The 144,179-nt window shown below is 46.5% G+C and overlaps 2 protein-coding genes across 2 annotated transcripts in view; both read right to left on the reverse strand.

Moving 5' to 3' along the window:
- Positions 1-6,036: 6,036 nt before the first annotated feature.
- LOC119383669 (formin-2-like) lies at positions 6,037-119,729 on the reverse strand. Its single transcript, XM_049412925.1, has 9 exons — positions 119,555-119,729; positions 107,172-107,267; positions 106,817-106,864; positions 44,336-44,428; positions 43,920-44,015; positions 33,308-33,385; positions 31,128-31,172; positions 6,911-7,033; positions 6,037-6,086 (listed from the first exon to the last, which is right to left on the reverse strand). Exons 1-9 carry the CDS (start codon positions 119,652-119,654, stop codon positions 6,037-6,039), a joined length of 729 nt encoding a protein of 242 aa, XP_049268882.1. The 5' UTR covers positions 119,655-119,729.
- A 23,482-nt stretch (positions 119,730-143,211) lies between these two features.
- Positions 143,212-144,179, reverse strand: part of LOC119381882 (ionotropic receptor 93a-like) — a 17,034-nt gene continuing 16,066 nt past the window's right edge. The window contains exon 5 of the mRNA XM_037649633.2: positions 143,212-143,933. Within this exon, the coding sequence (XP_037505561.1) occupies positions 143,782-143,933 (152 nt within the window). The 3' untranslated portion in view covers positions 143,212-143,781. The remainder of the gene's footprint in view (positions 143,934-144,179) is intronic.

The following is a 144,179-nucleotide window of genomic DNA, read 5'->3' on the forward strand; positions in this document are numbered from 1 at the left end:
CGACCGACCGAACAACGCCTCAATCAGCGTATCTGCTCTGACGGCCGGCGGCGCGGGTTCTCTACGTGACCTCATTTGCGAGGTTGTTCGTGAAGAGATTCGCAACCTCCTTGTGACTCCGCAAGAACCTGCAATGGCTTCCGTTGCAGAAGTTGTACGACAGGAAATCAGGCAAGCATTTTCTCTGCCCGAATCGCTACCAGACCAGCGATCTGTCAACTATGCGTCGGCCGTCCGTCGTTCAACGCCAGTGCCGCACAACTCGTCTCTCCCGTCTCCTCTGGCTCATACCTGCAACGAGCCGGTGGTCCCAGCGTACATTCCACCGCCGCGTGAGCTGGTGATTCCAGTGTATATTTCACCGCCACCGGCGCTGACTCCACAGCTTATTGCGCATCCGGAAACATCGCTGTTCTACCCTCCGCCAACGTCTGCACCCTGGTCGCAAAGGATGGCCACCAGTCGACCATTTGTTCGTAAGAAGGACTTGTGGCGCACCGTCGACCGCCGTCCACATTGTTTCGACTGCGGAGAAGCCGGCCATGTTTACCGCATTTGCCCTTACCGTGAACAGCGATCTCGGACTTTTGCGCCGACCTTTCCACGTGCTCGTTTGGACAACCGCCGCGACAGCGACATGCGCCCGCAAGCCAAGCCATTTGGTCCGTATCGTCGACGGCGCTCTCCGTCACCTGCGCCGAGCTCTTCGCCGCACCGTCGTAGTTACGCCGACACTGTCCGGGGCAGATCCACCAGCCCTCGTCGGAAAAAACAGCAGCGACCTTTGGGGGGAAGGTTGCCGCCCATCGAGATGCTCCAACACCCCCAACCGTCGGATACGGCGATACGACGGACGATTCGACGTTGCCGACTCCCAAGGAAATCGTAAGCGCCGACCTAGCTGTTTACATAGACGGACGCCCAGTGACAGCGCTGGTGGATACTGGTGCGGATTTCTCTATTATAAGCCGGAAGCTGGCTGACTGCCTCAAAAAAGTAAAACTTCATGGACGGGGCCCTACACCAAAACCGCGGCTGGTCAAGTGATGACGCTGACTAGCAAATGTACCGCCAGAATTAACATAAGTAATTCGGCTTTCGTTGCTACGTTCGTCATTTTGTCGGAGTGCTGCAAGGACCTGATCTTGGGAATGGATTTTCTATCGGAATAGGGCGCCGTTATAGACATTGCGGACAGGTCGGTTACATTTTGGATGACCCCAGATCAAGTTTCGAATATGCGCTGTGCAGATCAGCCACGTAAACATCTGCGCGTCTTCGACGATGACGTGACCATCCCTCCGCGGTCAAGCGCTCTCGTGGCTGCAACATGCGACCTACTAGGCAAGTCCGACAACATCGCCGAACAAATTCCAACACAAGAGGTGTCGCCAGCGTAAACTGTGGACACACGCAAGTTCTAGTAACAAACTTCAGCCCTGAGCGACGACTTCTTGCGAGAGGTATGGCAGTCGCGTACGCGGAGGAGCTCACTGAGGTCACAGGCTGCTTGACTGTGGAGCAAGACGATCACACCAGCCTGCTGCCCGTACCTCTATCCGTCGATGTTGGCCCAAGTTTGCTGCCTACTCAGAAGGGAAGCCTCCTGGACATTATTAATCAGTTTCAGGATTGTTTTTCTTCGACGTCTAGAGTTCGTAAAACGCTTTTGACGAAACATCGCATCATTACGGATGAAACGGCCAGACCCATACGACAAAACCCCTACCGAGTAGCTCCGCGGGAACGTGAAGCCATAGAAAGTCAGGTGCGCAAGATGCTTCAGGGTGACGTTATTCAGCCGTGAAAAAGTCCTTGGGCATCGCCGGTAGTATTGGTGAAGAAAAAAGACGGCACCTTTCGTTTCTGCGTGGACTACCGCAAGCTCAATCAGGTTACGAAAAAAGACGTTTACCCGCTACCTCGTATAGACGATTCCCTCGATCGAGTACGGCATGCACGTTATTTCTCGTCGATGGATTTAAGGAGCGGGTATTGGCAGATAGAAGTCGACGAAAGAGACAAAGAAAAAACAGCATTGTTGACACGCGGTGGCCTTTATGAATTTAAGGTACTTCCTTTCGGCTTGTGCTCCGCACCGGCAACATTTCAGCGGCTCTTGGACACCGTACTATCAGGCCTCAAGTGGCAAACGTGCCTGGTGTATTTGGACGATGTGATTGTATTTTCTGCCACATTTGACGTCGCGGGTTCGATCCCGGCCGCGGCGGTCGCATTTCGATGGAGGCGAAATGGTAGAGGCCCGTGTACTTAGATTTAGGTGCACGTTAAAGAACACCAGATGGTCGAAATTTCCGGAGCCCTCCACTACGGCGTCTCTCATAATCATATCGTGGTTTTGGGACGTAAAACCCCACATATTATTATTATTATTATTATTATTATTATTATTATTATTATTATTATTATGCCACATTTGACGAGTATTTGAAGCGACTACACGCGGTATTCCAAGCGATACGATCCGCTGGACTAACGCTTAAACGAGAAAAATGTCACTTTGGCTTCGGAGAGCTTCTGTTTCTGGGGCATCTTATCAGTAGTAAAGGTGTGCGGCAGTAAAATAGCTGCCGTTACAAGTTTTCCCGCACCATCTGACAAAAAGGCAGTCAGACGAGTTTTAGGACTGCGCGCTTATTACCGACTCTTCACTCAGAACTTTTCACGCATTGCCTCGCCGTTGAGACGTCTCACCAGAGAAGACATCACATTCGTGTGGGGTGAAGAGCAGCAGGAAGCGTTCAACGAGCTGCGGCAACGCCTCCAAAAGCCGCCAGTCCTCGGACACTTTGACAACGACGCTCCTACAGCGGTCCACACCGACGCCAGCAATGTCGGCTTAGGAGCCGTACTTGTGCAGTGGCAAGATGGCGCCAAACAAGTAAGTGCTTATGCGAGCAGGACCCTCTGCCGCACGGAAGAGAATTATTCCACCACTGAAAAAGAGTGTCTTGCGGTGATGTGGGCTGTCATAAAGTTTCGCGCATACTTCTACGGCCGCCCGTTTAACGTTGTCAGCGACCATCATTCCCTTTGTTGGTTGACAAACTTGAAAGACCCACCAGGACGATTGGCGCGCTGGAGCCTTACGCTTCAAGAATTCGATATGGCTATTGTGTACAAATCAGGGAAGCGACATACGGATGCCGATTCCCTTTCTCGCGCGCCACTTGAACATGCGAATGCTGAAGATGACGACGACGCGGCATTTGTCGGGGTTGTCAACACGACTACAATCGCAGAGCAGCAACGCGACGACCCGGAACTGCAATCTTTTATTGGTTTCTTGGAGGGACGCACATCCGCTGTGCCAAAGCTCTTCGCAAGAGGAGTAGCACTATTTTGCTTGAGAAACGACGTGCTATATAATGTGAACTTTTCGCCGAACGGAAACACCTACTTATTTGTCGTTCCAACACCACTGAGGAGAGAAGTACTACAGGCGTGCCATGATGAAGCAACATCCGGTCATCTGGGTTACACACGAACGCTATGCCGAGTGAGACAAAAGTATTACTGGCCAAGACTAACGCCAACCGTTCAACAGTACGTTCGGACTTGCCTTGAATGCCAGCGTAGGAAAGTGCCAGCCGTCAAACCAGCAGGGCTCCTCCATCCGATTGGTCCATCCATTCGCTCAAGTCGGAATGGATCTCCTAGGCCCATTTCCAACTTCGGCTGCAGGGCGCAGATGGATAATTGTAGCCACGGACTACCTCACTCGCTACGCCGAAACCAAGGCTCTGGAGAGGGGCACGGCAAGTGAAGCAGCCCGGTTTTTTGTAGAGAATGTAGTGCTGAGGCATGGCGCTCCATCTGTAGTAATAACTGACAGGGGAACAGCATTCACAGCCGAGCTGCTACACACAGTGTTGAAGCTTAGCGGCACATCTCACCGGCGTACAACGGTATACCATCCACAAACGAGTGGTCTGACGGAGTGGCTAAACAAGACACTTGCCGATATGCTCTGCATGTACGTCGATGTAGAGCATAAGAACTTGGATGAGACCTTGCCTTATGTCACTTTCGCATATAATACGGCCCAGCAAGAGACAACACGCATGACACCGTTCCGTCTTCTCCATGGCCGTGAAGTTACAACCATGCTCGACGCCATGCTGCCGCATGAAAACGGTGGCGTCGAAACAGATGCAGACTACATAACTCAGCTTGCTGAAGAAGCCCGACAACTTGCGCGCACGCGTATTCGTCGCCAGCAGGACTATGACCGGTCTCCTACGAGCCGGGATAGAGAGTTTGGGTCTGAACCCCAGTTCGCCGTCGTGGCCTCTCAGAGAAGCTATTACGGTGGTACGTACTTTGGGCCGTATAAGGTCATCCGACGTCTCACTGATGTTAACTATGAGGTTGTTCCGGACAGTCCACATTGCTCAAGGCGCCAAAGGCATGCACCAGAAGTGGTTCACGTGGTTCGGATGAAGCCCTATTTGTCCGAATGAACTCATGCGCTGCCAGCGAGTACAAACCCTGCTGCCGTGACGATGAAGCATCGGGACGATGCTTTCTTGGAGGGGAGGCTGTCGCGATCAATATCCGACAGGACGACAGAGGACAAAGAAGCAAGCAGCACGAGCTGCAGCTGTGGGCTCTCTGAGGAAGACGACGTTGAGGCGTCTGCTCTTTTTGTTATCTGAATACAGACTTGTCTTTCTTCGTCGCAACGTGGTCCTGTATCTTGTTATTTCCGCATTGCGGCAATATGCAGTTCCTCGCAGCTTCAAAAATTGGAAGCGCACGTTCGTTGCTTGGAACGGCGACTTCAGCGCTACCAGCTGAAGCTTGCTAGGGTGAGAGCGCAGAGGCGCACCTTCGTCATGCGAGCGAATGATTTCTTTAAAGCGTTTAATATACACACAAGATATGTGTTGTGCATGTGTATTAGGGCAAACGTTTATACTAAATAAAAACATTTGGTTTTCAGGGCTGGTGATCTAATAGGGTTTGAATCTGATGGATCAATAAACAGTTCCTAACCGTCGTGCGTAATAAGCCTGGTTCTGACGTGCTAATTGTATATGTATGAACACCTAATGAAGACCGAGACGCTTATGGATGCCGGAAATGAAGAAAAATAATTTAGCGGAAGTCATAACTGAAGAGCGCAATAAATACGTACCCACTAGATTATCATTCTTTGCGTCACGTGTTGACGCCGCCGACGTGGGACGCCGACGATCAATTTTCGCGTTTGATGAGACATGTAAGGCTTTCGTCTTGACAGTAAAAACAGTAAAGAAGGATTGGGAAAAATACACAGTACTGCATGAGCAAGCGAAGCTTAAACGCGGCACGGCACTCAGTTATAAATGAACGCGAAATAAAACACGAAAACCTGGGGAAAGTCCTGTGAACAATCCCTTGATCGTCGTCAATTTTCAAAAAACTAATTCATTCAAACTGGCTGTTGGTTCTTTAAATACGAAGCTATACTACGTTTTGCGCGAATTCCCTTACGGTTACATCCTCTATTTTGTTATTTTTTTCTCCGGATGCTTCAATGCCTGTTTCATAAGCTACCAAGAGGATTTACCCTATAGAAGTCTCGTTATGAACTACTGAGGCTTCCGCCAGTCATTCCCTTATTGCGCGTAAAAAAGCATCTTTACTTTCCCACAGGAAATGAAAGTTCTTTGCCTGTGATAACCGGAGGGCTAACTTGTCCCTAGGCAGGGGAAGTCACTGAAGTGATTATAAATCATCAGGTGCACCTTGATGGGCGTGGCATTCAAAAACGAACGCGTGTCAATGTTAAGCGCTGTTATGTTTGGCCCCGGAATCCATTGTGGTAGACACCATTGCGCGTGCACCTGTCGGCCAGAATGCTTTCTCCCCGGTATCGGCGCCTGGACGGAGGCACGGATTCCCGCATTTTCGTGGGGGTGCGCTTACGCACCCGTGGTCAAGTGAGCCAGGCATTTCGCTGAGGTCAGGTCACGAGGAACCCGACGGAGGTATGACGAATCCCCCTTCTTTGCGCGGTGTTTGACCGCGTCAGACAGCGCCGCTGGAGACGCTTTCATCGATCCAGGTCATGTTGTCATCTGAACGCAGCCATTAGCGCCTGCAGGTGTTCAAGACAGCGGCCTTCTTCTCGTCCGAGGTCATCGACTCCCCCTCTCTTTCGGACTCAACCTCCTCGCCTGACATTCACCGTATTTTATAGTCGTCGAAGCGTTGTGCGAGTACGTCTTCACTGTGTGGTGCACTTGTGTTTCCCATTGGGCATCTGGACCATGCTCCTCCTCAACGTGTGTATTGAGTGGCCCATTTTCACCCTTTATTGGGGGAGGAGCCCTGAAGCGTCAAGATACCGTATTGGCGGGGGCGGCTGTCATCGCTTCCCGAGTGTCTCAGTGTTCGCAGGCGCGGGGCTGTAAAAGCCGAAGACTTGTACAAAAAGGATCCGTTCGTTCATTGGACGTTCACTCTCTCTCTTGTAATCACCTAAATAAACCTACCTTCCTTGTAAAAACGCGTCCTTCTCACTGAAAACATTGGCTATGCGGACGACGGCGGGAGCCAGCTACTGTAACGAGACCTGCCAAACCCCACGCCTTACAATGCCTTTAGTACGACAGCCGAAATACAGCCTTTCAGCGAAGTGAAGATGGGAGCCCACAGTTGGAACCAAGAAGTTGGATAGGTTGAAGAAACAGGACAAAGTGCCTCAGACAGGCTGGCCAGGAGAAATTGCCTCAGACAGGTCTCAGACAGGCCATCCTGTCTGAGGCACTTTTTGCTGTTGGTTCAACCTTGCCTTTCAGCAAGGAATAGGGATTTCAAAGGCTCGTTTTAGCGGTTGCCCTGTGCATCGGAATGCATGCGATATAGCAAAAAATATGCGAATAAAATATGTGCATCTTACTTTTGTTGCAGCAGACAGAAGTGCTGTCGCACCCTGATAGTGGCAGCCTTAGCTTCCGTTTGCAAGAGTCTATGGCCACACATGGTAGGCTATAAAACTTACAAGCGTTGTTTGCCCATGACGCTGAAAAAAAAACAGTTGGTTAAACGAAGCACACGCATCAAAATTCTCTGAGTATTGTAACTCATAAAAACATACAGCGAAAAAAAGTTGGCAGCATTCATTACGAGAAATGTAAGGAAAGGAGCATGACAAATAGGTTAGGTGAATTATGAATTGGTCTCAGCTCACAGATATATATTTTTGTACACAGTCAATTTTACGTGTATACGCTGCTTTTGACTTCTTGCTTCTTTGTAAATTAAGTACTAATTTGATGACGTTGCAATAGCGGGCTTGAACGTAGCCTCCCGCTCCCATGTTATCACGTTTGAATAAAAATGTCGTCGCTTTTTCGGTCATTAAATGTATTATCTGCAGAGTAATATTTCTAGACTCTCGTGTTTTTATTTTTGTTCTCGCGGGTATTGCTTTTATATGTACTTGTTTATTATATTCTATAACTCACCTCTTCTTTTTCTTTTGTTTGCGCACAAGAGATTATATTGATTTTCCTACTGGCTTAGTTTTCTCACTGCCTCTGTCAATCATCGTACACCTCGAATTAATGTGAGAGGAAGTGGCATGGGAAGGTTTCTCTCAAAAAATGAAGCAATTATTATTAAACAACCTGGGAAACCCCTATCTAAAAGTGAGCTTATGCAATGTCAGTATTCTTATTTAAACCGTATGGCGGAAATCTTATTAAAAAGCGCATTGACGCAGATTCAGAAGGCCATTCTTTTGTGAACATTTTCTCCTAATGGCATTACGGTTTCACTAAGAACATCTTCGGAGTTAAGACTAACTCACATACATTCTAACGGAGAATTTTTTTCATAAGAGCTTCTTGCGCATATGGCGCCACGTTTCCAGGTGCTTACTCAGCAGTGTTCTAGTTCCTGCCTGAAAATGAGGAAAATTATAATTCCAAAAGTAGAGGAGTTAACAGAATTGTAATAATTCTGATTCATAATTATTAATAAGAGCACATATCAATAATTGAGCGATATAGCGCAAAAATATATGAATACCCAATACTTCTGGGCCCGAATTCACAAAGCTTTCTCTTGCCTACGCAATTTCTTAGCCAAGAATTCTCGTATCTCGAGGGATTACGACAGCAATGGTAGGAATTTAACTTACCAGCCACTTTTGAGGGCAAGGAGGCAACGCGAAAGCCGATCAAACGACAAGGAAAGAAAGAAGTGCGCGCAGGTGATAGCAAGGCTGCACGCGAAGCGTCTAGCATCGAGGGTATACGATGATACCCAATGTATTTTCGCTGCATCTCAGCTTCCAGTTCCGGGCGTCTGCTACAGCTCTTACGTGTTGCCGCAGACGTCCTGGGGTCTTGCGCGAAGCCCAGTGCTCGTGTTTCATCGATGACCATAGCTAACAAAAATCTAGTTGCTCGATGGCGTTAATAATCTGTGCGCTATCCCGTCAAGTGCAGGCGAACAACGCTCCAGACGCACTGCATCTTTAAACCGCGAGTAAATTGAAACATTGAAGGTTTGATGATGTGACCGAAACGTCTCCCCCTGTTTACCACAACCAGTTTAGTTACATTTTCATGAAGCTGCGCTGCCACTAAACTAACTAGGCATGTTCGAGCACGGTATGGTGGTTGCCATTACGGCGTTTTGTAGCTAGACGTAAAATTCTGCATTTCTTACGAAGATCTCAGTACAAGACATAGGAGCGGCTTTTGAGCCTACGGAGAACTGTACAGAAATACAAAGCAGCAGTAAGAAAGGTATCATAGCGCAATGCCGCAGGTCCGATTCACCGCAGCATTTTGACAGGGCTGGAATGAGAGAGCAATCGTATACGCTGAGGTATGTGCGCGCGTAAAACAAGGAAGATTCGTCGGGAGGTTTCTACGTGCTAATGCTTTTCAGAAAACACGGCGCAGTCACTTCGTCCTTGCCGAGTTTGCGTGAGCAAACATAAAAGAAGCGGTGTTGTCTCGGCCTGAAGTGACATGACTACACGTGCGCCTGGATTCACAGGGCGCGCGTGCTGCGCGTTCGCACGATTAATAATAAGAAAAAAAAGAGACGGCGTTCGCGTTACTTACTAACGTCTATGGGAGCGAAAGCCATACAAAAGCGAGTGAACGTGTGATTGTGCTTATATATGAGAATCGAAGCAAATTAAGTGAGTAGCGATTTGTTTAGTGAAAGTTTATTTAAACGACAATAATCGAAACACATTGAATATTCAATTAGTGAAAGTGACATTAGTGACAGTCAATTAGCGATAGTTGATCAGTGATGTCGCACTCGATACAAAGTGCACGGTAATATAGCCCCATTTGATGGCTTTAACCTTCGAGTCACCTTAGGCGAATGCATTAGGATCCCGAGTTTTTTCTTCTTTTTTTGATCGACTTTCACCGGACGTCTTGAATTACGTGTCTTTCGAGGGAAAGATAATAATATACAATGAAGTAAGTGTTACAGTGGCCAGCTCTCTTCTGAAACACTGCAGCGGTGGTCGAGTCGTTACAGCGTCAGACTACAATGCGGGAGGTACTGGGTTCGATTCGCAGTGTCGCCAAGCACCCATGTTTTTTTTTTAATGGAAAAATGGTTAGCACGGCCTGAGGTTATGTGTTGCGAGCACTCTTTTCTTGAGAAGGTGGCCTTTCCGCTCTCTTCATTCACGCCCCTTTATACCCAAATGCGCTTCGCCGTGCTCCCTCACGGATCATAGAAATAAGAGTATCTTTTTTTTTTGCTCTAACCACTACTATCGCAAGGGTGCCCAGTCCCGAAACCCAATTATCATACCTGGGCATTACTTTTCACGACTCTGGCTATTCGACTGCCGGTCAGACATCGCGGTGTTTTCAATAACATCAGGAGACACGCGGCGGTCAAAATGCTTGCGGCCAAGATGAGTGCCATTGTCGGGACACGTTTGCGTGCTAGTTGGGTGGGATTCATTACAAGCAGCTGCGCAAAACGACAGGGACAGAGAGAAAACACACAAACACAGTGATGTGTTTGTGTCTTCTCTCTCGGTCTCTGTTGTGTTGCGCAGCTCCGTGTAATGCCTCTGTCAATGGCTATAAAGGACTCCAGCAGGCTATCGAGTTCTGAGGAGAGGGCAAAACAGTACGCCTGGGAAAACATTACGGCAAATTCATTTGCGTCATAAAGGGCTACTCTTCCCTTGGTAAGTACATGAAAATTTTAAACGCGAGTTTACTCTTTATCAACAGCAGTTACAGTATAGATGACAGGTGAGGAAACAAAAATCCGCATATTCAGCTCGCCTAGTTTTGTGCCCTTAATAGTAATTGGCAACACGTATGACAATACGTAGAGATACCACGCACATATGTAAAAATATGTACAGCCACGGGCGAAAGCTTGGTCCTCCTGGTTGAAGTCGCCTAGTCTGTTGTACATATTAGACAAACGCAATGTGTAGAAGCAATGTTACACAGAGGAGCTGTCCTATAAACTTATTTTTGCTGGTTGGTTGCATAGTTCCCAACTTCTTGCTGAGAACTGTACGTTGTTAAGTGAAACATCTTGTTTGAATGCACATATTTTTTGTAAGGTTACATTAATTTTTGCGCAGTAGAAAACATATTTGAGAAATGAAAATGAGATAGAAAAAGAACTAGAAATCAAATAGCAAAATTTTTATGAAAGTTACACTAAAAAAAAACGCAAGTTTTTGTTTAAAAGATACATACATACATACATACATACATACATACATACATACATACATACACACATACATACATACATACATACATACAGTGAGTAGTAGTTAATAGGATGAACTGCTATAAAACAACAATGCTGATACACGCAGTCTTGAGCACATGAGGTTTCAAGGCAGTAACTTACGAGAGAAATCTCTCACCACTCTTATGTGCCAACTCGGCATTTCTCGAACCCTCTTGGAACAATTTCATGTATAGTTTCTGCTTCTGCCCACTCACAAGCAGTTTTATACATTTTCGTGGGCGGCAGCCTACGACGATATATAAGAAAAGAGCCCCCGACAATGTGATGTCAAGGAAAAACGCAATGCATCACATTCTGGTACATGTCTGCAAGATGACACATAGTTTATTTACATAGTCCGGCATATTGACAACACTATAACAAGCCATGTCAGGTGACGTGGGCTGGAAGATTGGCACAGCTCGGACAGATTCTCGACAATACATAAATAAAACAATTCACTGTTACTAAGCTCCTCGGTACAAATAATGCTGTTGTTAACATGTAAATACCCTATTGCTTCTTCTGAAAACACTCCTCAAAAAGGTTTCAAAGTGTGCACATGTGCCGACTTCCTTCAAATGAGAGGCTGCTGTATATCAGTCTCTCATTTCGCTTGAAAAAAATTTCAGTGCACTGCTGGGCAAGGAATGTGATGCAAAGATTCAGTACCTTGCATGTATATCTTGCTGCTGGCCTCAGCTCAGGGGCGTAGCCAGAAATGTTTTTCGGGGGGGGGGGGGGTTCAACCATACTTTATGAATGTTTGTGCGTGCGTTTGTACGTGTGCATGCCTATATACGCAAGCAAAACTGAAAAATTTCGGGGGGGGGGGGTTTGAACCCCCTCAACCCCCCCCTTGGCTACGCCCCTGCCTCAGCTGCAATGTTGATCAGCACAAATGGGCAGAATAACATTTTATAATGTGCCATGACAAAGTAATTATGTTTCAGGTGCATGAAACATGGACAACAATAAAGGAATTTAAGAACATTTACCTGGCACAGTTTACAGAATCTTAAATATATTTTCATCGAGCTATCACAGCTTGTCTGAATATAGTAGTAATGGTTATCAGCCTTCAAATTTGTTCGAAGTCGCCAGTTTCAAGTTTAGAGCACACCAGCAGCCCTCTTCAGGCTAAACCACTGCACAGGCGCATCAAAAGGCATAAGTAAATGCATGCATAGTCACCATACAAAAAGCAATAAATACTTTCAGCAGTAATATGAGCAAAGCTGCATAGATGATAAACTATTTGCAGAGTATACAAGTACATTATAGAGAAACCTATGGCAGCAAACACTATATGAAAAAAAAATTAAAACTTACACAGTACATGCAGAAAGGTTGACCGTTGAAGAGGACAAGCATGCGATATGATAACATTACACAGGTGCTAAAGCCTGTTGGACATACTAGGAATAGTGACGCTCCTTTTGCATCTAAATATTCCGCGGAAAATGACTTTCCAGAGCTTATATATACATAAAATCATTTGTGCTATAATAATGCATGTATCCTGAACGCCTATATAGACCAAAAGCAAAACTACGTGCTTCAATGGTTTCATTCGTGCACTACCAAACATGAAAACACGGTTTTGGTTGCCGACCATGGCTGCTGTTTCTAATGGCAGTGAAATGCAGAGACACACATGCACTTTGAGTTACGTGCATGTTAAAAATTCAAGGTAGCCGAAGTTAATTTGCACATTACCACTACAGTGTGATTTACATCAACGTCAAGGTTTGGTATATTAAATGCAGAATTTAATTTTGAATCCTCAGGTGCAAGGAATTGCTGAATGATGCACTGCTCAACGATTAAACTGCAGCTGTGCAGATTCTCACCATACAATTCAAGCTGTTCCAACTATCACAATGCATTTTTTCTGTTGACGTGCACTTTGAACAGGACACAGTCACTGGTAGTCGCTCTCTACTTGTTGGCCTTGTGTGTTTTGTCCGAGATACACTGTACAATTACATGACAGTGGGGCACCTGATCCCATGGCACTGCTGGAACATAGAAAAGTACAGGTGATTGTTACAACCATGCTATGTGTAAAAATCGACAGCTGATATGTGCGAAAAAGTCTAGCTGTCGTATTTTAAGAATCCAATGACAAGTATGAAATATAATAAAAAAACAAGGAAAAAAGGTCTGAACATAGAGCCACCAACAATGAAGACCTTGAAAAATTATTTTATGATATAAATATATACCTACGATGTTCATTTTGAAGGCAACAAACTTCTGCCTAATAGTGAGACATCAGCCAATAAAGTATCTTCTATTTCGACTTTACACTAGGTGCAAGAAGCCGACCAAAAATGAGTTTACTATGCTACACTCTAAGAAAAAATCAAGTATTTGTGGAGTATTGCTACCCCACAACTATAACGTCATCCACCTCACGTACTTTCCACGCGTTATCACCACGGTCCCGGGACTTCCGGGTCACGAATGACGCGCGTGTTATCAAAGTGACATAGCATTCTTGACAGAAAAGTGCCAAGAGCGAAGTTTTGATAAAAGGAAATGCGAGCAAGCAAGATTTTGATTATTGCTGTGTAGCTGAAATACTCCCAAATAGACGATTTGTTCCTAGAGTGTACTCATGTATTTCTATGTTACAAGACAACAGTTATTGTTCATCACTTTAAAGTTATCTAACATAGCCACCTCATCATACAGTGTGAAGGAGCAATTTTGAAGACTTGAAAACACAAAGCATTATTGGATTATGTGTGTTTTTGTTGCTCGAAACGGTTTTTCCTAACAAAATTACACTTTGCAAAAAAATGCACTTGATTAGGAGAAATGATTTCGAGCAACAAACACACTCATAATCCATAAATGCATGTTAATGGGCTCCTATGGCTTCCGCAAACACTCACCATCATTATTATTGATGTCACTGCCATGCCGGACGGATACGCTGTGTCCTGCTCAGAACACCAAAGGTGCACTGTATGACCTGTCTTGCATGGGTGGGGGCTGCACTGCACTGCTGCTCAGCTGGGCCAGCCACGGACAGGAGGGTGAGCACCCATGGCTCTCAGGCGTAGTGAGAGTGACCTTCAGAGATCAACAAGCGTATACTCAGGACACATACGATTTGTAGAAATAACCGTGCCACTATGCAATTGTGCTGAGAACATGTACGGCGGAAATACAACGTGCCACAACATTGAAAAAAGATAAGCTACGGCAGGTAAAATGCGCATTTACTGCTCCTGTGTGGCCTGAGGCTTGAACTAGAGTTCTTTCTCCCTGCATGTTGCGAACAGCCAGGCGATTTTCTCCCGCTTGCTATTTCCATGCAGAGCACTTGATACACTGTGTGAGTGACAGGCACAAGAGCTCAATAGGCAATAAAAGTACTTGTGCTATTTCAAAAGCACAACTTTCCAGTCTCACATCTATGGAGTAAAATTCATAAGCTGTAGACTTTACACTTTCGACATTGTCAATTCTATTATAATTTGCTTCTCTTTACGCGTCCAATTAGCATCGCTGTGTGAAAATAATACAAGCATCCACTGTTAGTAACAATGTCTTGGTTGTGAAGGTGCGTACATTAACCGGTGTTTACTGTGGTTAAACACCTAAAACACCTAAAAAAACTAACCTAGCAACCAGCTATTATGCAGTTTTCTACCCTTGAAGCTCCCAGGCAGAGCACAGTCCATCCAGATGAGGCTGTCATGCGTGCTTCCAGGCCCCTTTGAGGTCGGCTGGATGATGACGCCCCCACCGTTGCAAAAGACTTGTAGATTTAGGGAGCACAAGTCCTTCCTATTTCTGTACAGGTGCTCCAAGTCATAAGGTGGCTTGATTTGCCAGTGCTTGCAATCGATGTATCCCACGACTTTACGAAAATCTGCAATCTGTGAAGAGGCCAAGAAGGATATATTAAGAAAAGCATCATTGAAAGCGCTCTTAATACATATTTGGCAGAAACACAAAAATTATCGCTTAGTCATAGCTATCAAATATGCTTTATTCAATTTGAAACAAACTGAAGCCCCATGTAAGCTTTACATACTGTAATGTATATGTCCTGGTAAAGTATAGTGCCGCCACAGTGGTAAACTTCTATACAAGTAATTTTGCAATATAAAGGAAATTCCTGAAAAAGTGCTAAATGGCTCCTGGAAGATAAATTCGCATCAAATATTTTTCTCTCAACTGTCAAGCGTGGTAAACAGACAGGCTCCTCTTAATAATCAGATAAAAGCCTGCTTAAGCAAAATCATAAAAACTGCTGGTGTACTTGCACATATTGCAATATATGTATATAGGCCATATATACGTATATACCAAGCGGTAGTAGTACATTTTTCGTACTTGAACTTAACAAGGGATGTTATTACATCTGCTGGGATGAAAAACTTACAAACGTACGTTATAGCACTACACGAATAGCAACGAAATTAGTTGCGCAAATTCAACTCACCGATGGCACAACGATATTAGCAGCCGTCAGCGTCATCGGGAATGGAATGTGCTCTGCAGCCACAGGCAAAAGACGTCCGTGGACTGGAAGCTGCCGTTGACGTAGAAATGCAACGCTAGCAAGACGTGTACGTCCACTGGTGAAGCGTGAGAAATCGCCGTGGGCCGCTCTAGTCAAGGCTCCAGTGCCGTGCAAAACGACACGACAGATGGGCTCGAAAACCTGTAGTTAGCAGGTGCTGGTCTACGACTTCATCCAAGGCAAATCACCAGTGAGAATTGTGTTCTGTCCGGAGCGAAGCGTGACGTCCACGTGCTTTCGCTGCCAGGTACAAGTCCAAGTTTTCACCGGAGAACAGTCAAAGCATACTGCCAAAGCAGCCACATTTTCAGCACAATGTCTCGGCGAGCGACTTCGGTTCGACACGTTATGACGTTCGAATTACGGTTATCACAAAAAGGAGAAGCAACGAGTTAAAAAAGAAAGCGCCAAGCCCAGCGCCAAATCCTTAAAGCCCTCAAAAAGCACCATCGCAGCTTCGTAGGACGAAACACGGTTATCAACGCTTTAATCTTCTGTCACACGGGCACAGCCTCTTCACAACTCTTGGAAATGTCAACACAGCACCACTTTCACAGCGCACACCATTTCACTCCCGAACACTGCATTTGCCTGGACTACTCACAAGAAAATAGAAGCGCACGGGCTAACCACTGGCGAAGCAAGAACCAAATACAGAGCGTAGTTCATGCGTTACCGTACGGAATCGCGGAAGCACGGAATCACTCAAGTAACGTGCCAAAATGCTGTCAATTCGAAATGCCGCACTGCACCTTAGTGAGACACAGGAACGCGAAGCAAACGAACTGTTACCGACACTCAAACACACATTGCAGGCTCCTCCAGTGCCAGTTACCGTCGGTACACAGGCGCCGATCCCCGCTTCATAAACACTCCGTGGCACAGGCTTCGCTACGCTTCACGGCACACCAAGAGACACTGCCGTCGGTCTTCACACTGCTTGCGCGCACCGGAAAAGCAGCGGTATTCACAGCACATCCAGTCGAACGCTGAAGGAACTCATGCGTTTGCGAAAATCGGCGCCGACACCTACAGTTTACGGCGCCATGTTGTTCTTACAAACTGCGCAGCAGGGGGTAGGCGCTAAGACAACTTAGAAAAAGCTCTTTCGCGTTGATCGCGAGAAGATAAAAAGTTCTCTTATGTGCGAGGGGGAAGATATGACGAACACGACAGGAGCGCGCGATGAAAGAAGTGTTTTGTCAACGTCATAAGATGGGCTGCTGTAGAGAGTACTGCTTCCCAACCAATCACTAGTTGCACCTCTCGCCCAAGCCGTCGTCTGCTATCGTTTGTCGTCTGCTACGATAGTAGCCTCCTGCGGGGGTTTCGCCTTATCTACGCGATGATTTCTAAGTCAAGCTGACGCTTATGAGCACAAAATACATTTATGAGTGGGTGAAGCCACCTTCAATTGATATTCTCACGCCATGTTAAATGGCAGTTAGTAATCAAAGGGACGTGAATCCGGCAAAGGCTTGTTTATACTCGAGAATCGTGAGCATTCGCACATATTTTTGATGTCGTTTCAAATTACTGGATCCATTTACTTCTGACTGCTCGCCGTATAAACGCGTTCCGTTTCGGTTTCCGAACAGTGAAGATCGAAAAGCTTGATTTGTTTGAGATTTCATGCATAATCTCGCACATCTATAATATGCTGCGATTTGCAATGTACGAGCCTGCTCTGGATTGACTCAAAGCGCTTAGTGACAGCTGCGTTTCAGCGATCGTGCCTATTGGGCAGTTAAAGCCAATCCAACTAGACATGTTGTGGAATCATATAATAGGCTTTAATAACGGCTAACTGAAATGCTCCGCTCAATTTTATTTCCAATAGCGTGCAGCTGATGTGCTCCTCTGAACCTCTTTGGTGGTGGTTTAGACCAATGCTGCGTACATCATGATAAGTTGGACGTCTCATTGGAGGAAGTCGGACGCAACACAACAACATAACAAAAAAATGTTGACCAAATACCGCGCCGCTTTGGACTTCATCGACCATTCATGTAGACCTTTGGTTTTAATCCAACCACAAGTCTTTGCATGCATAATGTTTCGCCATTGACACCCAATAGGCTTCTTTAATTACTGCGACTCACAGTTTATTGGACGACTACGAGTGCCAATACAGTCCATAGCGTACAAGCGAAACAACACACGAAACTCAAAGCGCCGAAATAAATAAAACGTACCAGCAATCATCAAGAAGCCTTAAATGGCCGTGAATTAGCTCAAAATTAGCCACGGCACCCAGATACCCGCCGCAGTTGCATGTTCTAAACAGCCATATTGTTCGTAAGAGTGGTCCGGACCACTCTTGGGATTTTCTCGTAGCCACGCTGTTTCCGCGCAATTTTTTTGCTTCGTGAATCCACTTACGAGCCTTTTTCAGTGACGTCACCAAATATAGCAACTGCATCACCATCGCTGACATGTTCCTGGACAGTCACAGCGCGCTTTACCGCAGCGGCCGATGTGATAACGATGGCCTCTTACGACGTTTTTTTTCGCTTCGTGAATCGACTTACGCGACAAAATTTCTCTTACGCGACAATTTGCTCGTAAGTGAGTTTTGTGAATTCGGCCCCTGATGAAATACAAAGGTCGCATTTGTTCTTTAACTGTTCCGTTAAATATTCAAGCACACGGGAACCGGCATTTTCATATTATTAGAATATGTGTACAGGAGATACAATGCAGAAAAATAACAGGACAATACTGGTCGTGCGAAACTACGACAAAAAATGCATAAGGACATCCGAAACGCTTACACTCGCGACAATGGCTGTTCACTGAAAGCAAGGCACCTGGGCTGTCCGTAAAATTAGGTTTACGGACAGCCCAGATTCTTCACGAAAAAAACGAGTTTATTTACATTGGTGAATACATTTTCGGAAATCTTGAACGTTACCCTACTAGTCAACATAATTGCCGTTGAGATCAATGCATTTTTGTTTGCGGTGTGCCATATTTCTTATGCCTCGGTCGTAGCTCCTCTCCTGTTATGAAATCCGTGCCACTCAGGTGTTTCTTCAATTCAGAGTAGAGATGGTAGTCACTTGGGGCTATGTCTGGGCTGTGGGACGAGCCTGTGGCAGTATCCCATGGAAATTTATTGAGGAAAAGGCTCGTAACACGGATGATGTGCGCACGATCTTTGTCCTGATTGAAACGTACTTCCTTCGTGAGCATGCCTCTCCTCTTGTTTTGAATAGCGCGGCGAAGGCTCTTTAACCTCTCACAGTAGCGTCCGCATTGATAGCTGTAACAAGAGGCATGAATTCCCACAGCAGTAACCGCTTCCTGTCCCAAAAGACGCTAACCACCAGTTTGCCGGCAGACAGTGTTTGAAAACCCGCGGCTCCGGAGACTCTGGATGCCTGCAGAGAGGATTGCTGTTTCGTTTCTGGTTTCGCGCAGCGGACCAACGTCTCTTCCCCAGTTACAATAGAGTCAAGAAACTGCTCGCCATTGGTTTCGCAGGCCTGAAGAAAGTCGCAGGCACTTTCTACACGTTGCCCTTTCGGGTCTTCTGTAAGCATTGCCGGGACCCATCTTGCACAAACCTTGGTATACCCTAAATAGAGCGTTAAAATTTCGTAAACACAGGTCTTGCTTACAAAAGGGGTTATCTCGCGCAGCTCCCGAACCATCACCACTGGACCTATTAGTATTGTTTGTTCCCGTTTCCCCATCATTTCGTCTGAAACCGATGGCCGCGCAGAACATTGCTCGTCATGGGCCTCTTCACGAGCGTCTTAGAATTCTCTGCGCCATTTGCGCACGTGTTGTGCCCTCATACACGACTGGAACTCCTTGGGAACCCTATTTTACGGGCAGCCCTCGTATATTGGAATGGCGGTGGAGCCAACTGTACTGTCACAACCGCAGCATAATTGCCACTTTCGATCAAGATGTGCCATAGGATGACCAAAAACCATAGTAAAACCATGAGAATGTTAACAGTAAAGATCACATCATTCTGTCAGAGCTCATCGCGCCTTTGAAGCCCTTATCTGGTTTGCACAAAAACTACTCAGGATGCGCTACTGGAAGTTGCACGGGCTTTCTTTCTCAAAAGCGCTTCCTATACTTTGCGTAAGAAACAACCCCAGGGTATCAAGAAAACAACATTCTTGTCGAGAACTGGAACACATAGCACACCTTGCAGTTTGTGGCTAACCGCTATCGGCAATTTGCTCTCAACATAATCTAGGGGGCGATCGGAGACCTGTTCGTTCCGCTTGTTCGTTCTCCTGGGGAAGAACAAGCGCGCTGATTGGCTGAAGCGGGAGATGCCACTCAAGGCCGGGGGGTGTCGCCATTTCTTTTTTTTGCTTGATCTTTTCTTTTTTGGTGACGTCATATGGCGGCATAACGAGTGGGGTGATCGGAGATCTCTGTTCTGCGCCGTTCGTTCTGTACCCATTCTGGCGGCGTATACGCGATTGGCCGAAACCGGAAAAAACCACGTCTCTGAGGGTCGTAGCCATTTTTCCTTTTGCTTGATTTTTTATTTTTTGGTGACGTCATACCGCGTCATAACGAGCACGTCGTCTGCTACAAACGAACGGAGCGCGAGACCGTTCGCACGCGCTCTCTAGAGCGAACAAACGGCTTCGCACGGCATGATGCGGCGGTTGCGGCTGCCGCAACAGCTGATTTTGAGAAAATGGCGCTTGCGACGTGTGCTTTTCTTGCGGTTGGAGGTGCGAGGTGCGTTCGAAGACATGAGCGAGTGCGGCGTCGCTTTCTGTTCTCGAAACGAACAGTGCGAACAAAATGAACAGGCCTGCCTCTGGGCTGTGGTCTTACGCGCAGGGACTTAGTTCAAAAGCGCTATCAGCTACTGCCACGTGTCGTCCCGGTCCTCACTCGTGAACGACGGCCCCAGTGGGCACGACGGCGCAGGTATCTGTGGGTGCTCTTTTATAAAAGCCAGCAGAAGCCCCTTTTGACGATTCGACACCCGGGAGCCAAGCCAGACATTCCGGTGGGACGACACCTTGAAAAACTGCGCCAAGCGCTACTTTTTCTTTTTTTTTTTTCGCGTGCGCGACTTCACATAGCGAGGACGTTAGAAAACCTAACACCAATAAATATCAGCGCTCAAACCTATTGCTGTTTCAGAATCTGTTTGAGCTTGAAAAGAAAAACAATATCTTTTCGTATAACAACTGTATTTACTAGAAGGTGAGAAACACTTCGTTTTGAATTATACGGTTCCCTTGCCGAGGACAAACGATGCGCGTCTACTTCCGGAAAGCTCGCCGCTCACCGCTTGATGATTGGCTGTCCTCTTCCTCTCGGCGGAAGAGAGCTGCGGACCGCCCACTGTTGTGACTTAACACCGCCAGAACGAACGCGGAACGAACAGAGATCTCCGATTCCCCCCCCCCCCCCCCCCTAGTGCTCTTTTCGAATATTTATGCTTGATGATATATTTTATATGCAGACAAATTCATAGGTTGTACCAATCCGAGGTAATAAACCTCTTGCACTACTAAGTACCATTCTCTTACACAACGTTTATTTACAGCGGACGAAGTTCCCTGTCGTAGGCGTTTTTGGTGACGGTGTCTGTCCCCGCCCGCCGGTTTCCTTTACATATACGTGAATTGTAAAAAAAAGATACTACATTTTTCGCAGGCACCTATTCGTAGCACTATTGAATATTTGCCTTTCGTTGAGAAGCAGAAGAAGAAGTTGTCGAGAAGAACGCGTGAGCTCTCAAGAAAGAAGAGAAAGAAGAAAGCATCCGCCATGGACTGTTCCAACTGCTATGTGTAAATAATGTAAATATAGTCTTGTTTCTTCAAGTGCCATGACCAGTTATTTCACAAAGTGGTGCCGAAACCCGGGAGTACTCGCCGGGACAATACATGCTACCAGTGCTCATCGGGAACTTTTGAACGGAAGACGGCACTTCGTGAGGACAGCGGCAACCTTAGAAGAAAGCCAGAAAGGATATCCTGAAGGGACATATGCCGCTGCTTTTCGCCGTGACAGCAAACTGACCAGTCGATTGAGGTGAGCATGGTCACGCATTGTTGAAGCAACATGAATCGCGTCAGAGCGCTGAAAGAGAAGCGAGCCGCGCGACGACATATGAATACGCGTCTCATCAATGAAGCCAAAGCCGTGATGGAAAGTGCTGACAGTGCAAAGATTTCATCTTTGATTGAACGGCTACAAGGCAACAACGCAGATTTGAATAAAGTTAACGCCGAGCTGGAAGAGCTTATTCCAGAGGACGAGTTCGCTACAGAGTTTGAAGCTGTGTTGACATATCAAGACGCTGCGCTAGAAATGCTGGGACAGCTGAAGGCTCGGGAGTGGCAATTGCGTCAAAACCCTTGTTCTACGACAACCCAGTCTCTACCTGCAAGGCCATCCCAGACGCCTGAGGATCGCACACCGTGCAAGGCAATCAAGCTTCCCACACTCCAGCTGCAGACATTTGACGGACAGCTCTGCCACTGGCCTTCCTTTGTGGAGCAGTTTAAGACCTCTGTGGAGGAAAACGAAAACCTGACAAAGGAGAAAAGTTTCAATATCTAAAGACTCTATTGAAAGGGGACGCAGCCGCCGCATTTCTGGTCTGCAAGCGACGGCCGAGTGCTTAGACGATGCCATCGAGATTCTGAAGAGTCGTTTCGGAGATAGCCGGCGTATCGTACAGGACCATCTACGCCGACTGCGCGCTCTACCAGCAGTTGATTTTCGGAAGACGTCTACAACCTTCGAAAGCTGTTGGATTATGTGCATTGTCACATCAGAGGTCTGAAAGGATTAAACGTCGTCCTGCCAGTTATGCAACTATGATGAGGGATATTTTGTTAAGGCATTGCCAACAGACCTCCGTCGTGGTTATTACCGGAAAGAAGCCAACCTAAGGTCACCACCGTCTACGACAGATAATGCAAGCTCGGGGCAACAAGAGCATGAGCTCATCATCGACAGCCACAGCTGAGAAGGAGTTGCAAGAACTCCTGAAGTATCTTCACGTGGAAGTTGAAAGCCGCGAAAGAAGTGAAGCTCATGACTGAAGGAAAGAAAGGCGCCCGTCACCCGAAGAGAAAGGAACTTGAATGCCCCTCTACCAACAGCAGCGGTCTTGCAGTCTTCCTGAAATGCCAAGGATAAAGACTGTCTGTTTTGGGGTCTGCAAAGCATGCGACTCCAGTTTGTGACAGCAGTATTACCTATGAAGAACAGTTGAAGAAATTGGCTGCCGAGAAGCGATGTTATCGATGCACCGTTAAGGGGGCATCTAGCCAAGACTGCTACAGAAAGGTCAAGTGCGGAACATGTGGAGGTAGACACGTTTCTTCAGTGTGCGATCCCAAGTGGAGACCTAGAAAAAAGAACACGAAGGCTCCGTAACTGCAAACAGTCTGCATACCAGCTCTCATTCGTCCGTGGACTCTGAAGTCTCCTTGCAAACATTAGGGCATGGGTCATGGGGGGAAAACAAAAAAAGGCCTATATTTGTGGCATTGTGGGACAGCGGAAGCCAGGTACATTTTATTCGTGAAGATGTATCCAAGACCGCTGGATTGAAAGAACTTGGATCGGTCAATCTACAACTGAATGTCTTTGGACAGAAAAGTTCCGTCGAGACAACATCGTGTCGTCGAACTACAACTTCACAGTCAGTATGACACCAAGGAGTACCTGTTAACCGCCATTGAAGTACCATTCGTCTGCAAGGATGTTGTGCAAGTACCAGTCGACCATGACTTTGTCAGAGACATTGAAATCGAAGGCCATCTCCTTGCTGACAAGTTCGTGATACCTGGCATGGCTGCACGTTCCAGGAATCAGCCTTTTAATCGGTGCTGATCAGCTTGGGCAATTCATGTCGGGAGAGAAACGAAGCGATACCATTGACAGAAAGCTTGGTGGCGATGGGTCTGCCTTTCTGGATGGATGTTGCAAGGGCCAATTTTCTTTTGACACCTCTTTGGAATCAGCTCTCAACGTACGCGTCTTGCGAGTAAGTACGTCTGCTGACTCTACTGACAGATTCTACGGAGGTTCTGGGACTTGGAGAGCATCGGGATTATGCCAGCCGAGAACACTCCGACCAAAGAAAGAATAGGGTGCTGGAAAGATTTGAACAGGAGGTTACTTTCTTCAATGGTCGCTACCAAGTCGCGCTTCCGTGGAAGAAAGTTGTGGACAACTAGATGATAACCGAATACAAAAATGAAGCGGCCTGAAGTATCTGGGGAAAAGAATGCAGAACAATCCGGAGTTGCTGTGGAATATGATGCCACTATCAGGAACTATATGAGATGGGGCATGCCGAGAGAGTACCTCATCAAGTTGTGGAGCAAGAGGGTCGGATTTACTACATGCCGCATCATGCAGTTGTGCGAACCGAGTCCACGACAACTCGGGTAAGAGTAGTTTTTGACGCATCCTCTCACAATCCTGATTCCTCATCCCTTAATGAGCATCTCGAGAAGGGACCAAAGCTACTAGCCGACTTGGTTACTCTTCTCATACGCTTTCGCTTCAACCGTGTTGCTCTGACAGCCGACATAGAGAAAGCCTTTCTCCAGATTAGCGTAAAAATGGAAGACCGAGACGCACTGAGATTCCTATGGTTCAAGGAAATACCCTCTGAGAGTAATGCTGAGCCTGACGTAGAGGAATGGCGCATGACAAGGGTTCCTTTTGGTACCGTATCAAGTCCATTTCTGCTCAACGCCACACTACAACATCACATGAAGGCAGTGAAAGGTCCAACCGAAGAAACGGCCAAGCGGCTTGCAGCATCATTCTATGTTGATGACCTTCTTATCGGAGCCGAACATGAGGATTCAGCAGAAAGAATATACCGAGACGCAAACGACATTATGAAGCGAGCAGGAATGCGTTTGATGAAATGGTCATCAAATTCCAAACGCTGAGAGATCTCATTAGTACAGCTGAAGGAGATGGTGCAAGCGCAGGGGTTGTCAAGATATTGGGGCTCTTGTGGGCTTCTATGACAGCCCAGATGACAGTAGCGGCAAAACCAGCGTTATGTTCTTGGGAGAAAGGGCAAAGACCTTGTAAGAGATATGTGCTACAAGCAGTGTCAGGATATTCGATCCACTGGGAATGGTTGCACCTTTCAGCCTCAGGCCAAGATATTGTTTCAGGAGCTGTGGCAAAGAAAAGCAGATTGGGACGAAGATTTGCCTTCGATATTGCTGTACAGTGGAAGAATGGTGCTCGAATCTGCAGTGCCTTCCTTCTATGACGTATCGCACGATGGATATGAAGACTGGGCTACAAGTCACTTCTGCAACTTCACATATTTTGTGATGCTATTCAGAAGGCGTATGGAACGTGTGCGTATTTGAATTCCTTGATCAAGAGAATGTCGCTCATAGTCAACTCATTATGGCGAAGTCGCGAGTGGCGCCTCTGCAGAAAGTGCCTTTGCCAAGACAGGAATTTACTTGGAACTTTGCTTGGAGCAAGGCTAGGGAACTTTCGAAGGATGTTCTTAATAACTGCAGGTTGGAAACATTCTTTTGGACAGATTCCAAGGTCGCACTACACTGGATAAAGGGATCCGCAAAGAAATGGAAAGCTTTTGTCGAAAATATAGTGTACTGAAATTCAAGCATGTTCTGTGAACGGCCAATGGCGACACTGCCCCGGTGCGAATAATCCTGCGGATTACCTCACACGTGGAGTGCCATGCAACTTCTCAAGACAAACACATTGTGGTGGACAGGACCACCATGGTTAACAGAAATGGAGGATAGATGGCCCAAGACAGTCTTGAAGGTTTTACCTAGTGATTATGTAGACTTAAATGAAGCTAAAGTCGCTGTCGCAAGTTCTACATGTGAGAACATATATGCCTCTATTTGGATCTTCACACATCACTCAGCTTGACGAAAGTATTAACGAATAACTGCATGGTATTTCTGTTTCATTAAAAGGTTGCACAGATTCAAGTAATCAGAGGCCAAGCGCACCTCACCAGCCGAAGAAATCTGCGGACGCAGAAGATACTGGGTCAAGGTGGTTCACGAGGATGCTTATGCGGAAGAAATCTGTCAAGTTGGAAGGAACACCAGCTGCCTAACAAGTCTGATATAGCAAGCTCTCATCCTTTTCTTGACCAGGAAACGGCCGGTTGCGTGTACGAGGACGACTGCAATTCTCACAGGAAGCAGAAGAAGTCAAGCATCCTATTTTGCTGCCTCGACTTCATCAATTTACAAAACTCTAATAAGAGATTGCCATAAGCGAACACTCCACGGAGGCCTACAAGATACCCTTGCCGAACTTCGAGAAAATTTTGGGTACCACGCGGCAGACAAACGTGAAGAAGATTATCAGAGCTTGCACGCTTGTGTCAAGACGCGCTTAAAGCCAAGCAGCGCATCTGTTGCACCATTACCAAGAGAACGAGTACGCCGATCAGATCCCTTTCAAGCGGTTGGCATAGATTTTGCTGGACCACTCTATGTGAAGGCAGTTACACCAGGACCTACATTGTACTGTTTACTTGTGCCGTCACGAGAGCAGTACATCTTGAATTAGCCACCGACATGTCATCAGAAAGCTTTCTACTCACGTTTCGTCGATTTATAGCATGTCGAGGATTGCCTGATGTGATCTATACAGATAACGCACAGACTTTCAAGAAAGCGTCAAAGAAATCGCCTCTTTGGCCGGAGTATTGTTCGGTAGAGAGCTACAAGACTACTGCTCTCAAAGAAGAATTGAGTGGAAGTTATTGTAGAAAGGGGAGCGTGGTCGGGCGGCTTCTGGGAGAGGTTGATAAGAACTGTCAAGACCAGCCTCCGGAAGATTCTAGGCAAAGCGAAGCTTTCGCCTGAAGAGTTAACCACAGTGTTGTGTGAGGGTAGAGGCGGTAATTAACTCCGGCCCTCACTTACCTGTCAACATCAGCGAGGATAGTGAAATACTAATGCCGGCTCATTTCTTAAGCGGTAAACGCTTAACAAGCCTTCCCTATCCGAACGAAAAGGCCGACACTTCAGGATCAAGATCGACGGTCACGAGAAAGTGGCTCCATCGTAAGCGATGTTGGAGCATTTTTGGAAAAGATGGAGGAAAGAGTACCTGTTAACTTGCTCTCTGCGCACTATGCCAATGTGCAGGGTTCCTAACCATGGAGGAAGGAAAAATAAGGAGAGGCCCTGACGTCACGTTCGTGAAGCCTGCACATCGCAAACACCCGCATCGCCTCCTAGCGAAGGATCCTCGAAACATTTCGCGACTTCCGCCGTGTCGTTTGGAAGCGCATGCGCGATTCGAGCCTTTTTTTTTTTTTTCGCCGTGCAAGCGGCGCCGCCGCATCGACCTTGCCGCCCGCCGCGGCGCAGTCGATTCACGCGTGCTGCTCCTTGTGTGTGTTCTTTAGGAAAGCTACGCAATGCCCCGCTGTTGCGTATGGTTGTGTATACCCGGTGCAAATCGCGTGCACTGCGGAAAAGTACCGGTTGTCACTTTTCATGTGTACGTACACGGTTCGCTTCATTGCTGATCACTAATGCATGGTATATGCATGCGAAGCTCTCGGATGTGCGCTCCTATTGCTTCTTAATCATTGTGTCACTCAGAACACACGTGAACTTTTGTTTTTGGCGTCTGACGCGCCGTACATAACATGCGCCGAAGGCATCGTACGTTTTTAGAGGCTGTGTCGTTCAACGAAAGGGCAATAAACTTATGTTGTTGTTATCGGACTACGTGATGTATGTATTGTGCGGTGTGCACTCGCTGCGTGCTTGTTGTTGGTGCGCACTGAATTACAAACTTTACGTGCATGATCGCGTATACAATACAGCGGTGCCCTCTTTTCGACGTGAAGTTACGTCAACTATAGGTTGGCCTTGCGTCAAATAGCTACAACGCTCACTCCATATACACGAACAAAGAACCGCTAATCCGGCAACCAGATCGGGAAATCGGGCTACGAGAAAGGGAAAGCCTAACGCCCAGCAGAACGCGTAAGTCACTGCTGGGTGAGTTCGAATACGATGATGCAGGGGCTGAATGTTTTTGATCACGGCACGTACCGGTATTCTGTACTGTTGCACAAAAACGCTCCACGAAGAATTTCAGCAAGCAGCGCTCGGGCCTGCCACGCACGAACAGCCTGGTAAACGTCTGCTTGCAACATTTTACTGCGTGCGAACCGCACAATACGCGCTAAGTTTACGCCGGGACTACAAATCCGAGCAGAAGCGAACCCCGCGGAGAGCACGCCGCGGGGCGTCTGCTGTTTTGTTTGCCCCATACCGGTTTGTTTGCCCCATACCGTTTGTTTGCCCCATAAATCTGACGTCACTTCCGCCACACTTTTCGCAATGCATTGGGATACGATAGGGCCTCTCCTTAGTTTTTCCTTCCTCCATGGTTCTAACTATCTCAAAGCTGGTGACATCGTTCTTCTTCATGAAGACAGCATCCCACGGCAGCTATGGAAGATGCGGAGAATCCTAGATGTACATCGTGGACGTGACCAAAATATAAGAAGCTGTTCGGTTAAACTTCCGACAGGCTCTCTAATACGACGACCTGTCCAGCTTCTCTACCCGATGGAACTGTCTTCGCTGTAATGAATTCAAAGTGTGCGGCTTTGCGGTGGGCGGAGGATATGAATATTTGCCTTTTCGTTGTGAAGAAGAAGAAGCTGTCGAGAAGAACGCGTGAGCTCTCAAGAAAGAAGAGAAAGAAGAAAGCATCCGCCATGGACTGTTCAAACTGTTATGTGTAAATAATGTAAATGTAGTTTTGTTTCTTCAGCACTCCGCGTGCAAATCGGTTCTAAATTACCACTTTTCGACGTCGAATAAAAAACTTAATATTGAATTAAAGCGCGTCCCATTCACTTTGCTGTTCTAATTGAAATATGCCATTTCTTACAGCGAATATACTGTGATTGCTGTGTACAGCGTAGTACACAGCAATCGCTCGCGCTTTTTAGGCTTCTGTGCATGGCAAGAATCCGCTGATATCTCCCCGATGCTTCTTTCACGTTTTTCAGTGCTAAAATTACTTCTACTTGAATGTTACATCGCTTTAAAGGGAGCCTGAGCCGCTTCCCCGTGTAATCGTAAAGTAAACTCAGTATGGGTTTACAACATCTACCACTTTAGAGAACGGAAACTGTACCTTTGGCTGCAGTACGTAAATAAGGGTAGCGGCGGCGTACTGAACTGCAATAGAGCGAGGCGAGATGGCGCTGCAAGTACTATCATCATCATTAGAAAAAACGCGTTTTTGCGGCTGTTTCGCCCTGGTCGCGCCAATGAATCGGTCGTGCCTTTGGCCGCGCCAAAGCCAATGAACTCCCATACTGAGTTTACTTTACAATTACACAAGGAAGCGGCTGAGGCCCCCTTTAAAGCGATGTAACATCCAAGTAGTAGTAATTTTAGTACTGAAAACGTGAAAGAAGCATCAGGGAGCAATCAGCGGATTCTTGCCATGCACAGAGTCTAGAAAGCGCGAGCGATTGATGTATACTAAGTGAAGTCTGAATTCCCGTGCGACGTAGCATCATGCAATATGTCGTCATATCTAATGTCTTCACTAAGATGTCGGGGGTGAAATTGACCGCATTTTTGCTTCACTTGTTATTCGTACCACCTGGGTGCAGCTGAACTCTTAATATACTCACTGTAATGGAGTATATTCGCTGTAATAAATGGCGTATTTCAATTAGAACAGCAAAGTGAATGGGACGCGATTTAATACAATATTAAATTTTTGATTCCACGTGGAAGGTGGTAATTTAGAACCGATTTGCACGCGGAGTGCTACGAATAGGTGCCCGCGAAAAATGTAGCAGGGTGATCCACGTAAGATCGAACAAACGATGGCTGGTCGACCTCTCAAATTTATTTCAAAATTTTATATATTATTGCCTGATGAGTGGAAAGAAGAGATCCGCAATTTGTTTTGCCGCCAAAAATTTTTTCGAACCACAGGAAATCAATAATGGCGAAGAGGTGGAGTGTAGCGCTCATCCGCTCTGCTGTTTTGGCCTACTTTCGTTATGAATTGCACAACATATATATTAAGGTTAGGCAGCTGAAATTTATTACCTAAATATATGCATGTTTTTGCTTCTGCTCAGGTATTTTTAGTTTTTATGTGTAGTGTAGATGTTTTTATAAAAAACCTCGAAAGTGGCCCAATCGGCAAAATTTTCTTTATTTTGAAGGTCTTTATCTCAAAAAAGCCTTGTAGCAGAGGTACGAAAACTCCGCATTACGTTCTTCGCATGCGTATCTACCAAAGTGCCAAAGCTTGTATTTATATACCTTTTCAGTAAAGAGATATGATCGGGCTAAGTTCAAGAAAACACCGGACAATGAAAATTTCTGACGACAATTAAAAAAAAACCATTTTTAAAATTTTTTAAACTTTGTCCACTTATTATCCTCCACATCAGCTTTCACAATCATTAAAAACATGTTGCATAATGTCGTTGCACTAATAGTTACGGCCCCTCCAATGAGACCCTTAGGCAAGGATGGGCAATTCCGACTTCTTGCCCAGCAAGTGTATGAAATGCAGGCAGGATTGAATTTCTTTTTATTAAAAGGTCATCAGGTACCTGAAAAGGTGTCGCCGGCACTGAAGACGTTAATTTTGAAATTATTTCGGCACTGCAGCGGCCACGAGCGCGGAGCTACCGAGTAGGCGCGCGCGCACCCGAGATGCTCGTTGTAAGAGACGGCGCAGTGAGAGCTCGTTCTCGCGTCCTCGTTCTGGCGGACGAAATGATACCGAAACGGGAAGAAACAATGCTGAAAGTTCCAGCGGTGATGGTTCGGGAGCTCCGCAAGATAATCCCTGATGTAAGCAAGATCTGTGTTTACAAAATTTTAATGCTCCATTTACGGTATACCAAGGTTTGTGCAAGATGGGTCCCGGCAATGCTTACAGAAGACCCGAAACGGCAACGTGTAGAAAGCCTGCGACTTTCTTCAGGCCTGCGAAACCAATGGCGAGCAGTTCCTGGACTCTATTGTCACTGAGGAAGAGACCTTCGTCCACTACACGAAACCGGAAACGAAACAACAATCCCGTCTCTGCAGGCATCCAGAGTCGCCGGATCCGCTGAAATTCAAACAAACACTGCCTGCCGACAAACTCGTGGCTAGCGTCTTTTGGGACAGGAAACGGTTATTGTTGGTCGAATTCAATTTCCTTGTTAGTGTGAAAATGGCGTTATCGGTACTGGATTGCACAACCATGTGGCACCAACTTGCGCTACGCAAGCCCCCCGCTGTGTCACCAGGTCAAGTGAGGACACCTGACCCCACGATATTTGAGTTGGAACAGTCCTTTTTTCTTGTGTTCTTAGTTTTCCGCGCTCAAAAGTACCAAACTGCATGCCGCTGTCGTCGTTGTTCTTTCTTATTTATTATCTGTTGATCCTCCAGCCAAATAAATCGGGAAATAAAAAATAGGGGTTCGAAAAGTGTTTCTTGGCGTCTTTAATTAAAGAGTTCACCGTGGGCTTCGACGAAGCCATTCCCACAGCTTACCCTGGTCGTTTGATATGTATTTTGCAGATAGCAGCGATGTAGTACGCCCATATGGTCAGCTTATAAACGGTGTTCTGCAGCATGTCCTAGAATTTCCGTAGCGCTGATGTTCGCATGTGGTTCAACGTGTGCTTAGCACCAAGGTTGAGCGTGGGCTGCCACATTCGGTGTTTCTCAGCGCGTAGATGCTGCTGCATTGGTACGTGTAATGAATCACAGCAAAGAATCGTTCCGACATTAAGAGGGAAAATTTTCGTTTGACTTACAGGAACTGTATGGTGGAATCCCGGGCTGTTGTCCTTTCCCTGAAACTGTGTTGCGCAGTTGTTATTGAATCATCTCAACAATGTTCTTATCGATTTACTATGAACACCGAGTAAAACTGAGGAAGAACCTAGAACTCGCTTATTCGGAACATTAGCGACAGCAGTTATTTATAAACCAGCCAAATTGTAAGCAACTTTAGCCACTCTAACAATTTCATGATTGGTACAATCACATATCAGGGATGTATTTTCTATATTAGTAGTTTGTCACTCGTAACCTGAGTGATCAGACCAAATGACATGAGCTATATTATATCATGAAACAAAATTTACTGCATCTCATAATGTGTTACGACACGAAAACATATTCTATAAGTTACCATGAGCATTACATCAGTGCATTAGACGTGAAAAGCGAGCTACTATTTGGTACGCATTCATTTAATGGTTGGTGCAGTCCTTAATAAAACGAGTTGTAGAAATGCACAGGGCATGTGCAAGTAGAGCAGAAACTTGAACATGTGGCTCGCACCCACACCAGGGTACGTAGCAGGGACCCTTCGTATCATGACATTCTACTGATGCGAAAATAAACGGCATTGTCATTGTCTTTAATTATCGACACTATTGACAGCGACGACGCCGAGTCTGGTGACAGCTGCATGAGTGCACGTGTGCGCCTAGCAGACGAAATTTCAGCTGAACTACACGTCACTTGTTTTCGAGTCATGTGTTCAGCTGCGAAGCGGTCTGGAGGTGGCCGCGAAGCAGCGCAGCCAGCGCTACAAATTGGCGGGCTTGCCCCATGTTTTCAATCATGCTCGATACTGGCCATAATAACTAGCATAAATGATCGTTAATCGTTCCTCAGTTGCATTTTGAGTCGCGAATCGCTTTTGCATGCAAACATATTGGCGTGTAAATATAATGTCAGTGCTCCTTAGAACATAAACATAATCAGCGCTTTTGCTCCTCCTTTACACAGTGTGTGTAAGCTAAATTCAAGCCACTTCGGTTACACGAAAACGAAATTGCACAACTCAATGTAATGTGACATGTTCTCTTTAGAATATCCCAATGTAAAGCGGTCTATGTTTATATCAATAGTACAAATTTTGATTAGTTTGTTGCAATATCAGCAACTGCTGTATGCATCCGGTGTTGCTGCAGTAATGTCTTAGGTCAAGCGTGTTACTAGTATTACATTTATTACATTGCCTTATTCTTAGCGCTCATGTTGTCACACCTGTACTCAATTGGAATAATTTTTAATCATACTTTATGTATTTTACTGGTACTTTCTACATAAAACATTCATTTACCAGTTAGCGCGTGTACTCGTCGTTTGATAGCCCTCTCTTTTACTCCTCGCTGCACGAAGAGCCCAAAGAGTGTACTCATTAGCGTAGGCATGTTATAAGTTTCGTATGCTCACGGCTTTGGGGTTCTGAAATTGCGTACGAAATAGAAATTACTTTTGGTATACGCCCTAACGTAGAGTCTTGCCAAGTTTTGTTATTAGTCTGTATGTATGTGCATGTATGTTCCGCACCTCGGTGAGGAAGATGTCTCATCTCTTGCTCTACGCAGCCCATTACCATGTGTGTTCAACTCATCTCCCCGCCTCCCCTTTCCCTTTGCGTGGACGTACTGCGCAGTGGCGTGCGTAGTCGCTACTCTGTTCGGCTAGCTTTCGAACATTTTCTCGTGCACAAGTAGTACCGAGTGACGTGTTCTTATTGCATTTGGGCGTCATAATAGCCTAACAATAACACTGCGAGCGCTATTTTTCGATGGCAGTGTCTCCGTGATTGCTCTTGCAGTTAAAAACGACCTTTCCCCCGAAACAATCACGTTTCTAGGTCCATTCAAGGGTACTTGCCCTCTTTTCTGCATGCCCCTCTAGAAATGAAGGAAATGAAGTTGTGTGAAACGATTCGGTTCATTGACTGAAGTTAAGCGAAATGAAGGAGAAAAGCTATACCGATTTGACTACACAGCTGCGCTGACTGATTTTGATATAGCGAAATTCTGACAAACAGCAATATATTACAACTTTGATTTAATTAAGTGAACTTTTTCATATATGACTCTGAGACAAACTACCGAAATGTCGCAGTTATTGCGACTTTGCAATCAAATACATATTTGTTGAGGTATAATTGCCTAGACAGACTTACCAGGCGGGATGACACCAATTGCAGGACCTGGTAAACCAGGTGAGGGAACAACTGCTACACCTGGAGCCACTGGAGAACCTTGAAATGTAAGATTTTCTTAGGATATGATGCATCAAGACCTGCCTAACATACTGCACATTGCATGTGTTAATTCACAACGTACGGTGCATTGAAATTAAAAGTACTCAAGGCCTCAGTGCTAGGAAGCAAACCGGATGATATTACCTGGTAAACCTCTCGGCCTTCCTCTTCATCTCTCTCTCTCTCTGAAGGCCTTAAGCGAGTGTTACAACATTTGTACATTTGTACATGTTACAAAATTTGTACATCTTGAGCTTTGTCATGAACGATGCAAATAATGACACATTTTTTAATCCTGCGCCTTGTGTGGCATTCCAATAATTTTAAACGTATGGCGCTTGCATACAATTGTGAGAAACTTCAACGCCCGAGTTAAAAAAAGCTTAGCGTTATAAAATTGAAGATTTATCTTGTTTCTACACACTTCTCCGCGTGTTTTCTATATAAGATGTCTTATGAAGCCTACATGGAGCGTCCATATGATGGAGAGGCAGTTAACCTATTTGCAATATTTTTAATACTAAATTTAGAACCTGTGTATTTTATAAGCGCCCATCAAACCAAGCAGTGTTGTCTAAATAACAATGTACAGCTGCTCGTTCGTGCTTCAATTTAGCTAATTGATAAGGGTTACGAACTTGCACCGAATCGAGAAACTTGTGTTCTATTGCAGTTAGAAAGGCCACACAAAATCAACGTGGCGTTACTCCCCGCTGCGAGTCACATCGTGTTTAACTCGTGGGTACAAGTAACATCGTGTTGAACTTGACCCTACGAGTAAGGTCGAGGGACGTCGCTAGTAACGTCGTGGAGAGCCGTTTTTGGTAAAACATACACGTTTCAGCGCAATTTAGAAAGCATAGAAATGGCGAAACATTCAGGAAATTTATTGAAAAGAAATTGCAGATATCAAACTCAATATGCACTAACTGCTATTATCGTCAATTTACCTTCCTCTCCATGTTTAAATCTCCCCCAGCCAGTTCCCATGTGAAGGGTAGCAAACCGGTCTTCCTAAACTGGTTAACCTCCCTGCGTTTACTTTACTATTTCTTCTCTGTCTTCATGTCGCAAGGCATTTCGAAAATGCAGGTATTTAGTTCCGCTTACAATGCAATGTTTCTCCTCAAAATTCCTTGATGGAAAAGGGATATGATATACTCATAAGATTTTCTTTCGCTTGTTTTTTGATGGGAATAAGTATCGGGACCCAGATATGCACTGTAGTTCTTTTCGTTATGAGCACTCAAAATTCAGAAAATGCCAAACTGGCGGATAATTATTTTGTGACCAACGCTTCTATATGGTTTTTCATGCGACCAAATTTTTTTGCGAAGCTAACATTGAAATGATTGTTCTGAGCCTGAAGCATTGGGCTGCAGTAAATTTCATCAAAATCGGGAACGGGGGCTAGGACGACCTATTCATTATTATATGGAAAAACCCAGCTACTTCTACGGCTGTTGTGGGTTCAGATTGAATCCTGTTTAAGAAATACTGTTGTTATTGAAAGCAAATATATCAAAAATTCCGAATTTTTTATTTTCGCCAAATTCAGTGTAGTGGAACTACGGAATGAACAACTCATTAAAGCTGAACTTTCGGGGTTGATACGAATAATGAAAGCACTTTTGCTGGCAGGAGGAAGAGCAACGCAGCTCTCGCTCATTTTTCCCTAGCGTAAAGGTAATGTTTTTGCTAGAGCTGTTTGCACAAAAGACGCATTTGGCTCATATGTCTCAAGTAGAATTCTTAAAACAAAGTGTGTAACCTGCTCCCCTCATAAACATCTCGTTGGAATGTCGATGTGTACATGAATGTGAAATATAATTGGTTTCTGATGAATGCCTCCATTATAGTTAGGTGAAAAATGCTTGAACGAGGCGTGTCACTGGAGCCTACGTTTTCTCTTTTGACTACTTTTACGTACTGATTGATACATGAAAGCAACCTCAAGGAAAATTCTGATCCTAACTAGTCAAAGTCGGAAGGCAATAAAACTCAACTAGAACACGATTTTTGAAACAACAAGCCGACAGGAAGGGCATTATTATAAAACCCCTGGACAAAGCAGGGAGTCTAGCAACCTGGTAAATTGAAAAATATAAAGGCGAGGTTATCAGGCCGCTAATAAAAAACACCCATTACCGAAAGCTAACCTCCGACACAACTCATGAGTATAGCAACGACGTACAGCCTATTGCCGCGTGCGTTTCCTATTATCGCTTTTGCTGTATTCGGGTTTCGCCCACAAAGACTGTCAGCAACGCTCAGCGCAAACAGCGCCTCATTGTTAGAGAAACTTCCCAATTATTGTAGATCGTTTTGTTAAGATTGCGCGCAAGACGCGAACACTAGAGATTATTCTAGTGTTTGCGCGGCCACCAGCGATATTGCTGAAATATTTGACGGCACATGTATAAATACCGACGCGCTTCACCGCTTGTTAGTTGATCGACGGTCGACGCTTTGTTCGCCGCTATCAGTGTTTTGCTGTAGTTTGACTTCGAGTTACCCGGCCACAAGTTCGGCCAAATACACAGTTTAATCTCTGACGTGCTCACTGCTGCTTTCGTCGACGTCACGACCACGTGACAATATGATAACAGATTTCCTGGCCAGGGGTATTGGACATACAGCCGAGTACCGCCTCTTGATGCCTTAAGGCTCGTCCACGCTGCGACTAGCCCTGGTCGCGCGAGCTAGATAGTAGCAAATGGTCGCTAATGGCCGCTTCGGTCGCAAGGCAACTGCCTTGGCTCATTCGCTCGCTGCTCGATTTCTTAGTCACGTGAGTGCAGTCGCAAACGTCTGGCAATCAGATGCTCACGAACAGAACGTCAGCTTACTTTACGGGGCAACGCCAATGCGAGAAGACGTGAATTCAATGTGGAGGCGGGTATTCGCAATGCCCATAAAACGTCACGACACAAGCGGATGCCAGGAGAACCCCCACGAGGAGGGTCAGCAGACGGCAAACTGCCAGCTCTCACTGGCAGCCGTTCCCTTGTTCGTCTGTGCCAGCCCGATTGTTAGCGCGTTGGCAGGAAGGGAACACTACGACTTTGCATGTTTCCTGACCATTTCAGTCGAAACTCACCCTGTTTTACTTGCATATAGTATTCATCAGTGTTTTTGTAGTGCATGAAGCCCATAACATTGTGCGCGGCAGGTCGTGCGGGCTCGCGATGTGCTCATCGGTAACTGAGCAATCTCAAATTGGCGATACCTTATAATAGGCTGCTTTATCCTTTGTCAGAAAAGCGCTCTTATGAAACGCACGAGCGAAGTTTCAGTCATTCGAGAACGCGTCCGCTCTACTGCTATCATGGAGCGAACGTCCTCAACGCCGTCCTTCACTTGTGTTTGCGTGCATAGCCAGCACTGCGCCTCTTCGTTTTGTACGTTTGTTGATGAGTGGCAACACACTGCAAGCGATTTTCTTATTGAAAGTTTTGAGAGCAAGATGTTCTCCGAGCATTGCCAAATTGTAAACATGGTGACGCGAAGTGGTTGAAATCTTTCGGTGGGGAAAATCCTTCACATTGCTTTCAGCAGTGACGTTGAAAGAAACCATCTTGACGATGAGGATTTTCCACTGGACGTAGAAGGCTGTGAAAGGACCGAGTGTGACAGCGACAATGAACGATCAGCTGATAACTGACGAGGAGCGAGTTGCACTTCACGTCAGCTCGTGCGTTAATGTTTTTTACGCTTGTGAGTCACTTTGATTGTATTCAATGAATAATATCCTTGAGTGAGATCAAAATAAAAGCATAGTTTTTCTTGTTCATCGCATGTAGCGTAACGTATTGGGGATAATATGGAGAACCGATTCCCGCCAACACGCTCGAGCTCGACCAGAGGACGCGAAAGGGTTAGAGCGATGAAACGTGCAGTTACTGCCACATCCCACGCCTCTCTCTTAACTTCACCTGTATCTCATCGGTACCTTGCCAACGGCATTGTTGTTCGACGAATTTTCGCAACGTCGAGTTCTTCGACGCTGCGAAAAACATACATGTGCATTCTTTTCGATATTCATGTTTTAGTCATGCTGATGGCACCTACAACACCCGAGAGAAGTGAATTGCGCTCGGCTGTAGTCTGAGCATGGCTATGGCAAGCGCTATTGAATGTGATATTGAATGTTTGTGTTCCGTTGAAGAAATGACTCGCGACGACGGCGTATTATGTTTGGGAACCATCAACGTGTTCAGCATGCCGTCCCGTGCAACAGCGATACCGCTACTCGCTAGCAGCATACAACTGCTGCAAATCCGTGAGGCAGGCTCGACACGTACTACCTCGGAGTGCCGTTCAGTTCATACGTCGTCTAGCTCATGCAGTTTTCTGTTACACGCACAGGATTTCGCAAAGCATCGTTGATGTGCGATAACGGAGCCGAAATATGTCTTTTCACACCAAGGCAAATAATTGGGTCGCGAGAACTCAGCACTTTACATCGTTTGGGAAAGTATTTTGGTCTGACATCCATTTCAGTGCGGCTCATGACCTCATCCGGTGAAAAAGCCACAGGCCGTACGTCCGTACTTCCTATCTGTTCCTCTGCTAACAAACAGGTTGGTCCTCCTCCAGGAGCCATCTTGAATCGCACCGCGTGGCACCGCGCTGGCATTGCGAATAGGTCGCATGCATGTGAGCATTGGTCGCCTTGAGTCGATTTTTGACCTCCAGTCTCAAATGGTCGCGCGGCCGTTGCTATCCGCAGGTGTGAAGCCGCCTTAGCAATATACTAGTCCGTCGCTTCTGCTTTCCTCCGAAGTTTGATAAGGTTCACATAAATGAATTACCAGGTAGACCAATAGTGTCTAGCAGCACAACCATCGAGCCGCTATCAAAATTTGTAAATCATGATTTATCTAATAGAACGCCGACTCTTTTTCTTTTATTTTAGATACACCTCACTTCCTTCAGATCATAGATTCAATTAACTGAACACACGCTAAGATCAAGCCATTCAAGTAACCGCAGATGTGTGCTCCTTGTGTACGAATATACCTATCACTGAAGAGACTGATGTGCTCTACGAGTAGCTCAAGTTAAGCAAGCGAGCACTAATTGCTGACGTTTACTTGTCTTTGCTACACTTAGTCCTTACGCTTCATTATTTTGAACTTTATTGAACTTAGAAACATTTGGCGTCAGTATGATAACTCATTTTCCACCACCAAAAGCCGAACATTTTTGTCAGACAGTTCGACTCGCAGCTTTTGAAGCATCTCCGCTAAAGCCGTGTATCAACCTCCGCTGCATAGGAGACACGTTTATTATGTGGGAATATGTGATAAGTGCTCTAAAAGCATTCATGTACCATTTTACGTACCCCCACCCTAGTATTAGGTACACCATGCATCATTCTTCCTCCCATATTAACTTCTTTGACACGACAGTATTCATTGAAAGAGGACATATAAAGACCATGCTCTACAGAAAGCCAACATATAGCCAACAATACCTTGGTTAGTCTCCTCATCACCCACGACAGTATAAACCATGGATATTTGCAGGCCTCGGAAACTAAGCGCAGTTTACGTTTCAAGGAACATGCCCGCTCGTAGCGGTTGCCGGGCAAACTAAGATCTGGTTCAACGAAGTGAGCTTGATGTGGATGTTTTCATTTATTAAAGAAATTTGACTGAACTGTGAAGAGTTCTTCTTTCGTTTATTTGCCTTTTTATATCTTATTTTGTGAATTTCAAATCGGGCGAAGCGTGGGAAATTCTTGACTTTTGTTCGTAGTGCTTGCCTCCGCTCACCCTTGCCACTCGCTCAGCGATATCACGAGCTGAATCGCGCTCGGTTATGTCACTCAGTTGACGTACCAAGTATGAATACGGAAAAGATACGACATTTGATGGGGCATGCAGCGAACGGAAGCCGCAGGGAGCCACATCGAGGAGGGAAACCGAGTATTAGACGAAGACGGCTAAATCGGGGCATCACATGTCTTGCGCGGCTCTGTGGTGTGTTAACCAAGGAATTTCTAGTTCCGCGAAGGTTTTTCAGGTTTCCTAGTGACAACTGGTGAGCACAAGTGTTTGGGTCCATTAATTGAACGAGTATCCATTTTGCATGAGTACATCAGTATTTAAATCCGCTTCCCTGCAAACCTGACTGGACTGACATAAGCGCAGTGTCGTTAGACAAATTCATCATGAAGACAGCCCACCTGTTACCGGCAAAATAAGTTTAATGAAAGGCTTGAATGCGTGTTGGTTCAGCGACACAGTTTGTTCATCTTTTACTTTTGTCATGTAGTTCAAATGATGTGAAGAAATTATAGAATCCTTCCTGTTCGTGGAAATGCATGTAGCCAGTTTGAAGTTTTGTAGGCCTTTACTTGTAACACTGTCACTGGAATACATGTAATACACTCACTGATGCGTTGATCAATCGTTTAACAGGGGATGTCACTGGAGCCAACGTTTCGTCAAGCGGTCTTTTCTTCGTCAAGGCAATGCTGCTGCCCTGACGAAGACAAGCCAACTTGTCGAAACATTGTCTGCAGCGGCATTCCTTCTTCAGCGATTTCTCGTTGCTTCAAGCCTCCATCTTACCCTGAACTTCTGTCTTGTTTGATAATCAAGTTCTGTCAGAAAAATATGTACGCTGTCATAACAGACGTGATTGAGTCAAGCATGACGTGGCCTGCTCGTGATTGTTAGTAATTTTTGCATTGGTTCGCATATTCTGGGTTCAATGTTCGCTCATTATGTGCATATCTCTGTTCTGAATTAAAGCTGCTTTAGCATATTGACACTCTCACACTACGTGTATGTCTCTGGTTTTTAGTACAAACGTGTGATTAAAAAAAAAGATTTAGGTTCTACTTGTCTTGACCGCGTTTTGTCTTATTGAGAAATCGGTCAGTTTTAGTTTGTGCGCTTCACAACACACGAACAAAATTTTAAAAAATGCTTAACTAAATTTAACGAATGGCCGCGTCGCCCGAGCGGCCAGCGGACCTGCAAGGTAGCACGAATACATTCCGCTTGCATGCGAAGTGGGAAAGGAGGGCTTCCGCGGTAACCCTCCTCCTCTCGATTTCGCGCCCTTTCCCTCTATTTGTTGACCTCACCAGTGACGTCATGAAGGAAATGTTTCGTTTGTGAATTATTTCTAGTAGATACCCGGCAGCCGCCAGTGGAGGAAGCGGCGCTGCCGCAGCGTATCACCATGCGAGAGCCAGTGCCATGGGAGGTATAGGGAGTTTCAGTCCCCTGATATTTGTCGCACAGGCTAGGCGAGTTAGAAGGATCTGTAGCGAATACGGTGAATATGTTGACCACTTGAGCAATTCAAAAGCGAAATGAAAGAAAGCACCTGCACGACGCGTTCAACAGAGCTTACAACGAATCATGTAGATAAGATAGGAAATCAGCACTATAAACCAGCAGTTATCGTTTGTGTTAGAATATTCAAATGAGCTCCCAGACAGACAATCTGCTGCCTAAGTATTATTTAATATTATCAAACGCAAACGTCTCGCGAAGCAACGGTCACTTGCATCCGTAGTAAATGCTTCAGACATGATTGTCTTTGTAAAAGTAGCGGAAGTAATTATGTCCATCATGTAATTGCTCGTGGAGTAATCATGTCCATCATGCTCGAATATTTACTTTGTCACAAGCAATACATTGACGAAACAGGACAATCGATACATCTTAGAATTAACAAGTATCGTGAGGTCCCAGCGAAAAACTTAACGAAAGCAGTGGCATAGCACATTACTGTGGAAGGTCACATCTTTGATGAAATGAAAGTTTAAATACGTAAGTTAAGCTTTTCCTCCCCAAGAGTTAGAAAATGTAGAGTTGTACCTTATTCACTATTTTAATACACTCGAACTGATATGTGCAAAAGCTTCAAAGGGTGCTCTTTAAAGTAGACGATATAGCAGCTATATTATCGACGGCAACAATTCATACCTCGGCCTTACGTATCATGCACAATGAACATGTTAACCGTTCTGCTCTTTGTACATTCTAGTTGCAGTTGCTGCTAACATGCGATGTATGCGTTTGTGAAATACAACAGCGCGATTTGCTTGCCCCCCCCCCCCCCCTACTGATATATGAGCGCAAGGCCTTCCTCTACCCCCTGTTGCTCGCGCACGCAAAGACAATCCGTAAACATATGCAGTACATCCCTCTCAACCCTCCCCCCCCCCCCCTAACGCCCCGCCCTCTTTGTTTTCTTGCTTTCAATTAGGGCATTCTCTACTCTTTTTTTTGCACTTGCTCTCATCTCCTTTTTCTCTTCTGTGGTTGGGAGAGAAGGCTGAAGGCGTACACATACACGGTGGTACGGAAAGCAGTTGCTGCCTTGACAAACAGTCTTCGTCGGATTCACACACCCAGGCATCGACTCCTCAGCTACCACGATGTAACATTGTTTTACAGAAATTCCCGCCCAACGTAACTCCACCGCATAAACCTCTTTCCGGAAGTGACCAGGTTTTGTGGCGCAGACTTCAAACTGCCACAGTCACGAATGCTTTTCATCTCTTCCTTATAATGCATATTGAAACTGCAACTTGTGTTCTACTACCACAGCCGACATTAATCAAGTCTTTCTGGAATGGCCTGAATAACCCCAAGCCCCCGTGGCAAGGTTCAGATAACCAAGAGGAATAGGAGGCAGCTCTGCGCAGCTCGCAACCGGAGCTACAGCTTCAAACTGTGGGCAGGACTAGAACTGTCGCCGAAGCGCAGTCCGGCCATCTATAGAGCGGTTCGAGGGCCCATCGTCATCCTGCACCCTCCCCCCTTTCTTATCCCCACCACTTCATTTTTTCGTGAATCAATAAATTTGTTGGCTTAACTACCTTCTTCGAGAATTTTTCCTCTTCAGGTTTCTACTTTGCCCTAAACATTTGCATTATTTAATCTTACATTGTGGGTCCGCATATAAATGTATTCATTACTGTTGACACAGGTGAGTACCTCGTGACCTCTGCAGAACATTTCGCATTCATGTTCGCCAAAATAAATAAGAAATCGTGCACTGTTCTTTGTTAATGAAGATGTTATTGTTTACTTTCCGTTTCTTTTGTCGCAAAGGAAAAGAAACTGAGCAGCGTGCATGCACGACATCCAGAAGCAAGAGAGTTATTTTCAAAAAAAAAAAAAGGAAACCTACGCCCACTGGCTTCTAGGCTTGAAACGGGAAGGTCATCTGCTGTTTATAAAAGCTATTCCGTATTGTGTTGCGGCAACTTTTAGACTAGAATTGTGTGCAATTCAATCACTATAAAAATCGAAAGTATTTGATACGGCAGGTAATAAAGTTCTCTAGTATAATATGCGAATATTTTACGCAACGCAATTTGGGAACTATAGTGCTAGAGCAAAAAACAATACAGTGGAGACAAAAAAAAAGCATGGCTAAGAGCGCCGATGATCTTGAAAGGGCTCTGCAACCAATTTTAAAATGGTAAGGTAATGTTGCCCAGTGTAGTCGAGGCTCCTGCGAACATGTGAGCCAAGCAATTTGACACACCACGAGGCATGTAATTTACAATTGAATTTTAAATACAGCTAGAAATCACTGACTCTACTCTCGAAAAATGATGGCATAAGAGAAAATTACCGCGCGATAAGCACGAATATCTCGACAACTGGCGAATTTGAGCGTCGTGGGCTGCGTTGTTACCATGGCCACGGCGGCATGTCGCGACGTGCCCGCGTTGCACTCTATAGCACTTGAATTACACACAGCATAAAATTGCTCCAGTGCGCTCGTTATTACACTGAAAGTGAGCGGCGCGTTCAGAGAAAGCAAACACAGAAAAGAAAGTACTCAATGTCATTATTTGGGCTTATGAATGGGCGTAGCTTCTTGCACCCGTGTCATATCCCCAGTCGATTCATGATGCGATTAACTTTTTCAATGAAATTATTCCATCAATACTTAGAAAAAGTGTTGCAGGGCCACTTTAACTTGCATAACCATTTCATGTTATGTGCTTTGTCAAACTACATGAACGAACTCAAATTTCTGGAGGGTTCGTGTTCGGGCGAGTTGGTATTCTATAACTGAAGTGCGTATTAGCGAAGCGTATAGAAGAAAGGAACACGACCCACACGCCTACGCGTCTCTTGTTGTGGGTCGTGTTCGTTTCTTATATGTGTCACGCTAACAATTGGTGCAGCTATGGAACAGAAACCCACTGCAGCTTTATTATCTGGGAAGTATCAAACGAAGACCCCTCTGGATATATTACTTCAAGCAGCGTTAATGTGTAGCATTACCAAAGGAATTGCTGGTATAACTGTTCCCTAAGCTAGCTTGGATTATATGCGAGACATTTTTATAAATACTTTGATCAGTTCATAAGCCTACTGCGGTGTGGGCGTTAGCCCCTATAGCATGGTCGACACACCGAAGTAGAAACCTGAAAACAGCAACCCTTTATTAGATAACCCTGATCTATATATAGGTGCAGCAGGCCCCTGGTGGTGCCTTACAGCCAATGTAGGACAGAAACTAAACACATAACACCTACCATACGGAAGCATTCCTGCCGCCGGAATTGACAAAGTTGATGCAGAAGCTACTCCACCGGGTGCCATCCCTGGTGCCGTCTGCGGTACCGTATTTCCTGTACACAAGACGTGGCGAAGTTTAGGTACATTAGTAATAAATCCTCACTTATCTGAGCGAGCAGAAGAATGGAAAAGCTGCGAGTATACTAAAGCTGTTATGTAAGGGTTGACACAACAAATCTGTGACACAACAAGAGGAGAGTATAGCTAAGCAATTACATAATGGTAGAGATACTGTAGATGTTACACAGCGACAAAAGTAACACTTGCATTTAGTGAAACGTGATGTCTTCCTTATCTTGGAGCTCTAGCTGTCTTTACTGCAGGTAACGTGCAAGGTTTTATCATAATATAATTTGACTTATAAGAAACCTACCATATGGCGTTGTTGGCAGAAGAACTTGTGGAGTTGGCCCATAAGGGACTCCACCTGATGATGGCAGTGGTACTGTTTGGGATGCAGCATTTCCTGTAGACATGACACAACAAAATTTATATAAAAGAGTAGCACAGCCTTTTTTTGCCGAGCGAATAAGAAAGTTCACAAGTTGTAGCTATACCAGAACAACGGAACAGCGCAACGAAACATAGGTGATAAAAAAAGTGGGCACGACGCCCGCACGTCGGTGCACGTTTAAAAAAAGATCAAACTTGTCAAAACATGTCGTTGTGCTAGTCGCTTCATATTACCAGAAATGCAGCGCCAGAGAGCAGTAGACTGGAAAAACATAGAGAAACGACCCTCAAACAGTGCGCCAAAACGAGATTGCGTTTTTACTACACCCGTTAACTCCGCATGAACAGGGCTATTCGCCGAGAAGAAAAAAATTATAGCTAGAGCGTTATATAAGTGAGAGGTTGCGCATATTATACACGGCAATATCAGAAAAATGGAATTCAGCGCGTCTTGAGAAGTGCCAAATGAATATAAAAAGAATTGACATTATATGTGCATTGGTTGTGATTGATGCAAACCATAGTAATTTCGCAAATCATAGTAATTTCAATTTCGGCCAGTTGGATCTCCAGCTTTAACAGATGTGCTAATTGACGGTTCATTTACGAGGGCTATCTTGAACTACTACCTATAAAAGGGGCTTCTATGTGGACCTCATCTGGCGATACATGAGCGACGCTACACAATTTCTGTTTACCTAAAGAAACATCTGGCCGACGTCCCCGCCACTGCACTATCAGGAGTGAAATTCACCGCAAGCCACAAAATGATCCCACTTCTCCATACCGAAAGGCGGAACAGAGTCACAATCACCTACTTGAGCAAGCCGGCTGGATGTTGGATTGTTATGCCCGTGGCAAGAAGCCCTCATCATCGATGTATGAAATCCATTTTGGAACCCCCGAGAAACACTTGCCGCTGTCCACAGAGCCAGAGGGCGCGTAAAGTTAGCGTGCTCCGATCTCCAAGTGAACGCGCTCGTATGCGCTCGAGTGCGACGCCTTCGGACTTAGCTTAACGGCGATTTACGCCGATTGCCTTCGGGGGCACGAAAGCGTTACATGGCGATTGGAATGTTGCTTCCGCGGTAGGAACGAGTGAGGAACGAGAACGCAGTTCATCGAAGGAGAGAGTCGGAAAGATGTAATTTTTCCGGAAACCGTAGCAGGCGCGAGCTAAGGTGGGAGCTCTCGTGCACCGTCTCAGGGTTTGAGCTCGTAGAGCGCGCTCCGTAATCACGCACCGGAAGTCGCTTTTAACCGTTAAGTTTACAAGAGCGCACTCCAACAACCAGAGAGCGCTCGAGCTCCTTAACTTTACATTCCCAATGTCAGCATCTATGAGGTAGACGGCACCCCGTCCACCTCTGTTATCGGCCAACACGATGATCATTACTGGCGTTCACTCCTATGATTCGAGCGATGGATCCTTCATGTAGAAGCACTGCTCGAGCACTGCTTTAAAGAAGCTTCCTGCAAGCATGTTTGTGGCTTCCGCGCGCCGAGAAGCATGGGAGTTGCAGGTTGCCTCTTGCGAGGAATTCGACTGTGAGGGCGCATGCCCCACGGATGGTTTAGAACAGTGAAAAAAAAATATGGAGGTGCGAGAGCTCTGCGGCCTTTCTCGAATATTAGACGATGGATAAACTCGAGCACTCTACACAACAAGATACTGCCCGTTGGGAGCGTCAGTTGGAATTAGCGGGGGAACGTCAACGACGCCGTCGTTCTAATTCACAAGCCCTCGAAAGAGGAGCGGAAACCAAGCGCAAGTGGAGGGCAGAAGATACATAACTTCGAGTGAGAGAAGCTGAGACTAGACGTAAACGGCTTGCATCAGACCCTGACTTAGGGACTTTGAATTGACCGAACAATCGGCAGTGGATTGTCATCGCGTGGAACTGATGCAGGACGACGACATTTGGCACGACGAACGAGAGGGATTTGTGTATGGAGGGTAAAACGGGTTGGCCATTGAAGATCACGTTCGAACCATGTGTAACAAAGATCGGGAAATGTGCTGCTTTGACAAGGGAGAACGGAAGGAGGTTATGTCTGATGATAATGAAGTGGGCAAGGTCAGGTACATGAACGAGACTTTGATGATGTAAAACAAAGAGATTTGGAAAGTGTATAATGCTGGCTAAAGTTTGTCTTCAGCACTTGTGACACGCACACACACAAATACACCAAATACCTAAAACATTTGAAGTGTGCATACAGTGTATATCACTACTCATCTGTAGCACAAATTTGCTCTTTAGCATCATTGTTGCCCATTTTCTTTTGTTCGTATGATTCAGTACATGCTTTAATAAATATTGATCAAACATTTATGGAGATAAAACGGCACCGAACAGTAACAATTATTAGAACGCAAAACAACAGTTGGTAGAAAAGGTCTTCCAGCGAGTGAGGTGTGGCCTTGTCGTCAAATAAATCTAAATGTTGCATTGTTCTTGAACTCAAGCATTTTTTAGGGGCAAAGCACCTTAGGGGCGAGCCTTGTACTCCCCGCATCTGGCGTAGGTCTGGTTTACATGGAGTCCGCTAGGGGCACCGCGGTAGCACCGCTCGCTCCCGGCGCGTGCTCTGGTTTGCCTCTTCTTCTTCTTGGATATGCGCCGTTTTTAAAGAATAACCACGAAGAAGACACAGACATATATATGTGAACAACGCACGGAATAAAACAGCTGAAAGTTCCGCTTTGTCCTGTCCACCTCTCTGTCTGCTACTTCGTCGTCATTATTCGTTAAAAAGAGCGCATACTTCATTTTCGTATGCCACGGATGCGTGCATAACTGCGGGTTATTGCGAGCAGCATGCGAGGGCCCACCATCAGCGGAAAGATGAGTGCACTGATCTACCAAACAAACAGCTCCATCTATTGTACAGCTCCCTAATTCTTCGTGCCGTATTCGCAGCGCACGCTGGCCAATGAAATCAGGGAAAAAATAAAAATTACACATCATCTCCCCCTACGGGCCACCATGGTGGGATGCGAAAGCATCGCGGGGGGGGGGGGGGTGCACATCGAGTTTCCGTTTCTCTTATTTGACTTATGAGAAGGTGGTTGTCGAGGCGTTTGAATTACCGCTTGCTGGCGCTGATCTTTACGTTCGGCTTCCCGAGCCTTCCTCTGCTCCGCGGCGGTGACGCTGCCGCTGCAACTAGCGCTGACGTTGACGTTGTTCATGGCATTTGGCACAACGTTGCACAGAGAGAGAATGACGGAAACAAAGCGAACGCGCGCTTTCGCAGCCTCGCAGATTCGAGATTCGCTTGCCGGCGTTGCCGTTTACGTTCAGCTTCGCGAGCGTCCATATCGCCTTTGCGAAGGAGAGTGCAATGGGAGCAAACGCGCGCCGCATTATGTACGAGGGCAGAGCTGTGACGGAGAGAGAGAAACGGGAGAGGAGAAACAAAGCGGAGGCAGCGCTCACGCCACGTCCTCCACCCCACCTCCTCGCTCTCACGCGAGGAGAGGGGGGAGAGTTGGCGCATGCGCAGTATAAGTGCGGACGCCGCAGAACGGACACTGCCCCGAGCATAGGATGCTTTCGCATCTAAAAGGAGAGGTGTACGGGGGTGTAAAGCGAAGGGCAGACACAGCATGCGGAGTATTTACTTCGGCGCACACTGCTTTGCGAAGCTTGCAAAGCGATCCCTGTTGGAATCTTTTCGCCGATTGAGTCTCGTATGGCGGCAATGATTTACTGCGGACACACGCAACAGCGTCTATGACACTGCCTACAGACGTTTATATACGTTTATATACGGAAATCATTGTTTTCGGCCATCGTGAGCACCGACAAACTAACTTTGATCAATCATGCTCTCTCGTGCTTGTGCGACGCCAGCAGTCTGTTTTAAAATGCATATATTGTAATATATTCTTCTGCTAGTGTAGCTTGTGTTGCAGGCGAGCAACCAAATTGCACAGAGAAATAAGAGCTTCTGCTCGCGCCGATCATTTCTGTACCAAAGCACAGTGGTGATTTCGTTGACGAAAAGTGTTCGCGTCGGTAAAATCTTTTTCTTCGTTCAGGTAACTGATAAGTTGGATTAAAAACAGTGTTACCATGTTCCCGGCATTGTGGGCTCCCTCGTTGCCTGAACAGCGCACGAAGCATAGGAACGCCATCGCAGGACGAAGATAAAAAAAAAAAAAAACAGTAGCTAGCACCTGAGAGGATGCGATATGCGACTGGTTTCATTTCGCGCCCAACAAAACATGGCGAATTGAGCTTATGGGATAGTCGACAGATGGCGCTGCATATTTTGAACAACCGTTATTCTTGCCCCAAAACAAAAATTAACAAGAAATAAGACATAGCAAAGTGAAAAAAATAACGAAAATAACGTAACAATTAACGTTTCGCTGTCAATAGGCCACTTTGCAATAGAACGTTCGCCTTCTCAGAACCATGAAAACCTATCACTATTGAATTTAAAATCTTGACCGCAGTTGCTAAAGTACGTTAGAGTTAGAGCAGTGTGCAACCAAGCTTATTCATTATTTTGCTGTGTAAAACAGCAAGTGATAGACGATTTCTTTTGTAACTACATCGTGCGCTGCGTGCTTTAAAACATGACAAATCTGCCTTAAATTTCTTTGTCGCAGGTGGCTCACATAAAAATGCATTCTTAGACACAATGAGTTGAAGCGCCATGTCAAAGGGTCTTTATAAATATAAGCAAGTTTAACTGACATAAACTGCAGATTTCTAGTAAAATCTGCAGTGCAGTGCCACTGGCCCATCACACAAATTTTAAGGCTAACTATACAGGGTGTCCTAACTTTCGCGCATCAAGATTTAAACAGAAGGGAACGGCGTTACACGAAGCAAACCTCGTGCATATTGTGGCCAGTACACTGGTGCTGCCATTGCCAACTTATTCGTTAATGAGGTTTAGGTATTTGTCAAAACTGTATTTCTAACACGACAAATACTCACATAGGGGGCGATCCAATATCTCTGTAGTGCGCCGTTGGCGCATGCGATTGGCCGAAGACGTAAAAAACCAGGACTCTGAAGGGCGTAGCCATTCCTTTTTTTGCTTGACCTTTTACTTTTTAGGGACATCATACCGCTTCATAACGAGTGGGGCGATCAGAGATCGCTGCTCGGCGCCGTTAGTTCTGCGCCCGTTCTGGCAGTGCACGCAATTGGCCGAAGCCATAGAAATAACATCTCTGAGGGACGTAGCAATTTCTGTTTTTGGCTGATCTTTAACTTTTTGGTGACGTCATACCTCGTCATGACGAGCATGTCGTCTGCTACAAAGGAACAGAGCGCGAGACCGTTCGCACGCGTTCTCTCGAGCGAACAAGCGGCTTCGCGCGGCATGATACGGCGGTTGCGGCTGCCAACAGCTGATTTCGAGAAAATGGCACTTGTGATGGTTGCTTCTCTTGCTGCGTTTCTCGAAGCAGGGCAGAGCGGTTGGAGGTGCGAGATGCGTTTGAAGATATGAGTGAGTGCGGCCTCGCTTTCGGTTCTCGAAACGAACGGTGCCAGCGAAACGAACAGGCCTGCCACTGGGCTGTGGTCTTGCGCACAGCGACATCGTCCAAAAGCGTTTCCAGCTACTGCCACATGTCGTCCCGGTTCTCACTCCTGAACGACGGCACCAGCGGGCACGACGGCGTCGCGATCTGTGGGTGCTCTTTCACAAAAGCCAGGGGACGCTCCCTTTGACTGATCCGACACGTGGGGGCTAAGGCAGACGTTCCGGGGGGCGACATTTTGAAAAACGTGCGCCAGCTGGTACTTTCCTGGTGTTTTATTCGCGTGCGCGACACCACATAGCGACCACGTTAGAAGAAGTATAGTTTTTCTAACACTAATAAATATTAGTACTGAAAGCTATTGCTGCTTCAGAAACTGTTTGAGCTTGAGAAGAAAAAAAGAACAATATCTTTTCGTATAACAACTATATTTATTAAAAGGCGAGAAACACTTCGTTATGAAGTTTACGGTCCCCTTGTCGAGGGCAAACGATGCACTTCTACTTCCGGAAAGCTCGCCGCTTGACGCTTGGCTGTCCTCTTCCTCTCGGCGGGAAAGAGATGCGGATCGTCCACTTTTGTGACGTAACACCACCAGAAGGTACGCGGAACGAACAGAGATCTCCGATCACCCCCATAACTATGAAAATGTCAGTGACGCATACGTGGGCATGTTCAAATAACACCTAACAGGGTTTTTTTGGACAGCGTAGTAATAACGTGCTCAATCTTTCAGGCTGATAAATAAAGCCCGCGAAATGTCAAATAAAAAACTTACACCATCTCCCACTAAGGGGACCATGAGGCGATGCGAAACCGGAGCAGGAGCACTTGCACGATCGCGTTCCGTTGGCGTTCGTTAAGGATACTACCGACCTCGGCCTCATCGCAAAGGCACCCAGAGAGCCAGAAACGCTCTCCTCAAAACCCGCTTCTGGAGCTGGCAAACAGCAGAAACCGGGAGGAATGCTGCACACAGCAGGATAGAAATTGGCTGCGTATCTGCGTGCTTGTCGCCGAAATGTCGCCGAAAGACGATAGATTAGCGCTGCTTGAGATATGGGCGCCATCTGGCAATGCGACGGGAAACACGAGTTGTGCACATGGTCTCCGAGATGGCGGGCGCGCGGCGGGTTTTGCGCCCGCCGTCTCGGAGGCCATGTTGTGCAGGGGCGTTCGTCTGCGTGCATGTCGCATTTTCAGCGCAGCCGCATTGTCAGCGCAGCTTAACAAACTAGGGTCTTTACAATTACGTATCTATGTATTTTCTATTAAAGGAACACATCACCTAATACTTACTTATTGATGTTGTGCCTCAGATATGCGTAATGTTTGCTTTTTGATCGACAATGTACAAAAGTATGAACCTAGTCAGCAGTACAAGATAGCTGGCCCTTCGGCAAGTGGTTCAACTTTGACCGGGTGGCTGAATCGGGTGACAGACAGACAAACATAAATTTCTGCGTTTAAGTTCCCCAATTAAGACTGTCGTCATTAAAACCCGTTCGCACCCCCAAAGCAGGAGAGTGAGACAAGCAGCCGCGGGTCACCCCCGCCTCAGACGTACCCCCCCCCCTGGAAGCACACCGCGCCGCCCTCCCGCTCCCCCGCCGACTCTCCTGCGGGCAGCAGCCCAGAGAAACCCCCTTGGCCGGTTCGCCTCCTGCGCATGCATAGTGTGAATGCGGACTAGCCCACTGCAGGACATACCCCCGAGCAAGAGATGGTTCGCATCTACAAATGAACATGTGACTACCCTCCCATACGCAAAAAAAGAAGAAATCAGCGCCCTCAAATAAGCTTACTGCAAGCAACTGTCTTGCGTGTTGTCCACTGCCAGAGACAGCGCTCCGCACTTTGGCAAAGGTAACAAGCGCTAACAGCATTCATGGATCAGCTGGATTGTACGCCACTATCATTATCCGTGCCTCACGACTGACAGTTCTCACTGATAACGGCGCCAGAGCACTCTCCTGATTATGACCGACTAAGTAAGAGCAAAGCGACGCGTTTCTATGGCCAGGGAGCGGCAGAAAAAGCGATTCATGTTTTTCTTTTCTGGATTTTTTTATACTGGCTCACATATTCACATATTCATTCATACTACCTCACTGTGAGCTTGACTGAGGACGCTACTTCCTTATATGCGCTACAGTGTATTCACGTGCAAATGTTTCAGATTTCGCGTGCTTTCTTTATCAACTGGAAAACTTCAGCACGGAATCATTACGCTGTTCAAAATAGTGCAGTTGGATGCTATTTGAACGGGCCTACATATGCGTCATTGCCATTTTGATAATTAGATGAGTACTTGTCGAGTTAGAAGCATACTTTTCACTAAACAATGAAACCTTATTAGCAAAAAGATAGTAGTGGCTACTCCAGTGCACTGGGAACAATATGCACGAGGGCTGCTTCAAATCTTGCTGCGTGATAGATGGGACCCCCTGCATGTAGCACTGCAAGAAGTTGCTCCAGCCGAAACATAGATTTTTTTTCACACTACCGTTATGGTTGCACATTTTTAATTCGAAGCATTTCTTAGCGAACTTCTGCGATTTTGAGCCTATCTATCTATCTATCTATCTATCTATCTATCTATCTATCTATCTATCTATCTATCTATCTATCTATCTATCTATCTATCTATCTATCTATCTATCTATCTATCTATCTATCTATCTATCTATCTATCTATCTAGCCGCCTACGACTTTGTGGTCTCCTGGCCGTTTCGTTAATGGTATGCATACCAAAATTGGTATGACATAACATGACTGTATGACGAACCTAAATGCCAGGTCATAACATGAAAATCATGACATGCATGTCATGAGTGGCATGATTTACATGCCACGGTGTTGGTGCTTTTGCGGCCGTTTCGTTAATTCGATATATACCAAAATTGGTATGACGTGACAAGATTGCATGACAAAAACATAAGTGACAGGTCCTATAATGCAAATCATGACACGCATGTCATGTACAGCGTGATTTACATGGCATGGTCTCCGGGCGCTCGCGGCCGTTTAATTAGGCGGCTATATACCAAAATTGATACGACGAGACATTTCTGTACGGCGAACATAAATGACAGGTGGTAACATGAAAATCATGGCGTATGTCATTGACTCCATGACATACATGCCCCGCTCATGGTGCGCTTGTGGCGGTTTCGCTATCCTGACATGTACCAAATTTGGTATTCCACGACGTGACTGTATGAAGAACATGAAGCACAGGTGGTAACATGAAAACCATGACATGCATGTCATATATAGCATGATTTACATACTATGCTCATGTCCGCTTGCAGCCGTTTCACTAGCTTGATCTACACAAAAATTGGTATTGCGTGACGTGCCTGTACGACGAACATGAATGGCACGTGGTAAAATGACAATCATGACATGAATGTCCTGTAGAGCATGATTTACAAGCCATGCTCATGGTGCCCTAGCGGCCGGTTCGCGAGCTTGGTATACCATAAAATTGGTATTTCGTAACGTGACTGTATGACGAACATAAATGGCCGGTGGTAACATGACAATCATGACGTGAATGTCATGTAAAGCATGATTTACATGCCATGCTCATGGTGCGCTCTGGGCTGTTAGCTGGCTTGATATATCCCAATATTGGTATTGCATGCCGTGTCTGTACGGCGAACATAAATGACAGGTGGTAACATACAAATCATGACATGATGTCATGTGGGGCATGATTTACATGACATGCTCATTGTGCGCTTGCGGCCGGTTCGCTAGCTTGGTATACCCCAAAACTGGTATTTCGTGACGTGACTGTAGGCGAACATAACTGACAGTTGGTAATGTGAAAATGATGACATGCGTGTCGTGGAGGGCTTGATTTACATGCCAGGCTCATGGTCTGTTCGCGGCTGCTTCGCTAGCTTGACATACACCAATATTGGTTTTGCGCGATGCGACTGTATGATGAACACTAATGGCAAGTGGTGACATGACAATCGTGACATGCACTTGACGTAAAGCACGATTTACGTGCCACGCTCATGGTGCGCTCGAGGCCGTTTCCCTGGCTTGATATACACCAAAACTGGTATTGCGTGACGTAAGTGTACGGCGAACATAAATGACAAGTCATGCATTGTATATACCAGATTACACGTTTCATTATATAAAAAGATTGCACATACATGCTTGCGTGACAAATATGAGATATATAGTGAAATAGATGGCATGACGTGAATGACTTCATTTTCCTCAGAGAGAACCAAGGCGATGTATGCAGCTCTCTGCTAGCTGCTTCGCATTACATCGACTCCCACGGTGCGTGGGATCTGCCGGATTTTTTATAGAGTTTCTGCCTGCACTCTCAATCTCCATTTAATTCGATTTCCTCATTGTATTATATATAGTAGAACGCTCATTACGCGAAATAAGCACAAGGGTCCACTTTCCCCTCCAGAATTTTCCAATTGGATTTTTGCTTTCAAAGTTCGCTTAGGCAGGTCACAAAGGTACATCTTATCCAGCTGAAGAAGAGCCTTGGCACAATCGCATGCACACTTAATGCGTTGTGGTGTTCCTAAATATGATTGCAAGATTACACAGGTATGTTTATTGTACAAAAACTCAGCCTAAGCCACGTAGGACCCTGCTTGCTTATTTATAGCTCTTAGCCTCACTGATGCAATATACAGAATAACAGCAACTTGAACTAAACAAGACCTTGTACTTACCAAATAAACTTGCCACAAGATACACTACTGATACAAGAATTAATCTCATGATAACGGCGAAGTCGGGACGTCTTATTAAATATTGAACGTAGACAGAATTACGCCTCACCGGTAGCAACAATAATGTGAACTCGTTTGTTTCCCATAAATTGCAAGAGTTTGTTTTCGCATTCCCGAAATACATATATATGTGCGTGGACCGCGTTGGAAACAATATAGCTGTGCATATGGTGGCTGACGCGTCAAGGCCAAGTAGACGAATTTTCAATAGAAAACTTTATTGCTGGTTCTTCGCTCCTGAAGGACTCTCAAACATGGAACAATAACGCAATCAATCACGTTCACATGAACTTCACTGTCAGGGTTGCAAATGTTTACGAGTGTTGATGTTTCAGCGTGTCCTCTTAAAGGACACGGGCATTGTTGCAGAACGAAAGCTACAACCGTATGCCTTTGTTTCAAACCAACTGCTCTTCCGGATATAGGTTTGTTATGCGTTTTATTATATTTCTACATATGGGCGAAACATGCATTTTGTGTTGCTTCAAGAGGTTAAAAGATTCGAGAGCTGTGGTTCTTTTAACAACGCTGCTATCTGTAACATCAGGGCTGTTTGGAACATTTTGGTTAAAGCATCGCAACAAAGCAAAATTAAATTCTTTCTGTTTCTTATGGTGCTTTCAAACAAAAACAGCGCAATTTCAATGCAGGTTATATTTGAAAACAAGTCTTCTATATCTTATGATTTTCTTTAAACATAACTGTTACCGGCATCATTAGGGCGTCTTGTAGCATTTTGATGACATCCCTGAGGGAATGTCTTTATTGCCATTATTTATTTCAATGTTTCTCTCTCGTTTTCTTTCTATAGCTTTCTCTCACTCTCTCAGTTAACCAGTGGTGAGTCATGGGAATTGCCGAATTTCTGTGGCACATACCCGTTGATGATGATGACAGTCTTCTGATAGGTCGCACAGATAACGGATAGCTCAAGCAGCTTCGCCGTCAAAATAAGTTATTTGCAACATGTAGAGTACTTTGAAACAAAACACAACTTTGCAGATGATCTTATACGAGAACCGCCGCTGTTCTTCAAGATTTTAATGTCTTTCTGCTATATGTCTACACGTGTGCCCAGTTTCAATAGAACAGTCACAGCAGTGATGGTGTGGGGTGAAAGAAAAAAAAATATTATGGCTTGACGAAGGCTTTCCGCTATTTAACACGCAGTAACACGAAAATGAAATCATGAGTCTCAAAACCATATTAAAATATGCCAGTGAGGATCATGTCGCCTGCGTTCTAAGCGCACGTAAATGCTTATAGAAATGGCAGTATGAATTATCTGGTGAAAATAATGTTTATAGTTAGCTACAGTAAATAGCTCATCATTTAGGGACCGCATTTAATGCATGTGTAAGGAATTTTCCAGTTATCAGTGGCTGCAGTACTAAACTCTTTGTACGTCTTACCACTCCAAGCGCTCGTGAATGTCATGAACGGATGTTCTTTTAACATCACTGCTATCTATACCTACGATAATGAGTGCATGATACACATTCATAAACGCGTCGCCAATAAAGAACCAGTATTTTACTTCTTTTATGGGTACTTCAAAGAAAAACTCTACCTTTGCTGATTCGGGTTTTATCATAAAAACTACCACTGTTCTTGATATAGTTACGGTTTTACTAGCTTGTGTTCTTGTATCTGGTGAAGCATTAAATTGCACAAACGACGGACTATTGCACAGAGCGCTGGGCGTATACAACAAAACGATGAAAGAGTAAAACATGCTTGAGTTATGTATTCATTTATTTATAATACTGCTACCGGAATGGCAGATAGTACAGAGGATATACTACAATCCGTTAGCACACATAAATTTAGGCGATATAAACAATGCACCATTCAATAACAATGTGAAAAACACGTTTTACATAGTAAAGCAACACACAGGCAGCTGTTTGATGACGCAAATAAGAGAGTTCATTTCGTGAAAAGCCTCCAGTGGACCTTTCGTAAGCGTCGCGCTTGCCCCCATGCGTCGGCACAGTGCATCACAGGAAAAAGAGCGCCGAACTCCGTCGTCTGCTTCAGGCACGCATTCATGCTTGCAATGCAGGCGGTTGTCGCTTAACACGCCGTCTCCGGAAATCCTTATGTGGTTATCACTTGTTCTTACATCATGCTGGTCTTCGAAGACTACAGAGTACACCACGTTGTAGCTGGCAAGGTACGTCATGCGGAGCAATTGATGGTAGCAGCAACAATGTACGTAATCAAATCGCTTACAACTCTCGCCTTTGATTGTGTGGCGCGAGTCCGTCGGCGGAAGAACGCTTGCTCGTACCGCGTTCACGCAAGGCGGCCTCGAAATCTGAACGATTCGCTGCTTATATTGGAAGAGTAATACCCAAGAACGATCCTCCCATTCGTGCAGAGCTCTGTCGTGTGCGTGTTTTCGATAGTCCACGCTTTCTCTAAGCTTTCCTCGTCGGACTTCGGCTATTGTTTTGCACTGTAAAAAAAGAACGAGACGTGTGTTGCCTTTAAAAGCGAAACATTGCTAAGCGAACTTCTGCGACTTTGAGCGTATCTATCTATCTATCTATCTATCTATCTATCTATCTATCTATCTATCTATCTATCTATCTATCTATCTATCTATCTATCTATCTATCTATCTATCTATCTATCTATCTATCTATCTATCTATCTATCTATCTATCTATCTATCTGTCTATCTATCTATTCGCCTACGACTTGGTGCACTCCTGGCCGTTTCGTTAATGGGATTTATGCCAAAACTGATATGGTATGGGAGACCAGCGCTGGATAGGTGGCGCGCCGAAAAAGGGCACCTGGCGGGGAGTCGCGACATAACTCAGCCGCTCGCATGGCCTCCGCGCCGCCGGCTAATCTCGGAGGCAATGCCGCTCGCACTCAAACGACCGGCTGCACTGTACCGCGGTGAGCGCACGCGCGTGTGCCGTTCCCGTGCTTCATTTTGGCGCGAACACCTCGAGCAGCCATTGCGCCAATGATACTGCTCTATGGTTTAGAAAAAAAAATAACTTTGTCTGAAGGCTACTTTCTCAAGAAAGCATTGGAAAACGGAGACAAATCCTACAGAGCAGACTACGTCTGTGCATACGGCGTCAAAGAGACGCTGCTGTGCCTTGATGGCGACTCCGTCCTCACCATTTTCTGATTGCGCCCTGGGATTTGTGTCAAGCTAGTGCAGGCTCACAGCCTCCATTGATAAGTACGTGCTGCGTCGATACCAGCTGCCCACTACTGCAGTAAAAAAAAAAAATAAGAGGCAAGGAGTATCTGCGTCAACGTTTTTCTGCCGTGGTATGTATGCCCAGCCTGCGGTATGTATGCACGCGGACGTTGATCAAGCAAACCACCGTGCTAGCAAAGCACGTATGGTGTCGCGCTGTTATGCTCGAGGGCGCGGGACAGATTCCCGGCCACGGTGGCCGCATTTCGATGGGGTTGAAATACAAAGAACACCCGCGTACTGAGATTTATGTGCACATTAAAGAACCCCAGGTTGTCAAAAATAATCCTGATTCCCACACTTTGGCGTGCCTCATTATCATACCTTGTTTGACACGTAAAACGCTATAGCAAGTGTCTATGTTGATCAAACAGGTTTATTCTAAGCAGGCTAAGGCAAGCGAAAAAACTAACACAGTACGTTAGGCGAATTAAACGGCGAGTAAAAATCCAAGATATTTAACGCTTTCTAGCGAGGCATATAATTGCGATGGCACTTCGCCGCGGAAGCCAATACACAAAGATGCTTTACCGCATCGGCTGACTCCAGTAAGCTAAGCTTCGAGTAGTCCGCTGATTTGTTCGTGACAACTCTGTCTGTAGCACAAGTAAAGTTCAACGGAGGCATCCATCGCGGGCGTATTTCTTATAACTTTGCAGCGGCTTCGGCGCGAACGTGCCCCCGTACACATCTCGTAGACAGACAGCTTTCCTTCTGCGTAACTGTTTGCAAATGATGCAGACTACCTGCCTATCGTATCATTCATTGCACGCGGTGGCATCAGAAATGAACTTGGTGGTGGTCAGACGAAAAAATTGTTACATATGTTGCATGCTGCAAAATATGTACGTTTTTTTACGACAAAACACCGATGAAATTCCTCTCGTTGGCCCCGGTTTCCACTGGTGGCCCTTACTATCGAATAAATCTAGCAGACACGCGCAATTCGGTTTAGAAATCAGCCCGACGCCACTAGACAGTAGAGCAAGAACATACTGTGCTCGCCTGACTGCCGGGATGCAACGCCGCATCCGTTCATATTCATACGTTTTAGAAGGAAAAACATAGAAGGATACGTCCTCCCTCATTTCTACGTATTGTGGCAGTTGAATGCGCAACAGTACCGCCAGCATCCTCTTGTTTTGTTTCGGCGATACGCGCCCGCATCGCCTCAACCAGTCGCCACTCTCGTCCGCGGGAGCGGCTGGAGTATGCGCGCTTTGACCGCCAGGGCGGCTGCGGAAACTCCAGCGCTGGTTCCCTATAACGTGAGCGTATTACGAACATAAAAACAGGTCATAACATGAAAATCATGAGATGCATGTCATGAACAGCATGATTTACATGCCACGGTTTTGGGGCTCTGGCGGCAGTTTCGTTAGTAAACATAATTGGTATGGCGTAACAAGAGTTCATGGCGAACAAAAGCGACACGTCCTAACGTGCAAATTATGATATGCATGCCATGTACAGCATGATTTACATGACATAGATTCGGGGCGCTCGCGGCCGTTCAAATGAATGGATATATACAAAACTGGTATGACAAGACATTTCTATAGACGAACATAAATGACACGTGGTACCAAGAAAGTCATGACATGCATGTCATATACGGCATGACTTACATGCCACGCTCATGGTGCTCTCGCGGCCGTTTCGCTAGCTTGATATACACCAAAATTGCTATTGTATGATGTGAGTGTACGACGAGCATAAATGACAGGCGGTAACATGACAATCATGGCATGCATGTCGTATAGGGCAAGATTTATATGCCACGCTCATGGTGCACTCGCTGCCGTTTCCCTAGCTTGATATGCACCAAGATTCCTATTGCGTGATCCGACCGTATCACGAACACAAATGACAGGTGGTAACACGAAAACCATGACATGCATGTCATCTACGACATGATTTACATGCAACGCTCATGGTGCTCTCGCGGCCGTTTGGCTTGCTTGATATACGCCAATATTGGTATTGCGCGACGCCACTGTATGACGAACGTCAATGATAGGTGGTGATATGGAAATTCTGATATGCGTGTCATGTACGACATGATTTACATGCCACGCTCGTGATGCGCTCTCGGCCGTTTCGCTGGCTTGACATGTACCAAATTCGGTATTGCGTGACGTGACTGTATGACGAACACAATCTAAAGGTGGTAACATGAAAATCATAATATCCATGCCATGTCCGGCATGATTTACGTCATATTGAGGGTGTGATCGCGGCTGGTTCGCTTGCTTGATATACACCAAAATTTCTATTGCGCGAGGTGACTGCATGGCGAACATAAATGACAGGTCCTAACGTGCCAATCATGGCATGCATGTCATGTGTGTTATGTTTTAAATTACACCCTCATGGTGCTCTTCCAACCGTTTCCTTCAGTAGATATGTACCAAAATTGGTATGACATGACACGAGCGCGTGGTTAACATAAATGACACACTGCATCCATTGTACACCATAATGTACGTTTCATCAGCAAGGCATATACCAGACTGCACATGCATGCATGCATGGCCAGCATGCGATATATAGTGAACTAGATGTCATGGCATGAATGACTTCATTTCTCTCAAAGACAAAACAAGGCGATGTATGCAGCTCTTTGCTGGCTGCTTCACATTATATTGATGCCCACAGTGTTTGGGATCTGCCGGATTTTTTATTCTTTCTACGTTATTTCGCCGTTTCCTAGTTGGAATAATCTAACCACAATGCACTAACGGTGGTTGTACGTTTCCGCAACATTTCTTGGCCACTTGCATACGCATGTCTCTTCTAGATGTGTTATGGTGCGTCTCACGGCTCCAGTTTTGATGCAGTAACTAACACAAGGTACATATATGACATGACCTCGTGAACGAAATATGGTACCTGCTTTATGATCCTTCTTTCCTCGGATACGTGGCCAGCGAAAGCGTAGTTAGAATTACCGTCGTCGGCATGCTAATTATGACTACGATTTGCGGGCACCTCCTTCCAAGCGCTCGGTCTTCACTTCTCGCGCAATATTAAAGGACGTTGGACGGAGGACGGCTCGCTTGTATCCCGCACGCCCGCGCTCTCTTTTCCCACAGGGCCTTTCGCGCCCTCCAGGGGCTAGCGCGGCACTGCGGTTTACAGAAAGGAGCACAAGCTTCCAGGTTTATTTTCTGCTGAAGATATCGTCTAATTTCGGGATAGTCGAGATGATATACAGCGGCTGGCGGTTTTACGCGGAAGTGAAGGTGAAGCTCTAGGAGTAGGATTTAGTGTAACAAAATGTGCATTGATGCTATGGGATGATTGATTGATTGATTGGTCGAAAAACTTTATTCAATAAAAAAGAGAGATAAGGGAGCAGCAAGGGTGGGTCCCAAGTCCAGGACTCCAGTGGCCGTTGCTGTACGCTCAGCCTGATCCAATAGACCCTTCTGGGTATTCAAGTGAGCTCGAGCGAGGACGGCCTCCCGAGGCTCCCTGAGTAAGGTCTGTACCAGAGGAGAGTTTATGTTTCTTAGCCTAGACATAAACTCCCACTTAATGTGGAGAAGAGACGGACGCCCCCCGCACCATGGACATTTACCGGCGCACACCGTTGGCCACATTGCGTGCCATAGGCCCAAGTGCGGATAGGTATTTGTCTGGATTTTTCTGTAGTTTTGAGCGTCTCCAACTCCGAGCTGCGGATGCAGGGACGCGTAGATTTGTCGTTCGCGACGCTAGTGCTCCAGGATGCCGTGCGGGTTGTGGTCTTTTGGCATTTTACTCGGGGCATCGTCTGCTCGGTCCGCTAGTTCGCGAGCTAGTGTGTTCGCCCTTTCGTTTTCTGGGACTCTGGAGTGTCCCGGACATCATGTAATGCTGTGTGATTCTCGGAGTACTTCACCTAGTAGCTTGAGGGTTATGCGCGGTAGACGTCCGTTTATAAACATTCGGCACGCCTCTTGAGAGTCTGTCATGACTGCTATGGAGTTCCCGCTTGCGTCTGCTTGCCTTATTGCTAAAGCTATTGCAGTCGCTTCAGCTGTGCTCGTACAATGCATGCGCACTGAGGCCGAGATTGTTATACTTGAGTGTTTGGAGCCATATACTGCCTTTAGAATCTGACCATGATCGGACTTAGCGATGTCCGTGCAAATGACGTCACGGTGCCCGCCGAAATGTTGAGTGAGTTGTCTCGCTCTAGCAGCGCGCCTTGCGCCGCGTAGAGTGAATTCATGCTGTTCGGAATCAGGGAAACTATCACTTGTTCCCGTAAAGTCTCGGGTACAGAAACGACGTGGTCCTCGCCGTAGTGGGGTCAGAGAGGAAAATTTATATCTGCCAGGACCCGTCTCCCTGCCTTTGAGCGCTCGAGGCGTTCCCTTCGCCCTAGCATAGTCGCTGCCCTCAGCTCCATCGAGAGTGTTATGAAGTCCGAGTGCCTGTAGTCTCTCAGTGGGTGTGCTGGGTGGGAGTCCCAATGCCGCTTTATACGCCGTCCGTATGATCACGTCAACTTCTTTGGTTTCGCTAGGGCTGAGTTCTTGATACAACAGGCCATATGTGACCCTACTGACAACAAACGCGTGTACTAGTCGGATGGCTTCCGTCTCTGTTACACCTCTGCCTTTTCTTGACACTGTTTATCATGCCGGCTATTTGTTCGGTGGTTGCCATCAGCGCTTTGGTAGTGAAGTCTGCTCTGCGGTTTTCTTGTAGCCATAGACCTGGAACTCAAATTCTATGTTTTTCCTGGATTTCCGTGTTGCCTAACCACAGACTAACGTTTTGGCCTTTCCGATAATGCCGGCCGTGTAGCCTTATCAATTCGGATTTCTTTGGTGTGCAGGACATGCCACTTTGTTCTGCGAAATTATTTACTGCTTCTATTGCTTCATGCAAGACTTGCTCTTTGTACCCCAGAGGTCCTGTTGTTGCCCACAGGGTGACGTCGTTCCGCATACAGCGAGAATTCTAAGTCTGGAATTTGCTCTGATCGCCTTGCTAGCCTGGTCATGCCTAAATTGAATGAAAGGGGCGCGAGGATAGCTCTTTGAGGTGTGCCCTTACCTTCCATGTCAAATTGGTCTAACCTCATGTTTTCTAATCCCAGCGTGGCTTTCCTCGCTGTGAGGAAAGAGCGTATGTAATTGTACGTTTTCTCCCCACATTCTACTTTTTCTAGTCTTCGAGTATGAGCGTGTGCGGCATGGTGTCGAAAGCACTTTTGAGGTCTAGCGCTACTGCGATATGCTCCCCTCCCGTAGGTATATTGCTTAGAAACTCCTTCTTAACTCTCACAAATATGTCCTGAGTGGATAGGTGTCTCCTAAAGCCTTACATGTGGTCTGATACCAGACTACGATCTTCTGGGTGATTCATGAGCATCATGTGAATTACTTTTTCGAAGAGTTTCCCAAGGCAGGATGTCAGGGATCGGACGTAAGTTCTACGGACTGCGAGCTTTGCCGGCTTTTGGCCTTAGTATGACGGTGGCGTCTTTTCACTGTTGCGGAAGGCGCCCTGTCTCCCAGGTCTGCTCGTTAAAATATTTAACTTAGCGCTCAATCCGTTCGTCGCTTAAATTGCGGAGCATGGGATTGGTGATTCCATCTTACCCTGCTGTAGAATATTTCTTAAATGCTTGTGTGGGCTGCAAAAAGTTCTGCCTTATAAGGGCGTCTAGCGCGTCGTTTTCTATACCTGAGTAAGCGCGTGGGACATACAATCTTTTGTTCCGATGTATCGCTCCCTAAGTACCTGCAGTAATTTGGCGTTGTCGCCTTGGTACGTGCCTGTTAGTGTTCTGAGGGCTCGCTTAGTTTCAGTCTTTGTGTTTTCGGGATCCAGCATACTTCTCAGTATGGCCCATGTTTTCGCTGTGAATAGGGTTCCCCAGTAAACTGGGCCTAGTTTTCCGCTTGTAATTACGCGCGTATTCTTTCGCCTGGTCCGATAATTCCGCGATCCTTATTCTTAATTCTCTGTTTAGCCTTTGTTGCTTCTATCTTTTCGTGAGTCCCCGTCTACAGTCCCACAAATGTAGCAGGTACGAGTCGACTACTGGGTTTTCCGTAGTTAATGTAATTTTCCTAGTAAAGGCTTCGTAAGCCTCTTTAACGGCCAGCGCCCATTCTTCCATATTTGCAGGCGCGGTTAAAGGAAGTGGGTACTTGTGATATTGCGGCCATTCTGTTGTAGACGTGTAACAGAGCCGGCCATTGAGCTTGGGAGTTGTGGTGGGGAATCTTATTATGAAATGATCACTCCACAGGTTTTCCTCTAAGTTTTGCCAGTGCCCGTCTCTAACATTCAGCGAAAAGGTCAGGTCTGGGTACGTGTCGGCGCTTACGCTATTCCCTGCGCTAGTATGAGCTGAAGGCAGCGTTTCCAGCTGTATGCCTGTATTTTCTACTGCGTGAAGAAGTAATTTGACCTTGGGTGTATCTTTTTTGTAACCCCAGTTTCTGTGTGGGGCATTAAAGTCCCCCACGAGAATTAGTCTGTCTTTCCTCTCCATGCTCCCCATGGCGAGGGTAATTATAGGCTCGAAATCCATGCCTCTTTCTTCAGGTGGGCTATAGATATTGATTATAAGGGTTTTGGCGCGTCCTTTCTTTGTTGGAAAGACTTCCACTATATGGTGTTGTGTTTGACTATTGGGAGCATAGCTAACGGTCGACCCGATCCCTTTGCTAACCAGCGTCGCGGTCCTCGAATAATCCGAATTGTAATGTGTATAGTAGTCGCGCAATTTAACAGTGCATTTGCCAAGTTCTTGTGGGCATATAATGTCCGGCTTAACAATCGCCGTGGCGATGTAGGACCGTAGGGTCGCCGCCTTGTTTTGAAATGTACGGCAGTTCCGCTGCCAAATTTCAACGGTTTCGTTTGTTTTTGCCTGATTAGTGGCCATGGCCTGTAACACTTCCCGCATCCTTGGAGTCAGCGACTACTCCGTTTTTGGCTTTTCGAAGAGTAGGTGCGCTGGGACTACCTGCTGCATGCTTACGGTTCAGTTGCTTTTGTTTTTTTTTTGAAAATCGTTATGGAACTGTTTCTGAAAATTCTGCATCCCCTGCATTTTCTGCATCATTTGCTGTAGCGTGGCTTCGATTGGATTTTGAGATTAAGGAATATTTTTTTCGCTTCCTTGGTTTGCGGTTGTTCTACTTTAGCCGTTTGTTTAATCTGTCCTCTAAGAGCGGCCTGTTTGATTTCTTCTAAGGTTTGTTTGAGCATGCGATTTTCTGCCAAGATTTTCTGGTACTCAGGATTTGATGTAATGGGAGCCCCGGTTGAGGCCGTCCCCGCCCACCCCACCTTTGTATGGTCGGTGTTCTGCCGTGTTTCCTGGAATTTTGGGCTTCCAGTTGAGATACTGGGAGTGGGACTTGGGGTGGAAGGTGTCGACGTCTGCATCCATTCTCCTCAATCTTGACCGGGATCGGGAGCATGATGTCGCCTTGGGCTTTGATTTGGCTAGATTTGATGTCCTCATGGCGGATCTCGATCGTGACCGACCCCTGGGTTTTTCCTTACTTCTGGATGCAGCGAGGGCCATTACTCGTCTTTGTCCTCTGAAGTGTCCCAACTGAGCCATCTTGGCTGTGGTGGCTGCTTGGGTGTGTTTATCCAAGAGTTCGTGTTGGATATTTCGGCGAAGACGTCGAACGTGCTTGAGGCTTTAATCTTCTTTTAGATTCCTTTTCTCTTTCTAAATATACTCCCCCACAAGAGCAACAGGCAGGGAGGCAATCGTGGTCCGCCGGGGGTCTTGTCTGCCACATTTCCGACGAACTTGTAGGTCAGGCTGCGGGCATACGTCTGTGCCGTCTGTTTGTCGGCAGGCGTAGCAAAATTGAATAGTATTCTTGTACGGTTAACACGCTAACACACCACCCATATATACATATGGCGGTATGATTAGTCCGTAGAAGGTAACGACAGCGGTGTTGGTATCATCGAGCATTTGTGCTCTCAGTATCTCGACTCCTTGCGTGCGGATTCGTAGGTTCACCTTGAGCGTTTCGGCAGGGGTGTGAGGCGTTAGGCCGTTTGCCGGTGCCTTCCCCAGTGGACACGTATGCATTAACGGCATGCGTTCTTCCATAAACGCTGAGCTCCGTTATGTGACGGATGTGGTCCACCGTGGCTTGGTCCGGCGTCGACGCAATAAATATGTTGGACCCCGGTTTTATTCGTAGAAGAAATTGGTCGCAACTTACTTAGCCCCGGCATGCTGTAATCACGGCTCCGGCGAGTTGCGGGATTGTAAAGTTTCTCTGTGGTAGTCCCTGATGCGGGCAAATCACCATTTTGAAGTCCTCTTGCGGCAGCGGTGGTAGTTTCCTGAAAAAAGGTTTCCGTCTGGTGGTGGGTGTCGTCGTTGACGGTTGCGCTGGCTGGCCTTGCCTTCGTTTTCTCCGATGTTTTTCTTCAGTTTCTTGCCTCGCGGCAAGGCTTCCTTCTGGCGTAGCTTTAGCACCGTTTGCCAGCCGTCCTCCTTTCCGGCTGGGTTTCTGGCTCGTTCTTCCATGGGCGTTTGGGGGTCAGGTTCACTACTTGGCCCCGGTGTATCGGCGTCTTGGCATTCCATGCTGTCGCACTCGCAATCGGAGGCTTCAGCTGGTCGCATCAATGTCGTGCTCCTCGTCGCGTTCCCCTGCGCCGGCACAGCAGCCGCCGCAGCTGTTGGGACGCTCGCCGTCGGCACTGTCTGTTGCAGGCACGCCATCGGCGCTCCCACGTTGCAGCGGCTGCTTCCCCTATTCGCTGGTAGGTTTAGCGTTGCCGCTACGGTGTGCAAATTTTCTTAGATTCGTAGTGGCGTGAAAATCGATCCCAGGTCCAAAACTTTGATATCCACTGGTTCCGCTTGACTTCTTGAATGCAGTGATGTCAATCTTTTCCGGATGCTGAGGAGGTACACCAGAAAAGCACATCAGAACTGTGTAGGTCGATGCGGTGGCGTCGGCACTAGTCGGTTTCCGCTTTGCCAGGCGTAGAGTGCATCTGCTATTGAATGATCCGAATGATCAGGCGGTGTGAACAGGGCCAAGAAATACTGAAGGTAAGCGAACCAAGTACCTCGGAGTATGGGTAAATGAGCGTGATAGGTACATGGAGGTCTTGGCAAAAAGCCTTGGCAGCAAAAGGAAAGAGGAATGCTGCAACAATGAAGGACAGCGCGTTATGGGGATCCGATAGGTTTGAGGTGTTTCGAGGTCTGTGGAAAGGTGTAATGGTTCCGGGGCTTACATTTGGGAACTCAGTGGTGTGCATGAGGTCAGAGTGCAATCAGCAATGGATGAGAAGCAAATGACTGTGGGACGCCTCGCGTTGGGCGCTCACGGGAAGACGACAATTAGGATGTTAAGGACGACATGGGATGGGTAATCTTTGAGTTGAGGGAAGCCCAGAGTAAAATGAAGTCCGAAGAGAGGCTAATGAATATGAAAGAGAGTAGATGGGCAAAAAAAGTGTTCTGATATTTGTATAGGAAGAGGGTTCACACAAATTGGAGAAAAAGAACTCGGAGGTTCACCAGTAAATATACGGCTGGGAGTGTAAGTGATATGGCAAGGAAGAGCGTTAAACGAAAATATTTCGTTCTTTTTATATCACACAATAGTGGTTACGGACACCAGCGATGGCGGCGGCGGACAACTACAGCGCCAAAAACGGCCGCTGAAATTAGCTCATAGCAGCTTTCACTGTAAAAATAAGCGAGGTTGAAGAGAGACTGTGCTTGCTTTAATCACCGAAAATCGTCAATAAAAATCTCTCCAAAGTTACCCTAGCTTCACTTACTTAACGTCGCGAAGACAGAATAATGAGCAGGGCTAAATACATCAAAAGGCAAAAAAAAAAAACTAGTAGCACCAACGAAAGAAAAGCTCAGCAAAGGAAATAAATAGCAAGAAAACAATGGCAAGGAAAGAAGAGCCAAGCGCTTAATGTATCTAGCTCCACTGTTAAATCAGTACTCGTGATGTTACGTCTGTGAAACTTGGTTAATTTTTTATATGATTGTTATATATTACGCTAATTCCACGATGGATAAACCAACATTACATATTGTTTTCTTTATTGCTTGCGTATTGGCTACTTTACCAGCCCGCCCCGGTAGATACGCCTATGTGCAAAAGCATTTATAATAACCAACATCGGCAGCGTTGACCTGACGAATGCAAACAATAAAAAACAGGGTGCTGGCAGGAATCAAACCCGTGCATTCTGCGTGGCAGTCAGGTATTCTACCACACAGCCACGCCAGGTCATGAAAGTGGTTCGGAAAAAAGACCCTACACAGGCGTAATGTCGGTGCAACGTCAGTTGTGGTTGTAGTGCTGGCTATTTAATTTTATAACAAAGCAATAAACATTACATATGTACCCCTTAGAAAAAATGACATTGGCGGTGTTTAAACGTTTAACCAACGATCTACCAATTTTTTCGAGGCTTATGGACTTTCACGTTCTATTAGCATACCGTTAAAAGAATGTTGCTTTACTTAGTCTAATGACAATTTCTGTAAATAAAGTTGCTTTACTTTAGCCTAAAAACAATTTCTGTAATGATTGTGAAAATAACGTTTGTTAAAAAAATCTCAGTGGCGTAGCCATGGGAGGTGTGCTGGGGGTTTCCACTAGAGGTGTGCGCGGGCTCCCGGTAGCCCTAAATCCCGCGGTAGCCCTAACTCCCGCGGCCCGCCCGAGCCCGCGGGCCGGGCTCGGGCGGGCCGACGTATTTTCACCTAGGGCCCGGGCCGGGCTCGGGCTACTTGGAGTTTTATCGGGCCGGGCTCGGGCCCGGCGCAAAGCCCGACTCAAGCCCGAAATATGGAGAAGGAGCGGGAATTGTTTTCCAGCACGCATACAGCGCCTTTTCCGCGACAGCTCTTTACCGCTTTTCCTTTCCATACCCTACTTTAAACAAAAGGGGAGCAGGAAAAGCACTGCCTCTGTTGCACTCCGACAAACAGAGAAGTAACACCACCTGAGCTAGTGACGGCGCCACGCGACTGTTCGCGTTAGATTTAAGGCCAAATCCCATATGAGTGAAAATGCACGCGGCAGCGACCCGACGTAGATCGCCTTCGTGCAAGCTGACGCTTGCATGGGCATACCCCTTACACGTGACGGCTTTGGCGAGCGAACTCCATTGTTGCTGGCATGAGGCTGTCTACTTGTAATTTGTCATCTGTGTGTAATAGAGACTGTTCGTCGCGTGTCGTTTGATCATATGTGATATGCTCAATAAAATGCCAAATTACCGGAAAACGATGTTTTGTTTTCGCAGCGAACCTTCAAAAAGCCGGGCCGGGCCGGGCCCGGCATTGGGTTTTCGTATGTCGGGCCGGGCCAGGCGGGCTCACAGCCCCGTGCCGTCGGGCTCGGCGGGCCTTCGACAAAGTCAGCGGGCCCGGGCCGGCTCGGGCTCGGAAATAAGGCCCGTGCACAGCTCTAGTTTCCACCCCCTCCCCCCCAGGCATCGCAACCATTTCATTTTGCATGTGTGTGCGCGCCTCCCCCACCGGGCCCCCACGCCACTGGCGTAGCCAGGGGGTGGCACACCGGGCCCGTGACCCCCGCCTCGAATTCTTTTTCTCCCATGGGATAGAGCTCACAATATGAGACTCGACCACACTTACCTGCCCGGACCCCATGTCGGATCAAGGGCGTAACCCCCCCCCCCTCCCGAAACAAATGTCTGCCTACGCCACCGCCCCACGCAGCGCAACGTTTACATTTTGCATGTTGTACGCGCCCATATACAAACAGACGTAAATGTCGTGGATCCCCCGCCCCCCAATCCCTGAAAAAAAAGGAGACTGTGGTATACGCCCTTGGTGGTGGTCTGTGTTGTGTATTTAATTATATAACCTTCATATATATATATATAATATATATATATATATATATATATATATATATATATATATATATATATGCCCGGGATCTATATAATAATCTACGTACATTCAGTGCAAGACAATATTACAATGTACAGCTGGGTCTACGGTTAAAGGGTACACTAGCGTGCAGAGCATGTCCCGATTTCGCTCTCTTGCAGAAACATAGCAGCTCAGTTTTGTATAAGTGTACTGGTGTTTGACAGTTCTGACTCCTTTTCACAGACTTCCATGCACAATGTTTCCACATCCACTTGCACTTAGGGGGTCAGCAATATGAGAGTTGATTAATTCGAGTGTTTGCTTTAACAGTGGACCGTACTGTACCTTCCACTCCTGTACGTAATAGCCCTACAACAGGGCTGACAGTGTTAATAAATGAAAATGATTCAGATGATCCATCAAAATGTGGCCGCCGCGGCCAGTATTGGATCCCGTGACCTTCGGGTCAGAAGTCGAGCACCACAACCACTGGACCATGGCGATTACATATATCGTCTGATAATATATGCAATGTCACGTGGTCGTGACGTTGACGAAGACAGCAGTCGGCGTTTGCAGAATGAAACTGTTTATTTGGGCCGAACTTGTGGCCGCGAAAATGAGAACTAGAACTACAGCAATACACGCTGTACAATGATAGCGGCGAACAGGGCGTCGTCCGTCGATCAACTGACAAGCGGTCAAGCGCGTCGGCTTTTATACAGGCGCTATGGAACTTTCCAGCAATATCGCTGGTGGCGGCGTTATCTCTCGACAAAGCTGGAACATTCGCGTGCGGCGCGCAATCTTAACAAAACGATCTAAAATGATCGGGAAGCTTCGCGAACAATATGGCGCGGTTTGCGCTGAGCGTTGCTGACAGTCTTCGGGGGTGTAGCTTTCAACTCATGAGACATAAGACACGCGGCAATGCCCCCCTCTGAAAAAGCATCGTCCCGATGCTTAAAAACAGAACATGATTACATGCAATACTAAAGAAAACTAATAAAGGAAGCAAACATTAGAGTCCTCTGGTGCGTTAACGTGCATAGTACGGTTTAAGGCGCACCACATGCACGACCTCGGGTGGAGCTCGGCGCCTCTGAGAGTTCGTGATGCCGTCGGGGACAACCTCGTAGTCGAGTGCGCCGAGACGTCGAAGTACCCTGTATGGTCCGAAGTATCGACGCAGAAGCTTCTCGCTCAGTCCGCGTCGTCGTATTGGTGTCCAGACCCAGACACGGTCGCCGGGCTGGTACTCCACGAAGCGTCGTCGAAGATTGTAGCGACGGCTGTCGGTGTTCTGCTGGGTCTTGATGCGCAGGCGGGCGAGCTGTCGAGCTTCTTCGGCACGTTGTAAGTAAGCGGCGGCGTCGAGATTTTCTTCGTCGGTGACGTTCGGTAGCATGGCGTCGAGCGTCGTCGCCGGGCTCCTTCCGTAGACCAACTTGTACGGCGTCATCTGCGTCGTTTCTTGGACGGCCGTGTTGTAAGCGAAGGTCACGTACGGAAGGACGGCGTCCCACGTCTTGTGCTCAACGTCGACGTACATGGCCAGCATGTCGGCGATGGTCTTATTTAGACGCTCTGTGAGGCCATTGGTCTGCGGGTGGTAGGCGGTGGTGCGACGGTGGCTCGTCTCGCTGTATTTGAAGATCGCCTGAGTGAGGTCCGCCGTAAAGGCGGTACCTCTGTCTGTGATGAGGACCTCTGGGGCGCCATGACGCAATACGATGTTCTCCACGAAGAACTTGGCTACCTCGGCCGCACTGCCTTTGGGCAAGGCCTTTGTCTCGGCGTAGCAGGTGAGGTAGTCAGTTGCTACGACGATCCACTTGTTGCCGGAAGTGGACGTCGGGAACGGCCTCAGTAGGTCCATCCCGATTAACTGGAACGGCCGGTGAGGTGGTTCGATTGGCTGCAGGAGTCCCGCTGGCCTAGTCGGCGGTGTCTTCCGTCGCTGGCAATCTCGGCAAGTCTTAACGTAGTAGGTGACGCCGGCAGCAAGGCGTGGCCAGTAGTATTTTTCCTGTATTCTGGCGAGCGTGCGGGAAACACCAAGGTGTCCAGCCGTCGGGTCGTCATGTAGGACCTGGAGGACTTCTGGTCGCAATGATGAGGGCACCACAAGAAGGTAGTCGGCTCGAAGTGGCGAGAAGTTCCTCAGGAGAACGCCGTTCCGCAAGAAAAATGACGGCAGTCCCCGCTTGAATACCTTCCGGACATCGGCGGTCTTGCACTCGAGGTACTCCATAAGGCCCCCAAGTTCCGCGTCGGCTCGTTGCCTTTCGGCGAAGTCATCGGCACTTATAGTTCCGAGGAAGCAGTCATCGTCGTCGTCTTGCGGCGGCGCGTCGACGGGGGCACGAGACAGGCAGTCGGCGTCAGAGTGTTTTCCTCCGGACTTGTACACGACGGTAATGTCGGATTCTTGCAGTCGTAAGCTCCACCGTGCGAGGCGACCTGAAGGGTCCTTCAAGTTAGCTAGCCAACACAAGGCGTGGTGGTCGCTCACAACTTTGAAGGGCCGGTCGTAGAGATAGGGGCGAAACTTCGATGTAGCCCAGATGATGGCCAGGCGCTCCTTTTCTGTTGTGGAATAGTTGATTTCTGCCTTTGATAGCGACCGGCTAGCATAACCGATGACCCTTTCCAGCCCGTCAGTCTTCTGCACGAGGACGGCGCCGAGTCCTACGCAGCTTGCGTCGGTGTGGATTTCCGTATCGGCGTCTTCGTCGAAATGCGCTAGTATCGGAGGCATCTGAAGGCGTCGTTTAAGTTCTTGAAATGCTTCGATTTGGGCCGTTTCCCACTTGAATGGCACGTCGGTCTTCGTGAGGTGCGTTAGTGGCTCGGCTATTCGTGAAAATTCCTTGACGAAGCGTCTGTAGTAGGCGCACAAGCCGAGGAAACGGCGTACGGCCTTCCTATCGGTGGGTGGCGGGAAGGCAGCGATGGCAGCTGTTTTGCGCGGGTCCGGGCGAACACCATCTTTGCAGATCACGTGACCCAAAAACAAGAGCTCCTCGTACGCGAAGCGGCACTTTTCTGGCTTCAGGGTGAGTCCGGAGGTCCTGGCTGCTTAAAGTACAGCTTCAAGGCGCCGAAGATGTTCGTCGAAGTTTGAGGAAAATACAACGACGTCGTCCAAGTACACGAGGCACGTCTGCCACTTCAAGCCGGCCAGTACTCTATCCATAACGCGTTGAAATGTCGCAGGTGCCGAGCAAAGACCAAAGGGCATGACCTTGAACTCAAACAGGCCGTCTGGTGTTATAAAGGCACTCTTTTCTCGGTCTCTCTCGTCGACTTCGATTTGCCAGTAACCGGTCTTCAGGTCCATCGACGAAAAGTACTTTGCGTTGTGTAATCGATCCAGGGCGTCGTCTATCCGGGGAACGGGATACACGTCCTTCTTCGTCACTTTGTTCAGGCGACGATAATCGACGCAAAAACGTAGAGTTCCATCCTTCTTCACTAGCACCACGGGGGATGCCCACGGACTCTTCGACGGCTGGATGATGTCGTCGCGTAGCATTTCGTTGACCTGTTTCTTAACAGCCCCGCGTTCTCGCGTCGAAACTCGGTACGGGCTCTGACGGATTGGTCGGGCACCTTCTTCTGTTATGATGCGATGTTTCGCGACTGGGGTCTGTCGAATTCTTGACGACGACGAAAAGCAGTCCTTGAATTGCAGGAGCAGGGCTTGAAGCTGGTCTTGCTTGTGCTTCGGGAGGCTCGGGTTGACGTCGAAATCTGTTTGGGGATCTCGATCCTTCGAAGCAGGTTCAGTAGCATCGAAGAAGGCGAAAGCATTGCTGGCGTCCACGAATTCGTTGATGTAGGCGACCGTCGTACCAATGTTTAGGTGCCTATATTCGTGGCTGAAGTTGGTCAGCACTACCTTTCCTTTGCCATCGCGCAGCTCGGCTATGCCTCTTGCGACGCAAATCTGACGGTTCAGAAGCAGGTGCAGATCGCCCTCGACGACGCCTTCCAAGTCTGCTGATTTCTGAGTGCCGACGGAAATGATGACGCTGGAGCGAGGGGGAATGGTGACCTGGTCTTCCAGCACATTCAAGACGTGTTTTTCTGGCGGCGTGTACGGCGGTAGCGCTTTTTCTGTGGAGAGTGTTATCGACTTGGATCTCAGATCGATGACTGCACCATGAAGGCTTAAGAAGTCCATACCAAGAATGACCTCTCTCTAGCAACGCTGCAGGACTACGAAGTTCGCGGGATAAATCCGGTTGTTAATGGTGAGTCTCGCTGTGAAGATTCCCTCCGGTGTTACTAGATGACCCCCAGCTGTCCGGATTTCGGGGCCTTCCTAGGCTGTCCTAACTTTCTTCAGCTTCGCGGCGAACGGTCCACTGATGACAGAATAGTCGGCTCCGGTGTCGACGAGAGCTTTGATGTTGTGGCCGTCGATAAGGACGTCGAGGTCGCTAGTTCGTCGTCTTGCATTGCAGTTAGGTCGTGGCGTCGGGTCACGGCTACGTCGGTTTGTTCTGCTGCTTCCCCGTTGCGTTGTCAGGTCCACTTCGGTCCGCGAGGCTTCGTCGTCAGGGCTCTGTCTGGTTCGCGTCGGGTCTTCAAGGTTTCGTCGTGGCGTCGTCGTCGGCGGCGGAGGATCTTCGATGTTTCGTCGTACAGCAACCGCACCTCCATCGGTTGCTGCCCTTAGTTTTCCGGATACGGGCTAGGCGACCGGCTCGGAACGGGCCAGTGTACTGGCGGCGTTGGGGAGAGGTGTAGCGGCCTGGCGACGGCGATCGGGAAGGTCCTCGGGGGGTCCAATGCGCTCCTGCCAGATAGTCGGCGATGTCACGTGGTCGTTCACCCTGCTGTGGGCGCGGCGCGTCGATGGCGAACCCACGCAGTCTCATCCGTCGATACTGGCAGCGGCGGTAGGTGTGGCCAGCTTCTCCGCAGTGGTAGCAGAGTGGACGATGGTCGGGGGCGCGCCAAACGTCGGTCTTCCTCGGCGTGTATCGCTGGCCGGTTGGCGGGCGGTATGGCGTCGGTGGTGGCGGCGGTGGTGCATGGCGGCGGAACTGCTGGGGCGGCGCGGCGTCTTGACGCGGGCGAGGAGGGGGGGCGTTGCGTCGGGCTGCAGCAGCATAACTCATTGCTTGAAGCTGCGGCGGTGCCGGCTGCGATGGAATCCACTTGAGGCTGCGGCGAAGGTAACAGCCTGCGCAACTCCTCCCGCACGATCGCTCGGATGGTTTCGCGCAAGTCGTCGGTGGCTAGTGAGTGCACTTCGGAATAGGTTGCAGACAGCGGCGAGCGGTTGTACTGTTTCGTCCGCATGTCCAGTGTCTTTTCAATAGTCGTAGCCTCGGTGAGAAATTCGGCGACCGTCGTGGGCGGGTTGCGGAGAAGTCCCGCGAAAAGTTCTTGTTTGACACCCCGCATGAGCAGGCGAGCTTTTTTGTCTTCCGCCATCGCAGCGTCGGCCTGACGGAAAAGTCGAGTCATCTCTTCCATGAAGATGGTGACGTTTTCGTTTGGCAGCTGCACCCGGGTCTCCAGCAAAGCAGCGGCCTTTTCCTTGCGGACGATGCTCGCGAAAGTATTGAGGAACGTCGTCCGAAAGAGGTCCCAGGATTGAAGGCTCGATTCATGGTTTTCGAACCACGTCTTCGCGGCGTCTTCTAAGTAGAAGTAGACGTGGCGCAGCTTCTCTTCAGTGTCCCAGTGGTTGAAGGCGGCGACTCGCTCGTACGTCTCCAGCCAGCTCTCCGGGTCTTCAAACGACGATCCACGGAAAGTCGGTGGCTCCCTTGGCTGTTGCATCACTACCGTTGTAGGTGGCAGGGGCTCTGTCATCGTCTCGGCGGTCGAATTGACGGTCTTCGGCTGCCTGGCGTTTTCGGGAAGGAGCCCGTACTCTGGTTGTAGTCCCTTCTGCCGACGGCTGGTTCGAGGATCCGGGTTGACCTTAGAGTCGTCTTCTTCGCGGCTTGGGCTTGGGTCAGCGCTCCGTGGTGGCGTCCGGATCATGAAGCAGCACCTCCACCAGATGTCACGTGGTCGTGACGTCGACGAAGACAGCAGTCGGCGTTTGCAGAATGAAACTGTTTATTTGGGCCGAAATTGTGGCCGCGAAAATGAGAACTAGAACTACAGCAATACACGCTGTACAATGATAGCGGCGAACAGGGCGTCGTCCGTCGATCAACTGACAAGCGGTCAAGCGCGTCGGCTTTTATACAGGCGCTATGGAACTTTCCAGCAATATCGCTGGTGGCGGCGTTATCTCTCGACAAAGCTATCTCTCGACAAAGCTCTCGGCGCGCAATCTTAACAAAACGATCTACAATGATCGGGAAGCTTCGCGAACAATGTGGCGCGGTTTGCGCTCAGCGTTGCTGACAGTCTTCGGGGGTGTAGCTTCAACTCATGAAACATAATACACGCGGCAATATGCACACACACACACACACACACACACACACACACACACACATAAATTACGTGTAAAGTTTTCATGCACCCTGCTCAGACCCTCAAGTATTTTTTTCTCGTACCACTGTCTGGATAAAAGTTGTATTTGGTATCTATCTAGTTTCACATAAGGACTACGAATCATTACATTAAAATCTCGAGTGTATACGTGTGCACCTATTGAATAACATTGATTCGCAAGATATATACGTTTTGTAGCAATTATTAGCGTTCTTGCTCACTTGTTCAAAATAACGTTGCCCGTAGCTGCTCCAGACATTTCAAATTTCGCGCGCTTAGATTGCAATTTTTCTCTTTTTTTGCAAAAGTCGAGACATTCTCCGCCTCAAATATATTTTGTATATACATAAATGTTTTTTTAAATATTGACAAGCAGAAATGAATATTTTTAGTGGACGAAAAGATAACTTGCCGCCGACAGGGACCCTGCCGGCGGCAAGTTATCTTTTCGCCCACTTTACTTTCTTCACACTTTATCCTAATTACAACGACTAACATTCCCTATCCTTTCTTTCGCATTATTGTCTGTTAGTTCTCATTAATATTTAAACGCCGGTGGAGCCGAGGTTCCCGCACTCTAAGAAAAGAAAGGAGTATATGTGACTCCTTTTCGGAGAGTTCATACTTTCCACGTATGGGACTCTCTTTGAAGAGGCACGGTGACGGTCTTGGTTGGACAGAGTCGGCGCCCTCTAGGGGAATACCCTGACATTCTTAGGAAGAGAGGAGGGGCTATTATCCGAAGGATCACATCACCACTTCTGAGGGAGTCAGACGACTCTTGCGGTAACACCCCTACGTGGGTCAAATGACCCACACCGAAGCGTCAAGAGACTCCACAACTATATTAAGTTACTGAATTGACCCTCGCTTTACTTTTGCGCGACTGCTGTCGGAAATAGTGAAGTATTCATTTTAAGCAAGGCCAATAATATTCGCCGTTCTGCCCTGCGATTGCGAAAAAAAAATAGTTCAATTTTAGCATTATTTTATTAAAACTCGTCAAAAGAACACACCTTTTCCAGCAAAGTAATAGAGAAAGCGCGAAAAGATGGTCTGTAATTAGCAATTCAGAAGTTGAGGTATTCCTCAATTTTATGCTTTTATGAGTATAGCCAACTAAAATGTGTGACTGGTATGTGCATAGTATCATGTGGTACAAAATAAACTGCAGAAATCGGCATATTTCCATATTTATTCTTATGATTATGAATAATAAAAAAATGCCAGGCCTGCGCTGAAACCGCAGCACAGTTGTAAGCTCTCTTCGGGCTACTAATACAAGTACACCGGCAAGGTACCCACTACACCCTAAAACACAATTTTTGTGAAGTTGGGAAGCAGCTACTAAGCCGATATTCGTAATTCTGCGGGGACTCCAGGCACCAGCTACACGTCTGTAAGGCATTGTGTGCACTTTATTGAAGCGACGACTGATGACGATGAAGAATTATGGCTCAGCCCTTTGTAATGGGTTGGAAGCTTTAAATGGCCCACTAGATATGTTATTTGCATTGGGTGACGCCTGGTCGCTATTTCACTCACCCGCCATGCTGTATAACATACGTTGACGTGGGAGAGAGAGAGGGGGGGCGAAGAACTTTACTAAGACCCCGAGGAGAGAGAGAGAGAAGGAATGTAGGAAAGGCAGGGAGGTTAACTAGACAATGCGTCCAGTTTGCTACCCTACACATGGGGAGGGGAAATGGATCATGCGCTTATGGGCTTCCTTTGCAACCAACACAAGTGCACTTGCAACGAACCCACTGCGCTATAAATCATTGTAATTTTTGAGAATTAGGGAAGCAGGCACTTCGCCATTTTTCGTCATTCTACGGAGAGCCGTGGTACCTGCTAAACGCATGTAAGGCATCATGCGCAGATTGATGATGCTGTGCCTGATGACGATGAAGATTTATAGCGGAGCCCTTTGTAATGGTCTGGAAGCATTCAGCAACCTACTCCTTGCGCAATTTGCATTGTGTGACGACTGGTTACAGAATTCGCGTTGTGCGACGCTTGACGCTTATTTTACTCTTCTACCACGCTATATTGCATATGTTAATGTGGTTCCTTCCAGACATGAAGCCTGTATACGGTCTTTTTGCAAAGCAGTGTCAAGCACCGGCATGGCTCAGAGGTTCAATATTGGGCTTCCACCCAGAGGGCCCAGGATCGAACCTCGTTCCATCCTGCAATTTTTTTCTTATTTCTTTTTTTTCTTATTTCGAGCGATAGTGGTTCCGGACACCGGCGGTGGCGGCGGCGGCGGCAGCGGCGCACAACTACGGCGCCAAAAACGGCAGCTGAAATTATCTCATAACAGCTTTCGCTGTAAAAGTGGTGACGGCTGGAGGCATCATACATGTGACTTGCTATGTTGTCGCACGTGTTCAGCGTGAGCAGCCATGAAAAATTGTATCTGAAAAGCAGAACGTGATATTATGATGAGAAAACAGCGTTGCAGTAAGCGTTTGCAAAACCTACACAAAAAGTGATTTACAGAGACATAATGAAGGATCACAAAAAAAAGAAGAAATGCAAACAGGCATGGTAAAGAACCAATTTTTTTGCCATTATCGTGCGAAACACAACTTGCAAATAGCAGCTTTTGTAACATGTCACTTGGCGACAAACTTGGAGCACAAGATGATGTCAGCTTCTTTTAAACAACAAATGAAATTGGTTTAGGCGGCTTTGCGTGGGTGCCACTCGCCTTTTTTCCTAAACTAAAGGAAATGTAGGACCGACTGCCTCGTAGACAAGACGAACGCCGTTGTTGATTTTCCCATCACGAGTGGTGAGGCGCCAGATCATTGCGACACCTTCGTTTCCCCGAGTGTGACTGTCAACTGGAATGAAGAGGCGGGAAAAGTGATCTAGGATTCTGGGAATAACCAACACATACACACTGATTATTTGTATTTAAAACCACCCTTTGTTCAACACACCGTTTTTGTACACACATCTGACATGAGTGTTTCGTTTGAAATATTTCGCAACGAAAACAAATTTTCACGTAATAGGCGGTGTGGACCTCGTTTCGCAATAGGCACTGGCTATGCACGAATGAAAGCACTTCTTTTCTGAAAAATCGCTTCAAAATTTGCTCTCAGAATAAGCCCGTCTTTGCGCTGGCATATTCCGACACCCAAACGCATCCTCCTGTAGTGAGGGGCACGCCGCGAGCGGTTACTGACAGCACGCTTTACAAACGTAACTCATCCTTGAATACTCAGATAAACCCATGCGACTACGAGCACCCGAAGGACAACCAGCGCGCGCGGACGCCGTCAACGTCGAGATGAGACATTTCATACGCTAGAATTTCCGCGCAAAGCTCCTACAGTCGCGTACACTCACTCGATTCTGTTATAACGCCGAACGTCATCAAACTGTAGGCAAACCACGAATACAGCAAACAGAAACGAGAAAAAAGGGTGCACAGCGGCGGCCTCAACAACGCGCGCCGTCGAAGCTGTTGAGCTTACCGGCGAGAGCTATCCATCTTAAGTGACTACCGCGTACGTGCTGGAAACATCGTAATATATCTGCACCTCAAGCTACCGTCTTTACGCAAAAAAAGCATTATAGTGCGTCTAAGCGTTTTGCACACAGTCTTTTTTTCGCGTTCTCACGCGCGGAAGCATGCTGCACATGCAATGTCGATGGAAATGTTATTATGAAGTAGACTAAAGCGCACTCAAAACGACATCTTGCACCTTCAGCAGTGCAGACACAATGGGCGATCAGCAAACAGTGACCCTTAAAATTGTTTGCATCGTTCACTTTATGGGAGCTTGTACAGCAACGCGCATAACGGTGTGAAGTCATTAAGTGAGAGTTTTAATTGGGCATCCGCAACACTCCGCGGACGCAGGCTGCTGTTGGAAATGGCTGGTAGATTACTCCCGCAGAGCTGTTGCAGACGCCCAGATAAAGCTGTATAATTAGTACATACGAATGCATGCACTCACCATTTACAGGCGCGCGTTGTCCATGTCCGCCGCTCCATGAATATTCCGCTTTCCAAGCGTCACTTCGAGCACGGAGCCTGGCGTCAACGCCACCGAAGATGCACATGTTTGCTCGAACACAAAACTTCAAGACACGCAATACGTGGAACCGACGCAACCACGCAATGCATTCCAATAGACCGAAGAGACTCAGAAAGCAGGCGGAGGAGGCGCGCCGCCCGGCTCCGTCGGCGAGCGAGGCGAGCCACCACGCCACGACGGCGCCAAACGGCAAACACGCGATATGTATGGCGTATACGACGGCGCCTTCATCGCGGAAGCAATCAAAACGCGCTTCTGCAGAATCCAGTTAATCCTGCCGAAATGCTCTCTTTTTCTGCTTCTACCTCCCAAAATGGCACGCGAAGAAAATCACGGCGCCGTGACCACCTTTTGACTATTTTAGGAGCTTGCTCGCTTTACGGGGGGGTATTTTCTCGTCCCTCCTGCCGTGTACGCTAGTTCTCATTGCTCACACATGTATAGCACAGCCAATTGTTCTTCGAGTGCCTTGATGATGATACTAACGCAGGCAAAACCACATTTAGCACACTCAACTGTTGCATATTGAGCGCACGCTCGCGCAAGAATTAGAAGCTTGCTCCTTCTGCTGGGGGGGCGGGGGGTTGTCTCTCGTCCCTCCTGCCGTGTGCGCTAGTTCTCATTGCTCTCGCTAGAGGCGCAGCTGTGCTCTCCCTTGATTCAAGAGCGCTCACTAGAAGGCGCGCCGCCGACCAGGCGGCGCTCCGCCCTCGGCGCGTGCTCTAGTTTGATAGGAGACCGCTAGAGGGTCGCACCTTAGATAGCGCTTGCTCTTGGCGCGCTTCCTTTCTCTTTCGCCGGAGATCACTCAGTGCACTTCGCTACCGCTACCCTTCATGAACACCGAAGACTACAAGGCAGCAGCGCGGAGGGCTCGCAATGCATCAGTCATGCGGGCTCGCCGCCAAGGCCCTGCGGTGAGAGCTCGCGAAGCCGAACAGAGACGCCTGCGCCGACAGTAAGCACAAGGCACTACCAGCACCGAGGCCATTATAGAAATCCGTTACACTAAAACGAAAACGTTTTTCCGACCTTATGTGATCCGTTAATAAGCTCTTGAACAAAATGTATATACTGGATCAATATGTAAATTTGTGTTTATAGTGCACCGATATCTAAATTATAAATATTGTGTATATAATATAATATATAATATATAACAACAACTCTCGTGTCACTTCTTTGTAAGATGATGATTGAGCAGATGTACAGAGGATTCACGGTTTAACCGATTTGACATCTGGAGCAAGCTCCTTCATGATCGTTCACTTCGTGGATATGCTGTGATTTTTTTTCTTAGAATGTGGTAATTCTACGGTGACCACATAACTACTACACTAACAAAAGCACGTACATTCACTTGCTAACGCTTGGCTCAAAGCAAAAAAAGCGACATAGACAATACACACTGACGGCTTCGCATAAAACCGATTCGGCGTGGGATCTGCGATTCGGCGTGGGATTCGGCGTGAATCGGCGTGGGATCTGCCGATTTTTTTTCGAACTCTCTCCTGAATTCCTCTCATTTCTCATTATCAATAAGCATGCCACCAAGAAGAGGCACAACGTAACGTCAAAATAAGATTGTCGCAGTTTTCCTCCACCTTTTATTTTTTATTGATCCTGTATCTACAAACAGCAGTTCTAAATTCCCCACGCTGAAGCCCATAAATGCATCGTGCGTGCCAATGACATTAAAGGGAAACTAAAGAGAAACAATGAATCGGTTTAGAGAAATAAATCGTGCTCTCAGAACTTTCATCTCGTTACTTTCGCCGTCATATATTTATTTATAGAGGAAAAAATCAAATTCAAAGTTTCATTTTTATAATTAGCGCCGAAATTTCCCCGCGTGATATCAAAGATTTCAAAGTGTATTTATCGTATTTTAGCGCCATTGGGTCAAGAAAATTACCCAAACTTGGTATTTTAAGTCTATGGTCCCCTCAGAATACAATTTCATTCATTTTTACCGATTAGGAACTACGTAGTCCCTACTAGGCGCCGTCAAAACATGTGACGTCACGGCGAATGGTGCGGAAGCTTCAAGGTGGCGTCGCCACCCACATTTAGGTCTTGCGCGTTTTCTCTCTTACTAATCGGCTTCTCGCAGCAAGCGTGGTGTTTTTTTCGTATCGTGAAACAGTAGTTTACCTATATGAGAAAATTATTTTGCTCTCTTGTGTCCCTTAAGCTGTTTAGTGTTTTCCTCTTTAGTGTCTCTTTAGTGTCTCCTGCACGTATATACAGCACTTCTGCATTGTGCATTTGGCGTAACGGTAACGAATTCCGTATCCTTTGCATTTTTTGCGGCATTCTCCGCCAACCTTGGAGCAGCCTTTGGTTTCCTCTGCAAAACACAAAGTAGAACATTACCGGATGAATTTTAAAGTATTGTCAGATGTTTACAACGCTACTATTGAAACATCAGAGGTGCATCAAGGTGTAAGCTAACGACAGTCCTGGTCTACAATATGCAGAAGTTTTGAAATCTAAGGAAAAAATCACGCACGTTGACTTGAAGTTCCGATCATTTATTTGGAGACAAAACATGCTTCATAATTTCGTTGTGTTTTACCTGTAGTTAGTCGAAAACTTATGTATGCGAGCATAACTTGAAATTCCTGGTGATGAACGAGACTCAGCTCTACTTTACTGAAAATTCCAAGGGGCGGAGCCTACAGATAAAAAAGCCTAAGAGCCAGTGCAAATGTTTGTACGGCGGCTACGCATTATATTCGCGAATTTTCGCGATTAAGAAGTGATTGACAAATAAAAATAGCAATGGTCAAATTATCCATGCGTGTGAAATCTCAATTCCCATAGCCAAACCTGAAGTAACAAATGTCTGACCTTGACGTATATAATACTTTATGAGGCACCACGTGACTATAATTCGATACATATGTCCGTGTATAGTGCTCGTGCAAATGAAATCCAAACTTATGTGGTTGTTAAAAAAATCGCAGCAAGACCATTTACATATGGAGCAATCAGTACTATATCACTCTAGGCGACATTTCCCGGACATTACACTCGACCCAGGGTTGCCGTTGAGTGGATTAGAAAAGGAGCGAGAACTGAAGTTGAAAGCAGCCTGAGTAGCCATTGTACTTAATTTTATCGCCACATTAGTCGACAAATAGAACAGAAGCTGTATTATGAGTATAGTTATTATCACTGAACAATAAACAACCCCATTTTGAATAAGTAAAACCATTCGAAGAAATCTGCGATGCTCGCTTGCGAATTTAGAACTCATGGTATGTATTACCCTTGTTGGAATAATTTTTCAGTATGGCTCTGCTGTTGCGGACCCCGCCTAAGTAACCTTCATTGACGCTGTACAGTGAATGCAAAAGCGAGCTGACAGGTGCGTTTTGAGGGAGTGCGGAAAGAAAAGAGAGCTGCACTGGAATGAATTGGCGCAGCTTCAACCATGATTCCTCTCTACTCTTCGTATTAAACTGAGAATAAAATCTGCTATACTCAATTTACTATAATAAGACTGGAGTTAACCAGCAAACTTACCTAAAGAAACCTCATTTTGTATTGATCACGACCGTATTAGGGGGTTGTTGTCGCGCCGCAGCACCCCCCTAACCACTCCCCCCTGTCTGCCGTTGGTCGAGTACGATCGAAAAGAAGCTTCAAAGTGGATGCAAAAATGAAAACTTGGAGGACGCTTCAGCTTCGCCTTCAAGAGCAGAACGCGACAGCGTAATCGGTCTCCGTGCGCATCGCTGGGAAAGTTACGTTCGGGCCAATAGCACTGGCCGTTTCAAACTGTCCTAGGATACCTACTTCAAGTAGAGTTCCGAAGTGCCTACTACGCGTTAGTTCTCCCTTTTGCAAATTGGCGAAGTACCCACTACGCGTCCATAAGGCACCACGCGCACATGCACAGCTGCGCACTTTCTATTGGGTAGGCAGCATTCAATCACCCACTCGTTGCGAAATTGACACGTTTTGGCGCATGGTGCAATTCTACGATTCTGGTTCGCAGTATTACACGCGTTAAGGAGACTTCGCCCGCTTCATGACTTTCTTATAGCGTTTTTATACGAAGCACTTTGAAGCACTGGCGTGGCTACGTGGTAAAACAACTGCTTGCAACGAGAAGGCCTTGGTTTGGTTCTAAGTCCGACGGGTTGTTTTTTGTCATTTATTTATTTATTTATTTATTTATTTATTTATTTATTTATTTATTTATATCTCAAATTTTGGCTCACGGACAACGCGGATTTTTCGCTCACTACCAACGACGTAGCCGCCGACACCGGAGTTTCTGCGAAACGAGCTCTTTCATGCTATCGCGTTGAAATGAAGCGATGGCGTGTTTCTCAGAAAGGCCTGTCTCTCGTCCCCGGCTTTCCGGGGATAAAAACGGAAAATAAAAAGCTCTTGCAAAGCTACATCAATGGTCTTCGGCAGACATTTTCGTCAAAAACCTGTATGACCATAACCTTGCACTTTAAACAATGACGGTACAGGTTCAACTAAGCAAATACATACTAGGACTACTTGGCGGACCATTCAGATGATTAGAAAGGGGAGGGGGCAGCACCCCCCGCAGCCCCCGTGTGAATTCGCCTATGCGGTGCTTTTTTAGCGCAAAAAACGACACCACAAGAAAGAAGACAGAACATTAAGACAAAGCACAATGGAGTCTCACCAACTAGCCCGCCAACGCATTCTGTTGAACTAACGTCTATGTGGGCCACCTTTAAAAAAAACTCAAAGCTAACGACGCGTCTTATCTTTAAGGCGATCGGAAGAATAAGCATGCAACACTTTCTGCCTCGTATTGGAATGGCATCGAGTGATCAAAAAGTAATACAGTGCAGCCTGAAATAATAATTCTAAATATTGACAGACAAAAATCACAGAAAAATATCAAGAAGTTCAAATATTTGCTTCTAAGCAGAATGGGTGCGTTTCACTTTTTCATTTGCATTGCTTTTATTTTTGATGCCGGTTCATAACATTTGTTAAGTATGCTCTTTTGTTTAATCGAGCTTCACATTATGATAGAGGTGATCAACAATCGTGTGACCATCATGCAAACCGTTGAGAATTTGGATTGTCAGAATTTGTAATTTATTTAGGCAATAGTACCTTCCCTAAGGCGAATACGCACTTCTCGTTCTTTTTGCGTGAATGCCCTCACGGTTACATCTTCTATTCTCCTGGTTACATCTTTTTTTCTCCTGATGCTTCAGTGCCTGTTCCATAAGCTGCCACAGGTACTTAAACTATAGAAGTCTCGTTATGAACTACTTACGTTTCTTCCAGTCATTCCCTTATTGCGCGGAAAGAAGCGTCTTTATTTTCCCACAGGAAATGAAAGTGCTCTGCCTGTGATAACCGGAAGGCTAACTTGTCCCTAGGCAGATGAAATCACTTAAGTGATTATAAATGATCAGGTGTATGTTCATGTACCTTCGTGTGCGTTCAAAAATGAACACCTGTCAATATTATACGCTCTTATGTTTGGCCCTGGAATTCATCGTGGCAGACACCATTATGCGCACACCTGTCGGTGAGGATGCTTTCTCCCCGGTATCGGCGCCTGGACGGAGGCACGGAGACCCGCATTTTCCTGGAGGTGTGCTTACGCACAAGTGGTCAAGTGAGCCAGGGATTTCGCTGCAGTCGGGTCACGAGGAATCCGACGGAGGTGTAACAAAAACTCCTTTCTAGTGCGGTGTTTGAGAGCGTGAGATGGCGCCGCTGGAGACGCTTTCGTCGATTCAGGTCATGTTTTCAGCTGAACGCAGCCATTAGTGCCTGCAGGTGTTCAAGACAGCGGCCGCCTTCTCCTCCGAGGTCGTCGACTACCTCTCACCTTGGGACTCAACTTCTTCGCCTGGCATTCACCGTATTTGATAGTCGTCGAGGCGTGGTGCGAGTACGTCTTCACTGTGTGTTACACTTCTGTTCCCCATTGGACATCTCGACCATGCTCCTCCTCAACGGGTGTATTCAGTGGCCCATTTTCACCCTTTATTGGGGGAGGAGCCCTGGATCTTCAAGAAACCGTATTCGCGAGGGCGGCTGTCATCGCTTCCCGAGTGTCTCAGTGTTCGCAGACGCGGGGCTGTAAAAGCCGAAGACTTGTACAAAAAAGATCCGTTCTTTTCATTGGACGTTGGCTCTCTCTCTTGTAATTATGTAAATAAACCTACCTTCCTCGTAAAAACGCGTCCTCCTCACTGGAAAACATAGGCTATGCGGACCACGGCGGGAGCCAGCTACTGTAACGAGACCTGCCAAACCCCACGCCTTACAATGCCTTCACTACGACAGCAGAAATACAGCCTTTCAGCAACGTCTAGATGGGAGCCCACAGATGAAAACACGGAGTGGGATAGGTTGAACAAACAGGAGAAGGTGCCTCAGGCAGGCCAGCCCGTCTGAGGCACTTTCTGCTCTTTGTTGAACCTAGCTTTTCAGCAAGAAATAGATACTTCAAAGGCTTGTTTTAGCGGTTGCACTGTGCATCGGAATAAATGCGATATAGCAAAAAATTTGCGAACAAAGTATGTGCATCTTACTGATGTTGCAGCAGATAGAATTCTTGTCGCAGCCTGTCAGTGGCAGCCTCAGCTTCCGGGCGCAAGAGTCCAAGGGCGCACATGATAGGCCATAATACTTACAAGCGTGGCTTGCCCATGACGCTGAAAAAATAGTTCGTTAACCGAAGCACACACATAAAAAGCTCTCTCAGTATTGTAGCTTATAAAAACATACAGCGAGAAAAGTCGGCAGCATACATTACGAGAAATGTAAGGAAAGGAGTATGACAGATGGGTTAGGTGAACTATTGAATCGAGAGTATCCGTGGTAACCTACGTTACCATCCTCTATGTTACGGTCTCCGCTCACAGAGATACTGTTGTACGCAGTCTATGTTATGTGTATATGCTGCCTTTGACTTCTTGCTTCTTTGTCAATTAAGTATTACTTTGATGACGTTGGAATAGCCGGCTTGAACGCAGCCTTTCGATCCCATGTTATCAGTTATGACGTATAAATAAAAACATCATCACATTTTTAGTCCTTATAAAGTATTTTCTGCTGCGTCAAAGTTCTAATCTCTCGTGTTTTTATTTTTTCTCTCGCGGGTATCACTTTTATATGTACTCGTTTACTATATTCTGCAACTCAGCGCTTATGTTTCTTTTGTTTGTGCACAAGAGATTATATTCATTTTCCTCCTGGCTTAGTTTGCTCATTGCTTCTTTCAGTCATCGTACCCCTCAAAATAACGTCCGAGGAAACGGCATGGGAAGGTTTCTCTTTAAAAATGAAGCAGTCACATTTCCAAAATGGCGCCACATTTCCAGGTGCTTACTCAGCAGAGTTCGAGTTCCTGCCTGAAAATGAGGAAAATAAAAATGCCAGGCCTGCGCTGAAACCGCAGCACAGTCACAGCGAAAGCTGGAAGAGCGGCGTTTCTAGATCCCGTTGTAAGCTCTATTGGGGCTACTAATACAAGTACACTAGCAGGGTACCCACTACGCCATATTAAAGAATAAGAGTAGATATCAATATTTGGACGGTATGGCGTGAAAATATATTATTACAAAATACTTCTAATGAAATAGAAAGGTCGAATTTTTTGTCGAATACCATGAGAACATTGCAATTTTGTACAAGTGTAGCTACTAATGCTTTACAGAAGTGGAACTAAAATTGTGAGCGTACATCAAAAACTGGATTTCTTATATTTTTTCCCTTTGTAAATATTTGACAATTGCCACATATGAATGACTTCTTGATAATAAAAATAGACGAATGCACGTAGGCTACTGATTGCAGTTCCAATGATGTGAGCCAATAGTTTATATGCGTCCAAATTTTTCTTTGCTCATGCCGGACAGTTCCAGACAAAAAGTACACAAACTCCAAAAATGTTGTTTCGAGCAAAACATGGAACATTACGTAGGGATACACCCACATTTCCTGTCGTCGTGTCAAAGAAAAATGACAAACATTTCTTGTGAAACCGCGAGTGTCCAAGTGTGATATAATTTGTGAAAGATCAAAATATTCTCTATCAGATGATGGCAAAACCTCCAAATCACTTTTTCAGACCGAACAAGGTCTCAGTCCACCTTAAGCTGAATTCCGGACAACTGGGGCGTACGCAAGTTACGAAGAATGCAAGAAATTATGTCGTAGTTATATAGGAATGCCAAACAGAGACGAAAAAAATATTAAACAGTGGAAATTCTGAAACCATTATTACTGTTATGAACATAACTCACACAGGGCATCGAAGGGGGAATATCCAATACGTCTTATGACTTTACTTGTTGGTAACTGTCGATTTTGAAGAGGATAATTTTCTGGCTTACGACTTTATGAAAATTAAAAAAGCTAGATTCAATTTTTGGAAGTTTTTAGTTATACCACTTATGGTAGTTAACCCTTTCAGCCCTCAAATTTTTGGTTTGGGATGGAGAACTTTTTTGTGCGTGCTTTTCTAACAGTTATGACCTCAGTCGGCCACAAACGAAACATTGAGCGAATCGTGCAAGTATTATAGGATTTACAGACATGACATCAACTTAGGTCACCAGGGCTCAGTGGCTGTGAAATGAGAAAAGTGGCTTCTTTTTTTCTACTACTCACTAGAGTACACAACATGTGAACCACGTCTCATTTTTCAGTGTGATATTCATTGAAACAGCTTCGATACGTCGGCCCAAAAATGGCGTTTACCCACCTCAGCGTACCCACCGCGGCGTCACCCATGACTTCGGCCAAGCTTCTTCTTCTTTGTGGCTCCCAGTTCCGCAAGCATGTCACAAATTCGGTGTCAATCGCAGTGGGGATCACTGAAGAAATATTACCCCAATGATGGACAGTCTGGGTTTCATTTCCGAGGAGCTAGGGGAAATTTTGTGTGATTGTGTCAAATGGCACCACTAGGGCCGAAAGGGTTAAGGCAAATTGTGGGCAATTGGGACATATTTGAGTTACGAAAAATACGATAAATAATGCCGTAGCAATAAAGGAATACCAAAAAAATTGATACGCATGGGTAACTGCTGAAACCATTATTCGCATAAACATAACTCACATAGCGCATCAATATGTGTTATAACTTACTTGCGGGCAAATAGGGCGTTGCAGAGGGATGAGTCTCTGGGGCTGCGATTTGACCGAAATTGCGGAAAATACAGATTAGGTTTTCGAAAACTTCTACCAGATAAAATTGCGTACATAAGCTTTTGCTTGCAAGTTGATCAGGTAGTGTACGAAGATGCTCAACGAGGAATAATATATGAGTGATTAGGACCTGTCTAGGGAAGCAAAATAATAGCTTACGCACAAGGCAAAAGTATATTTAGAGCAAACATGTACTGCGCCTACGTTTAGACGCTTCATATTTTTATGGAGGTACTGTTTGGCATCAACTTCTGGTAATGTTTCAGTGTTTACGTAAGGGCACCGACAACCGGTCAGAACACCGTTTCAGATAACCCCACTAATGGAAAGATTCTCGATTGTCCTGCCTTAAGAGATCCCTGTTTTCCTCATTAGATACGGATTTATATTTTCTGCCTTCACTAATGTTTTGAAAATTGATTTGTGGCACCCAACGCAGCAACAAAGGAAGTGCACAAGAGTCTCATCACGTGACCTTTTACTGGTGTACGCGATTAGGGTAAGGCAGGGCAAAACGCGACAAAATTTTCAAAATAGTGAATATCTTTATTTGTTTCACTCGTAACCCTAAAATGTCAACACAGGAACTTTCTTTTTGGTACAAAGTAGTGCTACATAAATATGGCCATGCTGTGACGGTTCATAATATTATATTAATAAGAAACAAAAAATGCACCACACGTCTCATTTGGCCCAACCTGCAGGGCAAACCGAGACGCTGCGTGAAGCAACACGAGACAGCGTCAAAACATTTTATCCTTTCAGTTCTTGCAGTAGAAGCACTCGCTCCGTGCGGCGCCAAGCAGTCTTCATGCGCCCAGTCTTTGCACTCCACGCATTGAATCCATGCAGAACCCGGCGCTGTGCTGCTCCGAAGCTCCTGAACAGCATTCAGTGCTTTTAAATGCGAAGCATTTCTGAGCGAGCCTCAGGCACTTTGGCCGTTTCTATCTACGTATCTATCTATCTATCTATCTAGCCGCCTACGTCTGGGAGCTCTCCTGGTCGTCTCCCTAACTTGTAATATAACAATATTGCCATATCAGGGGATCAGTGTATGACGAACACGATTCACTGGTCATGACATGAATAACGCAAAATAGCTGTCGCGTACGTCACGAAACCCTTTCTCTCAGTCAAGTGTGGCACATACCCGTATACCAGTGTTCATATTATGCGGGTATGTGCCACAGGTAATACAGAGTCTCAACCGACACAGTAACCGCGAACACACACACATTGACACGCAGGGAAAGTGATATTATTAATAATTGTTGGGGTTTTCTGTCCCAAAACCACGATATGATCATGAGAGACGCCGTAGCGAAGGGCTCCAGGAATTTTGACCATCGAGTATTCTTTAACGTTTAGCGGAATCACACGGTACACGGGTATCTAGCATTTTGCCTCCATCGAAATGCGACTGCCGCAGCCGGGTTCGAACCCGCGACCTTCGGGCCAGCAGCCGAGCACCTTATCCGCTACACCACGGCGGCGGACGCAAGAAAAGTGAGGAAGCTGAAGGCAGAACACCCCTGGAAGACGCTCAACTACCATCCACTCGTCCACGTGGTCCGCAACGTGGACCACGTGGATTACGCAAAAACCGGGGTCATTGCTTCCTACAATATATCTGCTGAGAGAACCAGGCCTCTCATCATTATCGGTGACTTCACCATTGATTTATCAAGACCCAACTACACTTGGTCCTTATACTGCGTGAAAACCGGCTTGGATGCGGACAGGGCATCAAAAGACCTCACTGCCACGTCCACGACAGGAGGCATTATAGATCATTTCATCGTAAGAGGCATCCGGGATTTCCACCAGCTCGCACTTCGCTGCACTTAGAGCCCTCGTAGCCGCGATCACGAACGGATGCGAATAACAAGTCCGCTCCAGCGACTGGGGCTCACTGATCACGGTGATGATGATTTTGTTCAAGAACTGTCAAGAACCCCTTCCACACATGCATATAGGTTCGTATGTGCGTGCGTGCGTTCTCCGTCATACGGACAAGTATAAGCATAACAACTGTAACAACTGCAACTGTGACTGTGACGTACGCGCAGTGCGCCTGCGCGTGCCACTCGGCTGTGTATATATCTAGGGAAACTTTCCTGAATAAACCTTAGCTGCCAGCAACGCCTGTCCTGTGCATCTGTGTTCGTTCGTTGTCCTGTTCGGATTGGCGCTATCCAGTATTCAAAAATATAAGCACTACATGTCAGCTTACCGTGTCTGGTGTTGGTAACACCCATGTTGCAGATGGCATCGTTACGCAACTGTAAACAACTGGTTATATAATACATATGCGACTCTCCAACATATCAGTGTTCGTATACCACTTCCACATTTCTCTAGCGTCATTCCGTAACGTTTTGCTCAATGTGAAAAATTACGTCACAGTCACCATCCCGCGCATGCTTCGCATAACATCAATTCCCACGGTACGTGGGATCTGCCGAATTTTTTTCACGTCGTTTTTCTCCCAGGAATCTCTAGATTATATTCTCTTGTACGTCGGCACCATCCTTAGCAAAAAATAGTATATATAATGAGCGTAAATAAATGGTTCACTTAATAAGACGCTCTCTAAGGCAATCCAATGCCTTTTTGTCGCGTTTTGCCCCTCTCACATGCCCGAATTAGAAAAAAATTCCCCTTTGACCTACGGCATCAAATGAACTAAACTTTTGGTGGAATGTAGCTAGCAGTATAAAGTAACGATATAAATAATTACAATGTTGTACTGATGCCGGAGTAGCTTCATCCAAGGATCCGAAATGTTGGCCGGACAGAACGAACACACTGACACACTGACATCAGCCGCGCAATTTTTTCCGGGCGAACGCTGTGAGCAATCACCAACTTTTACATAAAATGTCAAAAACTACCGGCAACTATCACTGAAATAGAGAAACAAAGAAAAGATGCTTTTTGTATTAGCTATAGAGGGTGGTAAATCAAAATGTCGCGTTTTGCCCCGTGTCTCATTTTGCCCCGCCTTACCCTAATAGCCTATATATTAGTAATGCAGTGCAGCACACGTCTTTATTCTTTATTCGAAGGCTTATCTGGACAATTAACATGTGCAGATCAGCCTTCTTTTGTAGTCAGCCGAAGAGTAGCGTATCGCGTGACGTATGATCTGATGCTCACGAGCGGCAGCGTGAAAGTTGTTAGCTGAGGGTCATGCAGCACCTGCCGTCGAGTTTTAGCAGTGCTAGGTGTGCCTGGCTCGCGAAATGGTAAAGGCACTTTACGAGGCGACGAGCGTTCCGAAAAGTTATTCTAGCTGGTTTTTATATTGCAAACTGTTGAAAATATGAAAACGAATGTGGTTAGCCCTAGTCGCACGTACTTCTGTTAAAGCAGAACGTTGAGCATAATGAAAAGCTTGCGAGGAGGGCAGTGGATCGGCATTGCTATCACTTCTGAGCGTTGCTGGAGGAGGGACTAGCTTTTTAGGTGCTCCTCAGATAGAAAAATTCTGCTTCCAAAATATTACCGTGCCTATGGAATCCACCAATTGCAGGGTTAAGCACTGCCCAGGGCGCTCTCCGTTGCGCAGTAAAATCTTGGTACAAAAAATCGGTCGTCACCGCCTTTAGGCCATAGCAGTAGTTTTCCTGGAGAGTGTAAGTGCATGGGGATTACTTGTAAAAAAGAGGAAATTGTCTGAGGTGTAAGCTGTCAGGTGCCGCGAACGTCTAATAGCTAATTAGCAGTCATTCGATAATTGACTGGTAATAATTATTTTGCGGCGCGTATTCCAATTGACAAATCGTAGCAAAAAGTACTCACATTTGGACGAATCGGTATACATTGATTTTGGAGGCACAACAAAACATGAGAACAAGGAACAAACTCCACGAGTACTAACTCTCAAGTGGTTTGTTTAGGTTGAGGAAAAAACTGTAATGACGCAAAGAAGACGGGGACGAAGCGAAGACACGAACAGACAGACACGGGCGCCAACTTCCAACTGTTTATTATCAGAAACCGCGCCGATTTATATAGGCTGTCGAACAAGGTAATCCCATAACATTGAGTTTGTTTAGAACGGTCACTTCACTTCAATCCCTTATTGTTACAGGCACCTGTGATGAGTAGAATGAACAAATCGACATCCTCAGTGAACTGAGCCGTCCTAAGCCGCTGTAACCTCTAAGGGTCAAAGATAATAGTACTTACCAAATGTTGCGCACTTTACGACACATGTGACATATGACGTATTTTTCTTTAAGACGTATTGCGGAGGCCTGGCTAACGCACTTTCGCCCGCGTTTATTCGACGGAAAACATGTACACTCCCTTTGTTGAATTTTGTTCGTTTATAATAATAATAATAATAATATTAATAATAATAATAATAATAATAATAATAATAATAATAACGTCTCGGGCTTCATGAGCGAAAGCCACGATATTGCCACGTGGTCGTGACGTCGACGAAGGCAGCAGTCAGCACGTCGAGATGAAACTCTTTATTAGGCCGAACTTGTGGCCGAGAAACTGAAAGCTACAGCAATACACTGATAGCGGCGAACAGAGCGTCGACCGTCGATCAACTGACAAGCGGTCAAGCGTGTCGGCTTTTATACAGGCGATATCAAACTTTCTAGCGATATTGATGGTTGTTGCGGAATCTCTAGAATAAGCTTGAGTGTTCGCGTCTTGCGCGCAATCTTAACAAAATGACCTACAATAACCGCGAAGCTTCTGGAACAATGAGGCGCGGTTTGCGCTGAGCGTTGCTGACAGCCTTTGTGTGGGAAAAACCGAATACGTACAGCGAAAGTAATAATAAGAAACGTACGTGGCAATGCCCCCCTCTGAAAACGCAACGTCCCGATGCTTAGAAAAAGAACATGAATACATGCAATACTAAGGAAAACTAAGCAAGCAAACATTAGAGTCCTCAGGTGCGTTAACGAGCATAGTATGGTTTAAGGCGCACCACATGCACGACCTCGGGTCGAGCTTGACGCCTCTGAGAGTTCGTGATGCCGTCGGGGACAACCTCGTAGTCGAGTGCGCCGAGACGTCTAAGTACCCTGTACGGTCCGAAGTATCATCGCAGAAGCTTCTCGCTCAGTCCGCGTTGTCGTATTGGTGTCCAGACCCAGACACGGTCACCGGGCTGGTACTCCACGAGTCGTCGTCGAAGATTGTAGCGATGGCTGTCGGTGTGCTGCTGGGTCTTGATGCGCAGGCGGACGAGCTGTCGAGCTTCTTCGGCGAGTTGCAAATAGGAAGCGACGTCGAGATTGTCTTCGTCGGTGGCTGTTGACAGCATTGCGTCGAGCGTCGTTGCTGGGCTCCATCCGTAGACCAACGTGTAAGGCGTCACCTGCGTCAGGTAGTCGGTAGCTACGATGATCCACTTATTACCACTAGTCGACGTTGGGAACGGTCCCAGGAGGTCCATCCCGATCTGCTGGAATGGTCGCCGAGGTGTCTCGATCGGCTGAAGAAGGCCCGCTGGTCTTGTTGGCGGTGTCTGGCGTCGCTGACAGTCTCGGCATGTCCTTACGTAGCGAGCGACGTCGCCGACAAGGCGCGGCCAGTAGTACTTTTCCTGTATTTATTGCCAGCGTTCGCGAAACGCCGAGGTGTCCTGCTGTCGGGTCGTCGTGCAGGGCCTGGACGACTTCTGGCCGCAATTCTGAAGGCACCACGAGAAGGTACTTGGCTCGATGTGTTGAGAAGTTCTTCTTTTGGAGAACGCCATTGCCTAAGAAAAACGACGCGAGTGCTCGCTTGAACACTTTCGGAATGACGACGTTCTTGCCCTCGATGTATGCCATAAGGCCTCCGCGTTCCGGGGGGGGGGGGGATCGCTGTTGTTAGCGAAGTCGTCGGCACTTATGGTTCCCAAGAAGTAGTCATCATCCTGGTCGTCTTGCGGCGGCGGGTCCACGGGGGCACGAGACAGGCAGTCGGCGTCAGAGTGTTTTCTTCCGGCCTTGTAAACGACGGTAATGTCGAATTCTTGAAGTCTCAAGCTTCATCGTGCGAGACGACCTGAAAAGTCCTTCAAGTTAGCCAGCCAACACAGGGCGTGGTGGTCGCTCACAACATTGAAGGGCATGCCGTAAAGGTAGGGGCGAAACTTTGATGTAGCCCAGATTACGGCAAGGCACTCCTTTTCTGTCGTAGAATAGTTCGCTTCCGCCTTTGATAGCGACCGGCTAGCATAGCTGATTACCCTTTCCAATCCGTCGGTCCTCTCCACAAGAAATGCGCCGAGTCCTACATTGCTAGCGTCGGTGTGCACTTCCGTTTGGACGTATTCGTCGAAATGCGCGAGTAACGGAAGCGTCGTTTAAGTTCTTGAAATGCTTCCTCCTGCGGCCTTTCCTACTTAAACTCGGCGTCGGTCCTGGTAAGGTTAGTAAGTGGCTCGGCGATGCGGGCAAAGATTTTGACAAACCGCCTGTAATAGGCGCAAAGGCCGAGAAATCGACGCACGGCCTTCTTGTCGGCAGGCGGCGGGAATGTAGCGATGGCGACTGTCTTCTGGGGGTCAGGGCGTACTCCGGACTTGCTTATCACGTGTCCCAAGAACACGAGCTCCTCGTACGCATAGCGACACTTTTCTGGCTTCAGGGTGAGTTCGGAGCTCTTTATTGCTTGAAGTACGGATTCAAGCCGCCGTAGGTGTTCGTCGAAGTTTGAGGCAAACACAACAACGTCGACCAAGTACACGAGACAAGTCTTCCACTTCAAGCCAGCCAGTACTGCGCGTATCAATGTCTAAAGTTGAACGGAATATGTTCGTTGTTAAAGCGTATGGTCGCGAGCAGTGTGCCGCCAGGAAAACAGTCGAGAAAGGTCTTCGTATGAAGGTAGCTGTCCTGGTGAGGAAGCTCTGCTGTCTTGGCAACGATGCCTAGAGTATTAGCAAAGAATGCCTCTTTGGCGAGCTGCAAAAGATGCCCTCGCCGCCTCTGGAAGACCGCACGGTCTTCATCGTAAGTTCCCACAAATCGCTCGTAAGTTCCCACTGCCAGGGGCAACTCCTGTAAAGGCTGTCCAAGCCAGTCAACCGCGCCTCACTTCCTGTTGTCTGCTGATGCAGGCGTTCTATATTTGTTCTCGCTGCTTTTTTCCTCCTCCAATTTATCCTGACGTTCTGTTTCAACGAAAATCTGCAGTATCATGATGACAAGGGGGAATATGTGCTGCACCTTCTCTTCTGAATGCAAGCAGCTGCTTCCGCATCTCGTTCAACTCCTGAGTGAACTTTTGTACTTCTGACTCACAGTCCTTACCCAGTCTACCTGAGTACCATTGATCTCCATTGAAGCAGAAGATTTATTTTATAGTATTCCGCAGGACCGCCTTTTAGAGGCAGTTCGTGACCACGTTGAAAACGGGGGTGCTGTTGATTTTCAAAATGCCTGTGGCATGTCGATAACTTTTTAGAACTACTTTCTTTTTATCTTACGGCAACCGTTGTGCGCTTCCGAGAGCAATGCTTTATCCAAAGTAATGGAATCTGCATAGGGTCTTGTTCAGCCCCCGTTCTTAGTGAAATTTATTTAGCACAGTGTGATAAGCGTATTGCAGAGCGACTTGATGAAAGTGTGGTCCGGTGTTTTAGATACGCCTCCTCACCGAACAAGGGGACGCGCTTCGCGTTTTTCCGACAGGCTGCGCTGGGTGTATCGAGGCTTCAGGTCAGCCACTTCAACGGGGGCCGCGTCGCTTACAAAGCAGCAGTTGCGGCAACTCTTCAACTGCTGGCCGTTCCTTTTTTATCAGGGTAACCGCACATATCAATCTGATTTGAAAGTAAATGCACAACATCAAGAAATTCAGTGGCGGTAGCCAACAGATGGAAATACATAGGAAATATAGCCTCTGCGAACAGCGATGATGAGTTTACAGGTGAACACGAATTTCAAAAATATTTTAGCTCGTGCACAAATAAGGCCACCGTGGCAAATTGGTTGAGGCCACCGAAAAAAACTGGGTTAATAATAACATCTGGTGTTTTACGTCCCAAAACCACGATATGATTATGAGAGACGCCGTAATGGAGGGCTCCGGAAATTTCGACCATCTGGTGTTCCTTAACGTGCACTGACCTCTACCATTTCGCCTCTACCGAAATGCGACCGCCGCGGCCGGAATCGAACCCGCGACAACGGAACACCGTGCCCACGACCTTCGGGTCAGCAGCCGAACACCTTAGCCACTGGTCCACCGTCGCGGACCCGAACTGGGTTAGTCAAAAAGAAAAAGGTATTCCCTGAAAACGAAAGCGGGGGTGAGGGGGGTTGACGTCTCTCTATATGATGCTTGTAAGAAGAAAGTAACACATTTGACAGTGGTAGGTTACAAATTCCTTTCAGGGGTTGTCGTTGTGCATGCACCATATCGCATGGATTCAAGCAGCCGCCCACGGTGTTAGTTATTGTTCAGCCGCCTTTGAAACGTTTACACGTGCTGGCTGGCGCGTGTTAGTGAAGGTTAACGTCCGCTTACCGACCAATCCATCATGACTCACCATGTGCCATTCTGATTCTGCCTCTCGTTATTCGTCACAGACATGTTGTTTTTTGCATTAGCAGAAGTAGAACTTTGTACCCTGCTCTGGGTACACAAACGTGAAATGGTCGTGCCCGTTTCCTTTTCAGCGTCCTAACCATTTGTTCCCAGTTTTTTCTTTCGGGAATGACAGGAATTGGGAGTGACACCATATTCCGTGACGTCACTGTCTGACCCGTTAAAACCAACACGCCAAACCGGACGAGGCCCCATTCGTGCACATACGTTCGCCAGTCGAAACGCCTGCCGCCTAAATGCTAGCCTATTTGAAATAGCTTCTCCTTGTTCATCGTGTCCTTATTTACACGACTTATATTGTCCAGATGGGCAAGAAGTGCTCTTTGCCGCGATGCATCTCGGGCTACAAATCGTGCAAGGAGCAAATTTGCTTTTTCGCTGCTCTGAAGGGTAGTGACCGCTTGAAAATGTGGCCACTGCTATTCCACGGAAAAATCGCGAGTTGCAAACAACAAATTTTGTTTGTGAAAAACATTTTGATGCGCGATTTGTCACCAAATCATGGGAAGCGCTATTTAAAAGGAAACGTTCTTGTGAGGAAACATTCTTTCGTATCATTTAGCCGCACCATAAAATACTCGAGCTAAAGCAGCTTTTTCAGGCAAAAATATGTAAAATTCGTAGATCGTGCCAATACTGTGATAAAATTCTTGGCGCACCATGACATATATATCTTGCAGTCAATTTATTTTGAATATGTCAAAGAGCGGCTTCGTAGTCATCGGCCACAAGCTGTCGCCCACTTCATTGCATTCTCTTTCAATCCTGTATTTTTTGACGTGGGAGCTGCGCGTCACCTGCTAGTGCACGCCCCGAAAGACATTAATAGAGTTATTTCATTCCATTACATCAAAGCATCCGTCTTCTCGCAAATGTTTACAAAAATCGCAAATAAGCGGTTCGTAGTAAAGGATTCTGAAGGCTCACTTGATCTCATATGCGAAATGCCCCTTAACATGACACCTGCTCTTTATATGAGGCTGACCACAAATACATCAAGTAATATTTCGAGGGCAAATGAAGGGTGAATTCAGCACGCGTCACTCAACTGCAGATCTACATTTGTAGACAAATGCGGGCACGATCGCCTAGGCGACGGTGTTGCCGAGGCCGAAGGTGGTGTTTATGAGCTTCACGCCGCATGCCGAACCGTCATGCATAAAACACTACTATGCCTTTATATCTAACTTATATATATGAGATTACAATACCACACAATCCTCACAGGGCCTTGCGATATTGCTAAACACGCTAAAACACCGAATGTTAAAAGCGTCAGGTTTGTGCTAGGTATAGCCAGGTGGCCACCGTCCCGCGCGCGCCTCCTTTCGGCAAGAAAGGGAAAGATGTCCCCGATTTCTCCTCATTCCAATGCGCAGTCGCTCCACCTAAACTATTCTAGCACCGTGGACTATACTGAGGTTTAGGTGGCAATATATGGTCTGCCATAATATCATCACTCACGTTAGACCACAGACGTCAGTGTTATCGAAAAGAAATGCACGCTACGGTGCGATCATTCGAATATCATTGACCCTGACGGGTAAGAGAAAGACGCGCAATCTGTGAATCGTCGTGGAGAGAAAGAAGAGAACGTAGTGGATGGAAGAGGCCAGTGGCAAAGAGCTTCGTGGTAGAAGTAGTGATAGGGAGGTTGAGAGCTGCCTTGTAGACGCCTAACAGAGCTCTTTCGAGAGTGTTAAGTTGGGTTTGGGTAAATTGAACGTAAGGTATAAAATACAGGAAATTGTTGAGGGCGAGCGCATGGGCAACACGGCACGCATGAGCCTCGTGGAGACCCGACTGTCGAGTGACAACGCGTCGCAGGAGGTGAGTTACCGAGTGGCAGGTCCTGACAGCGTGATGGAAGGCCTGCGCGTTCTTGGCCGCATGCAAAGGGAAGCCAAGAACTTTGCATTGTTGAACGGTAGAAATGGAAGAGCCAGAAAGATGCAGGGAGATGAGATCATTGTGGGAGCGCTGGTAAGCGGAGCGATTGAGCAAAAGCAGCTCAGATTTCTCTGGAGCAGGAGACAGGCCAGCAGTGGAAAGAAAGGAAGCGATAAGATCCAGGCCACGCTGCAAAGTATCCTGCACTTGTCCGGGAGATCCAGACGTACACCAGAGAGTGATGTCGTCGGCATAAAAAATATGATGGAGGTCAGGAATTTCGGATATTTGGGAGGCAAGAGAGGCCATAGCCATATTGAATAGGGTAGGAGATAGTGCGGCACCTTGAGGAGTGCCACGGGTGAGGGAGTGCGGGTTGGACAGATGAGTATCGACTCTAAAGCGAGCTACTCGATGGCTATTGGCGCAAGCAGGTATCCCTCACATTCCAGTTCATGTTGCCACCTTGCCTTCTCCCGCGTGCACCCCTGCTCCCAACCTTCGTATCCTTCCTCTCCCGTCCAACATGTCCCCCATTCTGCACGCCGGCCGTCGTCACGCGGCAGCGCAGCATCATTCCCCTCCTTTTTCTACACAGGGAGTCGCCTATACAGATGCCTCGTTCGTGGCTCCTCGGGGTTCATGCGGCTACGCTATCTACCATCCACACCTTTCGACACCTGAAACCCACACCAGCGGGCCATACCTGCACCCACCCGATGTACTTTCGCTCGAGGTCCTATCCATTGTCCATGCCTTACAATCATTTTCTTCCCTCCCTTCACTTCCCGAGTACACGATATACTCTGACTCTTACGCCGCCATCCGTAAGATACAGAACCGCACATCACCCCCATACCTCCAACAGGAGGTTGAGCGAGCTGTCTATGCACTGCAACCTTCCCCTGTTTTCCTGCGCTGGGTTCCTGGACACTCGGGGATTGACGGTAATGAGCTGGCTCACCGGCTCGCCCGTGATATATTGCACCGCGCCCCGTTCATTCCCTGGCCCACACCTTCGGAAGACAGTAGGAGCTCCGTCAAGAACGATGGGAAGATCTCGCTGCGCCATACTATCAAGGAGGTATACCTACAGCTCCGACTCGACAAGCGTCTTTACCCTCCTCCTCATCCATCGCTCACTCTACTGCAGGCTTGAATTCTACGGCACATCCAAATGAATTGCCTTATCACCCCCTCTCGCCTTTTTCTTTATAAATATAGATCGGACGCCTACTGTCCCAATTGCCCATCTACATATGCAGACCAGCCACACTGCCTTTTCTACTGCCCAACTGCTCAGCAATCCAGCTCTTACCCTCCCCCTTCCCTTTCCATCACCACCTGGCTCGACTGGATCGGCGCCGAAGGGGAAGAAGAACAGCGTCGCGAACAGATCGCGCGGGTGGTCGAAATCCTCGGCCTATGAATTTGGCTGAATAAAAGTCTACTACTACTACTACTACTTCGAATATCATACGTAAACTTCGTTAGCTTATTTCTCCAGGGTAGAGCAACGCTTGAGAGAGCTTGCTGAATCCTAAGAATACAGATGTAGTGTTTATTACGCTGCTATGAAAGCGGAAGCAACAATTTAAGTACAATAGGTAGATAGCGAAATGACGTCTTCCGGTTCGATGCCTAGCTCTTCGCTGTTTCAAGGTGTGTGCCGTTCAGTGTAATCGCGGAGAAAACGCGTACTTTCTGCGACGCGGTTGTTACCAGTTATCTTGCCTCCTCCCCGATTACACTGATTCGCACATCACTTGAAGCAGCGACGAGCTGAGCCTTGACGGTTCCTAGAACCGGAAGTGCTGTAACAGACGACGCGCCGTTTTGCTATCCACCTATTGACGTTAACCCGACATGGTGCATTCATCAAAGGAGCAGTGTTTGTTGCTTTGTTATGAAATAAGAAAGCCAGCACTACAAACACAATTGACGCTGCTCCGACATTACTCCTGCATTGGGTGTTTTTCCAAAGCTGTTTCTAGCCGTGTCGTCGCTCTGTGCTAAAATACCTAACTGCCACGCTGAATGCTTGGGTCTACGTCCTGCTGGGATAACGTTTCCAGTGTCGGTTTTTCTTAACGCTCACGCACTTAAATTACCAATGTCTGTTCTCGCCGTTGCTGGGAAGATGTAAGCCGTCAATCACCTGAGCGGCATACCCGCATACCACGGCCCGTAGTATACGAGTAAGCGCCACACGCGTCTGGATGAAAGCGCGTGACGATGCACGCGGCAGGATACTCACGTTATTGATGTTATGACCAGACGGTGCAGTGAAATTCGTCAACGCCCGCTACTCTCCCATGCCAGCTTTGGTCTACACTAAGTGAGGAGGCGACGACGAGAGCGCACAGGCGCAGCTGGCTAAATAGATAGACAGATACGTAGATAGAAACGCTCAAGGTGCCTTGGGTTCGCTAAGAAATGATTCGCATTTAGAAGAATGGGGCATTCAAGGGCAACAAAAGCACAGTGAATTCGTGAACCACGTAATGCAAAAACCATGATTGCATGGAAAGGCATGGTACGTTTTCACCAGTGCCATATTAGAACGTCACATGAAATTAATTCTAATGGATCCAGAATTTTCTGTAACCCGGTCAACAGAAAAAGATGGTTAATCTTTCATTTACCGAAATACATGGATGACACGTACCATCGAGGAAAAATTTAAGACATAACAGAAATGGGCGCCACTAGGAACTAACTTTATTTTCAGAACATCAGCGACATATACAGCGGTGGCAAACACGTGCGCACATATCGCCTCACATGCTCATCATAATACATGCCATAAGAATGGCAAAAACGACTTAATCGAAAAAGAATTCGAAGAAACTAAAAAAATACTTGATAGGCATGGGAAACTGCTGAAATCATTGTTATTATAAACATAACTCAGATAACGCATCAAGGGCGAATGTCCAATATGTGTGATAACTTACTTGCGGGTAACTGTGGCACTAGAGGAGGATAATTTCCTGCGGCTGCGATTTGATGAAAATAGCAAGAAATACAGGTTAGGTTTGTGAAAACTTTTGCCATATTAAATTGCTTGCATAAACTTTTGCTAGCAAGTTGATGAGATAGCGGATGAAAATCCTCAACGTCAATGATTGGGAGCTTTCTGGGGGAGCAAAATATTGACTTATGCACAATGCAAAAAAAAAAAAAACATATTTTAGGGCAAACACGTACTGCGCCTTCGTTTAGACACACGATATTTTGATGGAGGTACTGTTGAATCAGCTGTGTGGCATGAACTTCTGGTAAGGTTTCAGTGCTTGCGTAAATGCACAGAGAACCACTCAGAACATCAATTCAGATAACCCCACTAATGGAAAAATTCTTGATTGTGCTGGCTAAAGAAATCCCTGTTTTTCTCATTAGATACGGATTTATATTTTCTGTCTTCACTAATGTCTCGAAAAATGATTTGTGACGCGCAACGCAGCAACACAGGAAGTGCAGAAGAGAGTAATCACGTGACCTTTTACTGGTGCACGCGAATAATGACCTCTATATTAGTATTGCAGGGCAGCACACTTTTCTCTATTCGAAGGCTTATCTGCACGTTTCACTTGTGCAGATAAGCTTTCTTTTGTAGTCAGCAGAACAGTGGCGTCTCGCTTGACGTATGACCTGATATTTCAAACCAAACTGGCACCCCGCCGAGTCGCTTTAGTCCACTGTGCTACATAGCTTTCCTAATCATCTACATTCACACAGTAGAATGGCTCCTGAATTTGTTGTACTGATGCTTCACAAGCATTTCGCTTTTAGAGAGATAGCTCTACTTTTCCAGGTACAAACCCACAAAATGTCTGGTTCCATGAACCTAACCGGCGAAGGTCTCAGCCTATGTCATGCCATTCTGTGTATTGTCCGCGAGACGGCAGAAATTTCTCGCCAGCGAGTATGCGCCTACGTTTCCCCAGCATATAAGCACGTTTCTCAAGTGCTTCGTCGCAACTCCTGGCAGAGAGAGAACATTAACAAAACGCCAGTGCGACGCGTTCGCGTGAACAAACAATGGCTTCAGTTCATTCTTTCATGCCGTGGCCACACGAGGGGCTAGCTGCATACAAGTTCATTGAGCAGTCGTGCCGAGAGTGCCGACGGCGCCGAGCGGCGTATGTGTGTTGTCTTGTGGTACAATTGTACATGCGGCAGTTGCCGCTGCAAGAGCGGCTTTCCGCTCAAAGAGAGGTTATGAAATAAAGTTAAATCTTGGTGAACCATTTGTCTCGTAATTTCCCGAAACAATGCGAAACCGAGCTATCACTCGACAAACTTGGTTTAACCGCGTCCACCCACGACAAACTTTTTGTATCACAGTTGGTCAACAACATGGCAGGGAAAATGCCATGTCCCACTCATAAAGACGAAGTCCTGCTCTGGAGGCGAATAAAGGTGCAGGTCACTCTTAGGCATAAAATGCTTTTAGCACCTGTTGTTGGCTACCTTCAAGTTACCTTGAGCCAAAAGCCACAGCCGCTATCCACAGTCAAATGAGATCAACCAGAAGTGTTTGCGAGAACAAAACAATGTGATCCATACAACCAGTAAAAATATTAGGAAAATGGTGTCTATTATCCCCAACCCTATGTACATGACCGCATTACATACGCTAGTTCCCACCCAAACAAGTAAAAAAATTGCCGCAGCTTGCACGAAGCCGCGCAAGGCTTGAAAGAGCGTACCTGGACGACTCTGAAGAGTAGTCTGGTTGCTTGGTTATTTCAAGGCCTTAGCTAGGTGATGCAGGTTCTTGGTTGCTTTTCGGTTGTTGCTAGGCTTTAGCTAGGCGATGCAAGGCTCTTATACGTTGATACACAGCGCAGAGAGAGGTTCGACATAAACCGCTGTTGCCACAGTCACGAGACGGTTGTCCAAACTCCAGAGACATAATAATAATAACTGTTGGGGCTTCACGTCCTAAAACACACCGCGGATTCTTTAACACACCGCGGGTTCTTTAACACACCTGGGGTTCTTTAACGTGCAATTAAATGTAAGTACACGGGCCTCTAGAATTTTCGCTTCCATCGAAAATGCGGCCGCCGCGGTTGGGATTCCATCCCGCGACCATGGCAGTTAAATCCGGAGACATAAACCAAGCGTTCGCAGCGCTCATAGATCTACGAGCACGTCGTCGTTGGCGTAGGCCTTCCATCGTTTCGGGGTCTTCTCGCTGCCGCCGTTGCAACAACAATATCATAAGCAATATCATAACCTCAATCCGCCATATTTTGTTGGGCGCGAAAACGAAACTAGTCGCATTTCTCAGCCATTCGGGTACTCGATACTGGCTTTTAGGTGCGAAGCAGCTTATGGTCCGGACTATGTCACTCCTCCCTCCGCAGTGCGGCATCCACACCCCCACTGCGCATGTGCATCCTCCTCCCTTCTTCTCCTTGTCTCCTCTCCTCTCCGACGCTCCTCTCCTCTCCGAAACTCCTCTACTCTCCGGGATTGTGCAACGATCCCGTGGCTCCGCGCGCGTAACTGCGAAGGGTTACAGGGGCGACGGTAAGTGCTGCACACTCCACTGGGGGCACCACTGTAGCTCCGCGGTATAAATTACCTGCGCGCACGCTCCGCTGCCCTCATGGACACCGAACGGTAAATAAAATGGTGGTTTGGAACCTCAACATAACGGAAACGACAAACTAAAACTAACGGGAACTTGCGTCGACCCCATGCTGATTCGCATACTACTCAGGGTTTTCTACGGGAAGATGGTGTAATTCTTTTATATTCGTTCTGCGATGACTTCCCAATGCTTCGTGCGCTGTTGAGGAAAAGGGGAAGACCTCATAATGCCGGAAACAAAGCAACACTATTTTAATCGAATTTATCACCTGCCAGAACGAAGAAACAATTCGCGAAGCTCGCCCTAAACAGCGTACGGCTTGAAACAGTGAAATTGGACGATTCTTAAGATTAATCTGGTTGCTTCTAGGTTGTCTCCTGGCCTTAGGTAGGTAATGCAGGTTGTTTCTAGGTTGCTTCGAAGCCGCTGCTAGGCTTTAGCTAGTCGATGCTATGTTTTTGCTACGTTTATTCTCAGCGCAGAGAGGTTCGAGTCAAACCACAGACAGTCACAGACACGACACGGATGTCCAAACTCCAGAGAAAGAATGTCGCGTTGAAACAAAGCGTTTGCACCTCTCATAAATCTACGGGCACGTTGTACTTGGCGTAGGCTATTGCTGTCACTTCGTCTGTCCCATTTCTGTCCCTCCCATGAGATTCTGCAAGGGCTTCAACCCTCTTGAGTAGCGAATTCATGATAAAACACTACCGAGGTAAACACGGCTGTTGCTTGCATCCTTTTCTGTCGGTCACAGAGGCGATAACCCCGTACATGGGCTTTGTGTGTTCCTGTGTGAGCAAAGTATACCATTGGACATTCAACCCTGGCGTTGCTGATCAACTTTCAGCCAAAACCAAACAACAGGTCAAGGAGACCAATTAGCACAGGGCGGCCACTGACATCTGCATCTTACGCGCTGCCTTTGCCTGCATGGTCTGAATGAAATATGTTAGAGAGTCATACCATTTTTTTCTCTTCGCGGGAAATATTTTGCTGACGTATGAGGAAACTATATAGGTATAGGAATAATTTTGAAAACTGCCCCTCTAAATATTATACCATTTACTGATTTAAATTAGTATTATAAATCCACGCAATTTCAGGGAGTATCAGTGAGCTTGAGTTTGATATAATATTTAATGAACAACTATGATATCGTGTCAACGCAGACGCTATAGACACATTAAACGGTAACATCACTCACCGGGCATGTACGTTGGATATTGTGCAGCCGGAGGATATGCTGGAGATCCTTTGAAAGAAGACAAGCAACGTTTCTCATTAGACATTAGTAGACTATGTTTTATGGCCACCATCCCCCCTCCACCCACAAAAAGGTGGGTGGAGGGGGGATGGTGAGGCTCTGTGTGGGGGAGAGGAGGCCGTTGAGCTTGTGTCTATTCTTTTATTCAACCAGGCGGCAGCTAGGCTGGACTAGCGACCACTACCGTTAGGTTACTTTATCTTAAATTAAACTACCCAACCACCTTGTATGTTGTCACTGTAGATAGAAGACATGTTCAGGTCTTAAGGTAAATTTCGTCAAGCAGCAAACTTACCAGGCTGGCTGTCTCCTTGCACTATTCCTGGCGTAACTACGAGAGCAGGAACTTGCGCAGGTTGGCCCGTTGCAACACCTTGATATGCTGGACTTCCTGTAGAGATATCATGCTTCAAAATGCCATTCTGACACTGCTGCTCCTGAAGAACATTTATATACCTATATTTACAGGGATGGTGGGAGCGGTCCTTAAGGCTCCCGTACAAACACTAGGTGGGCTCCCTCTTACGGGAGCCCATTGGCGATGGCTGCGGCCCGGGCCCGCTCGACCAAGGCCCGTTGGGCCGTCAGGGCAGAGCAGCCGAGCAGGGCTGCCTCCCAGTCCTCCCGCGAAGGGTTGGGTAGTGGAATAAGGTTTGGGTTTTTTTGGCATGCCCACGCCATGTGGAAAATGTCACAGGAATTTTCCTCACAATGCGGGCACTTCCCCGTGCAATCGGGGTCAAAGTGTTTTATAATTGCCGGGCACAGTAAAGTTTTGGTATACAGGCGAAGGAGGAGTCGCTCCTCCGCCTTCGTTAGGCCTTTACAGGGTTTTGGATATATATTATGGCCGGATTGATAAAACTGTGTGATCTCCTTAAAGGTGTAGGCGGGATTGGGTTCGAGGTCCGGATCGGTAGGGGTAGAGGGTGGTGGCCGGAAAGTAAGCGCGCGGGCAGCGGCATCAGCCGTCTCATTACCATCGAGGCCCGTGTGAGCCGGAGCCCATATGATCGTTCGGTGCGCGGGGGCACCTACACTTAGCAGATTCCACTTACCGTGTGAATCGATGTTATGCGAAGCATACCCGGGATGGTGACTGTGGCGTAATTTTTCACATTGAGCGAAACGTTACGGAATGACGCTAGAGAAATATGGAAGTGGTATACGCAAACTCATACGTTGAAGAGTCGCATATCTATTATATAACCACCTATTTACAGTTGCGTAACGATGGCAACAGCAACATGGTTGTTACCAAAACAGACGCGGTAAGCTAATATGTAGTGCTTATATTATTCAATAATGGATAACGCGAATGCGAACAGGACAAAGAAGGAACACAGATGCACAGGACAGGAGTTACTCGCAACTGAGCTTCATTCAGGAAATTTTCCCTAGATACATACATAGCCGAGTGGCACGTGCAGGGGCACTGCACGTACGTTACAGTCACAGTTACACTTGTTATGCTTATACTTGTCCGTTATGACGGAGAACGCACGCACGTTTCGCGAACCCGTGTGTATGTGTAGAAAGCGTTCTTGACAGTTCTTGAACAAGGTTATCATCACCGTGATCGGTGAGCACAAAAAGCTGAACCGGACTTGTTAATCCGATCCGTTCGTTATCGCGGCTATGAGTAGTATAAGTGTAGTGAAGTGCGAGGTCAGTGCAGCTCGTGGAAATCCTGGATGCCTCTTACGATGAAATGATCTATGATGCCTCCTGTCGTGGACGTGGCAGCGGGGTCTTTTGACACCCTCTCCACATCCTATCCGTCTTTCACGCAGTATAAGAACCAAGCGTTGTTGGGTCTTGATAAATCAATCTTGAAGTCACCGGTAATAGTGAGAGGCCTCGTTCTCTCAGCAGATTTATCGTAGGAAGCATTGACGCCGGCTTTTGCGTAATCAACGTGGTCCACGTTGCGGACCACGTGGACGAGTGGATGGTAGTTGAGCGTCTTCCAGGGGTTTTCTGTCTTCAGTTTCTTCACTTTCCTTGCATCCGCCGCGGTGGTGTAGCGGATAAGGTGCTCGGCTGCTGGCCCGAAGGTCGCGGGTTCGATCCCGGCTGCGGCAGTCGCATTTCGTTGGAGGCATAATGCTAGACGCCCGTGTTCTGTGCGACCTTGGTGCACGTTAAAGAATACCGGATGGTGAAAATTTCCGGAGCCCTTCGCTCCGGCGTCTCTCATATCATATCGTGGTTTTCAGACACAAAACCCCAACAATTATTCGTATCACATTGCTTGCGTATCAATGTGTGTGTTCGCGGTTACTGTGTTGTTTCAGACTCTGTATCACCTGTGGCACATACCCGCATAACATTCTCTGGTTTACGGGTATGTGCCACACGTGGCTGAGAGAAAGGATTTCATGATTACGCGACAGGTATTTTGCTTTATTCATGTCATGACTAGTGAATCGTTTTCGTCATACACTAATCCGCTCCTATGCCAATTTTGGTGTATTACAAGTTATGGAGACGACGAGGAGAGCGCCCAGAAGTAGGCGGCTAGATAGATAGATAGATAGATAGATAGATACGTAGATAGAAACGACCAAAGTGCCTGAGGTTCGCTAAGAAATGCTTGGCATTTAAAAATCGAGTATTTGGGGAGTATTCCTGCCACGCAACAATAATCGTCATCTGGCTTGCTCGCATTTCCCTTTCTTGAAAACACGGCTCTCGTCACTTTCCGATCGAGAATGCTATGTCAGGCAGATAACGGGCGCGCCGTTCGTGACCGGGAAGTGCCGCGACCGCGGCGATAACGCGAGGACAGTACGCGAGGACAGTTGCGTGGCAGAAATGCTCCCCAAATACTCGCTTTTTTCTTAGAGCGTAGGTAGCTGCTGTTCTTCAAAATTTTATAGGCAAGGTACGGAATGTATCCCTAGCGCATATATTTTCTTTGAATTCACGGAACACGCTATCTTGGCGCTGCTCCCGCCGTTACGCTTACCACATGAGCTACCCCGCCTGTACACATCACACCACGAAATATATGTACACAACATTAATGAAGCCTCCGTTTGCCATAGGACAAAATGAAATGTCTAAGCTGTGACTGTGATGGAGCCGCAAAACAGCGCGAGAGAACACAGAGGAATACAAAAAAAAGAAATGCGACGGTATATCTAGACGAGCTCTGTATTTACCTTTAGTAGGCTCTGAAGGTAGGTAAATAGATTTATTCAAGAAACGGGGGTCCGAGGGTCGCTTTTGAGGAGATGGGCAGATAAGAAGGTAAGGCAGGGACTCACAAGAGTACGCGCGCCAGGCGGCAGGTCGTGCAGATATCCTTGTTTCTCTAGATTAAAAAACAATTTTTAAGCGAATATTTTAAGTAGGGCATAGAGGCCGCCTCATGTTTCTCCCTGTCGGCTCACTGCTAAAAATGTGGCGGTGTTCCTAAATTCCCGTGCACTGCATGGCCCAAAAACAAGGGGGACCGCTGTTGCTTTATTATAAAGAAAACATAAATATTTGTGTGAGTTGACCACCATTATGAGCATAAGAGTGCGGACGCTCATCCTGTAAGGCAGGTAAATTTTTAAGAACCTTCTCCAGCATATTTTGCCTCTCTTGATGTTCTTTCACGGATCTAAATTTTTGTGGATATATTTTAATTCTACCAAATTCTTGCTGCGCGCCACCATTTACGTATGGATTGCACTCCTAAAAACATAAATCTGTATCAACCAGATTGCCTTGCAAATGTCTGATCTTTGTCCTAAAGATTATTATAATTAGTGAAGTTGCGGCAAGAGGTTTGTTCTTTATATTGAGATATGAAAGAGCAAGTGCGCACAGATTTATTGTGATACTCGGCTATATAATCGGGCGCTCTGAAAATATGACAGATCTGCCTCGAATTTCCTTAGGCGGAGGAGGTTCCTGTTAGAATACTTTCTTCAAGAAAAGGGATTTAAAAAAGTTACTGCATTTCAAGGATTCTTCGTAAATATTATCTGAGTTAACTGAAATGAAACGTCCGACGTCTTTGCACATCGTCAAGTACAATACCATTAGTTCATCTCAAATGGGGGTGTTTTGCTTCAAGCAGGTCTACACGTTGCGTCGCGGAAGGCTTCTTGGAAGTCAGGTCAGGTTACCAGCGAGCGCGAGCGCGAGCGACAACCACAGCCACCGATTGTCGTCTTTCTCTTTCACAACAGCAGAGCGTCTGTCATTCGCATTCAGTACAATTATTCCCCGCGCAATAAGGAGCCATCCTGGCGACCTAGGGGCCAGAAAACACAGGAGGATCATAGCACTGTTTGAGTCTGGACACGTGAACGATTTCCTGGCCACGGCGGCGATGGTCAGAAGATGGTTCCAGTGGCTCGATGAGGTAGTTCACCGGCGAAGTCTGCTGAAGTACACGATAAGGACCGTGGACCTTGGGGACCGGCTTGGAGGAAAGGCCAGTAGTAGTACACGGCACACGCAGCCAAACGAGCGAGCCAGGATCGTAGGTAGTAGTGCTAGTGGACGCGTCGTGGTGGTGCTTCTGGCGCCCCTGGTCTTGTGTTGTGAATGAGCGTGCGAGTTGGCGGCATTCTTCAGCATATGTAGCTGCTTGGGATAGAGTTGTGGACTCTGAGGCATCGGGTCGGTACAAAAGAATAGTGTCCATAGTACAAGAAGGCTCGCGTCCGTAAAGTAGGAAAAAAGGGGAGAACCCAGTAGTGCTTTGAATGGCGGTATTATAAGCGAAAGTAATAAACGGTAGTACGCGATCCCAATTGGAGTGGTCTGACGAGATGTACATAGACAGCATGTCGCCGAGAGTGCGGTTAAAGCGTTCCGTCATCCCATTGGTTTGAGGATGATAGGCGCTTGTGGTGCGGTGGACGACGCGGCACTCACGCAGCAATGCTGTGATCACGTCTCAGAGAAACACACGACCGCGATCACTCAGCAACTCTCGAGGGGCGCCATGACGAAGGACGAGATTGTGGAGAATAAAAGTGGCAACGTCCTTTGCTGTCGACGAAGGAATGGGTGAAGTTTCGGCGTACCGTGTGAGGTGGTCGACGGCAACGATTATCCAACGGTTACCGTCTGCAGTGCTGGGAAGGGGTCCGTAGATGTCGAGGCCGACGCGGTCGAACGGTCGGGCAGGGCACGGCAAAGGTAACAAGGCACCGGCGGCGTTTTGAGGGGGAGTCTTGCGTCTCTGGCATGTGGAACATGCCCGAACGTACTGTCGAATGAAACGGTACATGCCACGCCAGTAATACCGAAGCCTGATCCGAGAATAAGTTTTAAGGAAACCTGCGTGGCCGCATTGTGGGTCGTCGTGGAACGTCGAACAAATTTCAGACCGGAGGTGACGCGGAATGACGAGTAACCACTTACGGCCGCCGGGTGTGTAATTTCGGCGGTACAGCACGTCTTCGCGAGTGGTGAAGTGCTCGGCTTGCCGACGCAATGTCCGAGAAGATGGAGAAGGGGTCCGTCCAGACAGAATGTCTAGAATGCAAGCAAGCCAAGGGTCCTTGCGTTGCTCAGAGGGCATGTCGGAGATGGTGAGCGCGGTGGTATCACAGGTAGTAGGTGGGAAGCTGGCAGAGTCAGGAGACAGGGGTGAACGGGAGAGGGCGTCTGCGTGTGAATGCTTGCGGCCAGAGCGATACACCACGCGGATATCGTATTCTTGGAGCCGTAACGCCCATCGGGCGAGGCGACCACTTGGATCCTTTAGTGACGACAACCAGCACAGGGCATGGTGGTCAGTCACGTCGTCAAATGGGCGTCCGTACACGTAAGGCCGAAATTTCTCAATCGCCCAAATAATGGCAAGGCATTCCTTTTCAGTGACAGAGTAGTTGCTTTCGGCTTTTGTAAGAGTTCGGCTTGCGTAGGCAACGACGTACTCTTGGAAGCCATCTTTCCATTGCGCAAGAATAGCGCCTAGCCCGACACCACTAGCGTCTGTGTGGATCTCAGTGGGTGCAGATGGGTCGAAATGTCGCAGAATAGGAGGTGACGTGAGGATGCGACGCAGTTCGTCGAAAGCGTCGTCACAAGGGGGAGACCACGCCGAAAGATCACTAGAGCCAGCGAGGAGCTTGGTCAAAGGAGCGATGATGATAGCGAAATTGCGGACAAAGCGCCGGAAATAGGAACAAAGGCCGATGAAGCTTCGGAGCTGTTTCATGGTAGTTGGTTTTGGGAACGCGGAAACGGCTGTAAGTTTGGTGGGGTCGGGAAGAATACCGTCCTTCGAAACCACATGCCCTAGAATCGTAAGCTGCCGAGCGGCGAAGTGGCACTTCTTCAGGTTCAGTTGCAGTCGCGCAGCGGAGAGGCAAGCAAGAACTTGCTCGAGGCGGGTTAAATGGGACGCGAAATCGGTAGAAAAGATGACAATGTCGTCTAAATAACAAAGGCAAATATTCCATTTGAGGCCTCGAAGGATCGTGTCCATCATACGCTCGAAAGTAGCAGGCGCGCTGCACAGGCCGAAGGGCATGACTGTGAATTCGTAAAGGCCGTCGGGCGTAACAAAAGCCGTTTTTTCGCGATCGGCCTCGGCCATGGGCACCCTGCCAGTAGCCAGAGCGCAGATCTAAGGAAGAGAAGAATTCTGCTCCCTGTAGGCAGTCTAGGGCATCGTCGATGTGCGGCAGAGGATAGACATCCTTGCGCGTGATACGGTTGAGACGGCGGTAGTCCACGCAGAACCTGATGGATCCGTCCTTTTTCTTCACCAGCACAACTGGAGAGGCCCAGGGACTGCTGGACGGCTGGATTATTCCACGCTTGAGCATATCGTCTACCTGTTGATCAATGACACGACGTTCGGAAGATGACACACGGTATGGACGCTGTCGCAATGGTGCATGTTGACCGGTATCAATACGGTGGACAACTGCTGACGTTCGACCCAAAGAAGGCTGGTCGTGGTCGAAGGAGGCTCGAAAACGCTGGAGGATTTGGACAAGCTCTTTCTGCTGCACAGGCGTAAGGTGGGAATCGACAGCTTTGCAGAATACGTCGATAGGATCAGCTGTGTCAGTTGCAGAAGTGATGGCACAAGGCAGAAGTGATGCCGTGTCTCCAAGCGTTGTATCGTCGAAAATGTCAGCAAAAGTAGTGAGGCTCCCCAGACATTCGCCGCGTAGTAGGAGCGACGGGCAAGCAGAGACGTTGCATGCGTAAAGTGCCGCAGAACCATTGCAAAATTTGATGACGGCAAACGGGAGGACGAAGGTTCGGTGACGCGCACTCGTTACAGATGGTTGAAACAAAACAGTAGAGTTAGTGGCAGCAGGCGAAAACACAGGCACTAGGACGGCGGACAAAGGCGCGATGTGGACGTCAGCTGCGGCAAACACTTTAGGGGGACTGTTGTCGTCGAGGTCAGGGCACGGATTCGACAACGTCAGTTCAGCACGAGCGCAGTCTACGAGGGCCTGATGGGTTGAAAGAAAATCCCATCCTAGAATGACGTCGTAGGATGATCGCGGAAGAACGACAAACTTGACGGCATACCGAACATCTTGAATCACAACACGAGCTGTGCACTGAGCCGAAGGCGTGATGTAATGCGATGTCGCTGTACGCAGGGCAAGATTCGTAAGCGGCGTGGTCACCTTTCTCAAACTGCGGCACAATTTCTCACTAATGACAGAAACGACGGCTCCTGTGTCGACAAGTGCACGTACGGCGATACCTTCGACTACTATATCAATTTCGTTGGGCGGATGAAGAGGTCTTGAAGAGTTCGACGACAACGCAGTTCTTGCCTCCGGAACTGCGGCTGTCAGTTTTCCTCTCGTGCGGGGCTATGTCGGCGAAGCATCGGGGAGATGGATCGGCGACGGGGCGAAGACGAACGGCGTGAGTCGAAAGGGCGTCGAGGGGAAAACGAGTCAGCGACAGCCGAAGAAAGTCGTTGGGAATGCTGGGCAGCCTGATAATTGGCGGAAGCCACACCGTCCTGAGACTGGAAGCTGCGACGTCGACAGTAGCGGGCTATATGCCCCGCAAAACCGCACGCGAAACATATCGGCCGATTATCAAAGGTGCGCCATGGGCTGACGACAGAAGGTCCGGACGGCGAAGTAGGATGGGGTACCACAGTGCGTGTGGGCGGCGGCGGCGTGTAGAAGGATCCGGTGGCCCGGTAGGCGCCAGAAACAGATGGAGCCTGAGGTCTGGCAGCGACGGCCGCGTAGGTCAGCGGTGTAGTGGCAGGCGGTGATGGTGGTAGTGCCTGCGCGACTTGCGCCTGAATGACCTGACGAAGACGTGGTTCCAATGGTGTCGCTGGTTCAGGTATTTGGGCGACAAGGGAAAGTTGACGGGCAACTTCCTCACGGATGAACTGCTTGATCTGTGGCAGTAAAACGGTGTGATCAGCAGCGACGTCATCGATAAGGGCGGAAACCTCAGCTGTAGCCTCGGCAGCATGGCGCGTCGAGACACGCTGTTTTCGCAACTCGTCGTACGACTGACAGAGTTGGACCACATCGGCGACAGTCTGAGGGTTGCGAGCGACAAGCATCTGAAACGTGTTGTCGTCGACTCCTTTCATGATGTGCTTTATCTTGTCCATTTCGGCGAGAGACGGGTCGACGCGCTTGCATAGGGACAAGACATCTTCGATATAGCTCGTAAACGTCTCGTCCCGGCGCTGGACTCGGCTACGCAAACGCTGTTCCGCGCGAAGCCGGCGCACGGCGGGACGACCGAAGACCTCGGTGATGGTTGCCTTAAAGGTCGACTAGTTGGTGATGTCAGCCTCATGGTTTTTAAACCACAGGCTCGCCACATCAGCTAGGTAAAAGCGCACGTTGGTGAGCTTGTCGCAGTCGTCCCATTTGTTGGAAGCGCTTACGAGTTCATACTCAACGATCCAATCCTCGACGTCGTGCTCGTCGTTGCCGTGAAATACGGGCGGGTCGCGTTGCCGTGGCACACCAGTACAGAAGACTGTCGTTGTGGTGGCAGCAGCTTGCGAAGGGCCAGGAGCAGTCATGTTGAAAGGTGATGGTAGTGTCCGATTGCGAAGTTCCAGGATGATGGGAACCCCGGCTCCTCCACCACTTCAAATGGGGGTGTTTTGCTTCAAGCAGGTCTACACGTTGCGTCGCGGAAGGCTTCTTGCAAGTCAGGTCAGGTTACCAGCGAGCGCGAGCGACAACCACAGCCACCGATTGTCGTCTTTCTCTTTCACAACAGCAGAGCGTCTGTCATTCGCATTCAGTACACATCTCATAAATCTTAGTGCAGATTCTGTACAGGGCATTCATTTGGACAATACATATCTTCTATAAATTAGTGCGACTGTAAGGCTCCTGTCGTTTTCGCAAGAGAACTCAACATCGGGATGGAAATACTGTTCCTCAGCTAAAATTATATCGAATTTACTAATTAACACAAGCTTGTTCATTATGTTTTTAGTCATTCACTTGACAGCAGTTTGTGTACAAAAACTTGTAGTCCGTGACATTTAGGGCGTACCATTTTTATGAATCGCCAATGTTGCGCGGAGTTTGAGACATTCAGCATCTCAATTCACTGGCGCTATCGACACTGACCGCGCCCTGCGCGCAGGAAATACGTTCCCTTGATTACGTGAGACCGGGTCGTGACTTGTCAAGGTAATGACGCTATTCGCAACAAGTCGCATCGGAGGCGTGTCACGTCAGCCAAACGAGAGGTAGTCTGGCATACACAAGTAGACCGCTCTTTCATTGCACGCGATGTGTGGCGCTCGTCTGTTTCTTTCAAGTTTGAATAGGCGCAAAGCACTCTTTTCCCTGTCGGCGAGAAGAAGCGCCGAAGTGTTTGCCATAAGTTTCACATGCGCGCAGCTCAAGATGAACAGGTAAGCACCAAATATCACACGCAAATGGTAAAGCGATCTACTTGTGTGTTTCACACTGCTTGTAGTTTTTACGCACCAGATTCTGATTCGACGCATCTTTGTTAAAATTTGGTCACTTTCTTGTCACAAGAAGTTCTCGACTGACGTAATTGAGTGGCCTCATTTACTGTGCGTTGAGCGCGGTCCGTTTCGATATAGCCGTTAAAATTAGATGAATATCTCAAGTTACATGCAACGTTCGTGATTTATAAAAAAATGCGTGAGCGATAAAGTGTCAAGGACTACAACTCTCCCATACCAACAACTGCCCTCGACTCAATAATTAAAAAAGCTATTTACTAGTTCTTCCTGGGCACTTGAATGTCATTTTAGCTGGGGCTAAATATTTCCGTCTCAATGTAGAGTGTGTGTGCGAACGCGACAGGAGCATGACTGTCACTAGAGTTCGATAAGAAATTCTATTCTGTCTATTATAACACAACAAAGAACTTGCTCCAACTGTAGCACCCATTTTCACACACTACTCATGATCCGAAAAATAGTGGAGTTGCACATTTATTTCATCGCCTATCTACTATATTCATTTATTTTGATCTCTTTTTCTAAGGTTAGCACCCTCCAGTTCCTGCCAGTTCTATAATACACTGCATAATATGTTACACGAGATAAACGCCAGGGTCAATTTGCTCCCTAGCATATTCTGACTGTATTTTTTTCTTTTCCTTTTGATAAAATTTGTCTTATCGAAGTCACCACGGTACATCTCATCTAGCCGGCATTTACCCGTACGATAATCACCTGTCCACCTCATTTTATTTCATTGCAGTTATTTTTGCACCAGGGCCTTTTAGAATTGCAGACGGGGACCGCCACGTCACCCAGGCAAATTGATACTACACAGATGCATACATGCTCAATGAGCGCAATATTAACACGAATAAATCGTAACTCGACAATACTGGAGAGAGCATTATTGAATACTTGACCGAATAAATCATAACACAACAGCAATGTAGAACGTTATTACCCTGGGCACAAGTAAGAGAATATGCAGGCGACCCTAACCATTGACTTAGGTGCCTGGTAGAGGCACTAGCACGTCGGCGGCCGTGTGCCCTGGTGTATTCCTTGTGTTAACATTGTGCTACGTCGCGCTGTCGAAACGGATCTCGTAGGCCACGTAGAATGAAGCGCGTGGCTGAGATGTGCTCCGCTAGGTGCCGGAGCAATCCCAGCTGCTCACAAAGAAACCATGTGGTCTTTCAGTGAACTCATTCGAGTCATGTTCAATAGGTACGCTGATAGTTAATTTACCTTTACCTTAATTTTTGCTCCGATATCATATGTATCCAATATAAATCTTAAGGTGGTAGGCCAGCTTCTAAAGTGGAGCTTTTCCACGAGGTAAATTTTTAGTTTTTTTTTGTTTTTTGTGCTCGCCCAAACATTGAAAATTATATCGCGACAAAAATTATTCTCCTATCTTCATGAGTTCGCAAGTTTTTTATACCCTATGCTCGTATAGCGAAACCGAAACCGCGTCATGTTTTTTTCGAAAGGAAGTGTTCTTTCCTCTATATTAATAATATTTAAAAAACTTTATAATTTTTTTGACTGTTAGATAACAGGATGTCATTACATGTCACTTTGTGTTAATAATTGCTTTTAATCTCTAAAAATGGCCGCAAGGGGCACGCACGCCTCTTGCAAGCTCTGAAATCTTTGCGTTGTTCTCAAAATAAGGATTTGCTCCAGATCATGTGATGCAAACATTCATAACTTTTTCACAGTGCGTACTTCGAACTGAAATGTTGTATAATACTTTGCAACGTGTATATCTGTGCAGTAAACTACAATAAAAGAAATCGATGGAATATTTTTGATTTCACAGCGGATTTTTCAAACAGGTTCAGTCTAAATTGGCTCTTTTTCCCCGTCTTCTTGGTGTTTTTAAGATTACTTCCTTGATATTTACTGCATAATATTTATCCTAGTTCATTGCATAGCTCCAACCTTTAGTTACACAAATACCAAAGATTTACTTAATTACGCCACCCATTTGTCACTTATCACGGCTGACGTGACTACCACTCTTAATGCAATTTTTGACAAAGGTCACCTCCCAAAAAATAAATACTTAATATTTTGCACAATAAGTGGCTTGGTAAGTTAAATAAGACATGGCTGTTTTGAAAAAAAGATTTTTTCAACGCTGGCGTCTCCTAAAAAAATTTTTTTTGAGTGGCCTACCACCTTATCTTGAACCGGAACCGTCAATTTCGTTCCAGTCTTATATGCTAGAAGGCTTTTTCTGAATATTCGCAAAACAGGAAATAGATGATCGACGGGAAGTACTGGGAATAGAAACAAGAGTGTAACTCGGTGTTCGTGCTACAAGTAAAATAACAGCAATACGAGCCTAAAGCTAGTAGTCTAATTCAGGTGTAACGGGGTTTGTTACGGCACATTTAAAGGGGCACTGGTCCGTGATACCAAAGTATTATGACGCACCTGATTTCATTCGCGGCAATTCTTAAGATGAACTAAGTTCAAACAGGTAACAGTTTTACAGCGTGGAACAATAACCATATGTGCATGATCAATGGGACGTGATACGGACGTAGGTATGAGTGATTAAAAGGGATATGGTCTAATTATAATGGCTTGCATTTTCTAATAATCAGTGCAATATATTTACAATAATATGTACAGTGTACAGCAAGTAAAACCAAGGAACTTCATGCGCCACCCGAATAATAACTTTTAACCTCATTTATAAAACCCCATATTATAGCATCTTGTGGTAAACAAGACATTGTACTTACCATGTACACTTGAAACAAGATACACGATTGACGCAAGAATCACTCGCATGATAACGTTAAAGTGGCTACGTGTTGATATGTCTTCAACGTAGAGTTGCATATGGCCGGCTACGATGATTGTTGTGCAGTTTTTTCTTTTCCTTAAGGCGGGCGGGCTTGTTTCTGCGTCCCTGAAACACAAACGTTGACTGTGCTTGTAACAATGTAGCTGCGCATACCAATGCTGTCGTGTCAAGGCTAAGTACAGATATTTTTCAGAGAATGCCTTATGGCTGGTCCTTAGCTCCTGAAGAATTCGCGAGCCTGACACAATAATGCATTCAGTCACGTTCGCAAGAGCTTCACGGTCACTGCTGCATACACAGAGCGGTGTTGTTGTTTCAGTCTTACAATACACATGCATTGCTGCAGTACGAACACTACAAGTGTGCGCCTTTATTTGAAAAGAACCGCTGTTCTTCATATAAATTTTGTTATGCGTTTTATTATATGTCGCCAAGTGATGAAGCCATGCATTATCGACTCCTTTACGTGGCTGAAATCTTTGTGATGTAGTGCGCTTTTAACGTCTCTGTTTTCTGCAATTTTCCCTGCCTACATGATATTCATGAAATTCTCGTAAAGAAAGCAAATGGATTACTTTACTTCATTCACTTACAGATGTTTATAAAGAAAAAAAATTCAGGGTCATACCACTTTTTGAAGGTGAATCGCCAGTGAAGCTGTTGGCAGACCACCCAGAAATGACAAAGAATTTCGAGCTGTACCCGATCAAACACCCTGCAACTGAAACCATAATCTCTGTCCAGAAATTACTTTTTTTCAATTTATCGCATCTTTTTACCGCATTCTGAGTTTCCCTACGTGCTACAAGAAAATTCGACGACTCAAACAACCGAGAAAAAAAGGCGAATTCAAAGAGCGTCAACTCGCAACTAACTTTATTCTTGCAAATCCACCGCCCTATGCACATCATGCCACACATGCGTAATAACACACCATGCGTCACATCCAACAATCAGCCACTCTCAATGCGCGTGCTAGTTCAGAAACATGTCAAAAAACCAAATTCAGCTGAACGCAGTACCCCCGACGTACCGCTAATACGGATATCTTTTTTTTCTTTCGGATGAGGTATGCTTCTAGCATCCCTCGCTCAATCACCTCCTTGTTTCTACCTAGATGGTGATACTGCCAAATCTTGCCTCACATTCACACGCACTGCAGTGTATAGGCACATGTGCCAAAAAATTATTCTTGATCGAAAGATCATGCACCCTCTCTCGATCATTTACGCATCGGCCGGTCTAGCCGATGTAAACCCTTCCACAGGAGAGCGGAATTTCGTAGACCACTCCCATCGCACAGGTGACGTAGGGCCTCGCATGCCTGTTACCACAGGGGGTAGGCGCGGCTCCTCCTGAAATCTGTGGGCACAGGCCCGGTAGTTTCCTTGGCGCAGAAAACACCACAGGTGCTTCGCACCCATTGCCCAACTTTTTATGGTTGTGTGCAACATTATGGGCGTAAGGGACAACTTCTGTTTTTTTTTTCTGAACCACTGACATTCCTTCTTTTTCTATTTAATCTTTTGAAGCGGGAATTAAGGCACTGATGCAACGACCCAGCGAGGATACCCAGCTGAATATAGCCGGCTGTCCTGGTTATCAAAGCTTTCCTGCATTCTGTGAGGGCAAGGCTTAGCCATGCAACGTACCTTCCAAACACATAAAAGCAATACCTCTCTTAACTACTTTAGATTGGCATCATCCTAGGTCATCAGCTCTTTGCACGAACGAGGCCAGTAGGCCCAGTAGATGTGCTCTTCCGTCAGATTGAGGCTCAAATATAAAAACAGTTTTTCTCGTTAGTAGTTAGCTCATGCGTGAAGGACAGCCCCTTCACATGTTGTCGAAATTTCTTTAAAATTTAGTCCACTAAGTTGGTGGGTGTTAACCCTGGTTTAGCATTCAAGCAGTTTGTTTTTAGCATCTTTTGACAGAGTGTTGGCTCAGGCTTTTCACAATGCAAAGGTGCGCAGGGTGTAGAAGTATGTGGGCGACTTCTTGGTAATTTTAAATGCTAATATAGGTGCGAGGCATTAGATTACAAGGCATTAGATTACAAAAATCACTAATAGTTGCGCGTTACTTTTGCCCTGGGCCAACGTGACGAAGTGGCCAAATTGTGCAAGGATGCTTCACCCCCGGATTGACAAAAGTTTCGCAACGCAACAAGCACGACTCGAAGGAGGAGGTTTCCCATCTAGTATCCATGTATCCAGAAAGCATGTAGCTTTTCGTAAGCAGGTTTGCCATCTAGTAGCCATCAAGTGCCCATTAATAGCTCTATACCTCAGTGATGATGCTCTTTGTTACACAGGAAAAAAATTCGGCGACGATTACGATACTGCCTAACGCGGATTCTGAGCACAGCTTCATGTTTGGGCAAGGCCAACTGTGTTTGAAGCTTTGGCCAACTGTGTTTGAAGTATCGTCCACGCTATAAATCGTTGTTTTGTGAAGTAGGACAGGACTCACTACGCCATTATTCCTCTTTTTGCATTGTGTGATGTCTGATTGTTATTTTACTCTTCTGCCACGCTATATTACACTGCTTAAGAAGATTCCTTGCCGGACATGACGCATGTATAGGGTCTTTTAAATACGAAGCATTTCTTTCCGAACCCCAGGCAATTTGAGCGTTTCTTTCTATCTATCTATCTATCTATCTATCTATCTATCTATCTATCTATCTATCTATCTATCTATCTATCTATCTATCTATCTATCTATCTATCTATCTATCTATCTATCTATCTATCTATCTATCTATCTATCTATCTATCTATCTATCTATCTATCTATCTACGTCTCGGAGCTCTCATTATCGCCTTCTTAACTTGGTGTAGACCAATATTGGCATGGGAGGGTAAGAGCATTTGACGAATATAGTTGTCTGGTCATGGCATGAATAACGTGAAAATCCTGTCACGTAAGTCGTTAAACCCTTCTCTCCAGTCACGTGTGGCACATACCCGTTTACCACGGGCCGCGGTATACATGTATGCGCCACACGTGATTGACAGTTTATATCTACCCAGGAACGGCGAGAACAGACATTCGTAACTTAAATTCGAGGGCGTTAAAAAAACCGACATCGGCAGCGTTGACCGCACGAATGCACAAAATAAAAATTGGGATCCCAGCAGGAATCGAACCCAAGCATTCTGCGTGGCAGTGGGGTATTCTGCCACAGAGCCGCGCGAGGCCTATAAACTGCTTTGGATAAATACCATATGCAGGCGTAATGTCGGTGCAACATGAATTGAGATTGCAGTGGTGGCTATCTAATTTTATAACAAAGGAAGAAACACTAGTTATGTACTCCTATGACACAGGTGCCATGTCGAGGTAACGCCATTTGTGGTTCTAGTGTTGGCTCCACTTTTATAGCAGATATATAAACACCAAATTTTAGTCATATGATTCAGCAACCTATATTACAGCGTTTGTCGACCCCGAAGAAATACGCCAACGAAAGTTACGTATGATATTTGTATGATCGCACCGTAAAATGGACTTAATTTCGATAATAGTGATGTCTATGCCCTAACGTGAGTGCTGACGTTACGTCATGCCGTAAGTTACCCATTAAACGCCCGCGTAGTGGACGCTCCTGGTAAGCCCACGATGTGCACACTACTCCATTGACAAAACACCTCGATCCACCTCGTAACACTTGGCTCAAAGCCAAAAAAATGCAGCGTAGGCAACTCGCGGTCTTCTTCGCATGCAACCGATTCCCAAAAGGCATGGGATCTGCCCAATTTTTTTGCAAATGAGTTTCAAGCACCTGCATGTTCTATGGTAGAATACTCGACTGCCACGCAGAGGGCTCGAGTTGACATCCCATTTAATACTGGGTAATTCTTTCTCATTTTATTTTTTCATGCCTATCGGTTACGCCACCGACGGCGATGGCAACGGCGACGGCAACGGTGACGGCTACGGCGACGCCGCTCAACCCAGAAACGGGCGCCAAAGAGCTGCGCTCTAAAAATAAACAAAAACAAAAGTTACAACCCAAGAAGATATGGTTCAGTAATACAGTGAAGCAAAGAAAAATACAACCAAGGACAGAAATCAGACAAACAGGAAATACAAGAAATAAAAATAACAAGATCATAACGCAAGGTACTTTGTTACATTAAAATACTGTAATAGCACTAAATTTACCCATTGAATTTACAAAGAAAACACTGTGATTACGCGAATTAGGGCGCCGCACGCAGTTGTGATGTGTTGTGTAGGCGACCATCGGCCGTTCTACCACATAGACGCTTTGTTCACGTAATGTGATCATTTCGATGTGTTTTCTCCATCGCTGTGAAACTTTTGTACTTACTGTCATGTGGCACTAAGACTCATTAGGCAATTATAGTTGCAAATCGGCCTTATGTAACGATTGCTCAAAATCTGTCAATACATAACGCCACGAATGCGTTCTTGACTATACACGAGGGCGCATTACTAAACGAATTCAAATTCAAGCCACGATGGGATCATGTATACTGTCGAATAAGCTAGGCTGAAGTTGATCTTTCTTTTTTGTGCAGCACGGAATCTGCACAACAAATGATCATCTGTCCAGCGGCCTCCCATGGCTCGAAAAACCCAGTTCCCCAACAATGACATACAGCTGTGTCCAAGTACTTATTGATCTTACTTAGATCAGAAATAACAGAGGAAGGTGATTTTCACTTGCCCTCGATATCGCGCACATGGAAATGAGCTACTTCGATACTGCAAGTGGATGTCAGCTCCAGGCGTAGCGGTGTCTTCCGTCTTAATGCGGAGACATGTGCGCGCTTTGGCGTGTACCGTTTTCGATCAATATCGCATAAATCCAAGCTTCTGGCTTTATAGACGGCTCGCAGAAAAAAAAAAACTGCATCAAGCTGGTGTTTTCATTATGTTTGCAATGGTGATTGCTACGGATGACATCAAACAAAATTTTTATGCAGAAAATAGGTAGTTGTTTTGGCCGTCGTTGGTGTTTTTAGCAGCGACTGCTAGCAATAAGCATAACGATTCTGGGGTCTCCTGAACTTACATCTGGCGAACGCGAACATGAAAACATGATGCAAAACTATCAGCTCACTTACCAGCGTTAAACTTCGGTCGCATTTAGAATACTTCGCCTGCTAAATGCTGTTACGCTAACATGAGCAAAGTCCAGATGAATGGATCCCGAAGTGTGACACAGATTCTCTTGGTGCGTAGAAACGTTGAAGCCAAGCAGGAATAGGCTACAACCTTGAACTTTTTGAGCACCACTCTTTTCAGTTATGTTTACGTTGACTCGCCTTGTATGTGCTACGATTTATTACCAGCCGGCCGTGTGTAGTACAGAAAGGAGGATGTGATCTTTTAAAGGCAAAAGTCTTAAATATATCATGGCACGCAAGGCACATTAAGTTGTACACAGCCGACCCTATCTAGGCCACCAATGACGTAATGTCGTGATGTCACCATGTGCCGTTATCATGACGTCATGTCCTGACGTAATGCAAAATTTTACTTCTTCAATATAAATTTCTGACGATCTCTGGAATGTGTGACGTCATCATCCAATAAATGATCACATCATTATGTGATGTCATAACATGACATTGTCGTGATACCGGAGGGAGTCGCCCCATAGAGGACAATATATTTGATTGATACTTTCTGGTGGGTCAGTTGATTACTCGTGACGTCGTGTAGCAGAGCGAAACAAAGACCACGGACTACAGAGAAACATGAAATAGGCGAGACGTAAGCGCTTGATGTCTCTTGTTCAGCAGTTACGTCGCGTCTCTGCTTCTGTTGCATTGCTGTCCTGAATAGTTTTATGCGCCCGCAGTAGCCCAAAGCTACCTACTTCATTCTTCGGCCTATTTCGCCTATATGTTCCTGGCAGACGCCCATGAATATCTACGACGTCCACGCTGAGTGGTGCGGGCCGAGAACTTCAAGGCGCCATGTGACCTGCATTTGCTTTTTGTGTGTGTGGTGTTTCCTCGCTTACCGCAGGAAAGCGCTTATCAAGCGTGCTCCCGCGGCAAGAGAGCTGCTTGAGGTATCATTAAATGGTAATTTATTAGTTAGAGACAAATCGTTTATATTTTTTTTATTTTAGTGTTCCTTTAAGCTGCGCCGTCTAGAAACACAAGGGGGCTCAGTAAACTCACCGCAGATTGCTGATCATAACGTCGATTATTCCAAATACAGAACGTGAGATTTGCATAATGTTTGAAGCGTCAATATTCTTTAGCTAGGCCTCCAGGGAAATGCGGGGGTGTATATGCTCGTTCAACAGTGTGAAAGCGTAGCAACAGAAGAGTCGGCGCTGTGACAAAAAAAAAAATAATGCACTACGTTTGCTGCTAACTTATGCGAATATGCAAAGGCTAGTGCTGGCTGTGTGATGGCTAATGTCGGCTAGAGTTGGCTAAATGCCGAATGGCAAGGTAAGAGGACAAGAGAGAGAGACCGAGTACAACAAAGGCAGGGAGGTTAACTACGTCCACTTTGCTAGCCTACACAATGGGAGAAGAATAAGGGAGTAAAAAAGAGAGAGAGAAAAAAAGAGAAAACCAACCGTGCTAGCTGAATGACGGCTAATGTCGGCTAGAGTCGGTTAAATGAGGGATAGGAAGATGAGAGGAGAAGAGGCAGAAGGAATACACGAAAGGAAGGGTGGTTTACTGGACTACGTCCAGTTTGTTACCCTACACATGGGGAGAAGAATAAGGGGGTAAAAGATAGCCAGGCAGAAAGAGAGAGAAAGAGAAAACCATCAGTGCACACCTTTCAATACACACACAGAGTGGCTAACCAGGGCTGATGGAAAGTGTCACCGCATGATAAGTAATACGGTTATAAATATGCTTAGGCATAATATCCTAAATAATTCTCCCTGTTGCTACTCCAACTTCTGTAATTGAATATGACCGCTTAGATGTCTCGAGGCATGTATTACCAGCGCAGCAAACGACATTTCGCGAAGTTAATTCGCGCCGCGCGCTACAAGCATTCGCGCTTGCATTCCTGCTGCGGGCATCTTTATTTGCGGCCCAGTATTTCTCTCGGGCGGGTTATAAAAATATAATAACTGCGCTTTCCACTACTTTTATACCCATTCCGCAATGAAGGCGTTTAAACTTGCGTAATGATGACACATGACATACCCACCGATACTGTGTACTGTACAATTCGGTGCGCAACTTCTGTAAGGAGCCCGCATCGCTACATGATGCTGCGAAAAAAAAATTGTAAATGACTCGTTCGAGAGAGAACGCTATAGCGTTATAACGTCACGTATACAGCGAACCTTCTGAAACCCAGATAATCCTCGTGCATCACGCCAGCTGAATTCACAGCCTGTATCAGTTAAGACGCATGAAGGCTGACAGGAAACACGAGTGACCGCCGCTCGGAAAGCTTAAAACGGCATTACAGCTCCAGTACCGCTTAAGTGCCAATGTTTGTACCAAGCAGACACAAACGCGCAGATGGTGTGGCACCGGGGCTGTTATGTATTTAACGCGTCAACATCAAGAGCAGTACGCGCTGCGAAATTGCACGTGCGTCGTGAAGTCTATCGACGACCACACGACGTATCTCGGTCGGGTGTGCACCTTGTAAAGACAAATACTACGCGTACCTCTCTATCGCGAATCCACCGCCTGACGATCAGCGGTAAAGAAGCAAAAGGCCGAATTACATTTAAAAGCAAGTACGTAACAAAAAGACGCACAAATTTGCAATCCTCAAGGTAGGTGTAGGCCCGAGCCCCGTGTTTTATCAAAAGAAAAAAAGATCATCTGTGCTGAATTTCTAAAGTTCTGTAACGAAATTCTCACACGAGTACACGCGTGCCCGAAAATTAGTCGGTCGGGTTTTATTGTGCACGACGCGCGATGTATAACTGTATAACCGTGAGTTAGATGTATTTGGCATGTATAAGGTTAAGCACCCTATTTAAAAAATTGGCCGCGTATCTGCGTGCTTCGCTGCAAATGTCGTGTAAAGACGATAGAAGAGGTGCTGTGTGAGATATGGACGCCATCTGGCAATACGTCGGGAAACATGAGTGCTGTGTTGCGTGCTGGTAGTCCCGGCGCAGCAGCAGGCGAAGACCGGCGGTGACCAACGCGGCCGGCGGGGACGCCAGCCAGCCCGAAAACGGTTTGGCGCGAAGCGCTGAAGCAGAGAAACGTCCGCACTCAACGAGTACTCTCCACACACTCTTATTTTACACGTCGCCTGGGTAAAACAGGAACGCCAGAGCGGCGCCCACAATCGGCAGCCTGAAGGCCGCCACAACGCTGCTTTTTCATTTTTTAAATATTTTTTTCACCTTCTGGCCTTCTTAAAACAAAAGTTTTTCAACACAAACCTGGCATTCGTACAGTGCAATACAGAACCGAAACCGAAACAAAACAATGAGCTCGTGCGAAGGGCACGGAGGAAGGCAAATTTCAGCGCAGTCGCATTTTCAGCTTTGTTGAAACAGCGCTCACTAGACGACGACGAATTAAAAGAAGGCACAGGACAGGCGCTGCCTGTCCTGTGCCTCTTTTACTTCGTCGTCGTCTAGTGAGCGCTGTTTCAACAAAGATGGACGCATACCAACTCGCTCAAGCTTCCATTCTTATGCATTTTCAGCGCAGCTTAAGAAACTAGGGTCCTTAAAATTACGTATGTATGCATTTTCTATTAAAGGAACACGCCACCTAATACTTACCTAGTGATGTTGCGCCTCAGATATGCATGATATTTACTTTTTGATCGACAACGTTCACAAGTATGAACAGCCGTACCAGTTCAAGACGGCTGGCCCTTGGGCAAGTGGTTCAACTTTGGCCGAGTGGCTGAATCGAGGGACGTGCCGACAAACAGAAAGACAGACAGACAGACAGACAGACAGACAGACAGACAGACAGTAAGACAGACAAAAATTTCTGCGTTTAAGCAGTTTAAGTTCCCCAAGAAAGACTATCGTCTTTAAAACCCATTGCATTTCGGTACCAGCGTCCAGTGTCATGCCTGATTAGGGGTCCAGTGTCGCGCTGGACACTGGGGCGCTTGAGCGGCGTTTTACTGGAACGCGCCGGGTACTCAAACGCAAAACTGCTCTACAGCGTTAAAACGGCGGTGCCTACATGCCATACATAAATATATTAGCAAAGAAAGTGATGTGAAAAGCAGGGGCATAGGCGGAATTTTTCTTCCGGGAGGGCACCTGCTTGACCTGAAGTGGGGGCCGGGCAAGCAAGTGCGGTCGAGTGCCGTTTCGTGCTCTGTATGCTGTGGAGAAAAAAATGGGGGGGGGGGGGTTACGGACCCGGTGTGCCACCCCCTGGCTACGAGACTGATGGGACGCATTTGCTGAATAAGAAAAAAAAGGCCCTATGATAAAAAAAAAACACATAATCAAGCGCCTACGCCACGAGGAATAAAACTCGCCACCTTCTGTTCTCCAACTGAGAACTCTACCGCTAAGCAACGCCCAAAAATGCCTGTCATTGCGTAAAGTCGTTGTCAACGAACGAAAGCACCGTATGGCTTCATCTTCAGTTGTCACATACTGGAAATAGACGTTATCTTTCTTTCCAAATAAAACTTGCGTCCTTATCAGACAGAAGTGAACGGCGGCCGGCAACGGATGACATGTAATAATGGTAACAGCGCTAAGTTCCTTCATGCAATCGCATCTTAACTCCGAAAAATATCAAACAGACTGAGGAGCAGCTGCAGGGTACAATTTGCGGAATGTTGCTCTCGATCTTTATAGCCGTTTCTCACTCTTGCTACGGGTGAACATGAACATAAGCTTTATGGTGACTCGTTCGATAAATACGCGCGCGCATGATTTAATATGAGTAGGTAGCTTTCTCGTGCAAGCGACGATATGTCAGTACTGCGGGCGCGCCAGTGTACTGATTTAAAGTTCTATCGACACCTCCAACTATAACACGGCTGGGAAAAAGAAATACAATGTGCTGAAAAAATATGCCAGTGTACTAGTTCACTACGGCGTACCGTTTAACAAGTATGTCTCCTTATATATGAGTCTGAGAAGTACCGACGAGTGTGCCGGCAGCTTTCGGTGAGCACGTGTGCGCTGCCGAACGCACCTCGCATCAACAGTCATCGCTTCCTGTGCGGACACCGTACACAAGAAAAAAATTGTTCATCTGGGTTAACCTGTGTCTAATCTATACTCTACAGTCATTCTTAAACGTTGGAATTGCGTATACCTAAATCAAGAAGCGCCGTTAGCATGTAGATGGACTCGGCCGGTACGCTAGACCTAAAGCTCCCTGGAAGCCACACTGGGTAGGACCGATGTAGGCGCAGGTGAGTTGCGATGTTTCCCGTTTCTGCATTTTAGCTTCGGCACCTACGTAACTGTTACATAAAGTGCAGCTGAAGTAAGTGGAAGTGCAACATTTGCCCTAGATGCGTTTCCGGCGTGGCAATATCGAACGAAGGCTGTTTTTTGACCGCCGTTGGGAGAGATTGCGAAGCCAGAGCTCATTTCTCGCCAACTGCGCGGTGATGTAACGATTTGCTTTGTCTGTTCAGACCAACGCCTCCAGACTTATAAATGCTGAAATATGGAATCATTACAGCAACACATCACGGATGCGAAACTGATATATTTGCGGAGCATGCACAAAAATATACATTCAACGACCTCGCGCAACAATCAGTGCCATTATTGACACTGCATGAATATAAAAAAAAGCGCGGTAGAAAGCGGAATGATGAGCGTTGGCTGTTTTAGTTATGAGCATATTTCTTCCAGATTCACAAATGACAGTGATTTCACATATCACGTACAAAGTGAAAATAGTGTTCATGTAATCCTCTTTCACTGCCAAGTTAGAAATTTTGACACACGTTTGGGATCTGTTAGGATAGCCTCTATCGGCACTATCGAATTAAACAATGGATATTCAAAGATACCGAAACATTCCGCCGCGTACATGCAATACTAGAAGGAGCAAGCGGCACTGGCAGAAGCAGTACAGGCTCCCGTATGCACCAGCGCAATCCAGTGAAAATTCCAGCGTTTCCAGTGCTTCCCATTGAGCGCTAGCGTCACAGCGGCAAACTCAGCGCCCCTACCATGCGCCCAGCCTTTTCACCCTTGCACATCACCGAAGTGCCAGTGAATCCGAGCGTGTAGCAGTGTTCCCAGCGCGATCCAGTGCCAAAAAATATACTGGTATCACGCTGGGGTACTGGAACAGCGCTTGTTTTTCCAATTAGGCACACTGGAAAAGCAGACCGTGTATTGGTTGATACAAAATAAAGGTCACACGGCAGCTGTGGTAGAGGCGTCCAAGAGAAACAGCAAAGGGCTGAGTGAAATATAGCCTGTTTAGGATGTTCTAAGCGCGCAGAAAATTACGGGAAATCTCGAAACCATTCATACTCATAACTCGCATAGAATATATTGGACTGAATCTTCCCATTCCGATAAGGCGCATTCATATGCATTTCCTCGTAACTCGTCGCTCCTACAACGCGGTGTCGCGAGGAGCTCTTGGCCATCGCTATATGTGCTTTGGCCACCGGAAGCGCAGCACCCGCTCATGGCGATGACAGCGACGCCCGCCCTTGTGATGAAACATATTCGCAACACAACGCGCACGGAGCAGCAACTATGTCTGCCGGCGGTACACACGTTCTTCGCCAGCACGCGGAGGAACTCTGTGCGCAGTCTCATGTAACGCCCGTTCACCAATGCAGGAAAGAAGGTGACTTTTAAGGGCTCGTTGTTGTTTGTTAGACACAATAGTAATGAGAACTTAGTTCTCATTATCATTGTGTCTAACAAACAAAAACGAGCCTTTAAAAGTCACCTTCTTTGCGTCATTCATAACGAGGTTCCCGTTCTGGCAGACATGATGCCTTCAGGTAGTATGCGAGGAATTATTGGTCAGCTGCCCGCTTGTAAAAAGAGATCACGGGCTACGTGACGCCAACAGGCAGAAAAAAGAGCGTTCCACACTCGCCGCCATGGCTGCGATCGGCGCTGAATAATACTCCTAGGTTTAAATCCACATATATACCCCATAAAGTGGACGGGAGGATGACCGCCGCCGTAGCTGAGTGGTAGAGCATCGGATGCGTTATTCGAAGGTGGCAGGTTTGGTCCCTGACGGCGGCAAGTTATCTTTTCATCCACTTTACTTTCTTCACATTTATGTTATAATTACTACAAATTACACCCCCTATACTTTCCTTGGCATTATTGTCTGTTAGTTCTCATTAATACAGTTGACGAATAGCGACATGGCGTTAGCATCGAAGAGGGTGGATGAGGGTGAGAAGAGAGAAGGCGCGCCTTCTAGAAAGTGTGGCGCTACTTTAATAAGTTTCAGGCTTTAGGTACACTATGGCTGCTTAACGTTCTTGCTGCGCTAATTAAGATTACGGAATAAATGTTCATATGCACGATATTGTCGCTTCCCCGCTGACACAATCTTTACTTCCTGACCTTTCGCCATCAGCCGAATTAATTTCGAAACGAGGGTGCATCTTGTACGATTTGATAATGTTCACATTAGCACAGAAGCACACGGTTTGTGTCATCTGCGCGTTTCATGTCTTCTCGGTAATTACGATTCCATAACATTACTGAAAAACATATATGAGATCCTTAGCTTTAAAATACGCAACTCGATCATGAGTGATGAAATCGATATGCTCTAGCCAAGCTTTTGATGTTTTCTTATGGTCGCACCACACGCCCCTGTAGCGTGGGCGACACATTATCAGCACTGCTATAATCCTAACATAGACCTCATTCTATTGTTATGCAATGAAATAATTAGCGCCGAATTGCTTAAAGCTGCAGCTCAAAGAGGAATGTTAAGGCCCTGCTGTTCTTTGTTTTGAGCACTGGTTTTCCCTTTCAGTTGTTCAATTTATGTTCATGATTCCTTTACACTGTGACGACCTTCCAGTTGACAAACTTGCCTGCCAAGGTTTTTCCTGGTTGTCTCAAATGAGTACGGACACGATTTTGAAGTGCAGCAAAATGGACGTTTTAGGTTTCCTTGGCATGTAGTGCTAACGCTCTCCCCACACCGCATCCGGGAAACACGTATAAATATTTAAATTTGATTTTAAAGCTTTCATCTCCCAGCATCTGCAAGGCAGCTTCACCGCATGGAGAGCCCTATGACGTTTCAAGTCAGCTCACTTGGCTTGCGAAGTCTGGGTTCTGCATGCAGCCTAAATCACAGAAATCGCTGTCGGAGGCACTGGACGACAGTTCACTCATCATGAACCACGTTCGACTGACAGCAAAGGACAGCAGGTGCATATTTCGTGGGTTGTAGTCGGCCCGTGACGTCACGCGCCGACTTGACACGTCACTATGAAGCCGCCCTCTCGAAACCGAAACCGAAACTGCTGGTTGAAAGAAGCGGTATTAAAAATATATGCAATGCATCCCAGGCACCACGACATCCTTTTTAGGGTTCTCGACACCCGTGCTTTCATTTAGAGCGACAACCCGAAAAATTTTAAAATTCATGTCAGTACTCCTTTAATGCTGCTTTCTTTCTGCAATGATCGCACACGACTCCAGTTTCCTACTTGCCTTCGTGATGCCCACATTTTCCTGAGCTGAATGCTTGAAGGCGCTCAGGAGGATGAGGTCACAAGCAAGACATTGGGGCAACGACTTTATTTCGCAGCAGCAATATTCAAACCTGAAGAGAAATAAAAGTAACCAGAAACACACGGTACGAAGGGACGCAACCAATTTCCTATTTATTGAATGTCTCCGACCTCTGTTTATGCATCTTCAAACATATGTTTGTGTGTGTGTGCGTATGTGTGTATACATACAAAATGCGAAAATGAGGGCAGTGGTGCTTAATATACTAACTCCCGCACCTACGGTCTGAGATTATACCTAAAAGCAAAATAAGGCGTACTTTTGCTTTATTGATGGAAACGCTTGACTGCAAAAATTCTACACCTATTCGGACGTATGGAGCGTCACGTGTACAAAACTATTTAGAAGAGTTAAAGGGACACTAAAGAGAAACAATGAATTGGTTTAGATTGATGAAGTGTGCTCGGAGAACTCTTGTGTAGTTTATTTCACCACCATAGGTTTATTATTACAGTTGAAACCCGCAATAACGAAATCGGCGGGGAAAGCACAAAATTTCGCTCTTGCGGGAATTTCGTTGGCGCGAGAATGCGGCAGAAAAGACACGGAATTTACAAAAAACACATTTTATTTCCGAAAGTCAGTAAGATTGCTTTGGTGGCAGCAGTTTCATGCCTCTCGATCGGGAATGTCGTTTGCCACGGCACAAAGTTCGCCTCATGCACTGGTCAGTGACGGCGCAACTGCGCTGCCACCAGTACCGTCATCAAGTGCGCCTACAGGCGAACCTTCTTCCGGCTCCGCTGGATCAGCCCGGATCAGCGCAGACGTGGACAGCGAGCTGCACGCAACGCCGAATTCTTCGGCGATGTCCATTTTTTTCCTGCCCTTTTCCACCTCACTGATGATTGCAGCCTTATCTTCCAGCATGATTAACTTTCCACTTTTTCGTTGGAGGCAGCATCTTCGCAGGCAGCGAAATCGGACGAAGCAATCGCAACACACAGTTCACGTTGCACCAAGCGACCAAGCAAACGCTCCACAAATAGCTCGACACACGCGACCATGTGCGCGCAAAGCCGACAAAGCCAAGCTAACGAACGAAACTCCACGAGGAATGTGGATTTGGCTACGTAGTCCGCGATAACGAGCAGGTGTTTCGGCAAGCCATCATCATCATCATTGTCGCCAGCTATGTTTTTTTTTTTGTAAACAATGATGGCGGCTGCTTCTCAAGTGCGCTGTAGCGATAGTTTTGCACAATTTAAGGGTAGCATGAATGCATTTCAGCAGTTTTCAAATGTAGTCAATGATGCGACAGTAGATTATTTGCGCACTCGTGTTTCAAAAATTTCGTTAATGAGAGACTGCGGTATGAATATTTTTCGTAGTCGCGAGTTACGAAATGCATTGACTCCTATGGGCGTTCGCCGGTCCTCCGAAAATATTTCGTTGCGGTGAGAATTTCGTTCCCTCGGGATTTCGTTATTGCGGGTTTCGACTGTATATGAGAAAACCAAGTTCAAAGTTTCATTTGTAAATTTCGCGCCGAACTTTGTAATTCGTGACGTAAAAGATTTCAAAGAGCATTTAACGTATTTTGGCGCCACTGGCCCGGCGAAATTTCCACAAACTCGTTATGTCAAGTCTCTGGCCCCCTCAGAGGACAATGTACTTCGATTTAACCGGTTAGGAACTACCTAGGCCCAAGCAGGCGCCGTCAAAAATACGTGACGTCACGGCAAAATGGTGCGGGAATTCCAAGGTGGCGTCGCCACCTGTATTTTCTTTTTGCGCGTTTTCTCGCTTATTAAGGGTCTTCTCGCAGCAAGCGTGGTGTTTTTGGTATCGTGGAAGACTACTTTACTAATGCGAGAAAAATCGTTTTGCTCTTTAGTGTCCCTTTAAACAATGCTAAACAATCAGTGCCATTCCAGGGAAGAAATTTTTAAGTGTGATTAAACAAACAATATTAACAAATGTGATAACTGCGACAAGGAAGCCTTATCAGCAAGAGAAATCGTGCGAAAGAATAAGACACACAGTTGACAACCTTTGTGATAAACATTAAACATTATCTAAATTAAGTTTTGGACAAAAGCAGTGCTGGAATTTTAGACGCTGTGTAAGACGATGCTGGTGTCACAAAAAGCTACTGAAAATGTCGCAAGCACCAGTATTTATGGTAGATAGCTGCATGCCAGTAAAAACGAGGAAAATCCATCTTAGTGTGAAAACCATACAGACAAACACACAATCGCGACACTCTGCTGTCAGTCGTTTGCTCATGTAATAAATACCATCGATAGAATTCCTTCACCTTCGCAACACATGGTACCAATAATGACCTTTATTGAACCTAATATCATGCCTGCAAGACAGGTTGTTTGTTTAAAATCTAGAAAAAAGGGTGTTTTTAGCGGCGGTATGTTGGAGTGTTCCTCAATTCACTTAGGAGTGGGATAGGTTTCAAACAGGAGAAAGTGCCTCAGAACAGGCTGGCCGACGTTTCGATAGGTGGACCTATCTTTGTCAAAGGCGCCTTGTCATCCTTGGCGTGTTACTTTTAAAGGGTTAATGTTGACGTCATGTCCAGCGGTGGCGCTTGTCACTGTTGGTGATTCCACCCTGCAAAGGAAAACTCGAGAGAGGAGTGTAGACCTTGCTACATTATTTCAAGAAAATTTGCAACGGCGCTCAATGGTCTGGGGAGCTGCAAAGAGGAAAAAGAAAAAAAAGAAAGAAAAAGGAGAAAAAAAACAAAAAAGGGGGGTCTACCAAAGGAAGAGCCGTCAAAAGGAGCTACAAAAAAATAAAAAAAAATCGCAGTATGAAAGCGACTTGGGAAGGCCGCAGGGCGGCGCGTCTAGGAAAGTAACTTAGGAGGGTGGATGATTGGGCTAGTTGTGGTTTCTTGTGGTTATTAGCGCGCTATACCGTCTTATGTCTAGGAAAGAGCGGAGTATGGAAGCTGCCTTTTGTAGCCTGTAGTGCCTTTTGACGGCTCTCCTTTGGTAGATCGCCCCCCCCCCTTTTTCGTTTTGTTTTCTCCTTTGTTTTCTGTCTGCTTCTTCTTTCCTTTTTTTCTTTTTCCTCTTTGCAGCTCCCCTGGCCTCTGAGCGCCGTTGCAAACTTTCTTGAAATGATGTGGCAAGGTCTACACTCCTCTCTCGAGTTTTCTCTTTCCAGGCTGGAATCACCAACAGCGACAATCGCCACCGCTGGACATGATGTCCACACTAACCCTTTAAAACTAACACGCCAAGGATGACAAGGCGCCTTTGACAAAGATAGGTCCACCTATCCATATGTCCGTGTATCCATATGTCGGCTCCCTTCTTGATCATCAATTCACTTAGAACATATGTGGCGTTTTTTTTTTTTCAAAAAGAGCCAAATGGAGAAACCGAAACTCTGCCAGAATTTCACGGGAGCGTAAAGCGCGTCTAAGTACCTTTAACTTCTAAACCAGTTGGAATTAAAATGGAGCAATTCCTGACTGTAATATGAACTCAAAAAGGCAGTTTCTAATCACAAATGAGCCAAATGCTTCATCTATTTCAATCATACTGAGCCACATTCATTAAACCAGCGCTGCGATAGCAATCGCGACCAAAACAACCAAGATTGCGTCATGCAATCTGTTTCATTTGTGTCATTGTTGCTTCCCTATCGTGCTTATATTCCACAACTAGTTTTTCTATGGCGAGTTGGCACTTACTGAAGGACATGGTGTTGTAGGGCAAATGTCGAATATAAAGAGTAAGAGGCCGACTTTGCTACTTATTTTTGCCTATTAGCGTTTCTTTTCAAGTTTAGCACTACAGTATCATGTCCTTCTTTCGCTCCAACACGGCATATTTGATAGAAAATATATATGAAAATAATATATTGGGCACCGATCTATTCCTTGAAGAAGAAGTGATCCGAAACGGCACGGCATAAAACGAGGTCAGAAGAAGAAGAAGAGCTGGAACATTTTTGAAGGCCTTCTATAAATACCAGGAACAAGAAAACGCTGCCGCCAGTCCAGAATGGTGCGCCTTTTGCCATGAAAGAACACTCACTCTTCGAGTCTAGTCATCGCCATTACGCGCGTGCGACGGAGTACGACACCGAAGGAAATACAAGGACGATGTTAATTTTATCGCAAAATATTGCCATATCGTACATTCGAAACGTTTTAGACGTCTTTTACGCGCTAATTCAAGCCCAAATAAAATGTTAAAGTCTATAAAATACAAATACAAAATGTTCTCCTGAATACCGATGATAGTGGGCTATATAGATTTTAGCCGCAATATAGATTTAAGGAATATGGGGGACAGGAACACACTGGCAAAAAATTGTTGGAGCAGGCCCGACCATATTGACAGTAGCAGAAAAGTGCGTTTTTCTCAGTTTCAGTTAAAGGGCATTTGGCTCTTTTAGAAAAATAAAACGCCACATATGTGGTATTATTTTATTGCGGAATGATTCAGTGCGATTAGATGGAAATTTTTGCCTGAACGACCTTGAAAGCGAACTTGCGAATAACGATAGGTCGGCAAAAAAAGTTGGAGCTCACACAGACTCACTCAAGACATGTATTTTGCTCTCAGGGGGCCCACTCGGGCTCAGACTCACCGAAACTTTCCCCAAACGGACTCACTCGGACTCAGACTCAGTAAACTTTTTCTCAACATGACTCACTCGGACTCAAACTCACCAACATATTACTCACCCGGGCTCATTCAGACTCAGACTCACGGTTTGGCCTGCGTCTGAGTGAGCCTGAGTGAGTCGACTCATGAGTCCGTTAGCGTAAAATTCACTTTTTCGATCATGGCGTCAATGCTCTTTAACGCCAATGTGTCACATCGTCGGTGCTCTACAATACGTCCTCTGCTGTTGTCCATTCAAATACGAGTTTTCAGTGGTTTCAGTCCAGTAAGGATATTTTTATGAACTACGCGACTCACTCGAGATATTTCTTCAAGAACTTCCTGTGAAAGAGTTTGCGGTGGGAGCTCATGGCACCTCTTCCCCTAACAACGCCTCTGATCTATAAATTTTGTGGTGGTGCATGAACGCTAGTGTGTTGAGATATGCGTGAATATATTTGAGTATAAGCGTAAGCCGATAAGGCTGATAGTAATGCTGAAGATGAGATAGATAGGAGCATGAGTCGGCCACAAAAGGTAGTGCTCACTCAGACGCACTCAAGAAATATGTTTGGCGCTTAGGACTCACTCGGACTCAGGATTCCAAATATTTTCCTCAACCGGACTCATCGGACTCAAACTCGTCAAAATATTACTCACTCCGACTGATACTCACCACCCAATCTGAGTCTGAGTGAGTCGACTCATGAGTGAGTTCGCCGACCTATGCGTATAACATTCAAGAATGCCACATGTACACCAATCAGTAATGGCTAAAAAGTGCGGTTGGCTCTAAAGAATATGTGAGTTATATTTTTCAGTGTACCATAAGAAAATTGCGCTGCAAGGCGAGGTTAGACCTATGTTTGTACTATAAACATGGGTAAATGTGGCACCTTACGTTTCTTGTACTTTATGAAAACACGAAAGTTTATTGATTATTCAAAAACCAAAAGCCTCATCAGAAAAATCCTACGAGGGAGTTGTAGAATGCCTTATGTAGTTTACATCTTTGTCTTATTTCACTTCCGCCGGATTATGCAATCTTTTTCAGCGTGGTGGAGAAATCCTGCAACATATTATAAAAATAACATGTCTCTCTCCCCTGCCCCGTCTTATTACTGTTTTAAATCCTGCAGAGAAAGTTCTAAATTTTTTAATTCTACGATTTGTAGTCATTCATTACTGAGCAGTGTTTTTTTTTTGAAATTTAACTGATACAAATAGGTGCGCGATCTTTTGAAGAAATTGTTTCGTGAGTGCACGGCATATACGAGCGGTAATCTGCGCACGGCGCTGCTGGAATGCCTCTTTTAAAAGCGGCCATGATCCACTGTAGTTCATAGCTCTCTTTCGTCATGTGTGAACTATGCAGGGCAACTTCAGTGAGGAAGAGCACAGATAACAAATATTTATTGCACCGTTCGAAGCTCTTTTCCGCACTAATATCTCTTTCCGAACACATTTTTCAGGATGGTGGCGCCATCTTGAAAAGGACTCGTGAAGGAGTAGTCCTTCAGCGCCAAATGTAACGCAACGCGGCGCCACCGTTTCAGACAAAAAGGGAAAGGGCAAAACGAGTGCAAACTCCTCTAGATACGCGTGACCCGGCTAAAATTCCAAAGCAAAATACAGCCTATGAAAAATACGGCCTACCACGAACGAAGGCGCTCAGTGGCGTTTAGCCTGCGGAGAGCAATCGGAAGGAGACCGTCATCGCTACGGCGCCAAGAGAGACAAAGCTGGACCCGCTCACTACGAGCAGCTGTTAGCCACCTGCCAATGGACATTGTTTTAAACAAAGGAAAAGAGGGCGGTCGTATTGAGCTACAGGCGGACCACAGCTCCTGAGCTGCAAACGACAGTGCAGCTGGCTTGAGCTATTCGCGGCGGTAATGCTTCCTTGGAAAAACGTTTGAAGGACACGTCCTAACTCTTGTAGCACCTGCATCACAGTAAAACACTTTACACTTTTAATGGAAACCAGCAGATATTGAAGGTAAAGAAAGCACAGGGGACGTTAATTTTACTGTTTCAAGTGTATTGTACTAATTCTGATACAAATGCAAAGAAAGTAAAGTGGACGAAAAGAAAACTTGCCGCCGGCAGGGACCGAACCTGCAACCTTAGGATTACGCGCCCGAGCGATACTCTTACCAATTGAGCGACACAGGCGGTCAACCCCTCATTCACTTTGTGGTGTATGGATGTGCATGTAAACACTGGGTGTGTTAGTCAGCGCAGCTCGCAGCCATGACGGCCCGTGTGGAACACTCTTTTGCCAACTGCCATTTATATCACATTTACTGCAATGCACTTTAAACAGTACAATTAACGTCCCCTGGATCTTCCTTGGCTTCATTATCTGCTGGTCTTCATCAACGCTGTATCGAACAAAGAATCAAGCCCTCAAACAATTCTCTTCCTTCATTTACACTTTTAAGGGGGCTTTACTGCGCCTAATAAAGAAACGCTTGGCTGATTCGTTTACATATGCTTCGGTTATTTGCATGCCTACCCGCAACGTACCCATAGCAGCTCTCCAGCAGCCTGTTCACCACTGTTATCCTGATGTCTCCTGGCGCACATGTGCCACCGCTACCCCGTGGCATGCACCAGATAGTCGTCCAATATGCTTTCAATAGAAGTAATGCCGACACGTCGGGCCCGAGCAATTGTTTATGAGATACGAACGCCTTTTTTTTTTTGAGCTTCGGTGAAATGCACATTGCGCTCGCTTCGCTCCTCTGCAACCTCGCTCCCAGACTTATCTCCGCACTCGCTTAAAGCGCCTCTGCTCATGGGGGAAATCGTCTTTGTTCTTGGGAAGAATGACAAATAACGTGGCGTCCTTTCGTGGCACCACCGACGCAACAGGAAGTGGGAAAGGTGGTGCCACTTCACTTCGGCAATATATATATGTAATTTATTTTGCCGCTCAAGTTTATACGCTTCACCGGCACAGACGGGTGGCAATAGATGCAGATCACCGCACATGAATGAATTCATGAATGTTTATTTCCAGCGAAATACAGGAAATGCATGGGCCTCGAGCGAAAAGCTACAAGGATAGTTTATGAAGTGCAGGAGGCGGAATAACACAAAAAAAGAAAACTGAGCAGCGGAAACATGTGCACATTCACAGGCGAACTTCTACGTGCACTGCAACGTGACAAAATAATAAAGGGTGAACATTTGCGCTCGTGAAGCAAACAAATCAAATATCATAAACGAGGATAGTAGAAAACAATGAACGGCCGTTCAACGGCACACCAGGCTTCGTGGCCGACAACAAATGAGAAGCTCTCACGACAATGTTTATCTAGGCAAACAATAGGAAGACTGAGGTGCGTTAATAAAATATGACGTAAAGTTCTTTATAGAGGTAGTAAAAATATTTGAATTGTTTTTGCTGATGACTTGGTGTATACCGTAAAGTGAAACGACAGATTTAGTGTGTACGATAAAGTGAATCATGTCAAGGTCGAGCCCCCCGATGTCTTTTCCTACTTGTAAGCGATGTGCCTCAGCCTGCAGTCGATTCGGTCGAGCATGTCCGCAGAAAGCATGCTTACTCCGTTGATAATGGTACACTATACATCCCTGAAAGCAGAGCGGAATGCATTGATGTCACTGTTGCTGAGGCCTCTATCGTGGCGCCGGCTCATTCCGAAGTAAGCACGCACGGTCGATCCTTCGACAGCGACTGCAGCCTTGCCATACTGGCGTAAACCACTTAAGCGATGGAGGTGGAATCGCCCGATGTGAACGATTACTGCTGCCTCGAAGAGCCCAAGGAAACTGGCCGCAGGAGAGATCGGAGCGCGGACGCGGCAGCTACTGGTTTCATTTCTTTCGTTGTGCTCCAGTGTGGACGTCTAGTTCAACCTCGGGGTGCCTGAGAAATCTACCTACGTGTTGATGGAGTGAAAAATGCACAGGTCTGCAGTATAGAACATCAATAGTGGATATCGCTCCTCGCTGTGGCTTTAGCGAAGACGATGAAGAGCTCGGGCGCACGCGCTCGCGCGCTCACGGCTAACGGCGGCCGGCAGTCGAGCCCGGGACTTCGCCCAGTAAAGGTGCATTTTCTTGCTCAAAACAGTTTCTTGTTCAAAACGGTTTGTGCCATTTATGGGATGTTTCCGCTCCACAGCAAGAATCGTCATCCGGCTTTTTTTTTTGCGTTTAATTTCCGGAAAACTCGCCACTCACCACTTCCTATCAAGAATGTCATCTCACACCGATAGGGCACACGCCGTTCGTGGCCTGAGAGTTCCGCGCGCACGGCGTACAAGCAAAGAAAGGCACGTAAGCTAACTAATACGCATTACTCTGTGAAAAAAGGCGCCTTAGGTGGTTTAACTGACTTTAGAGTTTAAAAGCTGAGTTTTTGTATTGCTTCCGTTATAGTAGCTTCCAGTGCATGTATAATTCAGCAGTAGAGAGAAAGATAATCTTTGTCATAGCCTAAAATTTTTATTGTACACGACGAAGTAATCCACTGTGACATTTTGCAGAAATACGTGCTGCCGCATCTCCTGTGATACGTAGCCTTTCCACTGACTGCACCGATATCAGTCGTTAATTACGTGCGTATGAAATAGAGGCAATGCGAGGACACAGTCATACTGTTTTATGGTAGAAATACACTTTTATTATCTCATTGCTCGACAGTGATGTTTTGTACATGCGCTTTCAAGTACAACACCGGACGCACTGCAAAGCAAACTCCAAACTCGTATTCTAAGTGAAGACGTCGAGCTGTATTTGTGACAAATGCTTCTGCATTGAATACAGTCAATTGCAACTTGTGAGGTTATAAGCTACTAAAGCACACACGAACAATTTATTCCTAATTCAAAATTAGCATCTTCTGGAATATTTTACCATTAGAGTTTAAGACTACACGTAATTTCAAGCAATGTAGAAAGTACTTTTTCGTGGAAACTAGCGCCTCTAACTTACTTATATTGATTACCAAGTGTATTTCATAAAGACAATTGTTTAATATAAATCGTGTCATGCACTAGAGACGATAAACTTCGATAGTGAGGTCATTCGATTATTACTTGCAAAATTGTTGCAGGGGCCCATTAAAAGTATAAAACTTGCTAAACGCGTAGATATGGTTGCAAGTTTCAGTTCTAAGCACGACAACAAACTACAAGTGCTGGTTCGCCATATGGTATGTCATTATTTATTAGCGCATTGCAATTCGTACGTGACTCAGGCTTCGCGAGATCTTTCTATTGAGAAATGATTGCACTGAAAAGTAAAGTAGGTTTTAGCAGCAGTTCCTGATCCAAAGGATATTTTCCGCATTGAAATTCTGTAAGAAGATCTATTATTTTGCAAAGTAGGATGCAGAAAACATCATACGGCTGTAATTGAGACGAATTACGCTATAAAACTTGCATTAGTATTGAATTCAGCGCATAGTTTTCGTGAACCCTGCCACATCGGTCGCATATCACTAGCACGTACAAATGACGGCCGTTTTTTGTTAATATTTTTCTAGCTGTGACTAGCGCTGGCTAAGTGATTGGTAATGTCAGCGAGTGTTAGATATCTTTTTTGCTTGCCCACTAGTACAGCAATGTGAGAAGCCTACTACTACCCTAATACTATGTCTCTACCCACATTGATTAATTAGAAGACATGCTACAGGAGGCCCCCCTTAAAAAAATTGTAGCGAATTCTGTTTCTGTATTCAAGATCGTCACATGATCGTCTCCATGATTTTCTCCTTTTTTCTAATTATTCGAAACGATTGCCACGCTGGAAACTTGTAGCTGCATGCTTATGTGACATCGTGAAGACCATCGTATGGTCACATTTGTGACCGGTGCTTTCAGCATGCCTTCCTTCGGATTTCTGTGCCAAGAACAGTTAAGACGCCCGTTGCCATGTTGAAACTCTGGTAGTCGTGGTCCACAATTGTGCGCGCGGCATTTTCTTAGGCCGATTATCTGCTGTGGATGGAGGTTTCAGAAGCAACACATTGGGCATGCGACGAGTTTTTGGACCAGGCCTTTTCCAACCTAAAGGAGAAGGAAAGATTGAAAATATAAAGCATATGAAATGTTTACAAGAACAATACGAAATCTATTTTTATCTGGATCTCTAGAAACATTTTAAGCGCTCGCTTTACATTCCGCTGTGAAAGATCCACATTGTTGTAACTCTGTTCCTTGCGTAGATGTCGCTGTAGTGAAATCTCGTATGCTTTCTCGGGTGCATTGTTCATACAAACGAGACCATTAACCGTTTCATGCATCTCTTTTTTT

Source organism: Rhipicephalus sanguineus, chromosome 2, assembly GCF_013339695.2.
Source record: "Rhipicephalus sanguineus isolate Rsan-2018 chromosome 2, BIME_Rsan_1.4, whole genome shotgun sequence".
NCBI lineage: Eukaryota > Metazoa > Arthropoda > Arachnida > Ixodida > Ixodidae > Rhipicephalus > Rhipicephalus sanguineus.

What these genes read in the sequence shown, in the direction of transcription:
- LOC119383669 (XM_049412925.1), bottom strand. Translation starts at nt 119,654, where the DNA reads ATGCAACTCTACGTTGAAGACATATCAACACGTAGCCACTTTAACGTT. An exon ending in AATTGGTGTCATCCCGCCTG is followed by an intron (nt 31,173 to 33,307) that starts GTAAGTCTGTCT and finishes TGCGCAACACAG; the next exon opens with TTTCAGGGAAAGGACAACAG. An exon ending in GATTCCACCATACAGTTCCT is followed by an intron (nt 7,034 to 31,127) that starts GTAAGTCAAACG and finishes TTTTTTTTTCAG; the next exon opens with CGTCATGGGCAAACAACGCT.